This window comes from Anomaloglossus baeobatrachus, chromosome 11, assembly GCF_048569485.1.
Source record: "Anomaloglossus baeobatrachus isolate aAnoBae1 chromosome 11, aAnoBae1.hap1, whole genome shotgun sequence".
Classification (NCBI taxonomy): domain Eukaryota; kingdom Metazoa; phylum Chordata; class Amphibia; order Anura; family Aromobatidae; genus Anomaloglossus; species Anomaloglossus baeobatrachus.
In genome coordinates, this window is record NC_134363.1 from 10,793,168 (window position 1) to 10,937,346 (window position 144,179).

Below are 144,179 nucleotides of genomic sequence, written 5' to 3' on the forward strand. Positions count from 1 at the left end.
CAATATAGAGATAATAACATTGCAGTACTGAGCAGTGTAGCTGTGATTACTTCACTGAAGCAACATAAAACCCTTATTTGTAAACCGCAATATAGAGGGCACTATAGAGCGGTGCTGCTGTGAATCCAGCTCTAGGGTGAGCTAATACCATGGAGTGCTTTATATAGCTGCAGCACAATTTGCCTGTATCTCCGGCTGCCTGCCCTTTTACTGGGCATCCCCTTTCCGTACCATTCCATATGGGGGTGAGGTGGCTCTTTGCACTCTAAGGGTATGTGCGCACGTTGCGTTCTGTGCAGTGCGAAAAAGAACGCACCCTCTGGCAGACTGGACAAATGTAAACACTGTGCTTGTAAAAAAAAAAAAAAATGCATCCACAACGCATGCATTTTGGATGCGTTTTGGATGCATTTTTGACAGTGCGTTCCCCTGGCAATTGAGCTGAAAGCAGACAGTCGAGCGATGAGAATGAACTTGGATGAACTTGGATGAACGTGGATGAACTTCACCCGACTTCATTGTCATCCCGCGGCTCTGTCTGGGTGTCGCGTCCTGATTAGCGGTCACCCGTGAAGGACTCACCGGTGACCGCAAATCCCCTGAGTGACTGAAGTGAGCCGCGCGATCAGCTGTGCATTCACTCAGGTAACCCACGGCCACAACTGCAGTCCTCCACCTGAGACCGCAACTCATCTGTGATGTCATCGCTGATCGCGCAGCTCACTTCAGTCACTTGGGCGACTTGCTGTCACAGTTGGAGGATCCAGCGGTGGCCACGGGTAACCTGACTGACCTCATCGCTGATCGTGCGGCTCACTTCAGTTGCTGCGTGGAGCTGACAGCGGTCTGGTCTGTGACTGCTCGTGTCAGCTTCATGTAGCAGAGCTGGATGCGTCGCGGGACCTCATGTTGATTACGTCGGACCTGGAGGGGTATTTGGGGATTAATAAAGTGGTGAATGAGGGTTGGGGTTTTTTTTTGCCATTTATTCCAAATAAAGGATTTTTTGGATGTGTGTGTTTATTTTCTTTACCTTCCATGATTAACCTGTAAGTTATCTTGGGGAAACGCCTGCTATGATTAACCTAGGATTTAGTGGCAGCTATGGGCTGCTGCCATTAACTCCTTATTACCCCGTTTGCCACCGCACAAGGGCAATTCAGGATGAGCCGGGTAGAGTCCAGGGACTGTCGCATCTAATGGATGCAGCAATTCCAGGCGGCTGCTGGCTGATATTGTTAGGGTGGTGGGCTCCCCGTAACGTGGAGCTCCCCATCCTGAGAATACCAGCCCCCAGCTGTGTGGCTTTGCCCTGGCTGGTATCAAATTGGGGGGACTGCACGTCGTTTTTTTTTTTATTAATAATTTATTTTACTGCACGATATAGACCCGCCCACCTGCGGCTGTGATTGGTTGCAGTGAGACAGCTGTCACTCAGCGTGGGGGCGTGTCTGACTGCAACCAATCATAGGTGCCGGTGGGCGGGGAAAGCAGTGAATACAAGATGGAATAATGAGCGGACGGCATTTTCAAAAGAGGAAAAGCCGCCGGAGCTTTGTGACAGCCGTGCACCGCCACGCCGGAGATCGGTGAGTATCAGAGAGGGGGGAGACCGACCAACAGACAGAACGACCAACTGACAGAGAAAGAAACTGACCGACCGACAGAGGGAGACTGAAAAGACCTGCGTTTTGATTGTCAAAAAAGCATGCGGAACGCAACAAAAATGCAGTCCAAGTGCATTTTGGTTGCGTTTTGACCCATATCACTGATTTCAATGGGTGGAGAACGCAGCTACAATGCACAAAAGAAGGGACATGCTGCTTTTTTTTCCGTATCGATTTTTGGCATCTGTCACAAACCACCGGGGGGGTCACTCAGAAATCCCCCGCGCTGGCTACCAGTACGTCACAATCGGGGGGTAACAAGTGGGGGTCACCCCTCCTTTATACCTCCCGACCGACAGACAGAGCACGTGACGCGCTCTCTAGCGCCCCTCTTATAGTCAGGCCAATTATGGAATTGCCCGACAATAAGCAAGGAGGCCGCTATACTACTTATGCCGATTATTGAAGGGTCCCCGGTGAGAGTAAGGTATATATTCCCCCGACCTCCGCGGGCGGAATATATAAAATCTCCCCGAATCTCACTGGCCTCCCCACAATAATCCTTGGCACAATTCGCTGCCACCAACCGATTTACGGTAACTATTAGCCGAACACACAGACGTGGGATTCAAGATCGAGATAACAGAACAGCCCAAGATTAATTATATAATTTAATCAGCCTAAAGCACACTAGAAACTACAATATATACAATAGGGAATCTACAGAATATACAGTTATGTCAGAGTACAGTTACAATCAAAGCATGGTTTACAAACAGGCATACACAGTTCCAGCAGTTACCTTGTTGCGTCTGGCCACAGGGGGGCGCTGTACCCAGGTTTCTAGGATCCTTCCCACAGATGTTTCCTACACGTGCCCCCAGCGAGAAGAACGCTGGAAAATGGCCGAAGTAGGGTTATCAACCTGGGCAAGTCCAGGTCCCCTCCTACCTTCGTGACCTCAGAGGGAGCACTGCTCCACCCCTGGCTTGAGTTATGGACAAAATCCACAACATGGAATATGGCCATAACTTTGCCTGGGAGCGTCGTAGGCGGACGCCAATGCTCTCATTGTGACAGTTATGAATTTAGCTACAGAACGAGGGGACTCATGACCTGTCTGCCAGTTCCCCATTGGCTGATATCACGCCTGGGGCATTTCCCAATGTCCTGCTCCCATAAAAAGGGGGTGCCGGCATCGTCCACATGCGGAGACACCATTTTTATGGTTGCCATATTTATCGGAAATATGGCTTGCGAGATATGAACCATTTTTTACTGGAGTCGTTCTGTCTGGCTATTTCCATAGCCTTGCTAATGAGATACAGCTCTTGTTACAGGGTGACGGCAGGGAGTCATCCTGTGTCCATTGTTCCCACACCACCTCATTTCCATATCACAGGACATGGCCATGGAGGTGTAAGTGGAACACTGAGAAAAGAAGGGAGGGGGCACTGCCAGGGAGTTATGAGGGACTATGACTGGAGTCATAATTCATCTTCATATCCCGGGATTTGCCTCACACCTCCCCCCTTTTGAGGGCGCTAGGGGGCAGCACACTCCGGTGTTCCCCCGTGCGCCCGTCCGCGACCTCTCCTTGTCAGGACAGCCCGTCTGCGTTACCGTGGTCACGGCCCCTTTTGTGGCGAATGGTGAAGTTGTATTGCTGGAGCGCAAGGCTCCATCGCAACAATCGCCCATTCGTCCCAGAGACGGTGTGTAACCAGCTGAGGGGATTGTGGTCCGTCTCCACGATGAAGTGGCGCCCGTATAGATAGGGTTGCAGACGCTGCAGGGCCCACACTATGGCCAGGCACTCCTTCTCCATCGTGGAATAGGCAACTTCCCTTGGTAACAGCTTCCTGCTCAGGTACAAGACTGGGTGCTCTTGGCTCGCAGAGTCCACCTGGCTGAGCACCGCACCGAGGCCGAAGTCACTGGCGTCGGTCTGTACTACAAACGGCCGCGTGAAGTCGGCTGCCTGTAGCACGGGCGGGCTGGACAGGGCGTCCTTTAGGGCCCGGAAGGCTGTCTCGCAGTCCATTGTCCAATCGACTGCAGAGGGCAGCTTCTTCTTGGTGAGGTCCGTCAAGGGCTTTGCCAGGCTACTATAGCATGGAACAAACCTCCTATAGTACCCAGCGGTCCCCAAGAAGGACATCACCTGCTTCTTGGTCCTGGGGGTGGGCCAGGATGCGATGGCCTCCACTTTCTCAGGCTCGGGCTTCAGTGTTCCCCCGCCTACCCGGTGACCGAGGTACTGGACCTCGCTCATGGCCAGCTGACACTTGCCCGGCTTGATGGTCAAACCTGCCCGGTGGACCCGCCTGAGCACCTGTGCTAGATGCTCTAGGTGATCTTCCCAGGTGGGACTGAAGACGGCAATGTCATCCAGGTACGCGGCCGCGTACCCTTCAAGTCCCTTGAGCAGGGTGTTGACCATCCGCTGGAAAGTGGCAGGGGCATTCCTCATCCCGAATGGCATCACCGTGGACTCGTACAGTCCAAATGGGGTAATAAAGGCAGAGCGTTCCCTGGCCTTGCGAGTCAGGGGGATCTGCCAATATCCCCGGCTCAGATCCATGATGGTCAGGTACTGAGCCCCGGCCAACTGATCGAGCAGGTCATCGATGCGTGGCATTGGGTACGCATCGGCGACCGTGACAGCATTGAGCCCCCTGTAGTCCACGCAGAACCGAGTGGTTCGGTCCTTCTTAGGGACGAGGACTACAGGCGAGGCCCAAGCGCTGTTGGATGCCTGGATCACCCCCAGCTTCAGCATCTCGTCAATCTCCTGGCGCATGTGTTGCTGCACCTCCAGGGAGACCCGATATGCTGAACGCCGGATCGGGGGATGATCCCCAGTGTCCACGTGATGGACAGCCAAGTCAGTCCTTCCGGGCTGGTTGGTAAACAACCCCCGGAAGGGGTGTAGGGTGGCCCACAGCTGGGACCGTTGGTCCTCCAAGAGCTGGTGGCCAACCTCCACATCCTCAATGGATCCGCCTGCCCTAACCTGGGCTAGCATATCCAAGAGGGTTTCCGCTTCTCCCTCCTCGGGCAGGTTGCACACGGGGAGCGCACATGCCTCCCGCTCATGATGTGCCTTCATCATGTTCACATGGAAGGGCTTCCGCCTTCCACGGGCAGGGTCCAGGGTGACCAGGTACGTCACAGGGTTGAGCTGCTGGTACACGAGGTATGGGCCTTCCCAGGCTGCCTGAAGCTTGTCCTGTGGTACGGGGACCAGTACCCACACCTTTTGACCCACTTGGTAGGTCCTCTCACAAGCGTTCTGGTCGTACCAACGCTTCTGATCGGCCTGGGCTTGAGCCATATTGTCGTGTACCAGTTGCGTCAAGGCCTGCATTTTGTCCCGGAAGCGCATGACATACTCGATAACCGACACTCCAGGGGTGGCCAAATCCCCTTCCCAAGCCTCTTTCACCAGAGCCAGGGGGCCCCGCACACGTCGCCCGTACAGGAGCTCAAACGGTGAGAATCCTGTTGAGGCCTGTGGAACCTCCCGGTAAGCAAATAACAGGTGTGGGAGATACCGCTCCCAGTCACGCCCATGGGAGTCGACCAACATCTTAAGCATCTGCTTTAAGGTGCCATTAAACCGCTCGCACAGGCCATTAGTCTGTGGATGGTACGGGCTGGCCACCAGATGTCGCACCTGGACCTGCTTACAGAGGGCCTCCATCAGCTGGGACATGAATTGGGTCCCCCGGTCAGTGAGCATTTCCTGGGGAAAACCCACTCGGGAGAAAATCTCCAGCAATGCGGTGGCCACCTTGTCAGCCCGAATGGACGACAAGGCCACTGCTTCTGGGTACCGGGTGGCATAGTCCACTACCGTCAGTATGAAGCGTTTCCCGGAGCTGCTGGGGATGGCCAGCGGGCCGACCAGATCCACAGCCACCCTCCTGAAAGGCTCATCGATGATGGGCAGAGATACCAGTGGGGCTTTGGGGCGTGGCCCCGCCTTCCCCACTCTCTGACAGGTTTCACACGAACGGCAGTAGGCAGCCACATCGGCCCCCATTTTTGGCCAGTAGAAATGCTGGTTTAACCTGGCCTTGGTCTTAGCGATCCCTAGGTGTCCGGCCATCGGAATCTCATGTGCGATCCGCAACAACTCCGTCCGGAACGGATAGGGTACCACCAACTGTCGGTCCCTGGGCCACGCCTCCGGTGAACCCTGCTGGACCGTGGCCCGGTACAGCCGTCCTTGGTCCCAGACCACTCGCTCCGGGTCCGAGTCCGAGGGAGGCTGTGCCGCCTGCTCCTTAAGAGCTTTCAGGCTGTCGTCAGCTTCTAACGCTGCCTGAAACCCCTGACTAGATGTGGCCAGAATCGACGAGACTGTCACATCTTCAGTCAGTACCCCGGGACCTGTGTCCTGGCCTCCACCTGACTCGGCTGCCACTTGGTCAGAAGGGGAAGAGCTATCGGACCTCCGGGAGGCCCCTTGGCTTCCAGCACTCCCACTGCGGGTGACAGCGGCCACAGCCGCTGCGACCGTGGGTCGTGCCTGCTCCTCCTCCGTTCCTGACCAAGTCGCCGGTTCAGGCAGACCTACCTGGCTTCCTGACACCCCGGTTGTGGGGGAACCATGCACCGAGATCTTACCTGGGAGCACTTCCGCTCCTGGACCGGCCCCAATCTCACCTGCCTGTTCCCCTCCTGCAGCAACAGAACCCCGCTGTGAAATCTCTGGGGACCCCACATTTGCTGTGGTAGCCCCCACCCCACACACTGGTCCTCCCCCTGCAGCACCCTGCTCTCTGCTTATCCCTGCAGAGGGCAACAGATCCCAGCTCACAGGCTGGTTACTTGTAGAGGCATTGTCACACCTCTCTCTGACCCCCTCCCCTGTCACAGCTGCAGCTGTGTGTGTGTCTATGGTGTCTGTGCAAGCAGAAATATCAGAGTTCACTCCCTCCTCCCTTACATCATTCATAGATAACACATTAACATTGTTAGGAGTCATGTCAGTACGGGCTGAAGGTTCAGCCCTTGGGGGGGGCCCAAACTGGGAGGTTATCTGCCCCAAATCTGTCCCAAGTAGCACGTTTGCAGGGATCCGATCAGTTACCCCCACCTCCCTCACCCCTCGCCCTGCGCCCCAGTCCACATAAATGTCAGCAACAGGCAGCGCCGGGTCAGTGCCTCCAATCCCGGAGACAGCGAGGGTTTTTCCAGGGATCAAGTCTTGGGGGGACACCATCTCAGGCCGCACCAGAGTCACCTCCGAGGCGCTGTCTCGCAGTCCTATGGTCACAGACCGGCCGACGGTGACAGGTTGGAAGCTGTCCAGGGACCTACCACCACCCCCACCCACACAATACACCTTGGGCGGCCCTTGGGACGGGGACGGAGCCGGGGCCTTGGGACGCTGAGGGCACATGGCCTTGAAGTGTCCAGGTAGGTTGCACTGGTGGCACCGTCTTGGTTCTGCCACGGGCCTGGAGAGGGGAGTTGAGGGGGACACCCCCTGCAGTCTAGGGGCAGGTGGGGCAGTCGCAGAATTCATCTTACCCCCTCTCCAGGTGCTGCTGGTGGCCGCTCTCCTGGCCTCAGGGGCCCGGTTGTTGGTGTAGTCATCGGCAAGGGCAGCTGTAGCCGTGGACCCCTTTGGCTTCTGGTCTCGGATGAACTGGCGGAGATCCTCAGGGCAGTTCCACAAGAGTTGCTCCGTGATGAACAAGTCCAGGATCTCCGGTCCGGTGGAAAGCTGCAGGCCTTGGGTCCAGTGGTCGGCAGCTCGGGCAAGTGCCCGCCGGTGGTCAGCCCAGGAGTCCTTTGGTCCCTTCTGTAGGCTCCGGAACTTCTTGCGGTAGGACTCTGGAGTGAGGTTGTACTGTTGGATCAGGGCCCGCTTGATGGTGTCGTAGCCCTGATCTGCCTCAGCAGGCAAGTCCCCAAGGACATCCAGGGCCTTACCCCTTAAACGGGGGGTCAGGTATTTGGCCCACTGGTCCTTGTTCAGATGGTGCTGCAAGCAAGTCCGTTCAAAAGCAGTCAGGAAAGAGTCCAAGTCTCCATCCTTCTCCAGCACTGGGAAGTCCTCAACACGGACCTTTGGAAGTTTGGTGTTTTGAAGGTCACATGTGGCTGATGAGGGCCGGAGCTGAGCTAGCTGCAGCTGGTAGTCACGGTCTGCCTGTCGCTCTCGCTCTCGCTCTTCACGCGCTGCCTGCCGCTCTCGCTCCGCAGCCTCACGCTCTGCGTGCCGCTCTGCCCTGCGCTCTGCCAGGAGTTCCTTGTAGCCCTTCTGGTCTCCAGCCTGGAGAAGGGCCATAGCCATTTGAAGAAGGCTATCCGAGCCTCCCAGGCTCGGTGGAATGGCACGTGGTGATCTGCGGCACGCTGCGGAGCCTGGTGATTCACTGTCCCTTTCAGAGCGGAGGGCTGGCATCTGGCTCGTTGAGGAACCTTGGGTGAGCTCCTCCTCATCTTGTCCAGCAGTGCCAGGTTGCGCAATGTCCTCGGCAGAACGGTTTTCTGGCGTCGAGCTCCTGGAGGACTCGTGGGCAACCTCCTCATTGCTGTCCACAGCACCGTCCTCCAGTCTCTTCGGGGGCGTGGGTTCGAATCCCACCGCTGCCACCAATATGTCACAAACCACCGGGGGGGTCACTCAGAAATCCCCCGCGCTGGCTACCAGTACGTCACAATCGGGGGGTAACAAGTGGGGGTCACCCCTCCTTTATACCTCCCGACCGACAGACAGAGCACGTGACGCGCTCTCTAGCGCCCCTCTTATAGTCAGGCCAATTATGGAATTGCCCGACAATAAGCAAGGAGGCCGCTATACTACTTATGCCGATTATTGAAGGGTCCCCGGTGAGAGTAAGGTATATATTCCCCCGACCTCCGCGGGCGGAATATATAAAATCTCCCCGAATCTCACTGGCCTCCCCACAATAATCCTTGGCACAATTCGCTGCCACCAACCGATTTACGGTAACTATTAGCCGAACACACAGACGTGGGATTCAAGATCGAGATAACAGAACAGCCCAAGATTAATTATATAATTTAATCAGCCTAAAGCACACTAGAACTACAATATATACAATAGGGAATCTACAGAATATACATATGTCAGAGTACAGTTACAATCAAAGCATGGGTTACAAACAGGCATACACAGTTCCAGCAGTTACCTTGTTGCGTCTGGCCACAGGGGGGCGCTGTACCCAGGTTTCTAGGATCCTTCCCACAGATGTTTCCTACACGTGCCCCCAGCGAGAAGAACGCTGGAAAATGGCCGAAGTAGGGTTATCAACCTGGGCAAGTCCAGGTCCCCTCCAACCTTCGTGACCTCAGAGGGAGCACTGCTCCACCCCTGGCTGGAGTTATGGACAAAATCCACAACATGGAATATGGCCATAACTTTGCCTGGGAGCGTCGTAGGCGGACGCCAATGCTCTCATTGTGACAGTTATGAATTTAGCCACAGAACGAGGGGACTCATGACCTGTCTGCCAGTTCCCCATTGGCTGATATCACGCCTGGGGCATTTCCCAATGTCCTGCTCCCATAAAAAGGGGGTGCCGGCATCGTCCACATGCGGAGACACCATTTTTATGGTTGCCATATTTATCGGAAATATGGCTTGCGAGATATGAACCATTTTTTACTGGAGTCGTTCTGTCTGGCTATTTCCATAGCCTTGCTAATGAGATACAGCTCTTGTTACAGGGTGACGGCAGGGAGTCATCCTGTGTCCATTGTTCCCACACCACCTCATTTCCATATCACAGGACATGGCCATGGAGGTGTAAGTGGAACACTGAGAAAAGAAGGGAGGGGGCACTGCCAGGGAGTGATGAGGGACTATGACTGGAGTCATAATTCATCTTCATATCCCGGGATTTGCCTCACAGCATCCAAAACGCTGCGTTTAAAAATGCAGCGTGCGCATTGAATTTTCGGACTTCTCATAGACTTTGCTGGGGAAGCAGAACGCATGCAATTTGGCACTGAAACGCTGCAGTTGTAAACGCGGGAAAAAACGCAACGTGCGCACATAGCCTAAATGTCTTGCTCACCCCCATAGACTCTGGATTAGATATCCGTTTTTTCCAGGGTGGGGCATGGTGCACCCAATACAATACTCCTTAGTAAATATCCTGGTCTGGGCTCTACTTACCACACTGTAAATTACAATCTCCTGCTGGATAAACCTAAAGGAAAAATGTACAATAAATAATTAAAAAATGGAGTATAATCAAATCTGTCACAAAATAGAACCCCTTGAAGAATGTCACAATTACTAAACTCTGGCACATAAATCGCAGGGTAAATTCTAGGAATTTAATGAATATTTTATTAATATGAATGGTAATAAAAAGATAAATATATAAGTAATTAATATATAAATAATATAATAAGTAAATAAAAATTGATAACTTGTAACTTTCATTCTACCACTGAGTTAGTCGTCCACATAAAATCCCATATTGAATGATATATATGAATGATACGGGGGCGAAACGTACGTCGGATGGAGGCCCGGAGAGATCCTTCCTCTTCTATTGGTTCTCCAGTTCTGTGTATAGAAAATGTTACATTTTACATTCTTTATTTATAGGAGTGATTAGATACATTAAGTTGTGCAAAAATAACCGGGGATTTAACATGTAAAGGGACAAAGTAGCAAATAGCAATCTACTTTTATACAACCCCAATTCCCCAAAAAAGTCGAGACGTTGTGGAAAACCTTATAGAGTTTTCCTAATCTTTTCATTCTTGTTTTCTTTACATTTTACACAGTGGCCCGTCCTCTTTGGAATTGATGGTGGAGAATATTAAAGGGGAACTCCAGGCAAAACATTAAAAAATCACTTTTTTCACAAAAAGTTTTAGCTCCTTAATTGCAGAGAGAAATCATCCATCGTCCTCCACTAGGGTGCAAAATTTGGAGAGGTGTCCATCTGCATAGGGTCGTCCAAAATCTGAATTTTGGACGTAGGGTTTATTGTATGTTTCCAAGTACATGACGACCTTGGGGAGACATTGGACGATCCACTGCTCGTCTGCAGGATACATTTTATATCAGTCTTTTCTGTATCATGTGACAGTTTGTTATTTACCTTTGGTGCTGATTGAATTTACAACGACATTTTCTGCCTGCGGAAAAATATTTAAAAACAAACATAAATTTTGAGATGACTCTTCTACCTCCATTCTCTAATCAGATGACTCTGCTGACCCTGCCCTCTAATGAAAATGAGATGCCTCTGCTGACTCTGCCCTCTAATGATAATGAGATGACTCTGCTGACCCCTCCCTCTAATGATAATGAGATGACTCTGCTGACCCTGCCCTCTAATGATAATGAGATGACTCTGCTGACCCTCCCTCTAATGATAATGAGATGACTCTGCTGACCATGCCCTCTAATGATAAGGAGATGACTCTGCTGACCCTGCCCTCTAATGGTAATGAGATGACTCTGCTGACCCCTCCCTCTAATGATAATGAGATGACTCTGCTGACCCTGCCCTCTAATGATAAGGAGATGACTCTGCTGACCCTGCCCTCTAATGGTAATGAGATGACTCTGCTGACCCCTCCCTCTAATGATAATGAGATGACTCTGCTGACCCTGCCCTCTAATGATAAGGAGATGACTCTGCTGACCCTGCCCTCTAATGATAATGAGATGACTCTGCTGACCCTGCCTCTAATAATAATGAGATGACTCTGCTGACCCTGCCCTCTAATGGTAATGAGATGACTCTGCTGACCCTGCCCTCTAATGGTAATGAGATGACTCTGCTGACCCTGCCCTCTAATGGTAATGAGATGACTCTGCTGACCCTGCCTCTAATAATAATAATGAGATGACTCTGCTAACCCTGCCCTCTAATGGTAATGAGATGACTCTGCTGACCCTGCACTCTAATGGTAATGAGAGGACTCTGCTGACCCTGCTCTCTAATGATAATGAGATGCCTCTGCTGACACTGCCCTCTAATAATAATAAGATGACTCTGCTGACCATGCCCTCTAATGATAAGGAGATGACTCTGCTGACCCTGCCCTCTAATGGTAATGAGATGACTCTGCTGACCCCTCCCTCTAATGATAATGAGATGACTCTGCTGACCCTGCCCTCTAATGATAAGGAGATGACTCTGCTGACCCTGCCCTCTAATGGTAATGAGATGACTCTGCTGACCCCTCCCTCTAATGATAATGAGATGACTCTGCTGACCCTGCCCTCTAATGATAAGGAGATGACTCTGCTGACCCTGCCCTCTAATGATAATGAGATGATTCTGCCCTCTAATGATAATGAGATGACTCTGCTGACCCTGCCCTCTAATGATAATGAGATGACTCTGCTGACCCTGCCTCTAATGATAATGAAATGACTCTGCTGACCCTGCCTCTAATGATAATGAGATGACTCTGCTGACCCTGCCCTCTAATAATAATAAGATGATTCTGCTGACCCTGCCTCTAATGATAATGAGATGACTCTGCTGACCCTGCTCTCTAATGATGAGATGACTCTGCTGACCCTGCCTCTAATGAGAATGAGAGGACTCTGCTGACCCTGCTCTCTAATGATAATGAGATGCCTCTGCTGACACTGCCCTCTAATAATAATATGACTCTGCTGACCCTGCCCTCTAATGATAATGAGATGACTCTGCTGACCCTGCCCTCTAATGATAATGAGATGACTCTGCTGACCCTGCCTCTAATGATAATGAAATGACTCTGCTAACCCTGCCTCTAATGATAATGAGATGACTCTGCTGACCCTACCCTCTAATAATAATAAGATGATTCTGCTGACCCTGCCTCTAATGATAATGAGATGACTCTGCTGACCCTGCTCTCTAATGATGAGATGACTCTGCTGACCCTGCCTCTAATGAGAATGAGAGGACTCTGCTGACCCTGCTCTCTAATGATAATGAGATGCCTCTGCTGACACTGCCCTCTAATAATAATATGACTCTGCTGACCCTGCCCTCTAATGATAATGAGATGACTCTGCTGACCCTGCCCTCTAATGATAATGAGATGACTCTGCTGACCCTGCCTCTAATGATAATGAAATGACTCTGCTAACCCTGCCTCTAATGATAATGAGATGACTCTGCTGACCCTACCCTCTAATAATAATAAGATGATTCTGCTGACCCTGCCTCTAATGATAATGAGATGACTCTGCTGACCCTGCTCTCTAATGATGAGATGACTCTGCTGACCCTGCCTCTAATGAGAATGAGATGACTCTGCTGACCCTGCCCTCTAATGATAAGGAGATGACTCTGCTGACCCTGCCCTCTAATGGTAATGAGATGACTCTGCTGACCCCTCCCTCTAATGATAATGAGATGACTCTGCTGACCCTGCCCTCTAATGATAAGGAGATGACTCTGCTGACCCTGCCCTCTAATGGTAATGAGATGACTCTGCTGACCCCTCCCTCTAATGATAATGAGATGACTCTGCTGACCCTGCCCTCTAATGATAAGGAGATGACTCTGCTGACCCTGCCCTCTAATGATAATGAGATGATTCTGCCCTCTAATGATAATGAGATGACTCTGCTGACCCTGCCCTCTAATGATAATGAGATGACTCTGCTGACCCTGCCTCTAATGATAATGAAATGACTCTGCTGACCCTGCCTCTAATGATAATGAGATGACTCTGCTGACCCTGCCCTCTAATAATAATAAGATGATTCTGCTGACCCTGCCTCTAATGATAATGAGATGACTCTGCTGACCCTGCTCTCTAATGATGAGATGACTCTGCTGACCCTGCCTCTAATGAGAATGAGAGGACTCTGCTGACCCTGCTCTCTAATGATAATGAGATGCCTCTGCTGACACTGCCCTCTAATAATAATATGACTCTGCTGACCCTGCCCTCTAATGATAATGAGATGACTCTGCTGACCCTGCCCTCTAATGATAATGAGATGACTCTGCTGACCCTGCCTCTAATGATAATGAAATGACTCTGCTAACCCTGCCTCTAATGATAATGAGATGACTCTGCTGACCCTACCCTCTAATAATAATAAGATGATTCTGCTGACCCTGCCTCTAATGATAATGAGATGACTCTGCTGACCCTGCTCTCTAATGATGAGATGACTCTGCTGACCCTGCCTCTAATGAGAATGAGATGACTCTGCTGACCCTGCCCTCTAATGATAATGAGATGCCTCTGCTGACCCTGCCCTCTAATGAGAATGAGATGACTCTGCTGACCCTGCCCTCTTATGATAATGAGATGACTCTGCTGACCCTGCCTCTAATGATAATGAGATGACTCTGCTGACCCTGCCCTCTAATGATAATGAGATGACTCTGCTGACCCTGCCCTCTAATGATAATGAGATGACTCTGCTGACCCTGCCCTTTAAAGATGTCCAATGAATATTACAATTTAGGCAACTTACAGCCATTGTCATGTTTGCCTGCTGTGAGTGTACCCCTGTATAGGGCTATATATGTGAGTATATAAGTTATGTAAGTATATATCCATACACTATTGAACAGGATGTGATCGGGGGGCGTATACCAGTGTATAAGGCCCGTTTGGTGGTGTATGGATATAATGGTATAATATATAAGGGGCTTCATTTCTAGACCTGATTCTCTTTGATCCTGATCGGGGCATATTTTGTCCATTTTCGCATCTATACTTGATATACTTTATGACAGGAATATGTCACTGCTTATCCGCAGCGGACAGACATTGAGCGGTTTACACGTCCTCTGTCCCCGGGGATCAGTCACACCATCACTCACTCAAAATGATGAGTATTCCCAGGATGAAGAGGACGCCGGCAAAGACGAGACCACCGATCCGCAGGGAGTGATAGTCTGCGGAGAGAGGAATGTGTGATACAGGACCGAAATACCAGCAGATTAGATACAGTATCAGCAGCAGCAGCTCCGAGGATGAGGACAATGTGCAGAATGTAAAGTGCGTCCGCACAATGCTAAGGTCACACACCAAGTGCAGTGTGTACTCACTGAGAATAGTAATGCCCATAGTGAACGTGCCCATAGGGGAGCGCAAATAGGAGACACTGTATGAGGGGTTTACATCAAAACATGGAGCAGTATTACAGTAGCTGTATTCCTGTACATAGGGGCAATATTATAGTAGTTATATTCTTGTACATAGGGGGCAGTATTATAGTAGTTATATTCTTGTACATAGGGGCAGTATTATAGTAGTTATATTCTTGTACATAGGGGCAGTATTATAGCAGTTATATTCTTGTACATAGGGGCAGTATTATAGTAGTTATATTCCTGTACATAGGGGCAGTATTATAGTAGTTATATTCCTGTACATAGGGGCAATATTATAGTAGTTATATTCTTGTACATAGGGGGCAGTATTATAGTAGTTATATTCTTGTACATAGGGGCAGTATTATAGTAGTTATATTCTTGTACATAGGGGCAGTATTATAGCAGTTATATTCTTGTACATAGGGGCAGTATTATAGTAGTTATATTCCTGTACATAGGGGCAGTATTATAGTAGTTATATTCCTGTACATAGGAGGCAGTATTATAGTAGTTATATTCTTGTACATAGGGGCAGTATTATAGTAATTATATTCTTGTACATAGGAGGCAGTATTATAGTAGTTATATTCTTGTTCATAGGGGCAGTATTATAGTAGATATATTCTTGTACATAGGGGCAGTATTATAGCAGTTATATTCTTGTACATAGGGGCAGTATTATAGCAGTTATATTCTTGTACATAGGGGCAGTATTATAGTAGTTATATTCTTGTACATAGGGAGCAGTATTATAGTAGATATATTCTTGTACATAGGGGCAGTATTATAGTAGTTATATTCTTGTACATAGGGGCAGCATTATAGTAGTTATATTCTTGTACATAGGAGCAGTAATATAGTAATTATATTCTTGTACATAGGGGGCAGTATTATAGTAGTTATATTCTTGTACATAGGAGGCAGTATTATAGTAGTTATATTCCTGTACATAGGAGGCAGTATTATAGTAGTTATATTCCTGTACATAGGGGCAGTATTCTAGTAGTTATATTCTTGCACATAGGAGCAGTATTATAGTAGTTATATTCCTGTACATAGGGGCAGTATTATAGTAGTTATGTTCCTGTACATAGGGAGCAGTATTATAGTAGTTATATTCCTGTACATAGGAGGCAGTATTATAGTAGTTATATTCTTGTACACAGGGGCAGTATTATAGTAGTCATATTCTTGTACATAGGGGGCAGTATTATAGTAGTTATATTCTTGTATATAGGGGCAGTATTATAGTAGTTATATTCCTGTACATAGGAGGCAGTATTATAGTAGTTATATTCTTGTATATAGGGGCAGTATTATAGTAGTTATATTCCTGTACATAGGAGGCAGTATTATAGTAGTTATATTCTTGTACATAGGAGGAGTATTATAGTAATTATATTCTTGTACATAGGGGGCAGTATTATAGTAGTTATATTCTTGTACATAGGGGCAGTATTATAGTAGTTATATTTTTGTACATAGGGGGCAGTATTATAGTAGTTATATTCTTGTATATAGGGGCAGTATTATAGTAGTTATATTCTTGTATAAAGGGGCAGTATTATAGTAGTTATATTCTTATACATAGGGGCAGTATTATAGTAGTTATATTCTTGTACATAGGGGCAGTATTATAGTAGTTATATTCTTGTACATAGGGGAAGTATTATAGTAGTTATATTCTTGTACATAGGGGCAGTATTATAGTAGCTATATTCTTGTATATAGGGGCAATATTATGGTAGTTATATTCTTATATATAGGAGCAGTATTATAGTAGTTATATTCTTGTACATAGGGAGCAGTATTATAGTAGTTATATTCTTGTACATAGGGGCAGTATTATAGTAGTTATATTCTTGTACATAGGAGCAGTATTATAGTAGTTATATTCTTGTACACAAGGCCAGTATTATAGTAGGTATATTTTTGTACATAGGGGGCAGTATTATAGCAATTATATTCTTGTACATAGGGGCAGTATTATAGTAGTTATATTCTTGTACATAGGGGGCAGGATTATAGTAGTTATATTCTTGTATATAGGGAGCAGTATTATAGTAGTTATAATGTTGTACATAGGGGCAGTATTATAGTAGTTATATTCTTGTACATAGGGGGCAGTATTATAGTAGTTATATTCTTGTACATAGGGGGCAGTATTATAGTAGTTATATTCTTGTATATAGGGGCAGTATTATAGTAGTTATATTCTTATATATAGGGAGCAGTATTATAGTAGTTATATTCTTTTACATAGGGGCAGTATTATAGTAGTTATATTCTTGTACATAGGGAGCAGTATTATAGTAGTTATATTCTTTTACATAGGGGCAGTATTATAGTAGTTATATTCTTGTACATAGGGGGCAGGATTATAGTAGTTATATTCTTGTACATAGGGTGCAGTATTATAGTAGTTATATTCTTGTATATAGGGGCAGTATTATAGTAGTTATATTCTTATATATAGGGGCAGTATTATAGTAGTTATATTCTTTTACATAGGGGGCAGTATTATAGTAGTTATATTCTTGTATATAGGGGCAGTATTATAGTAGTTATATTCTTTTACATAGGGGGCAGTATTATAGTAGTTATATTCTTGTATATAGGGGCAGTATTATAGTAGTTATATTCTTATATATAGGGAGCAGTATTATAGTAGTTATATTCTTGTACATAGGGGCAGTATTATAGTAGTTATATTCTTGTACATAGGGAGCAGTATTATAGTAGTTATATTCTTGTATATAGGGGGCAGTATTATAGTAGTTATATTCTTGTACATAGGGGCAGTATTATAGTAGTTATAGTCTTGTACATAGGGGCAGTATTATAGTAGTTATAGTCTTGTACATAGGAGGCAGTATTATAGTAGTTATATTCTTGTATATAGGGGGCAGTATTATAGTAGTTATATTCTTGTACATAGGGGCAGTATTATAGTAGTTATATTCTTGTATATAGGGGGCAGTATTATAGTAGTTATATTCTTGTACATAGGGGCAGTATTATAGCAGATATATTCTTGTACACAGGGGCAGTATTATAGTAGTTATATTCTTATACATAGGGGCAGTATTATAGCAGATATATTCTTGTACACAGGGGCAGTATTATAGCAGATATATTCTTGTACACAGGGGCAGTATTGTAGTTTGTGACTATCACCAGTCATGTAATTAGTGAGTTTCCTGATTACTGGGTGAAGCTTTGCTGCCGGGGGTTGAAGCTGCTGTTCTGGTATTTTCTCCGCTCTTCATACGTTCTATATATATAGTATATTTTTATATTTCTGGCAGTTTCGCCTCGGGCGGATCTTTCCATGCACTGAATGTTACAGATGTGGATTAAACTCTCGGGCTCTCGGGTCTCATGAGATGGAGATTGATTTATAAGACGAGTGATGTGATTTTCACTGAACGGTGTCTGACCCCGGCTTCACCGGCCGAGAAAAGAATATAAAGAAAAATAATTCAAAGTATCATTCTATATAAAAAAAGAGAATTAAACTTTACAGGAGATCACATTCCATGAGTTTTCCAGACTTATATGCAAAAAAAGCCAAATCTTCTTACACCCGAGTCCAGTTATTGTGTAAGACGTAAGCCATTAAGAAATATATAACTAAGCAGATCCATAATGGGGGGTCTTACCATAATAGAAGGGGTCACGCTCCGGACTCGCGTCTTCAGATTCTGAGCAAAAAGAAAGGAAAATAGAAAAGGAAATTTTCTCCTTGAAGCGACAGAATGGAGCGGTAATCCGATCCGAATGATGATGTCTGTGTTTATGTTCCTGTATTGAGCCCTGATTAATATTTATCTGTCACAACCAATGGCGTAACTAGAGTCCGATGGGCCCCGGTGCAAAATTCAAATCTGGGCTCCCCCGCCCCCGGCCCCTCGGGGTACAGGATAATTACGCTGACACTTGGCTCCTTCCCTCAGCACCCAGCTTTCCCATACTCTGATAATATAATGCATCTCATAGTCCTCCCTATAGCTTAATACACTCCCCATAGTCCTCCATATAGTAATGCACCCCCATAGTCCTCCATATATTATAATGCACCCCCATAATCCTCCATATATTATAATGCACCCCCATAGTCCTCCATATATTATAATACACTCCCCATAGTCCTCCATATAGTAATGCACCCCCATAGTCCTCCATATATTATAATGCACCCCCATAGTCCTCCATATATTATAATACACTCCCCATAGTCCTCCATATAGTAATGCACCCCCATAGTCCTCCATATATTATAATGCACCCCCATAGTCCTCCATATATTATAATACACTCCCCATAGTCCTCCATATATTATACTGCACCCCCATAGTCCTCCATATATTATAATGCACCCCCATAGTCCTCCATATATTATAATACACTCCCCATAGTCCTCCATATATTATACTGCACCCCATAGTCTACCATATATTATACTGCACCCCATAGTCTACCATATATTATAATACACTCCCCATAGTCCTCCATATATTATAATACACTCCCCATAGTCCTCCATATATTATAATACACTCCCCATAGTCCTCCATATATTATACTGCACCCCATAGTCCCCCATATATTATACTGCACCCCATAGTCTACCATATATTATAATACACTCCCCATAGTCCTCCATATATTATAATACACTCCCCATAGTCCTCCATATATTATAATACACTCCCCATAGTCCTCCATATATTATACTGCATCACATAGTCCTCCATATATTATAATACACTCCCCATAGTCCTCCATATATTATAATACACTCCCCATAGTCCTCCATATATTATAATGCACCCTCCATAGCCCTCCATATATTATAATACACTCCCCATAGTCCTCCATATATTATAATACACTCCACATAGCCCTCCATATATTATAATACACTCCCCATAGTCCTCCATATATTATAATACACTCCACATAGTCCTCCATATATCATAATACACTCCCCATAGTTCTCCATATATTATAATACATTCCCCATAGTCCTCCATATATTATAATACACTCTCCATAGTCCTCCATATATTATAATGCACCCCCATAGTCCTCCCATATATTATAATACACTCCCCATAGTCCTCCATATATTATAATGCACCCTCCATAGTCCTCCATATATTATACTGCACCCCATAGTCCTCCATATATTATAATACACTCCCCATAGTCCTCCATATATTATACTGCACCCCATAGTCCTCCATATATTATAATACACTCCCCATAGTCCTCCATATAGTAATGCACCCCCATAGTCCTCCATATATTATAATACACTCCCCATAGTCCTCCATATATTATACTGCACCCCATAGTCTTCCATATATTATAATACACTCCCCATAGTCCTGCATATTATAATGCACTCCCCATAGTCCTCCATATATTATAATACACTCCCCATAGTCCTCCATAGATTATAATACACTCCCCATAGTCCTCCATATATTATACTGCACCCCATAGTCTTCCATATATTATAATACACTCCCCATAGTCCTGCATATTATAATGCACTCCCCATAGTCCTCCATATATTATAATACACTCCCCATAGTCCTCCATATATTATAATGCACTCCCCATAGTCCTCCATATATTATAATGCACTCTCCATAGTCCTCCATATATTATAATGCACTCTCCATAGTCCTCCATATATTATAATGCACTCCCCATAGTCCTCCATATATTATAATACACTCCCCATAGTCCTCCATATATTATAATGCACTCCCCATAGTCCTCCATATATTATAATACATTCCCCATAGTCCTCCATATATTATAATACACTCTCCATAGTCCTCCATATATTATAATACACTCTCCATAGTCCTCCATATATTATAATACACTCCCCATAGTCCTCCATATAGTATAATACACTCCCCATAGTCCTCCATATATTATAATACACTCCCCATAGTCCTCCATATATTATAATACACTCCCCATAGTCCTCCATATATTATAATACACTCCCCATAGTCCTCCATAGATTATAATACACTCCCATAGTCCTTCATATATTATATTACACTCCCCATAGTCCTCTATATATTATAATGCACTCCCCTTAGTCCTTCATATAGTATAATGCACTCCATAGTCCTCCATAGATTATAATACACTCCCCATAGTCCTCCATATATTATAATACACTCCCCATAGTCCTCCATATATTATAATACACTCCCCATAGTCCTCCATATATTATATTACACTCCCCATAGTCCTCCATATATTATAATACACTCCCCATAGTCCTCCATGTAGTATAATACACTCCCCATAGTCCTTCATATATTATAATACACCTCATAGTCCTCCATATATTATAATAGACTCCCCATAGTCCTCCATATATTATAATGCACCTCATAGTCCTCCATATATTATAATACACTCCCCATAGTCCTCCATGTAGTATAATACACTCCCCATAGTCCTCCATATATTATAATACACTCCTCATAGTCCTCCATATATTATAATACACTCCCCATAGTCCTCCATATATTATAATGCACCCCCATAGTCCTCCCATATATTATAATACACTCCCCATAGTCCTCCATATATTATAATGCACCCTCCATAGTCCTCCATATATTATACTGCACCCCATAGTCCTCCATATATTATAATACACTCCCCATAGTCCTCCATATATTATACTGCACCCCATAGTCCTCCATATATTATAATACACTCCCCATAGTCCTCCATATAGTAATGCACCCCCATAGTCCTCCATATATTATAATACACTCCCCATAGTCCTCCATATATTATACTGCACCCCATAGTCTTCCATATATTATAATACACTCCCCATAGTCCTGCATATTATAATGCACTCCCCATAGTCCTCCATATATTATAATACACTCCCCATAGTCCTCCATAGATTATAATACACTCCCCATAGTCCTCCATATATTATACTGCACCCCATAGTCTTCCATATATTATAATACACTCCCCATAGTCCTGCATATTATAATGCACTCCCCATAGTCCTCCATATATTATAATACACTCCCCATAGTCCTCCATATATTATAATACACTCCCCATAGTCCTCCATATATTATACTGCACCCCATAGTCTTCCATATATTATAATACACTCCCCATAGTCCTGCATATTATAATGCACTCCCCATAGTCCTCCATATATTATAATGCACTCCCCATAGTCCTCCATATATTATAATACACTCCGCATAGTCCTCCATATATTATAATGCACTCCCCATAGTCCTCCATATATTATAATACACTCCCCATAGTCCTCCATATATTATAATGCACTCCCCATAGTCCTCCATAGATTATACTGCACCCCATAGTCCTCCATATATTATACTGCACCCCATAGTCTACCATATATTATAATGCACTCCCCATAGTCCTCCATATATTATAATGCACTCCCCGTAGTCCTCCATATATTATAATACACTCCCCATAGTCCTCCATATATTATAATGCACTCCCCGTAGTCCTCCATATATTATAATACACTCCCCATAGTCCTCCATATATTATAATACACTCTCCATAGTCCTCCATATATTATAATGCACTCTCCATAGTCCTCCATATATTATAATGCACTCCCCATAGTCCTCCATATATTATAATACACTCCCCATAGTCCTCCATATAGTATAATGCACTCCCCATAGTCCTCCATATATTATAATGCACTCCCCATAGTCCTCCATATATTATAATACACTCCCCATAGTCCTCCATATATTATAATACATTCCCCATAGTCCTCCATATATTATAATACACTCTCCATAGTCCTCCATATATTATAATACACTCTCCATAGTCCTCCATATATTATAATACACTCCCCATAGTCCTCCATATAGTATAATACACTCCCCATAGTCCTCCATATATTATAATACACTCCCCATAGTCCTCCATATATTATAATACACTCCCCATAGTCCTCCATATATTATAATACACTCCCCATAGTCCTCCATAGATTATAATACACTCCCATAGTCCTTCATATATTATATTACACTCCCCATAGTCCTCCATATAGTATAATACACTCCCCATAGTCCTCCATATATTATAATACACTCCCCATAGTCCTCCATATATTATAATACACTCCCCATAGTCCTCCATATATTATAATACACTCCCCATAGTCCTCCATAGATTATAATACACTCCCATAGTCCTTCATATATTATATTACACTCCCCATAGTCCTCTATATATTATAATGCACTCCCCTTAGTCCTTCATATAGTATAATGCACTCCATAGTCCTCCATAGATTATAATACACTCCCCATAGTCCTCCATATATTATAATACACTCCCCATAGTCCTCCATATAGTATAATACACTCCCCATAGTCCTCCATATATTATAATACACTCCCCATAGTCCTCCATATAGTATAATACACTCCCCATAGTCCTCCATATATTATAATAGACTCCCCATAGTCCTCCATATAGTATAATACACTCCCCATAGTCCTCCATATATTATAATACACTCCTCATAGTCCTCCATATATTATAATACACTCCCCATAGTCCTCCATATATTATAATGCATCCCCATAGTCCTCCATTTATTATAATGCACCCCCATAGTCCTCCATATATAATATACTCCCCATAGTCCTCAATATATTATATTACACTCCCCATAGTTCTCCATATAGTATAATGCACCCCCATAGCCCTTCATATATTATAATGCACTCCCCATAGTCCTCCATATAGTATAATGCACTCCCATAGTCCTCCATATATTATATACACTCCCCATAGTCCTTCATATAGTATAATGCACCCCCATAGTCCTCCATATAGTATAATACACTCCCCATAGTCCTCTTTATTATAATGCACTCCCCATAGTCCTCCATATATTATAATACACTCCCCATAGTCCTCTTTATTATAATGCACTCCCCATAGTCCTCCATATATTATAATACACTCCCCATAGTCCTCCATATATTATAATACACTCCCCATAGTCCTCCATATAATATAATACACTCCCCTTAGTCCTCCATATAGTATAATACACTCCCCATAGTCCTCCATATAGTATAATACACTCCCCATAGTCCTCCATATATTATAATACACTCCCCATAGTCCTCCATATATTATAATACACTCCCCATAGTCCTCTTTATTATAATGCACTCCCCATAGTCCTCCATATATTATAATACACTCCCCATAGTCCTCCATATATTATAATACACTCCCCATAGTCCTCCATATATTATAATACACTCCCCATAGTCCTCCATATATTATAATACACTCCCATAGTCCTTCATATATTATAATACACTCCCCATAGCCCTCTATATAGTATAATGCACTCCCCATAGTCCTCCATATATTATAATACACTCCCCATAGTCCTCCATATATTATAATACACTCCCCATAGTCCTCCATATATTATAATACACCCCCATAGTCCTCCATATATTATACTGCACCCCATAGTCCTTCATATATTATAATGCACCCCATATTCCTCCATATATTATAATACACTCCCCATAGTCCTCCATATATTATAATACACTCCCCATAGTCCTCCATATATTATAATACACTCTCCATAGTCCTCCATATATTATAATACACCCCCATAGTCCTCCATATATTATAATACACTCTCCATAGTCCTCCATATATTATAATACACTCTCCATAGTCCTCCATATATTATAATACACTCTCCATAGTCCTCCATATATTATAATACACTCCCCATAGTCCTCCATATATTATAATACACTCCCATAGTCCTTCATATATTATAATGCACTCCCCATAGTCCTCCATATAGTATAATACACTCCCCATAGTCCTCCATATATTATAATACACTCCCCATAGTCCTCCATATATTATAATACACTCTCCATAGTCCTCCATATATTATAATACACTCTCCATAGTCCTCCATATATTATAATACACTCTCCATAGTCCTCCATATATTATAATACACTCTCCATAGTCCTCCATATATTATAATACACTCCCCATAGTCTTCCATATATTATAATACACTCCCCATAGCCCTCTATATAGTATAATGCACTCCCCATAGTCCTCCATATATTATAATACACTCCTCATAGTCCTCCATACTATAATACACTCCCATAGTCCTTCATATATTATAATGCACCCCATATTCCTCCATATAGTATAATGTAGCCCCCATATAGTTTTATGCAGCACCCATATACATCCTCATGTAGCAGCATATAACCCCCATATCCTTTTAATGAACCCCATAGTCCTCCAGCCGCCATGATTCAATACATATTCTCTACTCCTCATTCCCCCGCTGCTCCAGTCTCTTCAGCGTGTCCACTGTTCTGCCTCTCTGCATGTCGCGGCACAGCATGCACACAGTAGTGACGTCATTGCGCTTAGCTTTGAGCTGTTGGAGCGCCACAGACACAGCGGGAGATTGATGACAGAGGGAGCGCGCCGCTCAATCTCCCATCATTCCTCTCAATTGTATCGCCATCTGTGATACTGATACAATTGAGAGTACCATCCTCGGCGCTGGCACCCGACCTCATAGCAGTCCCATGGCTTGCCGCCATTACTGGTGTGCCACTGGCTGAGGTCCTCAGGGACCCCCTGAACCCCGAGTCCCAGTCGCGATGACGACCCTTGTGACCGCGATTGTTCCGCCCCTAGTCACGGCCCACTGACTTCGAATTTAAACACATTTTTCGAAACTATTGTCTGTTTTTGTGCAGATCTGAAATCTTGAGGATAACCGTCCTCCTCCCTCCCTCACACCCAACTCTCCCTCGATCTCCGCCGATCCCCTGCAACGTCTCTGAAAAAGTCATTTTTAGTAAAGTTTCCAAAAATGTCAAGAATTATTCTTATAAACCCAGATATCTGCACTGTACAATATCCTCATCACAAAGGGAGGATACAATGTAACAAGGGATTAGTTTTCTTCCAGATTCCTCCCCCACTCCAAAGACAAACTGATAGGGAATTTATATTGCGAGTCCCAATGGGGACAGTGATGTCTGGAAACAGCTGGACAATTAATAGCGCTATAATGCGTAAAAAAAGTAAGACTCACCAAGTGCTGCTGTCACCGCAACTGAGCAGCAAAAGACAAAAAGGAAAACCTCCATTATCACCTGTAGGAAGACAAGAAAAGTGCAGTCAACGGCTAATATACTGCATCAGTGATGGGATCCTTAATGGCAGTATTATAGTAGTTATATTCTTGTATATAGGGGCAGTATTATAGTAGTTATATTCTTGTATATAGGGGCAGTATTATAGTAGTTATATTCTTGTACATAGGGGCAGTATTATAGTAGTTATATTCTTGTACATAGGTGCAGTATTATAGTAGTTATAATCTTGTACATAGAGGCAGTATTATAGTAGTTATATTCTTGTACATAGGGGCAGTATTATAGTAGTTATATTCTTGTACATAGGGGCAGTATTATAGTAGTTATATTCTTGTACATAGGAGCAGTATTATAGTAGTTATAATCTTGTACATAGAGGCAGTATTATAGTAGTTATATTCTTGTACATAGGGGGGCAGTATTATAGTAGTTATATTCTTGTACCTTTGGGCAGTATTATAGTAGTTATGTTCTTGTACATAGGAGCAGTATTATAGTAGATATATTCTTGTACATAGGGGCAGTATTATAGTAGTTATAATCTTGTACATAGAGGCAGTATTATAGTAGTTATATTCTTGTGTATATAGGGGCAGTATTATAGTAGTTACAGTATATTCTTGTACCTTTGGGCAGTATTATAGTAGTTATATTCTTGTACATAGGGGCAGTATTATAGTAGTTATATTCTTGTACATAGGAGCAGTATTATAGTAGTTATAATCTTGTACATAGGGGCAGTATTATAGTAGTTATATTCTTGTACATGGGGGGCAGTACTATAGTAGTTATATTCTTGTACATAGGGGCAGTATTATAGTAGTTATATTCTTGTATATAGGGACAGTATTATAGTAGTTATATTCTTGTACATAGGAGGCAGTATTATAGTAGTTATATTCTTGTACATAGGAGGCAGTATTATAGTAGTTATATTCTTGTATATAGGGGCAGTATTATAGTAGTTATATTCTTGTACATAGGGGCAGTATTATAGTAGTTATATTCTTGTATATAGGGGCAGTATTATAGTAGTTATATTCTTGTACATAGGAGGCAGTATTATAGTAGTTATATTCTTGTATATAGGGGCAGTATTATAGTAGTTATATTCTTGTACATAGGGGCAGTATTATAGTAGTTATATTCTTGTACATAGGGGGCAGTATTATAGTAGTTATATTCTTGTACCTTTGGGCAGTATTATAGTAGTTATATTCTTGTACATAGGGGCAGTATTATAGTAGTTATATTCTTGTACACAGGGGCAGTATTATAGTAGTTATATTCTTGTATATAGGGGCAGTATTATAGTAGTTATATTCTTGTACATAGGGGCAGTATTATAGTAATTATATTCTTGTACATAGGAGCAGTATTATAGTAGTTATATTCTTGTACATAGGGGGCAGAATTATAGTAGTTATATTCTTGTACATAGGGGCAGTATTATAGTAGTTATATTCTTGTACATAGGGGGCAGTATTATATTAGTTATATTCTTGTACATAGGGGGGCAGTATTATAGTAGCTATATTCTTGTACATAGGGGGCAGTATTATAGTAGTTATATTCTTGTACATAGGGGGCAGTATTATAGCAGTTATATTCTTGTATATAGGGGGCAGTATTATAGTAGTTATATTCTTGTACATGGGGGCAGTATTATAGTAGTTATATTCTTGTACATAGGGGGCAGTATTATAGTAGTTATATTCTTGCACATAGGAGCAGTATTATAGTAGTTATAGTCTTGTACATAGGGGGCAGTATTATAGTAGTTATATTCTTGCACATAGGAGCAGTATTATAGTAGTTATATTCTTGTACATAGGGGGCAGTATTATAGTTGTCATATTCTTGCACATAGGAGCAGTATTACATTATTTGTTCAGTTATACTGTGGTGTTACATTTTTGTGCCTTGTTCAGTTTGTTTGTTTTTTTCCTACTTTGTGTTTGTTCCTTTTTTCTGCAGGTTCTGACTTTGTTATTAATATATAATTATATAAGGCATAGTTGTTTGCGGTCTGCCTTATATTATAGGACTGACCACTGCGGTATTTGTTGTTCTCTAATAATTCGGCATCTTATAGTAGGGCAGTGTGATATTTGTGGTGCTCGAGGTCGCCTCCTGTAGTTTTTCTCTAGTCTTCCCTGGTGATAGTCTGTGATCTTTGTGTTGTAGAAATGTTTTCTGTAATTTGCCAGAAATCTCCTGTTGAGCTTTTATTTGTCTCAGACTCGTCCTCAGATCCCTCCATCTCTTCTGTCAGGAAAGTGGAGTCCTTGTACAATCTGTAATTGACTTTGTGCTGAAATCTTCATCATTTTAATAACATAATGAATAAGAGGTTAATTATCACCTCCTGATTGTTACAATTGTGTCTCTGTTTTTTTGTTTTCTGCACTGATACATTGTAACTGACAATCAGGAGAATGCTGTAGAATGTAGGGAATATAGATATAGACAGTATCACACAGGAGAGGATTAGATACACAGCTCAGCAGACAGTATCACACAGGAGAGGATTAGGTACACGGCTCAGCAGACAGGAGAGGATTAGGTACACAGCTCAGCAGACAGTATCACACAGGAGAGGATTAGATACACGGCTCAGCAGACAGTATCACACAGGAGAGGATTAGATACACAGCTCAGCAGACAGTATCACACAGGAGAGGATTACATACACGGCTCAGCAGACAGTATCACACAGGAGAGGATTAGATACACAGCTCAGCAGACAGTAACACACAGGAGAGGATTAGATACACAGCTCAGCAGACAGTATCACAGGAGAGGATTAGATACACGGCTCAGCAGACAGTATCACACAGGAGAGGATTACATACACGGCTCAGCAGACAGTAACACACAGGAGAGGATTAGATACACAGCTCAGCAGACAGTATCACAGGAGAGGATTAGATACACAGCTCAGCAGACAGTATCACACAGGAGAGGATTACATACACGGCTCAGAAGACAGTATCACACAGGAGAGGATTAGATACACGGCTCAGCAGACAGTATCACACAGGAGAGGATTACATACTAGGCTCAGAAGACAGTATCACACAGGAGAGGATTAGATACACGGCTCAGCAGACAGTATCACACAGGAGAGGATTAGATACACAGCTCAGCAGACAGTATCACACAGGAGAGGATTAGATACACAGCTCAGCAGACAGTATTACACAGGATAGGATTAGATACACAGCTCAGCAGACAGTATCACACAGGAGAGGATTAGATACACAGCTCAGCAGACAGTATCACACAGGAGAGGATTAGATACACAGCTCAGGAGAGAGTCACACAGGAGAGGATTAGATACATGGCTCAGCAGACAGTATCACACAGGAGAGGATTAGATACACAGCTCAGCAGACAGTATCACACAGGAGAGGATTAGATACACAGCTCAGCAGACAGTATTACACAGGATAGGATTAGATACACAGCTCAGCAGACAGTATCACACAGGAGAGGATTAGATACACAGCTCAGCAGACAGTATCACACAGGATAGGATTAGATACACAGCTCAGCAGACAGTATCACACAGGAGAGGATTAGATACACAGCTCAGCAGACAGTATCACACAGGAGAGGATTAGATACACAGCTCAGGAGAGAGTCACACAGGAGAGGATTAGATACATGGCTCAGCAGACAGTATCACACAGGAGAGGATTAGATACAGCTCAGCAGACAGTATCACACAGGATAGGATTAGATTCACAGCTCAGCAGACAGTATCACACAGGAGAGGATTAGATACACGGCTCAGCAGACCGTATCACACAGGAGAGGATTAGATACACAGCTCAGCAGACAGTATCACACAGGATAGGATTAGATACATGGCTCAGCAGACAGTATCACACAGGAGAGGATTAGATACACGGCTCAGCAGACAGTATCACACAGGAGGGGATTAGATACACGGCTCAGCAGACAGTATCACACAGGATAAGATTAGATACACAGCTCAGCAGACAGTATCACACAGGATAGGATTAGATACACAGCTCAGCAGACAGTATCACACAGGAGAGGATTAGATACACAGCTCAGCAGACAGTATCACGCAGGATAGTGTTAGATACACAGCTCAGCAGACAGTATCACAAAGAATAGCATTAAATACACAGCTCTGCAGACAGTATCACACAGGAGAGGATTAGATACATCTCTTCCTGAACAGTATCACACATGATACATATGTTCAATATTCAGTATCACTACTAATGGCCTTTGGTAATGTAGCTGATTTAAGTGTATCTCACATCATAAACTTAGATACACCAACTCAACAAATCGTTTTACATTTGAAGTATATAAATACATCAGTGAAACCCTCGGTATCCTGTTAGGCTTAGATACAGCAGTACAGGCTGTTCTGAGTAGCGCAGCCCTAGCCGTCCCCTGCAGCTTCTCCCATCATCTCTCTTCTGTATATATATAGAATTTGGCAGCGGCTGCGGTTTTTATATTTATCTGCTCTTATCCCCTGTACAGAATGTCTGCGCCCCAGCTTCCTCCAGGGAAGGATCTCTCCACTCTATAGGAGAAAGCCTAAGAAAACCCAACCGTATATTCCCTGGAAATCAGGCAGGATCCTGGGGGGAGGGCCCAATTTTGAGACACCCCATAAAATCACTGGAGGGGAAGACACTCCATATCCAAAAAGGGCCAATTACACAAATCAGCACAAGAAGTAGTACCAGTATTAGAAGTACCAGTAGTATTTGTAGTAGTAGTAGCACCTGTACCAGTAGTAGTAGTAGTAGTAGTAGTAGCAGCAGCAGCAGCAGCAGCAGCAGCAGCAGCAGCAGCAGCAGCAGCAGTGGCACCTGTAGTAGTAGTAGTAGTAGTAGTAGTAGTAGCAGCAGCAGCAGCAGCAGCAGCAGCAGCAGCAGCAGCAGCAGCAGCAGCAGTGGCACCTGTAGTAGTAGTATTACCAGTAGTAGTAGTAGCACATGTACCAGTAGTAGCAATAGTACTAGTGGCACCTGTACCAGTAGTAGTAGTACCAGTAGTGGCACCTGTAGTAGTAGTAGTAGTACCTGTAGTGGCACCTGTAGTAGTAGTACCAGTAGTGGCATTTGTAGTAGTAGTAGTAGTACCAGTAGTGCCAGTATTAGTAGTACCACAGTAGAGGGGTAAACTCTCTCCCTCCCAAAATTCATCACTATACTGTATGCACTGAAAGGGAACAGAAAAACAGCAGAATTATGAATGCAGCTCTTGGTGTAATTGAGTGAAGGTGGCACCTCTGCTGGTATTTCCTGCCTTGGCACAATGCCAGGGCCTCCCAGCTCACTGCTGCCCCCTGTAGGATCAGTAATAGCACAGCTCTGCTGTGCTGCAGTGAGAGATGTAGTGTTGTTCACAGCAAATCCACTAGTGTCGGAATATTAATGTCGTCTTAAAAATCTCCAACCAAGAAAAGAACCGTCTAGATGTAGCAGAGCTGAATGTGATATTTAGTACAGTGTTACATAGGACTGCAGAATGGTTAGCAGACAAACTCTGCTCTGCTACATCTTCTAAACATTGGTCTTTAGCAAATAGATGTAGCATACCTCCCAACCGTCCCGGATACAGCGGGACAGTCCCTCTTCTGAGCCTTTGATCCCGGTCCCGCCCGTGAGGCTGTTTGTCCCGGGCTCCACCCACCCACTGTAGCCCCGCCTCGCTGTTTCTCTTCATTACAGAGCCAAGCGCGCACCTACTCCTGTGACTGCTGCTGAGGTATGAATCACCCCCTGCAGCAGAGCGACCCCCCTGCAGCAGAGCCGCCCCCCCTGCACCAGAGACGACCCCCCCCCCCCCCTCCCCCAGAGCGGACATCCCCAGCCCGGATCTTCCCTGCAGCTGTTCTCTGACTCCCCGTGTGCGGCTTCTCACTGCTGCAGACGCACGGGGAGTCAGGACGCTGAGGAGACCGTGCAATCAGCACTTCTCTCCTGCAGATAGCACTGGCCAGTAATAACCTATGCAGAGTGACATCTGCAGGCTTCTATTACCGATCAGTGGTCTCCTGCCTGTGGAGCTGCTGGGTCCTAGCTTCCCAACAGCTTCAGCTCTGCTTTATCCTGGCTCCTCTACCAGTTAAAGGGAACCTGTCAGCAGAAATTTCACAATGAAAGTAATAGATTCCCCTCTGCAGCTCCTGGGCTGCTTCTAGAAAGGTTCCTGTTGTTATTGTGCCCCCTTTGAGACCTACAAAAATACTTTATGAAGTCTTACCTTTTTGTATGCAAATGTGTTTTTATGGTCACGGGGGCGGGCTGTCTGGCGTCCGTTATTCCCCCTCCTGCCGCTTTACGCAGTCCCCCATTGCTCATTTACATACACAAGGACGCCTTCCTCATGTAACTGTCCTCCCGAAGTTTTGCGCATGTGAACGCTTTTTCAGGTGATTGCGCAGGCGCGAGATTATGGGCGGCGCTGTGATTGTCATCAGCAGCGTTAACCAAGTACCCGCCCATAATCTCGTGCCCGCACTTTTCCCTCTGACTCCACCGTTATGCGCAAGTGCTGGCCATATGAACCATGTTACCTATTACTGCTTGCACGAGATTATGGGCGGGTACTTGGATGACTTTGCTGATGACAATCACAGCGCCGCCCATAATCTCGCGCCCATGGTAATAGGTAACGTGGTTCATATGGCCAGTGCTTGCGCATAACGGTGGAGGCAGAGTGAGAAGCGCTGGCACGAGATTATGGGCGGGTACTTGGATGACGCTGCTGATGACAATCACAGCGCCGCCCATAATCTCGCGCCCATGGTAATAGGTAACGTGGTTCATATGGCCAGTGCTTGCGCATAACGGTGGAGGCAGAGTGAGAAGCGCGGGCACGAGATTATGGGCGGGTACTTGGATGACGCTGCTGATGACAATCACAGCGCCGCCCATAATCTCGCGCCCATGGTAATAGGTAACGTGGTTCATATGGCCAGTGCTTGCGCATAACGGTGGAGGCAGAGTGAGAAGCGCGGGCACGAGATTATGGGCGGGTACTTGGATGACGCTGCTGATGACAATCACAGCGCCGCCCATAATCTCGCGCCCATGGTAATAGGTAACGTGGTTCATATGGCCAGTGCTTGCGCATAACGGTGGAGGCAGAGTGAGAAGCGTGGGCACGAGATTATGGGTGGGTACTTGGATGACGCTGCTGATGACAATCACAGCGCCGCCCATAATCTCGCGCCCATGGTAATAGGTAACATGGTTCATATGGACAGTGCTTGCGCATAACAGTGGAGGCAGAGTGAGAAGCGCGGGCACGAGATTATGGGCAGGTACTTGGATGACGCTGCTGATGACAATCACAGCGCCGCCCATAATCTCGCGCCTGCGCAATCACCTCAAAAGCGTTCACACTTTGCACAGTGCTCAGTCCCGCGAGAGTGGCACTGGGCATGCACAAAACTTCGGGAGGACAGTTACATGAGGAAGGCGTCCTCATGTATGGAAATGAGCAATGGGGGACGGCGTACAACGGCAGGAGGGGGAATAACGGACGCCAGGCAGCCCGCCCCCGTGACCATAAAAACAGATTTGCATACAAAAAGGTAAGACTTCATAAAGTATTATTTTAGGTCTCAAAGGGGGCACAATAGCAACAGGAACCTTTCCAGAATGCAGCCCAGGAGCTGCAGAGGGGAATCTTTTATTTTTTTTGCTAAATTTCTGGTGACAGGTTCCCTTTAAAGGGAACCTATCAGGTGCAATCTGCACTCAGAGCCAGGAGCAGTTCTGGGTGTATATTGCTAATCCCTCCCTAACTGTCCCTGTATACACTAGCATAGATAAAGGCATCTATAGAAAAAGTATTTTTAAAGAGCTTATATCTTATGCTAATTAGCGCGGGGACTAGTCCCAAGGGCGTTACTTCACTTGGCTAGTCGGCTCACATAGCGTGTTAGTACTCACACAGGGGCGTAATAACATGCTAACATGCTATGCGAGCCGACTAGCCAAGTGAAGTAACGCCCTTGTGACTAGTCCCCGCGCTCATTAGCATAAGATATAAGATCTTTAAAAATATTTGTTCTTGATCTCTTTATCTATGCTAGTGTATACAGGGACGGTTAGGCAGGGATTAGCAATATGCGCCCAGAACTGCTCCTGGCTCTGAGTGCAGATTGCACCTGACAGGTTCACTTTAAAGGGAACCTGTCACCAGATTTGGGGCCTATAAGCTGCGGCCACCACCAGCGGGATCTTATGTACACATTCTAACATGCTGCATACCTCCCAACCGTCCCGGATACAGCGGGACTTTCACGCTTTACGTTGTTTGTCCCGTTGCCACGGGCGGGACGGCCGGCTCCCGGGCTCCGCCCACCCACTCTCTCTCCGCCTCCCTGCTTTTCCCTCCTACCATCCTAGTAGACGTGGCATAGAGAGGAGCGCTGCCTGTGCTGCTGCTGGTACAGTAAACTAATCTCCCCAGCGCTGATTTCCCTCCCTCCCCCCTCACCCCCTGCCGCCTGTCTGTGCGGTCGGCCGGCCGCCTGTCTGTGCGGGCGCCCCCCGCCGCCTGTCTGTGCGGGCGCCCCCCTGCCGCCTGTCTGTGCGGGCGCCCCCCTGCCGCCTGTCTGTGCGGGCGCCCCCCTGCCGCCTGTCTGTGCGGGCGCCCCCCCGCCGCCTGTCTGTGCGGGCGCCCCCCTGCCGCCTGTCTGTGCGGGCGCCCCCCTGCCGCCTGTCTGTGCGGGAGCCCCCCTGCCGCCTGTCTGTGCGGGCGCCCCCCTGCCGCCTGTCTGTGCGGGCGCCCCCCTGCCGCCTGTCTGTGCGGGCGGCCCGCCGCCTCATTGTGCGGGCGGCCGGCCGCCTCTCTCTGCGGGCGGCTGGCCGCCTCTCTGTGCGGGCGGCCCGCCGCCTGTCTGTGAAGGCGGCCGGCCGCCTGTCTGTGAAGGCGACCGGCCGCCTCACTGTGGCTGCCTGCGTGTCCGTGCTGGAGGCTCGCCGGCTGCCTGCGTGTCCGTGCTGGAGGCCCGCCGGCTGCCTGCGTGTCCGTGCTGGAGGCCCGCCGGCTGCCTGCGTGTCCGTGCTGGAGGCCCGCCGGCTGCCTGCGTGTTTGTGCTGAATGGGTGTGGATGGGGAGTGGATATGGGCGTGACTGTGAAATGGGTGTGGTTAGGGGGCGTGGCCTAAAAATTTGCGCCGCAAACTTTGTCCCTCTTTTCCTTCTTTAAAAGTTGGGAGGTATGGATGTAGCAGAGCTGAATGTGATATTTAGTACAGTGTTACATAGGACTGCAGAATGGTTAGCAGACAAACTCGGCTCTGCTACATCTTCAAAACATTAGACTTTAGCTTTGCAGTGGTAAAACCTCCTTACTAGCTCCCTGAAATTTCTTGCACCCCTTCCCCCTCCTGCTGTGCACATATGGAAAAAATGAGCAGGAAAGGTTGAGTGTTATGTGCCAGGCACTGGAAACATTCCTGCAGAGCGGCCTCAATCCACCGCCTGACCCCCTGATATAGCCGGGATATAGGGCGACCCAGCTGGGCCCATAGAGGCTCCAGGGCCCGGGAGGCATTAGCATTGTGGCATTACCCCTGAGTATATAGGGCGATTTAGCTGGGCCCCTCTAGGCTGCAGGGCCTGAAGGTCATTAGCATTGTAGCATTACCCCTGAGTATATAGGGCGATTTAGCTGGGCCCCTCTAGGCTCCAGGGCTCGGGAGGCATTAGCATTGTGGCATTACCCCTGAGTATATAGGGCGATTTAGCTGGGCCCCTCTAGGCTCCAGGGCCCGGGGGTCATTAGCATTACCCCCTGAGTATATAGGGCGATTTAGCTGGGCCCCTCTAAACTCCAGGGCCCGGGGGGCATTAGCATTGTGGCATTACCCCTGAGTATATAGGGCAATTTAGCTGGGCCCCTCTAAACTCTATGGCCCGGGGGTCATTAGCATTGTGGCTAAACCCCCGGAGTATATAAGGCGATTTAGCTGGGCCCCACTAGGCTCCAGGGCCCGGGGGTCATTAGCATTACCCCCTGAGTATATAGGGCGATTTAGCTGGGCCCCTCTAAACTCCAGGGCCCGGGGGGCATTAGCATTGTGGCATTACCCCTGAGTATATAGGGCAATTTAGCTGGGCCCCTCTAAACTCTATGGCCCGGGGGTCATTAGCATTGTGGCTAAACCCCCGGAGTATATAAGGCGATTTAGCTGGGCCCCACTAAGCTCCAGGGCCCGGGGGTCATTAGCATTGTGGCAATACCCCTGAATATATAGGGCGATTTAGCTGTGTCCCTCTAGGCTCAAGGGCCCGGGGGTTATTAGCATTGTGGCTATACCCCCTGAGTATATAAGGCGATTTAGCTGGGCCCCTCTAAACTCCAGGGCCTGGGGGTCATTAGCATTACCTCTGAGTATATACGGCAATTTAGCTGGGCCCCTCTAAACTCCAGGGCCTGGGGGTCATTAGCATTACCCCTGAGTACATACGGCAATTTAGCTGGGCCCCTCTAAACTCCAGGGCCTGGGGGTCATTAGCATTGTAGCTATACCCCCTGAGTATATATGGCAATTTAGGTGGGCCCCTCTAGGCTCCGGGGCCCGGGGATCATTAGCATTGTAGCATTACCCCTTGAGTATATAGGGCAATTTAGCTGGTCCCCTCTAGGCTCCAGGGCCTGAGGGTCATTAGCATTGTGGCAATACCCCTGAGTATATAAGGATATTTAGCTGGGCCCCTCTAGGCTCTAGGGCTTGGGGGTCATTAGCATTGTGGCATTACCCCTCAGTATATAGGGCGATTTAGCTGGGCCCCTCTAGGCTGCAGGACCCGAGGGTCATTAGCATTGTGGCATTACCCCTGAGTATCCGATTCCTAAAATAAAAGCTTATTTGGGAATTGCCTTGTGTGCAGTTTTCTATTTTTACCCCACAAACGCTTCCTGGCTATGTAGTATACACAACATTACAGATGTAGCAGAGCTGAGTTTGTCATTACGGTATACTATATACTATATAATAACATATTTGCAGCATAATTTTGGGATTTAGGCTAAAACTGAATTCTAGAACTGAAGACACCAATAAAAAAAACCAATTCTGCTACATCCGCACATGATCCAATCCTCCAGTCTATCATAACGGAACGAGATCTGACATTTCCATAGTGACAGCGCACTGCCCCCTCACACCTCCCCCAGACTCATCTTACACCCTTCACAAATCTGAGGCTTTCCAGGAGCTGCAGAACTACAACCCCCAGCAAGTCCCCACAAGCTGCAGACTTTGTATTTATCTCCTTGCTACATTGTTGCAATTTCAAAACAAACAAATAAACAAAGAAGTTAAACAAAGTTTCCCTCCCTCCGAATGGAAAGATTTCTGCATAATAAGTTTCTCACCGAGGTGGGCTGACACCAGGGGTCTCCTGCCAGTGGCCTCCGGGCTTGTGGTGGGCGTCAGGGGGTGACTGTCAGCTCCTCTGCCCTAAGTCACACAAGTGATTCTGTTTACACTTTCCTCACTTTCCCCCTCCTCTCTCCTAATCCTGCCCCCTCCATCCCCTCCCTGCCCCTCTCTCCTATGTGTGGATCAGCCCCCCCCCCCCCCCCGTCTGTCCCTTTTTGTCCGTCTGTCCCGGTTTCGCCCTATTTGGCGTTATCTGCGGCGCGCAGCCCGTGTCGCCTTCTGTTTATCTCTTCTTTTTTACTATCTTCTTTTTTTTTTATTCTTTTCTCTCCAGTTCCTGGATCTGTTTTTCCACTTACACGAAGCGAAGGAATCACATGATACAGCTCCGAACAAAGAAAGATTACGCACCCAAACGAAAAAATAACGTCCCAGTAAATGGAAGCCCTCCAGCTCTTTAACCTTTCCTGTTTCTGGGAAAGTTGGGTGAAAAAGAGTAAACTGCTGCCAGATAAACTTTTACTGTTCCAACTTTCCATTCTATTCAGTGTCTGCTAAACTTTTTGTTTCCTGGCTAAAAAATAATAATTTCTGCTGGATCCAGGTGATTGAAGTCAATGGGAACAGATCAAAATCATTGAAGTCAATTAACAGATAAGTTACAAATGTATCACTTTTTCATCACAACCAGATCCGTGACCTCAGGAAGAAAGTCATCAGACACAAGACAGCAGGTAAAGAGAGCGAAATGCTGCAGGGATCAGAAGGATCACATCAGGCGATGGCAAGAAGGCACCAAGAAGGAGAAGACACTGAACAAGAAGGGAGGGAGGGCCCAGAAAGTGCTGGAGGGATCACATCGGGTGACTGCAGGGTGTACAAGGAGGAGAAGACCCTGAACAAGCAGGGACAGCCTAGAAAATGCTGGAGGGATGACAGCAGGTAACTACAGGGTCTACAGCAAGAAGATACAAAGGAGGAGAAGACACTGAACAAGCAGGGACAGCCTAGAAAATGCTGGAGGGATGACAGCAGGTAACTACAGGGTCTACAGCAAGAAGGTACCAAGGAGGAGAAGACACTGAACAAGCAGTGAGAGAGGGCCCAGAAAGTGCTGGAGGGATCACATCGGGTGACTGCAGGGTGTACAAGGAGGAGAAGACACTGAACAAGCAGGGACAGCCTAGAAAATGCTGGAGGGATGACAGCAGGTAACTACAGGGTCTACAGAAAGAAGGTACCAAGGAGGAGAAGACACTGAACAAGCAGAGAGGGAGGGCCCAGAAAGTGCTGGAGGGATCACATCAGGTGACTGCAGGGTGTACAGCAAGAAGGTACCAAGGAGGAGAAGACACTGAACAAGCAGGGACAACCTAGAAAATACTGGAGGGTTCACAGCAGGTAACTACAGGGTCTACAGCAAGAAGGTACCAAGGAGGAGAAGACACTGAACAAGAAGGGACAACTTAGAAAATGCTGAAGGGATCACAGCAGGTAACTACAGGGTCTACAGCAAGAAGATACCAAGAAGGAGAAGACACTGAAAAAGCAGGGACAACCTAGAAAATGCTGGAGGGATCGCAGCAGGTAACTACAGGGTCTACAGCAAGAAGGTACCAAGGAGGAGAAGACCCTGAACAAGAAGGGACAACCTAGAAAATGCTGGAGGGATCACAGCGGGTAACTACAGGATCTACAGCAAGAAGGCAACAAGGAGGAGAAGACACTGAACAAGCAGGGACAACCTAGAAAATGCTGGAGGGATCACAACAAGTAAATGCAGGGTCTACAGCAAGAAGGTACCAAGGAGGAGAAGACACTGAACAAGCAGGGAGGGCCCAGAAAGTGCTGGAGGGATCACATCAGGTGACTGCAGGGTGTACAGCAAGAAGGTACCAAGGAGGAGAAGACACTGAACAAGCAGGGACAACCTAGAAAATGCTGGAGGGATCACAACAAGTAAATGCAGGGTCTACAGCAAGAAGGTACCAAGGAGGAGAAGACACTGAACAAGCAGGGAGGGCCCAGAAAGTGCTGTAGGGATCACATCAGGTGACTGCAGGGTGTACAGCAAGAAGGTACCAAGGAGGAGAAGACACTGAACAAGCAGGGACAACCTAGAAAATGCTGGAGGGATCACAGCAGATAACTACAGGGTCTACAGCAAGAAGGTACCAAGGAGGAAAAGACACTGAACAAGCAGGGACAACCTAGAAAATACTGGAGGGTTCACAGCAGGTAACTACAGGGTCTACAGCAAGAAGGTACAAAGGAGGAGAAGACACTGAACAAGCAGGGAGGGAGGGCCCAGAAAGTGCTGGAGGGATCACATCAGGTGACTGCAGGGTGTACAGCAAGAAGGTACCAAGGAGGAGAAGACACTGAACAAGCAGAGAAGGAGGGCCCAGAAAGTGCTGGAGGGATCACATCAGGTGACTGCAGGGTGTACAGCAAGAAGGTACCAAGGAGGAGAAGACACTGAACAAGAAGGGACAACCTAGAAAATGCTGGAGGGATCACAGCAGGAAACTACAGGGTCTACAGCAAGAGGGTACCAAGGAGGAGAAGACCCTGAACAAGAAGGGACAACCTAGAAAATGCTGGAGGGATCACAGCAGGTAACTACAGGGTCTACAGCAAGAAGTTACCAAGGAGGAGAAGACACTGAACAAGCAGGGAGGGAGGGCCCAGAAAGTGCTGGAGGGATCACATCAGGTGACTGCAGGGTGTACAGCAAGAAGGTACCAAGGAGGAGAAGACACTGAACAAGCAGGGACAACCTAGAAAATGCTGGAGGGATCACAGCAGGTAACCACAGGGTATACAGCAAGAAGGTACCAAGGAGGAGAAGACACTGAACAAGAAGGGACAGCCTAGAAAATGCTGGAGGGATCAGAGTTATAACATCAGGGCCTACAGCAAAGAAGGCAACAAGGAGGAGAAGACACTGAACAAGCAGGGAGGGCCCAGAAAGTGCATGTGACTGCAGGGTCTACACCAAGAAGGCACGAAGGAGAAGAAGACACTGATCAAGCAAGGATGGCCCAGAAAATGCTGGAGGGGTCATAGGGATCACATCAGTTGACTGCAAGGTCAACAGCAAGAAGGCACCAAGGAGGAGAAGACACTGAACAAGCAGGAAGGGCCCAGAAAATGCTGGAGGGATCAGTGGTATCACATCAGGTGATTGCAGGATCTACAGCAAAGAAAGCACTAAGGAGGAGAAGACACTGAACAAGCAAGGAGGGCCTAAACAATGCTGCAGGGATCAGAGGTATCACATCATGTGACTGCAAGGTCTACAGCAAGAAGGCCCCAAGGAGGAGAAGGCACTGAACAAGTAGGGACAACCTAGAAAATGCTGGAGGGATCAGACATCAGGGCCTACAGCAAAGAAAGCAACAAGGAGGAGAAGACACTGAACAAGCAGGGAGGGCCCAGAAAGTGCAAGTGACTGCAGGGTCTACAGCAAGAAGGCACCAAGGAGAAGACGACACTGTACAAGCAGGAAGGGCCCAGAAAATGCTGAAGGGATCAAAGGTATCACATCAGGAGACTACAGGGTCAACAGCAAGAAGGTACCAAGGAAAAGAAGACACTGATCAAGCAGAGAGAGCCTAGAAAATGCTGGAGGGATCAGAGGGATCACATCAGGTGGTTGCAGGGTCTACAGCAAGAAGGCCCCAAGGAGGAGAAGACACTGAACAAGCAGGGACAACATAGAATATGCTGGAGGGATCACAGCAGGTAACTACAGGGTCTACAGCAAGAAGATACCAAGGAGGAGAAGACACTGAACAAGCAGAGAGGGCCCAGAAAGTGCAGGTGACTGCAGGGCCTACAGCAAAGAAGGCAACAAGGAGAAGACACTGAACAAGAAGGAAGGGCCCAGAAAATGCTTGAGGGATCAAAGGTATCACATCAGGAGACTACAGGGTCTACAGCAAGAAGGTACCAAGGAGAAGACACTGATCAAGCAGGGATGGCCAAGAAAATGCTGTAGGGATCAGAGGTATCACATCAGGTTACTGTAAGGTCTACAGCAAGAAGGTACAAAGGAAAAGAAGACACTGAACAAGCAGAGAAGGCCTAGAAAATGCTGTAGGGATCAAAGGTATCAATTACTTACAGCAAAGACGGGCAGCAGTTGAAAAATTGCCCAGGCCAAAAACTAGTACTCTAGCAGGATGCAGCTAAACTAGGTGGAGGCATCTCAGGTGCAGGAGGAGCAAATCACACACACACCTCCATGGAATGGAGGGGGGATTTCTGGATGATAAAACTGCACACTAGTGGCTTGCATAGAGCGCTGTTCACATATGCAGATAACACAGTCACAAACCCGCAGCCTATTAGGTGACGCCCATACTATTAGATCAGACGGCTGCCAAGCCGTACCCCACCTGTGTATCATACACGGACAGACACTCTACAATGCAAGGCCCAACATAAAGGGGCCTGGCTGTATCCTGTCCAAACAATGATTCCTCTTTTTGTTGCTATTTTTATATTTAGTGCACGAGGGTTGTAGGCTTCCGTTTTATGGCCATAATACCAACTAAATCCTCATATTTTTTTGTACAAGGTGCAGCCAGGCCCCTTTCTGTTAGGCCTTGCATATTCGAGTTCCTGTCCCTGTATGGTGCACAGATGGAGATATGATCTAATAGGCTGGGCGTCACCTAATTGGCTGCGGGCATGTGTCTGTGTATCTGCATGTGTGAACAGCGCTCTATGCAAGCTCTAGCGTGCAGTTTTATCATCCAACAATCGTCCCCTCCATGTTTTGGAGGTGTGTGTGTGATTTGCTCCTCCTGCACCTGAGATGCCTCCACCTAGTGGGTCTTAGCTGCATCCTGCTGGAGTACTAGTTTTTGGCCTGGGCGATTTTTCAACTGCTGCCCTTCTTTGCTGTAAGTAATTCATTTTTAGAGGATATTTATTCCTAGTTATGTTGCTTTTTTGATCAAAGGTATCACATCAGGTGGCTGCAGGGTCTACAGCAAGAAGACACCAAGAGGAGAAGACACTGAACAAGCAGGGAGAGCCCAGAAAATACTGCACAGACAGAGCTCAATTCTAAAAGAAAGAATAGTGAGTGCAGCTCTGAAATATAATAGATGTAAATCAAGATCAGTAATGTAGTGTACGTAAACAGTGACTGCACCAGCAGAATAGTGAGTGCAGCTCTGGAGTATAATACAGGATGTAACTCAGGATCAGTAATGTAATGTATGTACACAGTGACTGCACCAGCAGAATAGTGAGTGCAGCTCTGGAGTATAATACAGGAAGTAACTCAGGATCAGTAATGTATGTACACAGTGACTGCACCAACAGAATAGTGAGTGCAGCTCTGGAGTATAATACAGGAGGTAACTCAGGATCAGTAATGTAATGTATGTACACAGTGACTGCACCAGCAGAATAGTGAGTGCAGCTCTGGAGTATAATACAGGGGGTAACTCAGGATCAGTAATGTAATGTATGTACACAGTGACTGCACTAGCAGAATAGTGAGTGCAGCTCTGGAGTATAATACAGGGGGTAACTCAGGATCAGTAATGTAATGTATGTACACAGTGACTGCACTAGCAGAATAGTGAGTGCAGCTCTGGAGTATAATACAGGAGGTAACTCAGGATCACTAATGTAATGTATGTACACAGTGACTGCACCAGTAGAATAGTGAGTGCAGCTCTGAAGTATAATATAGGAGGTAACTCAGGATCACTAATGTAATGTATGTACACAGTGACTGCACCAGTAGAATAGTGAGTGCAGCTCTGGAGTATAATACAGGAGGTAACTCAGGATTAGTAATGTAATGTATGTACACAGTGACTGCACCAGCAGAATAGTGAGTGCAGCTCTGGAGTATAATACAGGATGTGATTCAGTATCCAGATATGGATCTAGATTATTCTGCTCTGGCCATTGCTTGTGTCTTTAATTCTCTTACTCTGAGGCCAAGTCCCAACACCAAATGATCTTCAGCTGCAAAACATGGAATAAAAAAATCAGAAAGAAAAACAATGGCTTCCTGGCTCATGTTCTCCATCAGTAAAGTGTTGTGCAGCGGCTTCCAAGCGATTCTTAAATGACCCATTTGTTCTCTGAGAATTCCAGCACTCCCTCGCTTTAATTACCCCTGAAATTCCTGCTGCCCGGACCCCTGACGTGGGATGAGCTGGAAGCTTTTCTGTTGGTTTGTTACCAAATTTAATTTCAAGCTGAGAAGACAGAAAAGAAAAAATGAGACTCGTACAAATCTCAGTGATGAAAGAGTGATCACTTCTATAGGTTACATACAAGTATCACTGTGTTTAATAAATACTCCAAAGTGTGATACATCTGTATCTGAACCTAGTGTGATACTCTTACTCCTGCAGATCCAAACCCACCATAAGTAAGAAAGCTTGTTACATGCAAGTATCTGACTATCCTGAGGATGTATCTAAGCCTGTTGTGTGTGTGATACCATCCATAGGGATGTATCCATATCTTTCTTTAAAGATACTGTAATATAAATGTTAAAACTCCCGGTTCTGAAGACGTCCACTAGATGGAGCTGTGACAAGACAGATTCCAGGGTCCAAACTGGTAACATTCAATGGGAACTTATGTTGCTAACAATTGGATACAATGTACAATATAACAATTGGATACAATGTATAATATAACAATTGGAGACAATGTATAATATAACAATTGGATACTATGTATAATATAACAATTGGATATAATGTAGAATATAACAATTGGAGAAAATGTAGAATATAACAATTGGAGACAATGTATAATATAACAATTGGATACAATGTATAATATGACAATTGGATACAATGTACAATATAACAATTGGATACAATGTACAATATAACAATTGGATACTATGTATAATATAACAATTGGAGACAATGTATAATATAACAATTGGATACTATGTATAATATAACAATTGGATATAATGTAGAATATAACAATTGGAGACAATGTAGAATATAACAATTGGAGACAATGTATAATATAACAATTGGATACAATGTATAATATGACAATTGGATACAATGTACAATATAACAATTGGATACAATGTACAATATGACAATTGGATACAATGTACAATATGACAATTGGATACAATGTATAATATAACAATTGGATATATAACAATTGGATACAATGTACAATATAACAATTGGAGACAATGTAGAATATAACAATTGGAGACAATGTATAATATAACAATTGGAGACAATGTATAATATGACAATTGGATACAATGTACAATATAACAATTGGATACAATGTACAATATAACAATTGGATACAATGTACAATATGACAATTGGATACAATGTACAATATAACAATTGGAGACAATGTACAATATAACAATTGGATACAATGTACAATATAACAATTGGATACAATGTACAATATGACAATTGGATACAATGTACAATATAACAATTGGATACAATGTATAATATAACAATTGGATACAATGTATAATATAACAATTGGAGACAATGTACAATATGACAATTGGATACAATGTACAATATAACAATTGGAGACAATGTACAATATAACAATTGGATACAATGTACAATATGACAATTGGATACAATGTACAATATGACAATTGGATACAATGTACAATATAACAATTGGATACAATGTATAATATAACAATTGGATACAATGTATAATATGACAATTGGATACAATGTACAATATAACAATTGGATACAATGTACAATATAACAATTGGATACAATGTACAATATAACAATTGAATACAATGTATAAGATGCCGCTTTTGCGCATTAAACCTTTCACTTTGTATTTTTGGCCCTAGCTCTGTTATGAAGGCAGAATAAAGACTCCAGCGCTGCACAGATCACTGCTAAAGCCCACCAAGATGAGAGGAGGCTAATGATTCTCCACATGGGACCCTCCGCAGGACCAGGGCTGTGTGACACCTCCAAGTTCTATCAACTGCAGCCAATATTTGTACTGAGCGACCTTGGACTCTCCGCCTGACCGATAGGTTCAACTCAGCTGCTGAATGCAGGCATGGAGCCATCTACACTTGTTCTAAAGCTACCAGAGGATGGTGGGGACCGACATTAACTATTTCTGTGCATCTATGTACAAGAATATAACTGCTATAATACTGCCCCTATGTACAAGAATATAACTACTATAATACTGCCCCCTATGTACAGGAATATAACCACTATAATACTGCCCCCTATGTACAAGAATATAACTACTATAATGCTGCCCCCTATGTACAGGAATATAACCACTATAATACTGCCCCCTATGTACAAGAATATAACTACTATAATACTGCCCCCTATGTACAGGAATATAACCACTATAATACTGCCCCCTATGTACAAGAATATAACTACTATAATGCTGCTCCTATATACAAGAATATAACTACTATAATACTGCCCCTATATACAAGAATATAGCTACTATAATACTGCCCCTATATACAAGAATATAACTGCTATATTACTGCCCCCTATGTACAAGAATATAACTACTATAATACTGCCCCCTATGTACAAGAATATAACTGCTATAATACTGCCCCCTATGTACAAGAATATAACTACTATAATACTGCCCCCTATGTACAAGAATATAACTACTATAATACTGCCCCCTATGTACAAGAATATAACTACTATAATACTGCCCCCTATGTACAAGAATATAACTACTATAATACTGCCCCCTATGTACAAGAATATAACTACTATAATACTGCCCCCTATATACAAGAATATAACTACTATAATACTGCCCCCTATATACAAGAATATAACTACTATAATACTGCCCCCTATGTACAAGAATATAACTACTATAATACTGCCCCCTATGTACAAGAATATAACTACTATAATACTGCCCCTATATACAAGAATATAACTACTATAATACTGCCCCCTATGTACAAGGATATAACTACTATAATACTGCCCCCTATGTACAAGAATATAACTACTATAATACTGCCCCCTATGTACAAGGATATAACTACTATAATACTGCCTCTAGGTACACGAATATAACTACTATAATACTGCTCTCTATGTACAAGAATATAACTGCTATAATACTTCCCCTATGTACAAGAATATATCTACTATAATACTGCTCCTATGTACAAGAATATAACTGCTATAATACTGCCCCCTATGTACAAGAATATAACTACTATAATATTGCCCCCTATGTACAAGAATATAATTACTATAATACTGCCCCTATGTACAAGAATATAACTACTATAATACTGCCCCCTATGTACAAGAATATAGCTACTATAATACTGCCCCTATGTACAAGAATATAACTACTATAATACTGCCCCTTATGTACAAGAATATAACTACAGTTCACTTCCTGTGAACAATATGATGCTAGATTTGCTTTTGTGTTTTGGACAGTACATGTAAGTTTGTCGCCATTTTGGGGTGTAGGCGACTTTGGCATCTTCCTGACATATTATGTCGGTTGTATATAATATATATGAAGCATTGATTGTCGGTTTTCTTCACTCCCTGGGGACAATGCTTTTGACTCTAACCTGCTGTGATTCAGCTTCTTCATTAGTGGCGGTGGGTGATGTTTGGCGGTAATATGTAATAATGGAGGACGGATCGCATAAAAAGGTTTATTGCCCATGGAAGACAATTTATTCATTAATAGTTTGACAATGGAGGCAGCTTTATTCCTAGATGAGACATCCTTAGGACATTGATATATAAAACACCAAAGAATACATACTGTACCTGTCCAGTGACCCCATCCCCCCTCGCCTCCCCTTCCTCTATAGCAGTGATTTCGGGCTCCTGTGCCTTTAATGTGTCTGGGCGCAGCTGATATTTCCCTCCTGGATATCTGGTAAAGATCCAGAAATGTGGCCGAACTCTATATATAGATGATGTGATTGTGTCAGGTGCTGCGCTCCCCCCGACTCACAAAGACTTCACCCGCCACACCGGCTGCAGAGACATAATACCGTCATATAGAGACCTGTATGGTATATACCGAGCGCCAAAACCTAATGTAATGGAACAGTATCATATGTACAAAAAAAACACTCTAATAATTATATTCTTATACATAGGAGCAGTATTATAGTAGTTATATTCTTGTATATAGGAGGTAGTATTATAGTAGTTATATTCTTGTACATAGGGGCAGTATTATAGTAGTTATATTCTTGTACATAGGAGCAGTATTATAGTAGTTATATTCTTGTACATAGGGGCAGTATTATAGTAGTTATATTCTTGTACATAGGAGCAGTATTATAGTAGTTATATTCTTGTACATAGGGGGCAGTATTATAGTAGTTATATTCTTGTACAGAGGGGCAGTATTATAGTAGTTATATTCTTGTACATAGGAGCAGTATTATAGTAGTTATATTCTTGTACATAGGGGCAGTATTATAGTAGTTATATTCTTGTGCAGAGGGGCAGTATTATAGTAGTTATATTCTTGTACATAGGAGCAGTATTATAGTAGTTATATTCTTGTACATAGGGGCAGTATTATAGTAGTTATATTCTTGTACATAGGAGCAGTATTATAGTAGTTATATTCTTGTATATAGGACCAGTATTATAGTAGTTATATTCTTGTATATAGGGGCAGTATTATAGTAGTTATATTCTTGTACATAGGGGCAGTATTATAGTAGTTATATTCTTGTACATAGGGGCAGTATTATAGTAGTTATATTCTTGTACAGAGGAGCAGTATTATAGTAGTTATATTCTTGTACATAGGAGGTAGTATTATAGTAGTTATATTCTTGTACATAGGAGCAGTATTATAGTAGTTATATTCTTGTACATAGGGTCAGTATTATAGTAGTTATATTCTTGTATATAGGGGCAGTATTATAGTAGTTATATTCTTGTACATAGGGGCAGTATTATAGTAGTTATATTCTTGTACATAGGGGCAGTATTATAGTAGTTATATTCTTGTACATAGGAGCAGTATTATAGTAGTTATATTCTTGTACATAGGGGCAGTATTATAGTAGCTATATTCTTGTACATAGGAGCAGTATTATAGTAGTTATATTCTTGTACATAGGGGCAGTATTATAGTAGCTATATTCTTGTATATAGGGGCAGTATTATAGTAGTGATATTCCTGTACATAGGGGGCAGTATTATAGTAGTGATATTCCTGTACATAGGAGGTAGTATTATAGTAGTGATATTCCTGTACATAGGAGGTAGTATTATAGTAGTTATATTCTTGTACATAGGAGCAGTATTATAGTAGTTATATTCTTGTACATAGGGTCAGTATTATAGTAGTTATATTCTTGTACATAGGAGCAGTATTATAGTAGTTATATTCTTGTACATAGGGGCAGTATTTTAGTAGTTATATTCTTGTACATAGAGGGCAGTATTATAGCAGTTATATTCTTGTACATAGGGGGCAGTATTATAGTAGTTATATTCTTGTACATAGGGGCAGTATTATAGTAGCTATATTCTTGTACATAGGAGCAGTATTATAGTAGTTATATTCTTGTACATAGGGGCAGTATTATAGTAGTTATATTCTTGTACATAGGGGGCAGTATTATAGTAGTTATATTCTTGTACATAGGGGCAGTATTATAGTAGCTATATTCTTGTACATAGGAGCAGTATTATAGTAGTTATATTCTTGTACATAGGGGCAGTATTATAGTAGCTATATTCTTGTATATAGGGGCAGTATTATAGTAGTGATATTCCTGTACATAGGGGGCAGTATTATAGTAGTGATATTCCTGTACATAGGAGGTAGTATTATAGTAGTGATATTCCTGTACATAGGAGGTAGTATTATAGTAGTTATATTCTTGTACATAGGAGCAGTATTATAGTAGTTATATTCTTGTACATAGGGTCAGTATTATAGTAGTTATATTCTTGTACATAGGAGCAGTATTATAGTAGTTATATTCTTGTACATAGGGGCAGTATTATAGTAGTTATATTCTTGTACATAGAGGGCAGTATTATAGCAGTTATATTCTTGTACATAGGGGGCAGTATTATAGTAGTTATATTCTTGTATATAGGGGCAGTATTATAGTAGTGATATTCTTGTATATAGGGGGCAGTATTATAGTAGTTATATTCTTGTATATAGGGGCAGTATTATAGTAGTTATATTCTTGTACATAGGAGCAGTATTATAGTAGTTATATTCTTGTACATAGGGGCAGTATTATAGTAGTTATATTCTTGTATATAGGGGCAGTATTATAGTAGTTATATTCTTCTACATAGGGGCAGTATTATAGTAGTGATATTCCTGTACATAGGGGGCAATATTATAGTAGTGATATTCCTGTGCATACAGTAGGGGGCAGTATTACGGTATTAGTTATTGACCATCTGTATAGTTATACTGTGGTGTTACATTTTTGTGCCTTGCTCAGGTTGATTGTTCCCTTCTTTGTGTTTGTTTCTATGTTGCTGCAGGTTCCGTCTTTGTGTTATTCGTATACTGACATCTTTGATGTATATATACCATATGAGCTGTGTGATGTGATTCGGCCCATATTTCGGGTTTCCTCGGTTTTCTCCTTTCCGGCGGTGGTACAGTTTCGGGTCATGTGATGTTTTATAGAACATTCTTTTTTTTCTCCTTTCGAACTTTAGCTGAGGAAATATAGAATGAGGCTTGATGTGTAGCGCAGCCTTCACTGCAAATATCCCGCATCACCATGGCAACCTGACAATACTTGGATTGTTCTTCATTCCTTTCATTACTGTGGAAGGTTACTAGAAAATACATTGTATCATTTTATTCTGAGCGCACAATGTATCTATGTGCAGAACACAGCAGAACATGGACTCCGGTTCAAGGACGATGTGTTGTACAATGTAGTTGTTCCCTTTTCCTATAAGCTCTGGAGTCCTCCTGCCCTTTCTTCTGACCTCCGGTGATGTCCGCACACACTTTCTCATGTCTATAGAAGACTGGATCCTCTAGTAAATGATCACCCGGTGTCCATTAATTTACTTACTCTCCCTCAGACCACCAGGGAAATAATCCACCTTAGATCAGTAGAGGGAAAAAAACCCCAAAATATTAACTAATAAAGATATAAGCTACCCTAGTCCACCAGGGAAAATACGTGAACTACATCTTCAAAGAAATGTTCTGTTCTAGACCTCTAGAGAAATAACCTACTATCAATCACTGGGAAATAACCAAGCCCACCAGGGAGGTAACCTAGGGTAGCAGTAAAATAATCGAGCCTTGTACATCAAGTAAATAACCTAGCTTAGTCCACCAGGGACAATATGTGGCCTGGTCCACCAGGGACGAGTTCTGGCCTGGTCCACCAGGGACGAGATGTGGCCTGGTCCGCCAGGGACGAGATCTGGCCTGGTCCGCCAGGGACGAATTCTGGCCTTGTCCGCCAGGGACGAGTTCTGGCCTTGTCCGCCAGGGACGAGTTCTGGCCTTGTCCGCCAGGGACGAGTTCTGGCCTTGTCCGCCAGGGACGAGTTCTGGCCTTGTCCGCCAGGGACGAGTTCTGGCCTTGTCCGCCAGGGACGAGTTCTGGCCTTGTCCGCCAGGGACGAGTTCTGGCCTTGTCCGCCAGGGACGAGTTCTGGCCTTGTCCGCCAGGGACGAGTTCTGGCCTTGTCCGCCAGGGACGAGTTCTGGCCTTGTCCGCCAGGGACGAGGTCTGGCCTTGTCCGCCAGGGACGAGGTCTGGCCTGGTCCGCCAGGGACGAGGTCTGGCCTGGTCCACCAGGGACGAGGTCTGGCCTGGTCCACCAGGGACGAGATCTGGCCTGATCCACCAGGGACGAGATCTGGCCTCGTCCACTAGGGACGAGATCTGGCCTGATCCACCAGGGATGATTTCTCGGCTGGTCCACTAGGGATGAGTTCTGGGCTGGTCCACCGGGGACAAGATATGGCCTAGTCTACTAGGGACATGTTCTAGCCAGCTCCACCAGGAAAATAACCTAGTATATTCCAGCATGGAAATAACCTTGCCTAGTCCACCAGGAACAAAATCTAGACTAGTCCACTGGCATACAAACCAAGCAGGGAATTAACCTACTCTAGTCCACCAGGGAACTTTACAAGCCTAAAACGTCCAGAATAGTTACCAAGCCTAGACCACAAAGGAAATAATCCACTCTTGTCATAAAGGTATCTATTCAGCAGTATCACCAGTGTAGACATACAGAGATGACGAGGTCTGGCCTGGTCCACCAGGGACGAGGTCTGGCCTGGTCCACCAGGGACGAGGTCCGGCCTGGTCCACCAGGGACGAGATCTGGCTTGATCCACCAGGGACGAGATCTGGCCTCGTCCACCAGGGACGAGGTCTGGCCTGGTCCACCAGGGACGAGGTCTAGCCTGGTCCACCAGTGACGAGGTCTGGCCTGGTCCACCAGTGACTAGGTCTGGCCTGGTCCACCAGGGACGAGGTCTGGCCTGGTCCACCAGGGACGAAGTCTGGCCTGGTCCACCAGGGACGAGGTCTGGCCTGGTCCACCAGGGACGAGGTCTGGCCTGGTCCACCAGGGACGAGGTCTGGCCTGGTCCACCAGGGACGAGGTCTGGCCTGGTCCACCAGGGACGAGGTCTGGCCTGGTCCACCAGGGACGAGGTCTGGCCTGATCCACCAGGGATGATTTCTCGGCTGGTCCACTAGGGATGAGTTCTGGGCTGGTCCACCGGGGACGAGGTCTGGCCTGGTCCACCAGGGACGAGATCTGGCCTGGTCCACCAGGGACGAGATATGGCTTGATCCACCAGGGATGAGATCTGGCCTGGTCCACCAGGGACGAGGTCTGGCCTGGTCCACCAGGGACGAGGTCTGGCCTGGTCCACCAGGGACGAGGTCTGGCCTGGTCCACCAGGGACGAGATCTGGCCTCGTCCACCAGGGACGAGATCTGGCCTGATCCACCAGAGATGAGTCCTGGGCTGGTCCACCGGGGACAAGATATGGCCTAGTCTACTAGGGACATGTTCTAGCCAGCTCCACCAGGAATATAACCTAGTATATTCCAGCATGGAAATAACCTTGCCTAGTCCTCCAGGGAAAATTTGTGAACTACATCTACAAAGAAATGTTCTGTTCTAGACCTCTAGAGAAATAACCTACTATCAATCACTGGGAAATAACCAAGCCCACCAGGGAGGTAACCTAGGGTAGCAGTAAAATAATCGAGCCTTGTACATCAAGTAAATAACCTAGCTTAGTCCACCAGGGACGATATGTGGCCTGGTCCACCAGGGACGAGTTCTGGCCTGGTCCACCAGGGACGAGTTCTGGCCTGGTCCGCCAGGGACGAGATCTGGCCTGGTCCGCCAGGGACGAGTTCTGGCCTTGTCCGCCAGGGACGAGTTCTGGCCTTGTCCGCCAGGGACGAGTTCTGGCCTTGTCCGCCAGGGACGAGTTCTGGCCTTGTCCGCCAGGGACGAGTTCTGGCCTTGTCCGCCAGGGACGAGTTCTGGCCTTGTCCGCCAGGGACGAGTTCTGGCCTTGTCCGCCAGGGACGAGTTCTGGCCTTGTCCGCCAGGGACGAGTTCTGGCCTGGTCCGCCAGGGACGAGTTCTGGCCTGGTCCGCCAGGGACGAGTTCTGGCCTGGTCCGCCAGGGACGAGTTCTGGCCTGGTCCGCCAGGGACGAGTTCTGGCCTGGTCCGCCAGGGACGAGTTCTGGCCTGATCCGCCTGGGACGAGGTCTGGCCTCGTCCGCCTGGGACGAGGTCTGGCCTCGTCCGCCTGGGACGAGGTCTGGCCTCGTCCGCCTGGGACGAGGTCTGGCCTCGTCCGCCTGGGACGAGGTCTGGCCTCGTCCGCCTGGGACGAGGTCTGGCCTCGTCCGCCTGGGACGAGGTCTGGCCTGGTCCGCCTGGGACGAGGTCTGGCCTGGTCCGCCTGGGACGAGGTCTGGCCTGGTCCACCAGGGACGAGGTCTGGCGTGGTCCACCAGGGACGAGGTCTGGCCTGGTCCACCAGGGACGAGGTCTGGCCTGGTCCACCAGGGACGAGATCTGGCCTGGTCCACCAGGGACGAGATCTGGCCTGGTCCACCAGGGACGAGGTCTGGCTTGGTCCACCAGGGACGAGGTCTGGCCTGGTCCACCAGGGACGAGATCTGGCCTGATCCACCAGGGATGATTTCTCGGCTGGTCCACTAGGGATGAGTTCTGGGCTGGTCCACCGGGGACAAGATATGGCCTAGTCTACTAGGGACATGTTCTAGCCAGCTCCACCAGGAAAATAACCTAGTATATTCCAGCATGGAAATAACCTTGCCTAGTCCACCAGGAACAAAATCTAGACTAGTCCACTGGCATACAAACCAAGCAGGGAATTAACCTACTCTAGTCCACCAGGGAACTTTACAAGCCTAAAAAGTCCAGGGTAGTTACCAAGCCTAGACCACAAAGGAAATAATCCACTCTTGTCATAAAGGTATCTATTCAGCAGTATCGCCAGTGTAGACATACAGAGAGGATTCCAGGCCTTCCCTTGACTACCAGCACTGAGCCCAGTTATCCCTTCTCTAGGACACCAGGGACCATGAAGCAGCCAATGAGCAGGTGGAGCTGAAATCTCTACTGGGGGTGTGCAGACTTTTGCAGTGGGATACAATTATAAGCATTTCCCCAAATTTGCCCAAAGTCAATATTTGACTTAAAGGGACAGCGCTACCCTTTCTAAAATCCTATTAAAACCCGGCATTCGGACTTCTTTGCTAAAGTCTTTGGCCGGAGTCTATTTATCCGATTCCTAGAAACGCGTTGTATCCACATTTTTCTACGGATTAAGTTCTAATCCATTTATCATAATCGGATGAGGGGTAAAAAGTGCTGAATTCCATGTAAATTGTGTTTTGAACAGGGACCTCCTGGTACCGAGATTATATGCACTGAAGATCATAAAGGACATAAATGAAAGAAATCCACCCAGCTTTTCTGAGTTTCTGAATGGCTGATATATAAGTGGAGGGGGTTGAATGGCAAAACTATGGGAAAGTTGTGTGATGAGACTGATGTGTGCTCAGTGCGGATCCACACGTGACTGCGAGCGCTGCTGCGGCGTGGAGTGCGGATCTGAGGGATTGTGCGCCCTCTGGTGGCTCGACGCCATTATTACCATGCGTAGCCGCAGGCGTCTGTCAGTAATCACTGTTTATAGGGGATACAGCCCATAGAAACATCTCACCTTCAGGCCCAGGCTCATTAAGCATTATATAGTCCCATTGTTGGAACTGCTTAAAATGTTCCAAAAGAAATATTTGTAGTTGTGCAAAATTTTGCAACTTTTTTTTTAACTTTTTTCTTAGTTTTTTTTTTTTTTGTTGCTTTTATTGTTCACATTGGGCTAAAATAAACCAACCCCAAGTGTTACGTCGAGCTCTGCAGACAGTCCAATGACCATGGACAGGGGTCTCCTGACCTGGTGGAGGAGGACAGAGCAGGAGGAGGACAAAGGACTCTGGGGAAGGAAGAGGACAGAGGAGTCTGATGGAGGAGGAGGAGGGCAGAGGAGTCTGATGGAGGAGGGCAGAGGAGTCTGATGGAGGAGGAGGGGGACAGAGGAGTCTGATGGAGGAGGAGAAGGAAGGCAGAGGAGTTTGATGGAGGAGAAGGAGGGCAGAGGAGTCTGATGGAGGAGGAGAAGGAGGGCAGAGGAGTCTGATGGAGGAGGAGAAGGAGGGCAGAGGAGTCTGATGGAGGAGAAGGAGGGCAGAGGAGTCTGATGGAGGAGGAGAAGGAGGGCAGAGGAGTCTGATGGAGGAGGAGAAGGAGGGCAGAGGAGTCTGATGGAGGAGGAGGAGGGCAGAGGAGTCTGATGGAGGAGGAGAAGGAGGGCAGAGGAGTCTGATGGAGGAGGAGAAGGAGGGCAGAGGAGTCTGATGGAGGAGAAGGAGGGCAGAGGAGTCTGATGGAGGAGGAGAAGGAGGGCAGAGGAGTCTGATGGAGGAGAAGGAGGGCAGAGGAGTCTGATAGAGGAGGAGAAGGAGGGCAGAGGAGTCTGATGGAGGAGAAGGAGGGCAGAGGAGTCTAATGGAGGAGAAGGAGGGCAGAGGAGTCTGATGGAGGAGGAGAAGGAGGGCAGAGGAGTCTGATGGAGGAGGAGAAGGAGGGCAGAGGAGTCTGATGGAGGAGGAGGAGGAGGGCAGAGGAGTCTGATGGAGGAGGAGGAGGGCAGAGGAGTCTGATGGAGGAGGAGGAGGGCAGAGGAGTCTGATGGAGGAGGAGGGGGACAGAGGAGTCTGATGGAGGAGGAGGGGGGAGAGGATTCTGTTGGTGGAAGAGGACAGACGAGCCTGGTGGAGGAGGAGGACAGAAGAGAGGGCAGAGGAGTCTAATGGAGGAGGAGGAGGGCAGAGAAGTCTGATGGAGGAGGAGGAGGGCAGAGGAGTCTAATGGAGGAGGAGGTGGGCAGAGGAGTCTGATGGAGGAGGAGGAGGGCAGAGGAGTCTGATGGAGGAGAAGAAGGAGGGCAGAGGAGTCTGATGGAGGAGAAGGAGGGCAGAGGAGTCTGATGGAGGAGGAGGGCAGAGGAGTCTGATGGAGGAGAAGAAGGAGGGCAGAGGAGTCTGATGGAGGAGGAGAAGGAGGGCAGACGAGTCTGATGGAGGAGAAGGAGGGCAGAGGAGTCTGATGGAGGAGAAGGAGGGCAGAGGAGTCTGATGGAGGAGAAGAAGGAGGGCAGAGGAGTCTGATGGAGGAGGAGAAGGAGGGCAGACGAGTCTGATGGAGGAGAAGGAGGGCAGAGGAGTCTGATGGAGGAGAAGGAGGGCAGAGGAGTCTGATGGAGGAGGAGGGCAGAGGAGTCTGATGGAGGAGAAGCAGGAGGGCAGAGGAGTCTGATGGAGGAGGAGAAGGAGGGCAGACGAGTCTGATGGAGGAGGAGAAGGAGGGCAGAGGAGTCTGATGGAGGAGGGAAGAGGATTCTGGTGGTGGTGGAGCAAGACAGAGGAGCCTGGAAGATGAGGAGGACCGAGGAGAGGAAAGAGGAGTCTGATGGAGGAGAAGTAAGAGGTCAGGGGAGCCTGGTGAAGTAAAAGGAGGACAATGGAGCCTGGTGGAGGAGGAGGAGGACGACTGAGGAGCGTGGAGGAGGAAGAGAACTGAGGAGCCTGGTGGAGGAGGAGGGCAGAGGAGGAGGACGACAGAGGAGTATGGTGGAGGAGGAGGAGGAGAGAAGAGAATGGTGGAGGAGGAGGAGGACAGAGGAATCTGGTGGAAGAGGGGGGAGGAAGAGTCTGATGGAGAAGTAAGAGGTCAGAGGAGCCCAGTGGAGGAGGACAGATGTGTCTGGTGAAGGAGAAGGCGGTTTGGTGGATGAGTTCAGAGTGAAACAGATGAGTCTGGTGGAGTAGAAAGAAGAGGAAAACCAAGAAGTCTGTTGGAGGAAGGAGGACTAAGGAGTCTGATGGAGAAAGAGGACATAGGAATCTGGTGAAGGAGGAGCAGAAGAATGCGGTGTAGAAGGATAGAGGAGTGTGGTGCAAGAGGGAGGACAGAGGAAACTGGTGGAGGAGGACAGAGGAGTGTAAAGAAGGAAGACAAAAGAGCCTGGAGGAGGACAGAGGAGCCATGGGAGAGGAGGAGGACAGGAGAGTCTGGTGGTTTAAGAAGAGGCCAGAGGAGTCTGGTGGAGGATGAGGGCAGGAGAGCCTGGTGGAGGAGGAAAAGGAGGCCAGAGGAGCCTAGTGGAGAAGGAGGAAAGAGGAGCCTGGTGCAAAAGGAGGACATAGGAGCCCTTTTGGAGGAGGAGAAGGACAGGGGAGAGGGAAGAGGAGCCTGGTGGAGGACAGAGGAGCCTATTGGAGGAGGTGGAGGACAAAGGAGTCTGGTATAGGAGGAAGAGGAGAGGGAAGAGGAGTCTGATGGAGGAAGAGAAGAGGTTAGAGTAGTCTGTTGGAGAAGTACAGAGGAGCCCGGTGGAGGAAGACAGAGGAGCCTGGAGGAGGAGGACAGTGAAGTGTGTTGGAAGAGGAGAAGGAAGAGTCTGATGGAGGAGAATTAAGAGGTCAGAAGGGCCTGGTGAAGATAGAAGGACAGAGGTGTCTGGTGGAGAAGGAGGAGGACAGAGCAGTATGGTGGATAAGAGCTGAAGGCAGAGTGAAACAGATGAGTCTGGTGGAGGAGGAGGAAGAGGAGAACAGAGGAGTCTGGTGAAAGAGGAAGGACTGAGGAATCTGATGGAGAAAGAGGACAGGAATCAGATAAAGGAGGATCAGAAGGACAGAGGAGTGTGGTGCTGCAGGGAGGACATAGGAGTATGATGGAGGAGGAGGAAAACAGAGGAGACTCATGGTGGAGGAGGACAGAAATCTGGTGGAGGAGGACAGAGGAATCTGGTGGAGGAGGAGCAACCCAGAGGAGTGTGGAGGAGGATGAGGGAAACAGAGGTGACTGGTGGAGGATGAGGAGGACAGAGGAATTTGGAAGAGGAAGAGAATAAAGGAATCAGGTGGAGGAGGAGGACCGAGGTGTCTGGCGGTGGAGGACCGAGGTGTCTGGTGGAGGAGGACAGAGGTGTCTGGCGGTGGAGGAGGACAGAGGTGTCTGGCGGTGGAGGAGGACAGAGGTGTCTGGCGGTGGAGGAGGACAGAGGTGCCTGGCGGTGGAGGAGGACAGAGGTGCCTGGCGGTGGAGGAGGACAGAGGTGCCTGGCGGTGGAGGAGGACAGAGGTGCCTGGCGGTGGAGGAGGACCGAGGTGCCTGGCGGTGGATGAGGACCGAGGTGCCTGGCGGTGGAGGAGGACCGAGGTGCCTGGCGGTGGAGGAGGACCGAGGTGCCTGGCGGTGGAGGAGGACCGAGGTGTCTGGCGGTGGAGGAGGACCGAGGTGTCTGGCGGTGGAGGAGGACCGAGGTGTCTGGCGGTGGAGGAGGACAGAGCTGCCTGGCGGTGGAGGAGGACAGAGCTGCCTGGCGGTGGAGGAGGACAGAGCTGCCTGGCGGTGGAGGAGGACAGAGCTGCCTGGCGGTGGAGGAGGACAGAGCTGCCTGGCGGTGGAGGAGGACAGAGCTGCCTGGCGGTGGAGGAGGACAGAGGTGTCTGGCGGTGGAGGAGGACAGAGGTGCCTGGCGGTGGAGGAGGACAGAGGTGCCTGGCGGTGGAGGAGGACAGAGGTGCCTGGCGGTGGAGGAGGACAGAGCTGCCTGGCGGTGGAGGAGGACAGAGCTGCCTGGCGGTGGAGGAGGACAGAGCTGTCTGGCGGTGGAGGAGGACAGAGCTGCCTGGCGGTGGAGGAGGACAGAGGTGTCTGAGAATTTGACAGAGCTGAGCCTTGTGCATATGAGGAGTGGTGGTTGATGGCTGAACCCTCTTCTTTACCATCATCATGACTAGTTGAGAGGTCACTTTCCTCCTAAAATCCTGCTTCTGACGACTCTACTGAAATACTCTGGGGACCCTGTGCCCATTATCTGAGGAATAAACAGCTCCTTAGCCCCTTAAATACTTTGTGCTGCTGGGGTTCTCTCTGCATCCCCCTCCTCCTCCCATGTCACCCTCTTGGCTCCATTAACCCCTTCGCTGTACGCGCCCATCGCACACAAAGCCCAGTGTATGTTTTCCCTCCTCTGACGACTTGTTTTGGGCACAAGAAAAGGCCGTTAGATTGAGCGTAGCTTGGCTCGGGGCCACGGTTGACCCGATCGGAGCAGAGATGGGTCAGGAACAAAGAGACACTTTATGTGATTAAAGAATGGAGCGAAATGGATGGGGCGGACCCTCGGAAAGTTCTGTTAACCCTATCACAACTCTTACAGTTTTTAGGGCCCCCGATAGACTGGTGTATTATGAATGTATCAAAAGTTTTTGAAACTTTTTAGACTTTTTCCAACTTTATTCAATTAGTTTGTGAGGTCAACGTTCAAAAAATGTTTCCAAAATAATGACTTTATTCCCCACGGTCCGTGAAGTATTTCCTTTCCAAGTGACCTCCTTGTGTCTCCTCGTTGTCTTCACAGGTCGCCTTCCACTGTGGTCTCCTCTTATGAAGAAACCTGGAACGCCGATCCCTCCAGAGAGCAAAGACGGAAAACATCTGGAGGCTTGGAAGCTTCTTGTTTGTCGGAAATTGACTCCCCGACCAAGTCCCTTCCTCTGATCTGAAGGACCTAACCACAAATAATTAATAACGTTATTAATATAGCACCAACATATTCCACGGCACTTTCCAATTCACACCACGTGGTATCGGAGAGACGCTCCTTCCAGCCCTTCCAAGCACCCAGGACTGGATGTGGCGGAGGTCCAAAGAGCCATAAGCAACATCTGTAAAAAGTCCCCTATTCTACCATGTAGCATTCATATTCGGGGGTCTTTATATGTAGGACCAGGGACTTTGGCCCCCTTTGGCACTGGGGTCCAGGTACTACAGGTACCATTTCCCCATGCCTATGTGTCACACTAGGTACAGGGAAGTACCAAACAAATGGCCAAAGGGAAGGGAAAACCTGTGTCTAGGTATGGAGGAGATGGTGACCCTTAACCAAATCTATGGCTGGTCCCTGGGGTCCCTGACCACCCTAGATAGGTTATGCACCAAGATACCTGACCCTAGGTACAAGGAAGTACCAAGCAAATGCCATAAGTGAAACCCTGTGTCTAGGGAAGGGTGAGATGGTGACCCCTGACGAAACCTAGGGCGGGTTCCTCACCACCCTAGATAGGTTCTGCACCTATGTGCCAAGCAGGATACCTGACCCTAGGTATCCCGAGTGCTGGGCTCTGGATAGGGAATGGATGGGATGAGCTCTTCATCAACACCACTAAAGAGAAAACACAAAGAGAACACACATGGGGAAAAGCATGAATTACGTATCCACAGATGACACAGGTAGACATTCAGCAAAGTTTTCAGCAATGGCACCACAGAGGAGTACAAGCCATCTGCTTGCAACTGAAGGAACTGAAAATATCACCAGCACCAGACCAAGGAAGGAAGGGGTATATAAGCACCAAGATAATGCTGATCATCAGCAGCTGGGTGGAAGGTGAGCTTCTGCTGGGTCCAAAAGGAGAAGGGATGAAGGACCTGAAAATATCACCAGCACTAGTCCAAGAAAGGAAGGGGTATTTAACCACCAAGATAATGCTGATGATCAGCAACTGGGTGGAAGGTGAGCTCCTGCTGGGTCCAAAAGGGGAGGGGATGAAGGAACTGAAAATATCACGAGCACCAGTTCAAAGGAAGAGAAGGAAAATGGTATTTAAGCTCCAAGAGAATAGTGATGATCAGCAGCTTGGGTGGAAGGTGAGCTCCTGCTGGGTCCAAAAGGGGAAGGGATTGAAGGAACTAAAAATATCACCAGCAGCAGTCCAAGGAAGGAAGGGACATTTAAGTACCAAGAGGATGCTGATGATCAGCAACTGGGTGGAAGGTGAGCTCTTGCTGGGTCCAAAAGGAGAAGGGATGAAGGAGGTGAAAATATCACCAGCACCAGTCCAGGGAAGAAAGGGAGTATTTAAGCTTCAAGAAATCAGCAGCTGGAGGGAAGGTGAGTTCCTGCTGGGTCCAAAAGGGGAGAGGATGACGGAACTGTAAATATCACCAGCACCAGTTCAAAGGAAAATGAAGAAAATGGTATTTAAGCTCCAACAAAATAGTGATGATCAGCAGCTTGGGTGGGAGGTGAGCTCCTACTGGGTCCAAAAGGAGAAGGGATGAAGGAGCTGAAAATATCATCAGCACCAGTCCAAAAGAAGGAAAGGGTATTTAAGCTCCAAGGGAATACGGATGATCAGCAGCTGGTGGAAGATGAGCTCCTGCTGGGTCCAAAAGGGGAAGAGATGAAGGAACTGAAAATATCACCAGCACCAGTCCAAAGGAAGGAAGGGGTATTTAAACACTAAGAGAATGCTGATGATCAGCAGCTGGGTGGAAGGTGAGCTCTGCTGGGTCCAAAAGGGGAAGAGATGAATCCAGCAGGAAAGCTACCCATACTAATGTATACTGACATGAGGAACAATAGAAATTCAGGGAGCATTCTGTGCAGCCACACACTGTGACCTTCTATGGCCAGAAACCATATGACTGTCTATCACACGTGACACTATGGCTACACGCCTAAATACCATTCAAGAGGAACGAAGCATAACTTACACAAGATTGTGCATTTTTGGTCATTTTTAGGTTGTCATTAATTTTTCCATCGGTGGCAATTTAATCAAAGCAATGCCAAAGTAAAGGGGGGGGCCCAAATAAAAAAAAATAAAATGGGCTAAATGTTCAAAGTTGCATAACATAACTTTGACTTACCGCGACGATGTCCCAGATCACCCATATAACCACTGCAATCAATCACTTTACCCAGCAGTACACCACCAGTGATTGGCTGCAGCGGTCACATTGGGTAGCCAAAGACATCACCTTAAGGATTAAGTGGTGGTGCTGAGCCACAATCCTTTAGACGTTTGTCCTGCCGTTTTGGGAAGAAAGCAGCCATGTTTTTCTAATCCTGGAAACCCAAGAACATTGTAACTATAAATTTACATTTCACTTTGTTCTTTTTTTTTGCAGTAATTCCAGAACTATGACAAATCCTCATACTCGACAGTTATTAACAACAACAATATAACCACAAGAAGAGCGATTTGGCACGAGCATGTTCCAAACGCTCATCATCCGGTCCGTCCCTCCGAGCCGTCCCAAGAAATCTGTCAAACAACACATTGTGTCAGAGGCTGCAAGACACCAACACTCTATAGACAAGGGGGGAAAAGTGCGAAAATAGTGCAGAAATACAGAGGGAAGGGCACGGCCAGAAAGAGGGAGGGCAGCGGACATATGGGGGAAGGAGGCGAGAAGAACCAAGGAACATAAGCCACCATGGAGATGCCGAGAAAGATGGAGAAAGCTTAAGACGAGACCAGACCCGGAGCGCGTCTTGGGGTGAGATTCTGAGCCATTTTTGTATCTTTTTCCCATTGTTCTGATGGTTAGAAACTTGTCGGGGAAGTAATGGACATATTGGAAAACTTCCATCCATCCGTAGTTGACCAAGAGTTTTGCAAGATTTTATTTAACTTTTTCCTGTTTTTTATTATTGTTTTTTATTATTGTTACTATTTATTGATGTTTATGATGTTACTTGACTTTAGCTTAATTTTTGTTCTTTACTGGAATTGGCCACTTTGTTTTCTAAATGTTTTGGTAGCTCCCTCTCTTTATGTATCCCATGTATTATGTAACCAATCTCTAACCCTATAAACTTACAATCTATAGGTGGAAAAAACACAGTTTCCTCTCGTCTCTCCCCAATATTCATAGATTTAAGATATGAACAGTCCAGAAATCTATAAATAATAATAATAATAATAATGGCCTCCAGGGGGCGCTCTTCTGATCTTTTGCCTTTTACGTTGACCCACTGATGGATACAAAGTTACAAAAGTTTATTTATTTATTTTTTTAAACTTGTTTGAAAACTATTCCTTGATACTTTACTCCACCATTTTCATTAACCCCTGCCGTACACCTGCACTTCTATCACTTTCTGCCTGAGGCCAGACATACCAGGTGTACAAAGTGTGACTCACTTCATTCTTCTGGAGCCGTCTGATCCATCAGTGTTGTTTTGGTCTGATTTGATCATTTCGACGATTCCGTTGTAAAAGAGGTTTTTCATGATTAAGACTATGTGATTTGCTTTCTTCCAATAAAACAGCGCCACACTTGTCCATAGGTTGCTTGTGGTATTGCAACTCGGTTCGACTTAAGGGAGTTGCAATACCATACACATCCTGCAGGCAGGGGTGGCGCTGTTTTTGGAAAAAGCAGCCATCTTTTTCTAACCTTGATTGACATCAGTCAGCCATCTTTACATCCACATCCTTTCTCTCTCTCTCTATCTCATACAATTCAATACCAGCTGGTCCTCTGATGATAACTATATCTCAGGTTCTGCTTTTGCTGAACATGCAGAGGTGCACAACACTTTTTAGGCCACATTGTCATACTGAAACAATCCGAAGAGCTGTAAATTTTTTTACAGGGGTACTTATACGGTTACATCACCAGAACCACCGTCAGGACATTAATACATCACCAGAACCAAGTGTTCAGTATTTGAGAAGTATTTAAAGAGTTTGTTTAGTTTCTGCTTAAAAAACAAAAATCAGTGTGAACACACCCAAACTTCCACTGAGTGTTTAAAGCAGGAATCAGCAAAATACTTTTCATAATCTCAAAACTAAGTTTTGAGGAATTTTCAGTTTTAACATGAACATTATAGATTGCAACATTCAAACCCATGACTACATGGATGCAGCACAAGAACCACCCTTAGCACATGACTTCAGAACTTGAACCATCGACAGTACATGAATACAGCGCCAGAACCACAGTCAGTACATGAATGCAGCGCTGTTACCACCCTCAGTATATGAGCGCAATGCCATAACTACCTTCAGTACATGAAAACTGTACCGGAACAACTGTTGGTACAAGAATGCAGCACTGAAACCACCGTCCGTACATGAATTCAGCACGGTAACTATGATCAGTTCATAAATGCAGCACCAGAACCACTGTCCGTGCATGAACACAGCACCACTAACACCTCAGTACATGAATGCAGCACCAGAACCACCCTTAGTACATGTACTTAGCGCCAGAACCACTGTTAGTACATGAATGTAGCGCCAGAACTACTGTCTGTGCATGACCACAGAATCATTAACACCTCAGTACATGAATGCAGCGCCAGAAGCAACCTCAGTACATGAATGCAGCGCCAGAATCACAGTGAGTGCATGAACACAGTGCCACCAGTACAGTCAGTACATGAATGCACGCCAGAACCACCCTTAGCACATATACGCAGCGCCAGAACCACTGTTAGTACATGAATGTAGCACCAGAACTATGGTCAGTACATGAATTCAGAATGGGAATCACCATTAATACAACAATACCGATACAGCACCATAACCACCCTGAGTACATGAACGCAACACCAGAACCACTGTCAGTACAGAAATGCACTGCACTTTAACACTCACATATTACTAATCGCCATATTCTTATTTTACATCTTCCTAACTAAATCTTCAGTACTTTGTGACCTCAGATAAGATTGGAGCATTGATGTTACTTAAGAAGACAGAATATTGTTTGGTTTGTCTTCCCCGTATTCGCCATCCTTAGTGATAACGTCCCTCATTTTCCCCCATCACACCCTTTGGTTAAATTTAGCAGCGTAATTGACTCTTCTCCATGCTCAATTACAGAGTGGCTCTTTGCCCAGGGTGGGTGATTTGTGATGGCACCGCCCTGGATGTGCATTGCTGGACGGCGCGGTGCCTTCAGGGCACAGAGTTATAAGACGATTGTGAAACAGAGTCAATAAAGAATTCCATTTTTCCTTTTTGCCCTGAAGGAATCGGGACATTGGAATTTTGGGGTGAGGGGTGATTTCTAATTGTAGGGCCGGATGAAAGGACACATTGAGGGACATGGGACTGTTTTGCACTCTGAGAGAAATTCACATCAGGCGACGCGTTTCGCTCTCCGTACACGGATGGCCTCCACCATCCATCCCTCCTAGTGATGATGACACCTTTTCACTGATGCTGCATGATTTTTTGCATATAATGCAGAATATATTGCAACCATCAACGGCCACCGATGCCGAGCAGTGATTAGTGCGTTTAGAAAAGACAAATGCACTTCTGATGCACACAGAGCAATCCTTAAGGCGCCCTTCACGTGTCCACGTTTCCAGTACAGGTGATGTCCATTTTTAGCATAATCCTTAAAGTGTTGGTTCCCACAAGGACCGACCACTCATGTATGATCCATCAGCAGGATGAAAAGGCCCAAACGAAGTCTGAGTCTGTTCAAAACGCGTACAGCACACGGATGACATCAATGTGCCGCCCGTGTGACACAGACCAGAATTAATTGTGTTCAAAGAATTACTGACTGCTAAGTGTTAAAAATGTGCAAAGGAGATAATTTTTTTTCTCTTCTTAAATAGATTTTACAACTAAGTGAGCTCCCCCCATGAACCCAGCCAAGGTAAAGCAGACAGCTGGGTGCTGGCATTATTATCAGGCTAGGAAGGTCAATTGTTATTTGGCCCTTCCCAGCCTAAAATAGTAGCCCACAGCCACCCCAGAAATATAGTGTGCAGAAGTAACCTGTGTATAAGAAGGAGAGGTAGTCTACTGTATAGCATTGAGGAGTCTATTGTGCAGGAAGTCAGTATACTTTAGAGAGGCAGCCTACTAAATTACTTACATGGCAAGGCAGTCTACTATATAGCATAAAGAGGCAGTCTATTATATAGCCTAGAGAGGCAGTCTACTGTATACAATGAAGATACAGTCTACTATATAGACTAGAGAGGCATTCTACTATATAGCATAGAGCATCAGTTTACTGTATACTATGGAGAGGCAGTCTACTATATAGCATAGACAGACAGTCTACTACATACTATGGAGACAGTCTACTATATAGCAGAGAAGCAGTTTGTTGTATACCATGGAGAGGCAGTCTAGTAGACTGCCTCTCCATGGTATACAACAAACTGCTTCTCTGCTATATAGTAGACTGCCTCTCCATAGTATACAGTAATATGCCGCACTATGCTATATAGTAGATTGCCTCTCCATAGTATACAGTAATCTGCCTCTCCATAGTATACAGTAATCTGATGCTCTATGTTATATTGTTGACTGCCTCTCCATAGTGTACAGTAATCTGCTGCTGTATGCTATATAGTAGACTGCCTCTCCATAGTGTTCAGGAAAGTGCCACTCTGCTATAGTATACAGTAAACTGCCTCTCTGCTATATAGTAGACTGCCTCTCCATAGTATACAGTAATATGCCGCACTATGCTATATAGTAGATTGCCTCTCCATAGTATACAGTAATCTGCCGCTCTGCTATATAGTTGGCTGCCTCTCCATAGTATACAGTAATCTGCCGCGCTATGCTATATAGTAGACTGCCTCCCCATACTATACAGTAAACTGCAACTCCATAGTATACAGTAAACTGCTGCTCTATGTTATATTGTTGACTGCCTCTCCATAGTGTACAGTAATCTGCTGCTGTATGCTATATAGTAGACTGCCTCTCCATAGTGTTCAGGAAAGTGCCGCTCTGCTATAGTATACAGTAAACTGCCTCTCTACTATATAGCATAGAGCAGCAGATTACTGGATACTATGGAGAGGCAGTCTACTATATAGTAGAGCGGCAGTTTACTGTATACTATGGAGAGGTAGTCTACTATATAGCAGAGCGGCAAATTACTATATACTATGGAGAGGCAGTCTACTATATAGTAGAGCGGCAGTTACTGTATACTATGGAGAGGTAGTCTACTATATAGCATAGACTGGCAGTTTACTGTATACCATAGCAGAGCGGCACTTTCCTGTACACTATGGAGAGGCAGTCTACTATATAGCATAGAGCGGTAGATTACTGTATACTATGGAGAGGCAGTCAACAATATAGCATAGAGCAGCAGTTTACTGTATACTATGGAGTGGCAGTTTACTGTATACTATGGAGAGGCAGTCAACAATATAGCATAGAGCAGCAGTTTACTGTATACTATGGAGAGGCAGTCTACTATATAGCATAGAGCAGCAAATTACTGTATACTATGGAGAGGCAGTCTACTATATAGCATAGACTGGCAGTTTACTGTATACTATGGAGATGTAGTCTACTATATAGCAGAGTGGCTCTTTCCTGTATACTATGGAAAGGCAGTCTACTATATAGCATACAGCGGTAGATTACTGGATACTATGGAGAGGCAGTCTACTATATAGCAGAGTGGCAGTTTACTGTATACCATGGAGAGGCAGTCTACTATATAGCAGAGTGGTAGATTACTGTATACTACGGAAAGGCAGTCTAGTATATAGCATAGAGCGGCAGATTACTGTATACTATGGAGATGTAGTCTACTACATAGTAGAGCGGCGGTTTACTGTATAGTATGGAGAGGCAGTCTACTATATAGCAGAGAAGCAGTTTATTGTATACTACAGAGAGGCAGTCTGCTATATAGCAGAGCGGCAGTTTACTGTAAACTATGGAGTGTCAGTCTACTATATAGCATAGAGCCGCAGATTACTGGATACTATGGAGAGACAGCGTTGATTACTGTATACTATGGAGAGGCAATCTACTATATAGCATAGAGAGGCAGTCTCCGATATAGCAGAGCGGCAGTTTACTGGCTACAATGCAGGATACAATATTGAAGCTTTTCCTCTGATTGTTTCCTTTTCAAAGCTTTGCTCTCAGACATGTGAATCTTCTTCTCTCGATGTATCAATCTGTAGCTGAGATTCTAAGCCCCACTGAGCCACCTCCTCTCCAGGGTCTCGTCACCGCCATCTCGTTGGAATCCTGATTAATGCAACAATTATTTCTGGATAAAGTATTTTGGAATCTTAAAAATTAATAAAAAGAAACATTCCAAACCATAAACAAACTACAATTATAAAATGCTCCAGGTAACCGTTCTATGTATCATTTGGTGTTCTGGAGGTCTCGGGCGTCTCCTGGAGGTCTCGTTACCATCAGATGACCTCTAGAACTTTTAAAATGTTATTTGGAAATACAGAAGCGAGGGATTAATAAGGGTCTCGGGAAGAGAATTAACACATAGTGGACAAAGATCTATAGCGCCCCTAAAGGGCAAGTAGGGTATTGCAGGTGGAGGACAGTGGGTCAAAGCTTGCCTATTGTTTTCAGTGTCATGTGACCCTAAATTTACCATAATTTGACAAATAATGATGGTTGTTTTATTATTGTTACATTTCCTCGCTCCTTATTTATTGGTCCGTTGAAGGGACACCTTATAACCGTCTCACCTGGACGACCATTACATCTATACATTATGTATAACCATCTATATTATCTTGATTCTTATTAATATTTTTGTTTTTTAAAAATACAGAATCGACCACGAAAGAGGCTGCAACTATGGACCGAGAGTGTAAATAGGAGCGGCCGACGGAACCTTACGAAATAGAAGATACAATGTGATCCTGACCAAGACGCCCTGAGGACACAACAAACAATGAGACTATCGATCTGCCTGTCGGTCGGCCTCATATTCTTCTTGGGAATCGTTCCCTCGTGTTTAATGAGAGCAAAGAGACCCCCGAGATGGAAGTGTCCAGCGTCTTGTAACTGCACCATCGACAACGTCCTTTGTGATGGGTCCAGCCACATTCCCAACACTTATTCCTTGGATATCATTTCCGTGTAAGTCATCACCCTCAACTGTAGGGTTTGTAGAAGTCAATGTTAGATCTCCAAGAGGAACTAGGTCAAAATATCTCAAAAACGCCACTGGTCATTTTAGCTTTATCTGTCAACCGATGAGGATCATAATGTTGAGGTTGCCCCAAGATCTTTATCACACTATTTATCTTGTAATAGGTTCACCAAATCCCAACCTACGCACCTACATCTGGAAGGTGTTTCAAGCTTTAAATATCATTGTTCTTCTGCTAATTGTTGATTAAATTCCTGTATTTCTGAATATAATTATCCCGGCGGAGTCCTCTGAGACATACGATAGCGCAGCTATTATGCAGAGAGATTAGCTCATTTATTAAACATGTTCTCCACTCGTCGGAAGTGGAGATTTTCGTAGACTGGGAAAGTCGGAAGATTGACGCTTCTTCGATTAGGGGGCTTTTCACCATGGACATAATCCAGGTCCAGTTACTCCTGGGAACCATCTTTCTCAACTAAGAGCTAGTCTAGACTATGACACTTGAGACCACCCTGCTATAACTCTAAGCCAAATTATCTATTGACTGCAGATCCCCCAAGAGGAGTCCTCTCCAAAATGGAAGTCATGCCAGGGTTTGAGTTGGGGCACAAGGTAACTCACCCAGAGCATACGTATTATGATGGATGACCATTTAAGATCTTTCTTAAGAAGGGTCCGGTTCAGGTCTTCTCCATTCCATTTTCCAACAACTCTTGGGTCTCTGCCAGTGCATACGTATTATGATGGATGACCATTCAAGATCTTTCTCAAGAAGGGTCCGGTTCAGGTCTTCTCCATTCCATTTTCCAAGAACTCTTGGGTCTCTGCAGGAGCATACGTATTATGATGGATGACCATTCAAGATCTTTCTCAAGAAGGGTCCGGTTCAGGTCTTCTCCATTCCATTTTCCAAGAACTCTTGGGTCTCTGCCAGAGCATACGTATTATGATGGATGACCATTCAAGATCTTTCTCAAGAAGGGTCCGGTTCCGGTCTTCTCCATTCCATTTTCCAAGAACTCTTGGGTCTCTGCCAGAGCATACGTATTATGATGGATGACCATTCAAGATCTTTCTCAAGAAGGGTCCGGTTCAGGTCTTCTCCATTCCATTTTCTAAGAACTCTTGGGTCTCTGCCAGAGCATACGTATTATGATGGATGACCATTCAAGATCTTTCTCAAGAAGGGTCCGGTTCAGGTCTTCTCCATTCCATTTTCCAAGAACTCTTGGGTTTCACCAAGAGCATACGTATTTTGATGGATGACCATTCAAGATCTTTCTCAAGAAGGGTCCAGTTCAGGTCTTCTCCATTCCATTTACAAGAATTCTTAGGTTTCACCCAGAGCATACATAATAAGATGGATGACCATTCAGGATCTTTCACAAAAAGGGTCCAGTTCAGGTTTTCTCCATTCCATTTTCTAAGAACTCTTGGGTTTCACCCAGAGCATACATATTATGATGAATGAGAAGGGTCTGGTTCAGGTCGTCTCCATTCCATTTTCCAAGAACTCTTGGGTTTCACCCAGTACATACATATTATGATGGATGACCATTTTGCATCTTTCTCAAGAAGGATCCAGTTCAGGTCTTCTCCATTCCATTTTCCAAGAATTTTTTTTTTTTTTCCAAGGCTTCAAAAAGGGGTTAAAATGATCAGAGGATCACAACACCCTACTATCTTCCAAAAGTTTTGAAAACAAGATGTGTCAAGTGTATTCCTACGTTTTCGAGAGGTAAAGCCAAGTGTCCGGACTCTTGTAGGACATTCTGGTTGGAGTGGTTACTGGGGACAAATCGAGAACCTACATTGGACAATGAGAAGTTTTTTGGGGCTTTCAAAACTCAAAAAGAGCCACAGATTTAAGGGTTATGGTGACATCTATCTGCCCCCAAAAAATATTCCTTGAAATATATTTGGATCTTGTTGCCTCTTGGTCTTTTCCTCACCTGACCTTTCTTCTTATTCCAGCTCGTTCCTCAGATGCGGCTTCCAGAGCATCCCCTCCGACAGCTTCGCCCAGTCGCAGACGATGCAGATCTTGTAAGTTTTCTCATTAGTTTCTAATTGCTTGTGACAAAACCCAACTGTTTGTTGGAGTCTTATTGCCTTCATTCTGCTTTATTACCACCACTGTAGACACCGAGACGATCGTTCTTCTAATGAGCTGCTATAATATTTAATTTCATTGTTTTTTTCAATAAATTTCGTTTCTATTTTGGGAAAAAAAGAAATTAGAATGAAATAATTAGAGGCAAAAAAGTGACAAACTGCAGCCAACGGAGTGCAGCTGAAAACTCCCGAGGATAAACAGTCTTCAAACAGACCTCCAAGGTCACAACCTGGACCACTAGAGAAGGTCTAATCCTACAATGCTGTTTGTCCATCCATATAGACATAGGGGACATAATGGTGCAGGAAGAATGAACCTACACATGATGGTGGTTATTGAGTACAACCATCAGAAATGGTGATAGTAGGTTTATACGGGAGGTCTTCACTTCCACAGTTGCTTACTTGGGTGGAGGAACGTCTATCTATATCCCTATGGAACAGCCTAATAGTCAACATTTGGAGAGGTTTGGTCTCCACCTTCATCTTCACATGGATTAATTTAACTCAATTTGATCTTTTTTAGACTCTTCACGTCTTGTTCCTTCGAGGAGATTTCGGATGACGCCTTTCTCAAGTTGAAACACTTGGAGTACTTGTAAGTTCTGTAGTGGAGAAGCAATCGATACAATTTCTGTATGAAGGTCCAACCAAGGAACCTATTGTCCTCCTGACCTGATCGAACCTTTGAATGTTTTGTGTGAGGATCATAGAATTCTTTCCGAAGTAGACATGACAATTGGCCCAAGAAAAAGGTCCACGTGCCATATCCATAACTCAACCTGTTGCCTGTATTTAGGTCAATGGGAATATACCCAACTCATACAGTAATAATATACATTTTAGTAGGATATGTGGGAATGTTATGATCAGTGGGTGGTTTTACCTCCGGTGTGGAAGATCATGACGGTCCACTAAGAGCCCAGACAGCAACCTTTGGGATGAAGTAGCTTTCTCCATATTAATGTCCATGGATGTAGATGAGGACAGAGAAGCTCTAGGAGATGGATGGGGGGTGCACATACTTTTTTCGATATCAATGTCAATGGAGAACAGAGAAGCCCCTGGAGGTGGGTGGGGCACATACTTTTCTCTATATTAATGTCTATGGATGTAGGTGGATGGGGGAGCACATACTTTTCTCTATGTCAAGTTGTATAGATGTAGATGGAGGACAGAGAAGCCCCCAGAGGTAAATGTAAGGGGGGCACATACTTTTTTCAAAATTAATGTCTATGGATGTAGATGGGGAACAGAGAAGCCCCTGAAGGTGGATGTAAGGGGGGGGGGGCGAATATACTTTTCTCTATATTAATGTCTATGGATGTAGATGAGGGGGGCACATACGTTTTTCAATATTAATGTCTAGATGGAGAACAGAGAAGCACCTGGAGGTGGATGGTGGGGGGGGGCACATACTTTTTTCAAAATTAATGTCTATGGATGTAGATGGAGAACAGAGAAGCCCCTGAAGGTGGATGTAAGGGGGGGGGGGGGCGCACATACTTTTCTCTATATTAATGTCTATGGATGTAGATGAGGGGGCACATACTTTTTTCAATATTAATGTCTAGATGGAGAACAGAGAAGCCCCTGGAGGTGGATGGTGGGGGGGGGGCACATATTTTTTCAATATTAAGGTCTATGGATGTAGATGGGGAACAGAGAAGCTCCTGAAGGTGGATGTAATGGGGGGGGGGGCGCACATACTTTTCTCTATATTATTAATGTCTATGGATGTAGATGAGGACCGAGAAGCCCCTGGAGGTGGATGAGGGGGGCACATACTTTTTTCAATATTAATGTCTAGATGGAGAACAGTGAAGTCCTAGGAAGTGGATGTGCGGGGGGGGGGCACATTTTTTTCACAAGCCTATATAAATAGACATTAATACAATCTGTTGGCCACTAAGCTCTCATTTGGAACATACATAACAAATTGGAGGTTCTTGGCCAACGGATGGGTCCAAATATGACCTTAAATGTTGCTCGAAATTGTTAATTTGGAAAGCAACAGGTCCTATTAGAGTAAACGTTTTCAGCATGGACAATCCATTACACGATGCAGATCCATCAGGAGAAGCTCATTAGAGATGGTCTTATTGCTGGAAGCCATCTTCATCCTCCTCCTCATCATCATAGGGTCAGTCTAGACCATGATTGTGGAGACCATTTGGACACCACACCAAATCTATAATCAGCGGATCCCCGGTCTCATGGTTTCACTTCCATATAGAACCGTGGTAGGTCTGGGATTGGAACCAATGTCCAGCCTTGGCCATCACTTGTAGATGTGTAATAACGAATATTGTTATATATTCATTAGGTTTATTGAAAACAACAATATAAAGAAGATTTCTGGAAACGCGTTGCGAGGTCTGAGGTCACTGATCCACCTGTGAGTATAAGGAGAGGAGGGATCTGATGAGGACGAGTGGGGTCTTCAGAGAACATGAAGACCCTGATGGGATGAATAGACTAGTTGGTCTGGATACTTGTAATGGATCATTTCATCTTTTCCTTCCCCGTTCAGGAGTCTGGCCAATAATCACTTGGAATCTCTTCCCAGCGGATTATTTCGGACCCTCACGGCCATCAAACACATGTAAGTGATTAACTCCCTATCCAGCCTCGGAAACCCACCATCTTTAGCATTGGCGTAACTAGAGTCTGATGGGCCCTGATGTGAAGTTTCAGCCTGGGCCCCCCATATGTTCGTCAAATGTATGGGCCATTGTAGGATTCTAAATCCTATGAAGACATAATAGTTGCCCCTTCATTGTGTAGAAATTGTGCCCATCCTGTACTAATGTCCCCCATCATGGGCCACTTCCTGGTAAATATGTGGGGACATATTGTGGTGGTATATCCTGGTATATAGCTCCCTCGTTATGCTATATAGCCCCCCTCATCATGCTATACAGCCCTCTCATCCTGGTATATAGCCCCTTCATGCTATATAGCCCTCTTATCCTGGTATATAGCCCCCATAATGCTATATAGTCCACCATCCTGGTATAGAGCTCTCCTTTTTGGTATATAGCCCCATCATGCTATATAGCCCCCTCATGCTATATAGCCCTCTAATCCTGGTATATAGCCCTATCATGCTATATAGCCCCCTTATCCTGGTATATAGCCCCATCATGCTATAAAGCCCTCTTATCCTGGTATATATCCTCCATCATGCTATATAGCCACCTCATCCTGACATATAGCCCCATCATACTGTATAGCCCTCTTATCCTGGTATATAGCCCCATCATGCTATATAGCCCCCTCATCCTGGTATATAGCCCCATCATGCTATATAGCCCCCTTATACTGGTATATAACCCCATCATGCTATATTTCATCCTGACATCATGCTATATATCATCCTGTACATCCTGACATATAGCCCCATAATGCTATATAGCCCACAAATCCTGGTATATAGCCCCGATCATGCTATATAGCCCCCTCATCCTGGTATATAGCCCCATCATGCTGTATAGCCCCCTTATACTGGTATATAGCCCCATCATGCTATATAGCCCTCTTATCCTGGTATATCGCCCCCATCATGCTATATAGCCCCCTCATCCTGGTATATAGCCCCATCATGCTATATAGCCCTCTTATCCTGGTATATCGCCCCCATCATGCTATATAGCCCCCTCATCCTGGTATATAGCCCCATCATGCTGTATAGCTCTCTTATCCTGGTATATCGCCTCGATCATGCTATATAGCCCCATCATGCTATATAGCCCTCTTATCCTGGTATATCGCCCCCATCATGCTATATAGCCCCCTCATCCTGGTATATAGCCCCATCATGCTATATAGCCCCGATCATGCTATATAGCCCCCTCATCCTGGTATATAGCCCCATCATGCTGTATAGCCACGATCATGCTATATAGCCCTCTAATCCTGGTATATAGCCCCGATCATGCTATATAGCCCCCTCATCCTGGTATATAGCCCCATCATGCTATATAGCCACGATCATGCTATATAGCCCTCTAATCCTGGTATATAGCCCCGATCATGCTATATGGCCCCCTCATCCTGGTATATAGCCCAATCATGCTATATAGCCCCGATCATGCTATATAGCCCCCTCATCCTGGTATATAGCCCCATCATGCTGTATAGCCCCCTTATCCTGGTATATAGCCCCATCATGCTGTATAGCTCTCTTATCCTGGTATATCGCCTCGATCATGCTATATAGCCCCATCATGCTATATAGCCCTCTTATCCTGGTATATCGCCCCCATCATGCTATATAGCCCCCTCATCCTGGTATATAGCCCCATCATGCTATATAGCCCCGATCATGCTATATAGCCCCCTCATCCTGGTATATAGCCCCATCATGCTGTATAGCCACGATCATGCTATATAGCCCTCTAATCCTGGTATATAGCCCCGATCATGCTATATAGCCCCCTCATCCTGGTATATAGCCCCATCATGCTATATAGCCACGATCATGCTATATAGCCCTCTAATCCTGGTATATAGCCCCGATCATGCTATATGGCCCCCTCATCCTGGTATATAGCCCAATCATGCTATATAGCCCCGATCATGCTATATAGCCCCCTCATCCTGGTATATAGCCCCATCATGCTGTATAGCCCCCTTATCCTGGTATATAGCCCCATCATGCTGTATAGCTCTCTTATCCTGGTATATCGCCTCGATCATGCTATATAGGCCCATCATGCTATATAGCCCTCTTATCCTGGTATATCGCCCCCATCATGCTATATAGCCCCCTCATCCTGGTATATAGCCCCATCATGCTATATAGCCCCGATCATGCTATATAGCCCCCTCATCCTGGTATATAGCCCCATCATGCTGTATAGCCACGATCATGCTATATAGCCCTCTAATCCTGGTATATAGCCCCAATCATGCTATATAGCCCCCTCATCCTGGTATATAGCCCCATCATGCTATATAGCCACAATCATGCTATATAGCCTTCTAATCCTGGTATATAGCCCCGATCATGCTATATGGCCCCCTCATCCTGGTATATAGCCCAATCATGCTATATAGCCCCGATCATGCTATATAGCCCCCTCATCCTGGTATATAGCCCCATCATGCTGTATAGCCCCCTTATCCTGGTATATAGTCCCATCATGCTATATAGCCCTCTTATCCTGGTATATCCCCCCATCATGCTATATAGCCCCCTAATCCTGACATATAGCCCTCTAATCCTGGTATATAGCCCCGATCATGCTATATAGCCCCCTCATCCTGGTATATAGCCCCATCATGCTATATAGCCCTCTAATCCTGGTATATAGCTCCGATCATGCTATATAGCCCCCCTCATCCTGGTATATAGCCTCATCATGCTATATAGCCCTCTCATCCTGGTATATAGCCCCATCATGCTATATAGCCCTCTTATCCTGGTATATAGCCCCCTCATCCTGACATAGAGCCCCATCATGCTATTAAGCCCTTTCATCCTGGTATATAGCCCCATCTTGCTATATAGCCCTCTTATCCTGGTATATAGCCCCATCATGCTATAAAGACCCCTCATCCTGACATGTAGCCCCATCATGCTACACATACATAGACATTGTGTTCCAGGTTTGTAATGTTCTCGCTTTGTTTTCGGCAGAGATCTACGTGGGAATCCTCTACACTGCGACTGTCAGATTAAGTGGCTGGTGCAGTGGGCACATGGACCGGGGAAGAATGTGGCCATGTGGCCGCCATTACCGTGTGAGGAACCAGCGAAGTTCAAGGGGAAAGGCTTACACGAGCTCGACGACTCCGACTTCTATTGCGTGAGCACCAGTGAGTGACACTTAATATGGGGGGGGACTGTTATAATCACTGTGGACACCAGTAAGGGGCATCCCCTCGATAATCGATATTGCAGCTTGTATATGCTCATCCAGCTTTCCCTGACCCTGGAATGGCAAGTTGTCCTAATTAGGGTCATTTACATTAATGCATTTCTTTTCGCAGTAAGGAGCAGACGGGAAACTTTGAGCCGGGTTTTCCTACTACAAAGCTTTATAACACATTAATGGTTATCTGCAGGCATACACTATTACTCAGCTTTTCCAATTACAGCTAATGGGTACAGCTTATTCGCAACTGGGAAAGCTTGTATCGTCAGCTGCAACTGGGAAAGCTTGTATCGTCAGCTGCAACTGGGAAAGCTTGTACCGTCAGCTGCAACTGGGAAAGCTTGTACCGTCAGCTGCAACTGGGAAAGCTTGTACGGTCGGCTGCAACTGGGAAAGCTTGTACGGTCGGCTGCAACTGGGAAAGCTTGTACGGTCGGCTGCAACTGGGAAAGCTTGTACGGTCGGCTGCAACTGGGAAAGCTTGTACGGTCGGCTGCAACTGGGAAAGCTGTACGGCTGGCTGCAACTGGGAAAGCTTGTGCCATCGGCTGAAACTGGGAAAGCTTGTGCCATCGGCTGCAACTGGGAAAGCTTGTGCCGTCGGCTGCAACTGGGAAAGCTTGTACCGTCGGCTGCAACTGAGAAAGCTTGTATTGTTGGCTGCAACTGGGAAAGCTGTACGGCTGGCTGCAACTGGGAAAGCTGTACGGCTGGCTGCAACTGGGAAACCTGTATTGGCAAGCTGCAACTGGGAAAGCTTGTGCCGTCAGCTGCAACTGGGAAAGCTGTACGGCTGGCTGCAACTGGGAAACCTGTATTGGCAGGCTGCAACTGGGAAAGCTTGTGCCGTCGGCTGCAACTGGGAAAGCTTGTACTGTCGGCTGCAACTGGGAAAGCTTGTACTGTCGGCTGCAACTGGGAAAGCTGTACGGTCAGCTGCAACTGGGAAAGCTGTACGGTCAGCTGCAACTGGGAAAGCTTGTACCGTCGGCTGCAACTGGGAAAGCTGTACCGTCGGCTGCAACTGGGAAAGCTGTATGGTCAGCTGCAACTGGGAAAGCTTGTACCGTCGGCCGCAACTGGGAAGGCTGTCCCGTTGGCTACAACTGGGAAAGCTGTACGGTCGGCTGCAACTGGGAAAGCTGTACAGTCGGCTGCAACTGGGAAAGCTGTACAGTCGGCTGCAACTGGGAAAGCTGTACAGTCGGCTGCAACTGGGAAAGCTGTATGGCCGGCTGCAACTGGGAAAGCTGTATTGGCAGGCTGCAACTGGGAAAGCTGAACCATCTGCTGTAACTGGGAAAGCTTTATGGTCGGCCGCAACTGGGAAAGCTTGTACCATCGGTAGCAACTGGGAAAGCTGTAAAGTTGGCTGCAACTGGGAAAGCTTGTACCGTCGGCCGCAACTGGGAAGGTTAATGAGCTAATGTCCTATATTTTTTTTGCCATTATTATTTTGCAGTGACATATCCCAGGACAGACTGCATAATGTTGTTAGTTGGGTACTTGGTATGTAACCAGCATCTTTTCTTCCCCAGATATCATCCAGCGGTGGACATTTAAGCTTCCCTCCTTGTCAGTCAAAGCCTTTGAATATAACTCGGAGCATTACGTGGTGATCACGCACCCGTTCGAGGGCAGATGCACCTTCCTGGAGTGGGATCATGTGGCTTATCAATTCAGATACTACGATAGTATCAAAGGTGAGCGCTCCGGCCCAGGGAGGAGTCGGGTGATCATTGCTCTTATCAAGGGGATCATTTGGGGAAAATAATCATTTTTGTGAGGATTTGTTACATTTGTATCCGGTGTGGACAATCTTCTTACAAAATTCCAGAATGATGCCTGATACTACTAGGACTGGAGTTGATGAATTTAGCTCACAGGGGATTGTCTAGACTGGATACATTGTAACAAATCCTCAGCTGTTGGAATTATTAGGCTTAGTCCAGACATGACAGGATTAACATTTTACTAGTTTCCATGATCCTTTGGGGTTTTTTTTTTTTTTTTTTTTTAGCCAATACCAGCCTCTTATAACTTTTACATTTCCAGGCTCCACCCCTGAGTAGCTTGGTTTCATTTGCATATTAGGCACCACCTTCCAGGAGCTTCATTCCACTAGAATTCCTCCCTCTCTCGCCCCCTATTGTGAAATGTCTCTATTTTTTAGAGGTTTGTGAGGGATGACTTGTAGACCACACTATATGGTTATGGTCCTTACTTGTCTTCTTGCTTTGACCCCTCAGGTATCTCCGTGGTCTCCTGCTTGCCGCTAGTTATTGGTAAGCAGCTCTTCGTTGTGGTGGGCCAGCTTTATGGTGGCACCTCAGTTTACCGTCGGGACCCCTCACCTGGGAGCCCATCTGCCTTCCATCGTTTCCAACACTTCCCCGATATCCGAAAACCCAACGACATTGAAAGCTTCACCTCTGCAGAAGGTGAGCACTACTTCATCATAGCGGACAGCGCCAAATCTGGAGCCAGCACATTGTATCGATGGGATGGTCGTGGTTTCTACCCTCAACAGCAGCTCCCACGATGGTACCGGGACACCGATGCTGAACCCCTTATGCTCTCTGGTTCTCCACACCTCATCATGAGCAGCGGTTCCCAGAGGCCCCTTGTGTATCGGTTCGAGAACAAGCAGCTGGAACGTCTTACGGATATTCCAGAAGCATGGGACGTCTATGCTGTCAAGCACTTCACGGATGCAGAAGATGGCATCTTTGCCTGTTTGGTTCGCTATATGGGTGACTCATCCCTCGTCCGGTGGGATGGCTCTATGTTTCGGCAGCTCCAGCAGTTACCATCCAGAGGGTCCCATGTCTTTCAGCCGCTGTTGCTTGGCCAACGATGGCATGCTCTTCTTGGGAATGACTTTGGCTATACTTGGGTCTACCAGCTGGAGAAATGGAAACACTGGGAGATCGAGGAGACAAACGATAAGGAGGGGCCGATCGGACCTCTGGTGCCAACGCAAGAACTCAAAGTCCTAGAGGCTCGAGCGTTCACTTCTGTCAAGGTCCGGGGACGGCAGTTCATTTTTGTAGCCAGTTTTGGAGGGGACTCTGTGGTGTTTGAGTATGTGGAGAAGGAGTGAAAAGGACACTAGAGAAGCTGAGCTGCTCCTCAAGGGCAGAACCAAAGACTGTGATTGGTGGGACAACTATTTTTAGTATTACCCAAAGTCCCCAAGTTAAGAGGTCACAATAGAGACCAGCGATGATGTGGATTATGGTTTGGTTCATGTGTAACAGGTCAGAAGAGTCTATAATTTTTTATTTTTACTAATGGTTTGAACTCCAGTGTCCAATCCCACCCCATCTGTGAGCCTCTGTCCTCTATATTACATACTTGTGGTGCCACCGTGCGGCTCTACCTCTGAGACACGAGCATCTCGTGGCTCATTGTCCTAAAACACAGAAGATGTGATACTTCCCCCATTAATTTTTTTTTCTACAGTTGGCAGGTGTATAAAGTCATGTGACCACTAACTCCGCCCCTGAGGAACATCATCAGTATAAAATGATGGGATGATCATAGCAGCATAAGTGAAATCTCATCATCCCGCCTGCAAGTTTAACCTTTTATTACAACGGAATTGTAACCAATGACAGATGTGAATGTAACATGTAAATGATAATTATCTCATAATCATACAATAAACCAAAAGTGTAAATCCAGCTTAACACGGGCCCCACTTCAATATTGCTTGGACCATGTGATATTGTATTGGTATCATATTTATGAACTATTACGATTTAATCTCCGCCATTTTTTTAAAAAAAGTTTTTATCCAGATCACTATTATACAATCGTGGCCAAAAGTTTTGAGAATGCCTGAAATTTTGGATTTCACAGTTTGCTTCTTCAGTGGTTTTCGATCTTTTAGTCGGATGCTCCTGTGGATAATGAACAAATATCAGCAATTCGTAAGCTTTTAAGCTATTGAACAAATGTATCAAGTTTATGTTACATAGTTACATAGTTACTTAGGTTGAAAAAAGACCTAGGTCCATCTAGTTCAACCTTCATCCACCAGTAAAGAGTTAATAAAAAATAAGGGTGAAGACTGCAAATATTAAAGGGGTTGTCCACTGTAATATTGATTGCCTATCCTTAGGATAGATCATCAATGTCAGATTGGCTGCAGTGCGACAGTAAGAACCCCCACCAATCAACTGTACACGGTCCCAGCGGCGGCAGCAGGCAGCCAGAAATGCTCAGTTTTGGATCTTCCCTATCTTGTGATAGCGGCCGGTTACTGCACATCCGCATCCTATTGATTTGAGTGGGAGACGGATGTGCAGTACCCATCCGCAGCCACTATCAGAAGCTCCGGAACTGAGGATTTCTGGCTGCCTGTTGCCGCTTCCGGGACCGACTACAGCTGCTCGGTGGGGGTTCAGGGTGTTGCACCCCAGCCGATCCAACATTGATGACTTCTCCTAAGTATAGGCAATGTCAGATCAGCTGGGGTGCAACACCCTGAACCCCCACCGATCAGCTGTAGTCAGTCCCAGAAGCGGCAGCAGGCAGCTGGAAATGCGGAGCTGCCCTGTCTTCTGATAGCGGCTGTGACCAGCTACTGCCCATCCACCTCCCACTCAAATCAATAGGACACCGATCGCAGACAGGGCAGCTCCGAAACTGAGAATTTCTGGCCACCGGGAAAAGCTGATTAGTGTCGGATGCCAGCCAATCAGACATTGATGACTCCTCCTAAGGATAGGCAATCAATATTAAAGTAGTGGACAACCCCTTTAAGACTTCTGCCCTTCACTCCGGCAGCTGGATATCGGCTTCTGGGCAGATCCTGTCTCATCAGTGCTGGGACATTATCACAATTTCGAGGTTTTTATTTGTCCACTAACGTGGACAATGTGGAGACGATGCTTTCCCTGACATGATGGAAACCAGGTTACAAAACAATAGTGTCTTGGGGAGAACAATATTGAAATTTTGGGTTCACGACCAGGAAAGTCCCCAGATCTCAGTCCCAGTGAGAACCTCTTAATCTTCAAAAAGAGATAAAACCCAGAAATCGTGATAAACTCCGAGCGCTGATGAGACCAGAACGGGTCATCAGTCAGGATGTGCCCAGAAGCCGATATCCGACCGCCGGGGTGAAGGGCAGAAGCCTGGAGATGTCAGGGGCAGGGCTGGGAATATTCAGACTCTACAGAACCTTCATGTATTTGTCAATAAAATGTAACAACTTATGGAATGTTTACAATTGTTCTTCAGTAACCATAACAACAAATAGTTGCCAACTCAAGGGAACTTTTAATATAAATCTCTCAAGAACGTCAAAACCTTTGAAGAGATAGACAATGCGGGAATCCTGATCTGCAAGAAAAGTATCACACAAGACTAGGAACTGTGCGGATTAAGTTCTGTGCATTTCAAGGTTCTTCTGGAAACCTGTATTCACAAAATGATCAACTCGTACAAACTTTGCAAATCCATGTATTTACACCAAAACTAAAGTGTAAGGCCAATCAGGAAAACAACAAAAACAGCATGGCCAACAGGTGGCAGTAGAGGTTTTATTATCCTTCATTTTGCAGCAGGACCACTAGGTGGCAGTAGAGGTTTTATTATACATCATTTTTCAACAGGACTACTAGGTGGCAGTAGAGGTTTTATTATCCATCATTTTGCAGCAAAACCACTAGGTGGCAGTAGAGGTTTTATTATCCTTCATTTTGCAGCAGGACCACTAGGTGGCAGTAGAGGTTTTATTATCCTTCATTTTGCAACAGGACCACTAGGTGGCAGTAGAGGTTTTATTATCCTTCATTTTTCAAGAGGACCACTAGGTGGCAGTAGAGATTTTATTGGCCTTCATTTTGCAGCAGGACCACTAGGTGGCAGTAGAGGTTTTATTATCCATCATTTTTCAACAGGACCACTAGGTGGCAGTAGAGGTTTTATTATCCTTCATTTTGCAGCAGGACTACTAGGTGGCAGTAGAGGTTTTATTGGCCTTCATTTTGCAGCAGGACCACTAGGTGGCAGTAGAGGTTTTATTATCCTTCATTTTACATCAGGACCACTAGGTGGCAGTAGAGGTTTTATTATCCTTCATTTTTCAACAGGACCACTAGGTGGCAGTAGAGGTTTTATTATCCTTCATTTTACATCAGGACCACTAGGTGGCAGTAGAGGTTTTATTATCCATCATTTTGCAGCAGGACCACTAGGTGGCAGTAGAGGTTTTATTATCCTTCATTTTTCAACAGGACTACTAGGTGGCAGTAGAGGTTTTATTATCCTTCATTTTGCAGCAGGACTACTAGGTGGCAGTAGAGGTTTATTATCCATCATTTTACAGCAGGACCACTAGGTGGCAGTAGAGGTTTTATTATCCATCATTTTACAGCAGGACCACTAGGTGGCAGTAGGGGTTTTATTGGCCTGCATTTTGCAGCAAGACCACTAGGTGGCAGTAGGGGTTTTATTGGCCTGCATTTTGCAGCAGCACCACTAGGTGGCAGTAGAGGTTTTATTATCCATCATTTTACAGCAGGACCACTAGGTGGCAGTAGAGGTTTTATTATCCATCATTTTACAGCAGGACCACTAGGTGGCAGTAGGGGTTTTATTGGCCTGCATTTTGCAGCAAGACCACTAGGTGGCAGTAGAGGTTTTATTGTCCTTCATTTTACATCAGGACCACTAGGTGGCAGTGGAGGTTTTATTATCCATCATTTTGCAGCAAAACCACTAGGTGGCAGTAGAGGTTTTATTATCCTTCATTTTACATCAGGACCACTAGGTGGCAGTGGAGGTTTTATTATCCATCATTTTGCAGCAAAACCACTAGGTGGCAGTAGAGGTTTTATTATCCTTCATTTTTCAACAGGACCACTAGGTGGCAGTAGAGATTTTATTGGCCTTCATTTTGCAGCAGGACCACTAGGTGGCAGTAGGGGTTTTATTTTCCTTCATTTTACATCAGGACCACTAGGTGGCAGTAGAGGTTTTATTATACATCATTTTTCAACAGGACTACTAGGTGGCAGTAGAGGTTTTATTATCCTTCATTTTGCAGCAGGACTACTAGGTGGCAGTAGAGGTTTTATTATCCATCATTTTGCAACAGAACCACTAGGTGGCAGTAGAGGTTTTATTATCCATCATTTTGCAACAGAACCACTAGGTGGCAGTAGAGGTTTTATTATTCATCATTTTGCAGCAGGACCACTAGGTGGCAGTAGGGGTTTTATTGGCCTGCATTTTGCAGCAGGACCACTAGGTGGCAGTAGGGGTTTTATTGGCCTGCATTATGCAGCAGGACCACTAGGTGGCAGTAGAGGTTTTATTATCCATCATTTTGCAACAGGACCACTAGGTGGCAGTGGAGGTTTTATTATCCATCATTTTGCAACAGGACCACTAGGTGGCAGTAGAGGTTTTATTATACATCATTTTTCAACAGGACTACTAGGTGGCAGTAGAGGTTTTATTATCCTTCATTTTGCAGCAGGACCACTAGGTGGCAGTAGAGGTTTTATTATCCTTCATTTTGCAGCAGGACCACTAGGTGGCAGTAGAGGTTTTATTATCCATCATTTTGCAGCAGGACCACTAGGTGGCAGTAGAGGTTTTATTATCCTTCATTTTGCAGCAGGACCACTAGGTGGCAGTAGAGGTTTTATTATCCTTCATTTTGCAGCAGGACCACTAGGTGGCAGTAGAGGTTTTATTATCCATCATTTTGCAGCAGGACCACTAGGTGGCAGTAGAGGTTTTATTATCCTTCATTTTGCAGCAGGACTACTAGGTGGCAGTAGAGGTTTTATTATCCTTCATTTTGCAGCAGGACTACTAGGTGGCAGTAGAGGTTTTATTATCGATCATTTTGCAACAGAACCACTAGGTGGCAGTAGAGGTTTTATTATTCATCATTTTGCAGCAGGACCACTAGGTGGCAGTAGGGGTTTTATTGGCCTGTATTTTGCAGCAGGACCACTAGGTGGCAGTAGAGGTTTTATTATCCATCATTTTGCAGAAGGACCACTAGGTGGCAGTAGAGGTTTAATTATCCTTCATTTTGCAACAGGTCCACTAGGTGGCAGTAGAGGTTTATTATCCTTCATTTTTCAACAGGACCACTAGGTGGCAGTGGAGGTTTTATTATCCTTCATTTTTCAACAGGACCACTCGATGGCAGTGGAGGTTTTATTATCCATCATTTTGCAGCGGGACCACTAGGTGGCAGTAGGGGTTTTATTGGCCTGTATTTTGCAGCAGGACCACTAGGTGGCAGTAGAGGTTTTATTATCCTTCATTTTTCAACAGGACCACTCGGTGGCAGTGGAGGTTTTATTATCCTTCATTTTTCAACAGGACCACTAGGTGGCAGTAGAGGTTGTATTATCCTGCATTTTGCAGCAGGACCACTAGGTGGCAGTAGGGGTTTTATTGGCCTGCATTTTACAGCAGGACCACTAGGTGGCAGTAGGGGTTTTATTGGCCTGCATTTTGCAGCAGGACCACTAGGTGGCAGTAGGGGTTTTATTGGCCTGCATTTTACAGCAGGACCACTAGGTGGTGCTGCAGCATCAGTGACGACCACCCTGTAGCACAAAAGCAGAGCGCTAATGTCCAGCAGGTGGCACCACAATTCCTGTTCCTCAGGTTGACCACTAGGTGGCACTGCACAACCTACATTTTTCTCCTTTCTGCTGCACTTTCACTTTACTCATCTCTCCCATATCTGTGAATGGCACAGGTGTCTAGTTATTCAGTAAGAACACCAAAAGTCCAAATTCATGGGCATATATGACATTCACCGCTGGAATAGGAAGGTGCCAATTTTTAAAGGCAACCAGTCTGACAGATGAATTCCACATCGTATAGTCGGTGTTCGCCTCCAGCAAAGTGAACGTTTATACAAGTATTTCAATAGTGAACAATAACAAGCGTATAAGATCCATGCCAGCAATCAACATAGATACCCAAAGCCGACGGCAGATCTAAGGCATGGGCATCGCAATCCCTCCAAGAAACCCAAAAAATGGTGGAATCCAAAAAGCTGAAGATCCAACGTCAAATCTGTCTTCAGGCGTCACTCTGTGAATAAGGATGAGATTAGTGTATGGGAATGCTGAGAAAACCTATAAGAAGCCCCTTACTATAAGGGGTCACTTATATATCACGTCTTCTACTCCAGCCACATCTAAAGCTGCATTATCAGTTCCACTGGAGAATATGAGAATATGTTCGCTGTGGCTTTAAGACCTGGGGGGTTCACTTACTTTGCATTTCTTTTTTCTTCCTATTGAACAAGTTAAAATCAGCTGAAAAATGATAAGAAATGACATGAATATATAATGTACACGTGTATGATGTCATCGTTTCTTATCTGATGATGTCACTCACATAGAAGGACAATACTTCCGACGGTCAACATGACCCCAGCAAAGACCAAGCCGCCCATCCGGAGACTCCAATCATCTGAGGAGAGACCGAGGGGGGGTCGTTAATAATCATATTGCTGCAGATTATACCCCAATATACATATAGGAATGTCTAACTTAATCCCCCCAATATTTTCCAGCCCTGCCCTCTATATACAGTGGGGGCAGAAACCATTCAGTGACAAGGAGCTGGTATAAACACATGTAAAGCGCTATAATAATAAACTATATAATTACTCACCATAGTGGAAACGATCATGTTCTGCTTCACAACCTGCAGGGGGAGACAGCGAGTCAGAGGTTTACCCCACAGAAAGGCTCAGCCATCCATTACCCTGCACCCTGGGGTCTATCACTATTCACGTGTCTGCTATCTGTTAGAACGGATCCGTTGACCAAAAAAAAAAAAAAAAAAGTCCTGCAAATACTTGTCCATTTTGAAAAAATTGAGTTTTGCCGATTTATATATATATAATTTTATTTTTTTTATTTTTATTTTTTTTTAACATTGGAGTTTATGGAAAGCAGATCCATTACCTGATTACTATTTAGCCATGTTTTTTTATATATATACAACCCCTGGCTCTGAGAATGCTCATTCAGTTGTTTACTTTTGTATAATAAAAGCCGATCACACAAATGGCGACTTTCTGGCTTTAAGAAACACTGAAAAAAAATCATGAAAACATAATGTGCAGCCAGTAACTGTTACTTTTCAAGACCAAACGGGGGAAAATTATGGAATCACCCTGTAAATTTTCATTCCCAAAACTAATACCTGCATCAATTAAGATCTGCTCATTAGTCTGCATCTAAAAAGGAGCGATCACACCTTGCAGAGCTGTTGCACCAATTGGACTAACATGAATCATGTCTCCAACACGAGAGATGTCAAATGAAACAAAGGAGAGAATTATCAAACTCTTAAAAGAGGGTAAATCATCACACAATGTTGCAAAAGATGTTGGTTGTTCACAGTCAGCTGTGTCTAAAATCTGGACCAAATACAAACAACATGGGAAGGTTGTTAAAGGCAAACATACTGGTAGACCAAGGAAGATATCAAAGCGTCAAGACAATTGCAACTGTGACAGGAACACCAGCTTCCCAGGAGACCATACGTGAAAGTCCTGTGCCAATGTTAATCAACTAATCATTGAAAAATGGGAGCCTGGGCAGCCCAATAGTCCTATATGTGTTATTAACCATGCGCTTAAATGAAAGCAGTTGATCTATTTTCACTTGTGGGCATCACATCAATAGTAAATTCCCATATAATAAATATAAATAAATACATATATACCCTTTTATGTGAGATGCTCCAAAAAGGTGCAGAAGTACATAAGTGCACATATACACTGCACCATGCATGAAGAGCATGGAAAACACATTCAGGGCACACAACTGCACATCCCATTTAAGTCAAAGTAAGGCATACAGGGAATTAAAGCATAACATCCAGAGTGGATTACATCAACCTGAGAAGCGGTGTCCGATGCAGTGACCCACACACTCCGACACGTGTTTCGCTGTCACTTTTTCGAGGAGCATCTCACATATATACCCTTTTATGTATTTATTTATTATATGGGAATTTACTATTGATGTGATGCCCACAAGTGAAAATAAATCAACTGCTTTCATTTAAGCGCATGGTTAATAACACATATAGGACTATTGGGCTGCACAGGCTCCCATTTTTCAATGATTAGTTGATTAACATTGGCACAGGACTTTCACGTTTGGTCTCCTGGGAAGCTGGTGTTCCTGTCCCAGTTGCAATTTTGGCATGTATTGGGATTTAGTGAAATTTTCTGTCCGTGTCCCTCTGTTTAATCGGTGCCTTTATGCTGATTTTAATTATTTTAATGAATATCAATAAAGATTAAAAGAATAAAGATTGTTTTTTTAATATTAATTTTTTGTCACTCCCTTTGATTTGGTCATCCATTGATGTCCAAAAGTTAAGTTTGAGATATCTATCTATCTATATCTATATCTATATATTATATATATATATATCTCAAGCACAACTTTTGGACATCAATGGATGACCAAATCAAAGGGAGTGACAAAAAATTAATATTAAACTATTTATTGATATTCATTACAATACTTTAAAATATAAAATGTATATATTATATATTATAATATAATATAATAAAATATATATAAAATTATATTATATATAATATATAAGTATAATTTTATATATATTTTATATATAATATATAAAATTATATCTATATCTATACCTATATATCTATATATATATATCTCTAGACCTCGCTATACATAACACCCCTCAAAAAAAAAAAAAAAAAAGTGTCAAAAAACAATCTGTGGCCACAAAATAGTAGCAATAAAATGACATTTCAACACAAAAAACCCATGTATACAGGTTCATCAATGGAAAAATAGTTACCAGTTTTGGTAAATGGTGACATCTATATCATATATTGAATATTATATGACTCAATATAATAATGAAAAAAAAAAACCACTAAGATCTGCATTTCCACCGATCACCACTAGATGGCAGACATGCAATTGTAATCTATACAATGTATCACTTACCTGTAAATTGAATTGCACTGAGGATCAGCAAACAGCGCTGGAGACCCTGAAATATCGAGGAGAGGTTATACAGGGGTGTAATATATTCCTATTAATAATGTACATTACACGGCTCTGGTCTCCATGATATACAATCTGATTGGCAGATGGTGGGATCATGAGTTGTCAGAACAGATAATGGCGTATCAGGACATGGTGGTAGCAGAGGAGCGGTGGCACGAGGGGGCTAGGACCTCGTGTCATACCATCTCTGTATCTGAAACTTGTCCTTTTTTGTCAGATGTGACGCTGCTCTATACAGTGAATGTCACAGAGCTGAAATACCACAACCAACCTGTGCATGGGGGGGGCGCTGTTTTACTGCCTTGTGTTAATATACTCCAATTTTTTAACAAGCTGTGTGTTACTAACCTTCTGCCAGTAGGGGGCGCTCTGTACAGCTTCAGGAGTCCGATACAGCTGCATTTCCTTATCCATATATCATCTATATACCGTAGAAAGTCCTGCACATATCGCCCCCTAGTGGTACCAACCACAATAGTTTTGGTTGTATACGCCATTCAGAGGGGGCAGCGGGACGTAGTCGATAGACGCAGACGTCAGAAACAATCGCAGTTCTCAGATTCATTCAGGGCAAAAAAGCCGAATATCTGATCAAATTTACTGAAAGTGAAAAATCAGATTATTTTCTCCAGACAAATATGCAGCAGAACCCCCCCCCCCCCCCCCCCACTGCAAAAACACCAGGTGTGAACAAAGCCTTAAAGGGGTTCTCTACCTAATTATCAGCGGTATGGCAGGTGGCAGAACTGGTGAGACAAGTCTATAGGAGCGAAGTTTGACGTCACCGAGGGCGAAGAGAACGCGAGGAGCCGGCGGTGATTAAGAGACGGAGCCCAGACTGGGCAAGTAAAGGTCATTAATGGGACACATTACCAAACGCAGAGCAATCGTTGTCGCAGGGGAGGTGATCGGGTACGGGGGGGGGGGGTTCAGGGATCCGAGGACCTCAGCCAGTGGCATATCGCTAATGGAAGCAGGGGACGCAACCATTATGGGGCCCATGAGTCAGGGAGGCTCGGTCCTAGCGCTATATGAGGATAGCCAAGATGGGGGACAAAAATACAAGCTTGGGATGGGAAAGTTGGGTGCTGAGGGAATGAGGCTGTTTCCCTCAGCACCCAGCTTTCCCATTCTTTCCTACACATCTTTAACTCTGCGTGCAGCTTTCCCATGCTCTGAAATCCCTGAGCACCCAGCTTTCCTATATTCTGATATCTATCTTTCTATCAGCACTCAATGTCCCCATGTTTTGCTATACATCTTTCCCTCAGCACCCAGCTTTCCCATGCTCTGGAGGAGGAGGGGGGGGCCCCAGGTTCAAATGTTGCACCAGGGCCCATTGAACTCTAGTTATGCCACTTCACATTACCTCGAGTGTCAATGAAATTATCCTGCCCCCCGAGTGTCACTATCCCGTACCCCCAGTGCAGCATCATTATCCTGTACCCCAAGTGTCATTATCCTGTACCCCCAGTGTCAGCGTCATTATCCCGTACCCCCAGTGTCAGCGTCAGTATCCCGTACTCCCAGTGTCAGCGTCATTTTCCCATACTCCCAGTGTCAGCGTCATTATCCTGTATCCCCAGTGTCATTTTCCTGTACCCCCAGTGTCATTATCCTGTACCCCAGTGTCAGCGTCATTATCCTGTACCCAAAGTGTCAGCGTCATTATCCTGTACCCCCAGTGTCAGTGTCATTATCCTGTACCCCCAACGTCATTATCCTGTACCCCCAGCGTCAGTGTCATTATCCTGTACCTCCAGCGTCATTATCCTGTACCCCCAGTGTCAGCGTCATTATCCTGCACCCCCAGTGTCATTATCCTGTACCTCCAGCGTCAGTATCCTGTACCTCAGTGTCAGCGTCATTATCCTGCACCCCCAGTGTCATTATCCTGTACCTCCAGCGTAATTATCCTGTACCCCCAGTGTCAGTGTCATTATCCTGTACCCCCAGTGTCAGTGTCATTATCCTGTACCCCCAGTGTCAGTGTCATTATCCTGTACCCCCAGTGTCAGTGTCATTATCCTGTACCCCCAGTGTCAGTGTCATTATCCTGTACCCCCAGTGTCAGCGTCATTATCCTGTACCCCCAGTGTCAGCGTCATTATCCTGTACCCCCAGTGTCAGTGTCATTATCCTGTACCCCCAGTGTCAGTGTCATTATCCTGTACCCCCAGTGTCAGCGTGTCCTTGACTCGTCCTTCCCTTACCTTGCAGGACATGGCGGAGGCTTCTGCCGGTGGCCGCTCTGGAGGAGGATCTGATCTCCGTTGGTCTTTGGATCCTTTATAGGTTTTCACTGTTTTGACTCCAAACAGAACACAAGATGGAACCAGAAAGAGCAGAAAACGGAGGAGCAAATCAAGTCCCCGAGATGCAGGAAGAGCGGATATAACAATCCCCGGCGCAGACTAGTACGGGGTGGATATTAAGGATATCACTACAGTGCGGCACCGGCACCCATCATGGCCAAGACGTGACATAACCCCAATATTGATGGAGTGTAAAGGCAATAATTAAAAGTGCAGATTGAAAGTTCCCAAAATATTGCTCAAATTAGTATTTACCTAATATAAAGTCTACACTTTCTCCTGTACCTGGGGGGTGGATCCAGAGGACCCTCATTAGCCGAGCCTACACCTCACCCCCTGACCTGTCTGCGCTGGCGCCGGATTCCAGAACCCATAGACGAGAGACCCTAACATATATTATCACATTTCAACCACAGGATTGCAGAGAAGATAATCCCTCCGCACCTTAGGACGTGTCCATGGACGACCCCCGTGGGCCGAGCAGCCAGGATGGTCCGGAATGATACAAAGTATCAAGGACAATGAGGACATTGTGCGGCCGGGAACGATACAATAATATGCGGATCGTAACCGGTTCAGCCACTTTTCATCCATCGCTGAAAATTCTGAGCAGAGTTACAATTTTGTTTTTCTTTTTACATGAAGTTTGTAAATTTCTCGTTGCAGAATATTTATCAATAAAATGATACATTTTATACACAGATGGATAGTTCTTAAAAGGGACAGTAAAGCTCAAACTTCCTTATTTCATATATTTCTGGGCCAAATTCTTTGGTTCTTGTTACAGAAACCGTACACCACTTGGCAATGCAACACCCGCCCCGAAAAAAAACTGGCCTGTCAAAGTCCATCACTCATCTATGCACTGCTAAGGGTATTTCTGACTTACACTAAACAACTCAGAAATGCCACATAAAATCCCCGTACTAGCAAAACCATACATCAATTCAAATATAGGGTCACTTGTGGGGGAGCTTCTACTATTTTGGCACCTCAGGGGCTCTGCAAATGTTATATGACATCCACAAACTATCCCATCCAAATCTGTGCTCCAAAAGGTCACACCTTCCATTTGAAGCTTGACAGTGCGCCCAAACAGTAGATTTCCACCACATATGGGGTATCGGACTCCAAAGAAATTGTATAACAGATTTTGGGGTCCCATTTTCTCTACCCTTGTGAAAAAAGTGGGGCTAAAGCAATGTTATTGTGGAATTTTTAAAATGTCACGGCTCAACGTTATACAATTCTGTGAAGCACCTGGGGATTCACCAAACATCTATATAAATTCCTTGAGGGGTGCAGATTCCAAAATGGTCACTTGTTGGGGGAATTCCACTGTTTACGCACCTCAGAGGCTCTTCAAAGAAGACACTGTGTCCGCTAACTATTGCAAACGATTGTGCATTCCAAAAGTCAAATGGTGCTCCTTCCCTTCCGAGCTCTGCCGTGCCCCCAAACAGTAGATTTCCACCACATATGGGGTATCCCTGTACTCAGGAGAAATTTTATGGTATATTTTCTCCCATTACACTTGTGAAAATGCAAAATTTTGGGCTAAAGCAACATTTGTGATGGGAAAAAGTACAATTTTTCATTTTTTTTCTTCCATATTGCTTAAAATCCCGTGAACCATCTAAAGGGTTAAAAACTTCCGGGATGTGGTGTTGAGCACTTTGAGGGGTGCAGTTTTTAGAATGATGTCATTTTGGGGTATTTTCTGTTAGATAGACCTTTCAAAGTCACTTCAAGCGTGATGTGCTCCCCAGAGGCGGAACAATCGCAGTCACAGGGGGTCACAATCGTGACTGGGCTCGGGGTTCAGGGGGGATCAAAGTACCTCAGCCACTAGGACCCCCCCCCCCCCGCTGAGGAACGCACTTTCAATTGAATCGGTATCGCAGATGCAGATACAATAGAAAGCATAGATGAAAGGGAGGGCGGAGCAGTCCCTGTCATCATTCTCCTGCTGTGTCTGCGGCGCTTTGACGTGTCAGCACACCGAAGCATGATGACATCAATACTGCGCGCCACTGTGCTGAGATGTGCAGAGCTGCAGAACAGTGGACCCGCTGAGAAGACTGGAGCAGTGGGGAACAAGGAGAAGTGAGTATGTACTTAATTACGGTGGCCAGATGACTATGGGGATGCATTAAACAATATGGGGGCTGCATACTACTATATGGAGGAATATGCGACCTGCATATTACTATACAGAGGAATATAAAGGCTGCATGTCGCTATATGGTGTAATATAGGGGTTTCATATTACGTTGTGGTGGAATATAAGGCCTGCATACTATTATATGGGAGCTGTATAATACTATATGGTGGAATATGGGACCTGCATATTACTATACAGAGGAATATAAAGGCTGCATGCTACTATATGATAGTACTAGATAGCCCTTATAGTCCACCATAATGTATTACGAAGCCCCCATATTATATGTGGGGGTTGCATAATACTATATGATGGAATATAATGCTTGTATACTACTATACAGGGGCTGTATAATACTATATGGTGGGATATGGGACCTGCATATTACTATACAGAGGAATATAAAGGCTGCATGCTACTATATGGTGTAATATGGGTGTTACATAATACGTTATGGTGGAATATAAGGGCTATATACTACTATATGGGGTTGCATAATATATGGTGGAATATAAGGCCTGCATACTATTATATGGGGGCTGTATAATACTATATGGTGGAATATGGGACCTGAATATTACTATACAGAGGAATATAAGGCTGCATGCTACTATATGATGTAATATGGGGGTTACATAATACTTTATGGTGGAATATAAGGCCTGCATACTACTATATGGGGGCTGTATAATAGTATATGGTGGAATATTTGAATTAATATATTCATGCCCAAGCTTGCCCAGCTTTCCTGTATTCTGATATCCATCTTGTCCTCAGCACCCAGCTTTCCCATGCTCTGATAGCAAGGGAAAGCTGGGTGCTGAGGGAAAGTGGGATATCAGGGTATGGGAAAGCTGGGTGCTGAGGGAAGTTTCATAAATCGTGCTGATGTAAAGCAGACGTGGGAAATGTTATTAATTGTGTAACAATTGGTTTAAGGGCATAAAAATTAAAAATAATTCAAAAGTTTTCAGCAAACTTCCAATATTTTCCCAAATACACAAAATATCGTTCTAAATTCTTAAAGAATAAACAAATCCAAATAAAAGTTTTAAATTTTAATGAATTTTTCTATTTAAAATACAAATTTTCTAAATATAAAATTTTCAGGAAATATTTTATTACTTATTTTGTTTCAGCCTTTTCTCGTTATTTTCTCAGATTTTGAAGCGTTCCGTCTTTCCCCGAATATTAATAACAGCCCCCACCTCGCTGACAACGTGAACAGAAAGCCTCAAACTGTGAGAAAACAAAACCTTTTATTGGATTAGCAGCCAAACATATTAAACTGTTTATATAACAAAAAAACAAAAACTAAAAAGGTGAAAGGCGACGGGCGAGATGCAGTCAAGATGTTACGGCTTGGAAGAAGATTAGAAAAAAAATAAAAATCCTCCTCGGTTTGGTGGACGGAGGTTCAGCAGCGACTGGCGCTCCCTGAAACACAGACGTGACAACGGTCAGATATCAAGAGGGATACAAAATATAATGAATGGGGAGGGGTCGTCATATAGCGCAAATAGCGGCATTTTGGTTCCACATTTTGATACATTTGCATGCTGATATTGTGTCTGATCTACAAGTACAGCCAGATCCTTCTCTACCAGTGACTCTCCTCTCCTAGCTGGCTTTCCTCCTCTACCAGTGACTCTCCTAGCTTGATTTCCTCCTCTACCAGTGACTCTCCTAGCTTGCTTTCCTCCTCTACCATGGACTCTCCTAGCTTGCTTTAATCCACTACCAGTGACTCTCCTAGCTTGCTTTCCTCCTCTACCAGTGACTCTCCTAGCTTGCTTTAATCCTCTACCAGTGACTCTCCTAGCTTGCTTTCCTCCTCTACCATGGACTCTCCTAGCTTGCTTTAATCCACTACCAGTGACTCTCCTAGCTTGCTTTAATCCTCTACCAGTGACTCTCCTAGCTTGCTTTCCTTCTCTACCAGTGACTCTCCTAGCTTGCTTTCCTCCTCTACCAGTGACTCTCCTAGCTTGCTTTCCTCCTCTACCAGTGACTCTCCTAGCTTGCTTTCCTCCTCTACCAGTGACTCTCCTAGCTTGCTTTCCTCCTCTACCAGTGACTCTCCTAGCTTGCTTTCCTCCTCTACCAGTGACTCTCCTAGCTTGCTTTCCTCCTCTACCAGTGACTCTCCTAGCTTGCTTTCCTCCTCTACCAGTGACTCTCCTAGCTTGCTTTCCTCCTCTACCAGTGACTCTCCTAGCTTGCTTTCCTCCTCTACCAGTGACTCTCCTAGCTTTCTTTCCTCCTCTACCAGTGACTCTCTAGCTTGCTTTCCTCCTCTACCAGTGACTCTCCTAGCTTGCTTTCCTCCTCTACCAGTGACTCTCCTAGCTTGCTTTAATCCACTACCAGTGACTCTCCTAGCTTGCTTTAATCCACTACCAGTGACTCTCCTAGCTTGCTTTAATCCACTACCAGTGACTCTCCTAGCTTGCTTTAATCCACTACCAGTGACTCTCCTAGCTTGCTTTCCTTCTCTACCAGTGACTCTCCTAGCTTGCTTTAATCCTCTACCAGTGACTCTCCTAGCTTGCTTTCCTCCTCTACCAGTGACTCTCCTAGCTTGCTTTCCTCCTCTACCAGTGACTCTCCTAGCTTGCTTTCCTCCTCTACCAGTGACTCTCCTAGCTTGCTTTCCTCCTCTACCAGTGACTCTCCTAGCTTGCTTTCCTCCTCTACCAGTGACTCTCCTAGCTTGCTTTCCTCCTCTACCAGTGACTCTCCTAGCTTGCTTTCCTCCTCTACCAGTGACTCTCCTAGCTTGCTTTCCTCCTCTACCAGTGACTCTCCTAGCTTGCTTTCCTCCTCTACCAGTGACTCTCCTAGCTTGCTTTCCTCCTCTACCAGTGACTCTCCTAGCTTGCTTTAATCCTCTACCAGTGACTCTCCTAGCTTGCTTTAATCCTCTACCAGTGACTCTCCTAGCTTGCTTTAATCCTCTACCAGTGACTCACCTAGCTTGCTTTAATCCTCTACCAGTGACTCACCTAGTTTTTTCCTCCAGATTATATGATGAATGCAAACTATTAATGCCGAGATGCATTACTTTACATTGATTCACAATGAACCGCATCTGATTTAATGACCTAATCTGGCAGCTACAGCCAAAAGCATTTTGCAGAGACCCCTCCTGTTCACTCCAATGAAGAGATCAGCAGAGTTTTGATCGATTAGCCTCTCTCTCTGTTCTTTCATGCACTGAGATTTGGAGCTACATTTTCCCTGGTGCAGAGGTCCTAAAAATCCCACCTATAGACATACAATATCCAGCTGTCTGCAGTCACCACAAGGTGGAGCTTTCTATATACGGTTTATACATTTAATCCATTAAAACTGTCTGCAGTCAGCTCCCTCTAGTGGTTATTGCAACGGCTGCAATAAAATGCCACAGCAGGGAATTTGGGTCTCCTATACCCACTCCTATAAAGATTTATAATAAAATCCATCTACAAAGAATATTGGACCTTTGAACGGCTCAGTAGATACTTGTGGCTTATGGGTCCTTGATTTATGGCTCACTGCTCGGAAAAGTGACATTTTTCCATTTTTATCATGGTCATAATCATGTCTAAAATGTTTCTAACGCTAACGAACATTAGACCTAATGAGGCTGATGTATTTACTTTGAAAATCCAAATCAGAATAGTTACTAACTCAGATATGGAGATGAACATTTAATATTTGTAAACACAAAATGCTCTTTTTCAATAGCAGAAAAATAAGAACTTGGGATCTCGCATCTATGGAGTTAGTAAGTACACCAGCCTCATCAGGTCCAGAAATCAATATAATAGTCAGATCCTTTTTTTTTTCTATCCCATAAATGTTCATCACCTGGTGTAATAAGCTGAGGGTCTTGGGATCTTCTCATTTGTCTGCAAAAAGAAAACAGATGTCCAATTAATGAATGAAGAACGACCAACCATAAGACAAAGGGTGTAATTGAAGCTTCTGTTTTGGGAGGTCTGACAATTTTTTGGGTCCAAAAATCAAGAACCTCTTGTATGTGGGACTCGGGGGCAGACGTATGAACACCTTGTATGATAGGTTAGGTTTGTTGAAGGCCATGTCTATGTGACATCAGTTGGCGGCACACCATATTTTTAGGCTGGGGAGGGACCAATAACCTTGGGTCTCCCCAGCCTGAGAATACCAGCCTCCAGCTGCCTGCTTTATCTGTGCTGGGTATTAACATTGGGGGGACTGCACCCCTTTTTCAAATTATTTAAATCAGCATTCAGAACTGAAACTTACTCCTTCTGGTTGAATTTACATCTGCATTTTCCACCTAAAGAAGAAAAGAATCAAAACGACAACTTGTAAGAATCGGTACTGGAAATGTAAGACTTAAGAAAAGAACAACTGAAGGATTAAGAACATGTGAAGAGGCCGCTGAGAAACAGGTGCAGAGGGAATGTTTACAGTCATAACAGGCCCCCAATGGTGATCGGTGGCCTCAGAGTTTACATTGTAGCAGTCAGAGAGCAACCGGACGACCCCCCACCGAACAAAACACAGCAATGAGCTTAGTCATCAGGGAAAGAAATGTCAGATGCTCAGCTACATCCTGTATATAAATCCTAAAGCAGAACAATAGAAAAGTAAATATCCACTGGTACGAGTAAATTAAACTTTTATAATGTTCAAATATGTATTGTTCTGCCGCAGAACTCAGTCTACTGTATAAGAATCTGTGTGTGGCCACTAGGGGAGCTCACTGCACACATTGAAATAAATATAGCTCTGTATACAGGAAGCTCCCCCTAGTGGTGGCTGCAGACAGTATCTTATAATGTATCTCTGTATACAGGGAGCTCCCCCTAGTGGTGGCTGCAGACAGGATCTTATCATGTATCTCTGTATACAGGAAGCTCCCCCTAGTGGTGGCTGCAGACAGTATCTTATCATGTATCTCTGTATACAGGGAGCTCCCCCTAGTGGTGGCTGCAGACAGGATCTTATCATGTATCTCTGTATACAGGGGGCTCCCCCTAGTGGTGGCTGCAGACAGTATCTTATCATGTATCTCTGTATACAGGGAGCTCCTCCTAGTGGTGGCTGCAGACAGTATCTTATGTATCTCTGTATACAGGGAGCTCCCCCTAGTGGTGGCTGCAGACAGTATCTTATGTATCTCTGTATACAGGGAGCTCCTCCTAGTGGTGGCTGCAGACAGGATCTTATCATGTATCTCTGTATACAGGGAGCTCCTCCTAGTGGTGGCTGCAGACAGTATCTTATGTATCTCTGTATACAGGGAGCTCCCCCTAGTGGTGGCTGCAGACAGGATCTTATCATGTATCTCTGTATACAGGGAGCTCCCCCTAGTGGTGGCTGCAGACAGTATCTTATGTATCTCTGTATACAGGGAGCTCCTCCTAGTGGTGGCTGCAGACAGGATCTTATCATGTATCTCTGTATACAGGGAGATCCCCCTAGTGGTGGCTGCAGACAGAATATTATCATGTATCTCTGTATACAGGGAGTTCCCCCTAGTGGTGGCTGCAGACAATACTACTACGATTATGCAGGGAATTCAGTGCACTGAGCCCTATAAAAGATGAATCAGCACAAAAGACTAGATATATTTTTTAAGGATATGAAAGTTAAAAAATCCTGGATACTACAGTTTTCGATTTATGTATTGAAATTATTTTTTGTCAGAATTAAATAGAGGGGTTTTTTTTGCAGAAAGGAGCCATATTGTCTTTAGATTTGACACATTCTTTCATAGGGACAGCGTCAGCACAGATTGACTGTTCAAACCAAGCACAGGCACTCTGTGCACCAAACAGTCAGTGCAGCTTCCCACCTGCTTGTTTTCCTTCCATCTCTACCCCCTATTTTTTGATTGACAGCTCTGGCTTCATAGAGCCTGAGGATGGAGATTGATGGGAAAACAAGCAAGTGGGAAGCCGTACTATAAGTGTTTCTCTGCGCCATGGTGCACAAAGTGCGGCTTCCCACCTGCTTGTTTTCCGATCAATCTCCATCCTCTGGCTCTATGATGCCAGAGCTGTCAATCAAAGAATAGGGGATAGAAATTGAGGGAAATCAAGCAGATGGGAAGATGCACTGACTGTTTGGAGGTGTCATGGTGCACAGAGCACCTGTGCTTGGTTTGAACAGTCATTCTGTGCCGACAGTGTCTGTATCAAGATAATGAGGATATAAACACCATTATTACACCTAATGTTGCACAACTCACTTATTAAAATGATGATTCCCATAGCGCACAGCACTCCGGCCATAATGAGTCCAGCGATCTGCAGAGACTTGTAATCTAAAATGGAAAAACACAAGGTTTAATTGACAACCGATTAACCAGCAATTAGCAGCTCTGGATTCCCATAAAGGGGGGAGGGGAGGAGGGCGTGCGAATTAAAGCTTACCATATTCAAATGGATCTCGCTCTAAAAACAGAAGAAAAACAATAAATTATAAAACAAAGTTCCATGAGAAACACTAAACTGTTCATTAGAATATCATCTGATGAAACAACCCATTAATGTAGCTTTTTTTTCCCAATAGAGCTTGTAAGCGCTGCTCAGTGCCAGGACCACCAGACGCGGGCAGCTTTACTCCGCAGATATTGGATGTGCCGGAATCTGCAGATTCTCACTGGAACTAAACTCCCAGAAGCTCCATGGAATGTATCATTAATGTATCAATTTCTATTGTTACAATCCACTCTTCTTCACAGGATGTTTAATAAACAAAAAAGTGCAAATGTTTTGCAGTTGACCCAATTGATATTGGAATCTTAAGGCTATGTGTCCACAGTAAAAGGTCCCTGCGGATTTTTTTGCCTGAAAATCCGCAACTTTCGCGGCAAATCCGCACCCGCGGATTTGCCGCGGATTTACCGCGGATTTACCGCGGATTTGCTGCGGATTTTATTTTTTTTTTTTTCCCCATTCAAAACAGAAAATCCGCACCAAATCCGCACCAAACAATTGACATGCTGCAGTTTGTTCCGCATCAAAATCCGCGGCAAAATCCGCAGCGGAAAAATCCGCAGCATGGGCACAGCATTTCCAAAATGCCATTGAAATGGCTGGGGAGTAGCTGTGCTGCAGATTTTCGGCAAATCCGCGCTAAATCCGCGTCAAAATCCGCGTCAAATCCGCGATAAATCCTGTAGCGTGGGCACATAGCCTTAGAATGTGGCCTGTTTTTGGGGACCCGATGTTCTGGCATTTTGGAGGCACTGACCTGGGGTTTCTGCTCCTGACGTAGCGTGGTAAAGAGGCGCAGCTGAAACAGAAGATCAGATAAACAATGCATCAGATCACTCGGAATCTGGTTGAACAGGATGGGACGACCTGTGGCTGCGCCGGGAGCTAAAGAGCAATTGCGTTTTTTGGAGCAAATGTCACAAAAAGTTTTGTATTTTTGTCTTGATGATGGCAATGATGGTCGGGGGCTGGGCCGGATTCGAGGATCGGCACATCAGATTATGAGGGTGACTACATTACACCTGAGACTGCAGCGCCCGGAGGGCATGTGTATGGGTGGTGTAATACAATCGTGTCTACATTGTATACGTTCCTCCATGACACACATCCCCCCCCCAGTAAATCGGAGTCAAGATTCCACCACATTCATTTCTACATAAACAATCCGTGTCACGAGGCTTCATCCGGCTCCAAACTCCTATTTATAGGTTTTTTGTTCTATCCTAAATTAAATTATGAGACATTTGTTGTCCTCGGATTGTGCGCGGTGTGATCAGAGATCGGCCATCGCTCCTCACCAGGGTCGTACTTACATGCCAGCATCAGGAACAAGGTGACACAGACGTCCGGCATCTTCAGGTGGAGATTCAGCCTGCGGGAGAAAGACGAGAGTGAACTCCCAATGACATCTATGGGGCAGATCCAAAGTCTCAACTAATTCCATAGTGTGTGGAGCAATGTATCTAATCCTCTCCTGTGTGATACTGTCTGCTGAGCTGTGTATCTAATCCTATCCTCTGTGTATCTAATCCTCTCCTGTGTGATACTGTCTGCTGAGCCGTGTATCTAATCCTATCCTCTGTGTGATACTGTCTGCTGAGCTGTGTATCTAATCCTCTGTGTGATACCATCTGCTGAGCCATGTATCTAATCCTCTGCTGTGTGATACTGTCTGCTGAACCATGTATCTAATCCTCTCCTGTGTGATACTGGCTGCTGAACCATGTATCTAATCCTCTCCTGTGTGATACTGTCTGCTGAGCTGTGTATCTAATCCCATCATGTGTAATACTGTCTGCTGAGCTGTGTATCTAATCCTCTCCTCTGTGATACTGACTGCTGAGCCATGTATCTAATCCTCTCCTGTGTGATACTGTCTGCTGAGCTGTGTATCTAATCCTCTCCTGTGTGATACTGTCTGCTGAGCTGCTGCATCTAATCCCATCATATGTGATACTGCCTGAGCCGTGTGTGATACCACCTGTTGAGCTGTATATCTAATCCCATCATGTGTGATACAGTCTGCTGAGCGGCTGCATCTAATCACATCATACATTAATACGGTCTACTAAGCTGTGTATCTAATCCTGCGTGATACTGCTTTATCACTTGAGCATTAAAATTAGAATCTTTTCACCACCGGAATATGAATGGTTAAACAATGTTACATTGTTATCCAGTTCACCTTCATTTTCTGCGGTAATTTCCAGTCAGATTCCTCCGTACGGAAAGAGCAGGGTCGCAAGCACGGCGGAGAGAGCAGGGTCGCAAGCACGGCGGAGAGAGCAGGGTCGCAAGCACGGCGGAGAGAGCAGGGTCGCAAGCACGGCGGAGAGAGCAGGGTCGCAAGCACGCCGGAGAGAGCAGGGTCGCAAGCACGCCGGAGAGAGCAGGGTCGCAAGCACGCCGGAGAGAGCAGGGTCGCAAGCACGCCGGAGAGAGCAGGGTCGCAAGCACGCCGGAGAGAGCAGGGTCGCAAGCACGCCGGAGAGAGCAGGGTCGCAAGCACGCCGGAGAGAGCAGGGTCGCAAGCACGCCGGAGAGAGCAGGGTCGCAAGCACGCCGGAGAGAGCAGGGTGGCAGCACGCCGGAGAGAGCAGGGTGGCAGCACGCCACACTTTAGATAATGTCTAACAATGAGGTTTTTCCAGCGGAAACATCAGATACTCCAGATATTAAAAATTAATTTATTCCTTCTTTATAAAATCCAGTTCCCGCCTATGTATGGACCATAGTGGTATTAGCGATATGACCAGACTCCGCGTTTCCGCTCTCACGCCGCATTCATCAGATAATTGGATTTTATGAAGATGGAAGAAATTAAATTTTAATACACCTGGGGTATCTGACATTTCAGCTGGAAAAAATAACAACTTGTTGTTTGAAATTAAAAAATGTTGTACTCCAACACCCATCATACGCCACCCAAGTGATTGACAGGTTGAGAACCCTTTAAAGTTATATATATGACAGGTGGTCACATGTGTGGGGAGATCTTTCCCTCTCTGGTCGTTATAACGCACCTACGATAAATCGCCCATTTTGAGTTTAGTTGAGACCTTTTCAATGTGGATAGAACTCAACAGAAATTACGATACAAATTGTTTCCCTCCTTGTAGAATAGTGTAAAAATCGGGGTGTTCCACGATGACCAGGCTCAGGATCGGGATCGGGGCATTTCCACAAGGCCGATGACCAGGCTCAGGATCGGGATTGGGGCATTTCCACAAGGCCGATGACCAGGCTCGGGATTGGGGCATTTCCACAAGGCCGATGACCAGGCTCAGGATCGGGATTGGGGCATTTCCACAAGGCCGATGACCAGGCTCAGGATCGGGATTGGGGCATTTCCACAAGGCCGATGACCAGGCTCAGGATCAGAGCATTCTAGATCTCTGACTAACAAACATGTCATTAGTGAGAAGCTGAGTGATGGAGGACAGGTAGTGCTATATGGTAAGGTTGTTGTGTGACTGACGCAGTACCAGACACAACCTGTGCACAAGGGGGGGCGCGTTTTTTTTTAATTCAGTAATTTTTCTTACTCCTGGACAATCCTTTTAGCCTCCAAACAGGTCAGCTCCTTTCCAGGCACAGATTAATCTTAGATATTAGAGGATCTTCCGGCCAGGGGGCAATCTTCAGGATTCCCCCTAGTAACGGACGCGGACAGACGTGGGGTTGCTGGAGTAACCCTGGAAATAAATAAAAAATGCACAGAAGAAGACGACTAAGAAAGGAAACCGGCAACTTCTGGACAAAGAGGGGAACGAAAGAGAAGAAGGTCTGTATAGAAGGATGAGATTAGTATACATGGCGGAGAGCGGAAGGGACATCGGGGGAGGGGAAACATGGCCGCCGTCCAACTGGAAGAATGAGACCTCAACTTCCAAGAACAGGACTAATTGCCCCGATAGGATTTCCGGAGACCCCAAAAGAAAGCACAAATTCCTAAACCTGGATACACAGATACGTGACCCCTTTAATAACTCGGTAACTACAACTCCCAGCAAGTATTGCCCCATAGCGAGTCCTAATCTTCTGGACTTGTGACATCTCCAGTAATCCTGGGTAATCCCGATATCACAAACCAGGGATTACTGGAGATGTAACGAGTCCAGCGTCTCGCCTTGTGCAAACTAGTCTATTGCCACATTGTTACCATTTATCAGGGCCAGTGCTGACTGGTTGGGGCAGGTGCAGCGGCCATAGTGTGAGATAAAAGGGGTTAATAAAGTATCACAGCAAAGACAGCGGCAGCGAGCATCAGAGAACCTGTAAGAACGGCGCCGGCACTTTAAGATAGTCCCATATCAAGCGCCCATTAAAGGGGACATCACCATCAGAAAATGAGGGCTAAGAAAATCTTCATATGCTAAAAAAACAAAAAAAAAAACAAAACCTAAAATGTTGCAATTTGCACATTGGGGCATTATTCTTTAGAGGCAAATGTCCTATTTTTTTGGGAAGAGTTTATAGCAAGGTTCCAAACTCTCAGAGGCAAGATACAATAACTGATAACATAGGATTCACCATTCACAATATGTGATATCACAGCTCACCTCCACCTCCTCCTGTATAATGATAACACCTCTATATAGTAGATAACAGGATTCACAATAGGTGATATTACAGCTCACCTCCTCCTGTATAATGATTGATAACACCTCTACATAAAGCAGATAATACGTGATTCTTCATTCACAATAGGGTGTCACAGCTCACCTCCTCTTCTACAATGACTGATAACACAAACCAAACAATAATGATGTCACAGCTCACCTCTTCCTTCTGTGCAATGACCAACATCTCTATATACAGTAGGTAACATAGGATCCACCATTCACTATAGGTGATGTCACAGCTCACCTCTTCCTCCTATTCAATGACTGATATCACACCAATATACAGTGGATAGCACCAGATCGACCATACATGTCACAGCTCACCTCTTCCTTCTGTACAATGACTAACATCTCTATATACAGTAGGTAACATAGGATCCACCATTCACTATAGGTGATGTCACAGCTCACCTCTTCCTCCTATTCAATGACTGATATCACACCAATATACAGTGGATAGCACCAGATCGACCATACATGTCACAGCTCACCTCTTCCTTCTGTGCAATTACCAACATCTCTATATACAGTAGGTAACATAGGATCCACCATTCACTATAGGTGATGTCACAGCTCACCTCTTCCTCCTATTCAATGACTGATATCACACCAATATACAGTGGATAGCACCAGATCGACCATACATGTCACAGCTCACCTCTTCCTTCTGTACAATGACTAACATCTCTATATACAGTAGGTAAAATAAGATCCACCATTCACAATAGATGTCACAGCTCACCTCTTCCTTCTGTATAATGACTAACATCTCTATACAGTAGGTAACATAGGATCCACCATTCACTTTAGGTGCTGTTACAGCTCACCTCCTCCTCCTCCTATACAATGACTGATCTCACGCCTATATACAGTGGATAGCACCGGATCAACCATACGTTATGTCACAGCTCACCTCCTCCTGTACAAATGCCCTTTGCACACGCTCATTAGACGCTACAGTACTAGATATAGGGCCTGTGTCCGCTTGTTGCTAATATACATGTGGCTTCACAGCTTTGGATAATGAGGCCATCCAGTGAGTGAGCATAGGCAATATGCTGGGCGAGGCCCCTGACCTCCGGATACCCCGGGCCACATCCCCCCCCCCTCCAGCCCTCATCCCTTTATTCCCAGCATTGGACACACAATATCCCCTGCAGTAACCGAACACCGGCGCGTTCCGTGTGGCTGCTCCATAGACACGAAACGCAGCAGGTACCGGAGCCGCACACCTGGCGCTGGAAAATAAAAGCTGACACATTGAAACGGAATTCACTTCACTGCGGAAACCTATGAGCAAGCAACAAAGAAGCAGAACAAAACATGGAGCCTCCAGAGCTGCGCTCCAAAGGAAGCAAAGCATAGGCCCATCTAATGCAGTAGTGGGGCTAGAACCCCTCTGTGCTACAGGTGTTTATTTCTACCCAAAAAAAGCACCAGGAGGTTCTGTCCGAAGACTCCCACATCTTCAATAGTGCGGAGATAAGGAGCAGCTACAGCTAATCTGCAGAGAAAAACTGTCTCAGGGGTTGTATCATCCACAGCACAGAATATTTACATGGAGAGGGGGTATATACACCGCTGCTCCCCATTATTGACACCCCCTTCATTTTTTCCATGCACTGTACAAGATCTGCTGAAATAAATGGAATTATACCAAAGTTCAATAGTCAGGATTCTGTAGTGTCAAGTAACGCAACAAAGAAGCATTAACTTACATGGGGCAATTTCAAAGAAACAGAATAAACTGCCCCCCCCCCAATACATACTTGATTGCCCCCTCAATACTTAGTTACCCCCCCACCCTAATTAACACTTGGTTGCCCCCACCCTAATTAAGACTTGGTTGCCCCCACCCTAATTAAGACTTGGTTGCCCCCCTAATTAATACTTGGTTGCCCCCCTAATACTTGGTTGCCCCCTAATACATGGTTGCCCCCCTAATACATGGTTGCCCCCCTAATACATGGTTGCCCCCCTAATTAATACATGGTTGCCCCCCTAATTAATACTTGGTTGCCCCCCTAATACTTGGTTGCCCCCCTAATACTTGGTTGCCCCCCTAATACTTGGTTGCCCCCCTAATACTTGGTTGCCCCCCTAATACTTGGTTGCCCCCCTAATACATGGTTGCCCCCCTAATACATGGTTGCCCCCCTAATACATGGTTGCCCCCCTAATTAATACATGGTTGCCCCCCTAATACATGGTTGCCCCCCTAATACATGGTTGCCCCCCTAATACATGGTTGCCCCCCTAATACTTGGTTGCCCCCCTAATACTTGGTTGCCCCCCTAATACTTGGTTGCCCCCCTAATACTTGGTTACCCCCCTAATACTTGGTTGCCCCCCTAATACTTGGTTGCCCCCCTAATTAATACTTGGTTGCCCCCCTAATACTTGGTTGCCCCCCTAATTAATACTTGGTTGCCCCCCTAATTAATACTTGGTTGCCCCCCTTGTAGCTATCTATAAGCTTCTTGCTCTTCTCCGCTGGTATTTTCTCTTCCTTTGCGGTTTCTTCACGCTCTTGAATGTTGGGTTCTTTTTCCTAATGGCAGATTTCAGCTCACCCCAAAGAGATACAATGTGATTGAGGACAGGACTCCTTGCCGGCCATTGTTTCTTTTTCCACCCTTCCTGGGTACTTTTGGATGTGTGCATTGGGTCATTGTCTTGCTGAAAGATCCATGATCTTCGACTCACACCAAGTTTTCTTACACTGGACAGGACATTTTCCTCTAAAATCTATTAATAATTCTCTGATTTCATGATTCTTGTCAAGGCCTTCAGTAGCAGATGGAGAAAAGCAACCCCACATCACTATAGATCCTCCACCATGCTTAACTGTGGGTAGGGTGTTCTTTTCCTTATAAGCTTCATTGCATAGTCTGAAAACTGTTGCTTTGCATTGCCATAAAGGTTTATTTTTGTTTCATCCAGAAGGATTGTGGTTGGTCTTTGGCCAAGATCAGTTGTTCCTTTTTACGTCTTTTCTTCAGAAATGGTTTCTTCCTTGGCCTTCTCCCACAAAACTCTGCTTGGTTTAGTGTGCAGGGTATGGTACTTGTTGAAACCATAACCCCAGGCTGCGTCAGCTTGCCCCCCCCCCCCCCATGTCCAGAGAGATTCTTGACGGTTTCATGCTTGGCAAACTTCTTAATAATATTGTGCACTGTTGAAACTGAGACACCAAGGTCTTTGGAGATGGCCGTATATTCACCATTGTGATAAAGGACCAGGACCGACTATGTGGCTTTATAAGCACTGAATCATCATCCATTGGCCAATTCATGTCACACTGGTACCAACAATGTAGGATCAATAATGTACACAGTGATTGCACCAGCAGAATAGCGAGTGCAGCTCTGGAGTATAATACAGGAGGTAACTCCGGATCAGTAATGTATGTACCCAGTGACTGCACCAGCAGAATAGTGAGTGCAGCTCTGGAGTATAATACAGGAGGTAACTCAGGATCAGTAATGTAATGTATGTACACAGTGACTGCACCAGCAGAATAGTGAGTGCAGCTCTGGAGTATAATACAGGAAGTAACTCAGGATCAGTAATGTAATGTATGTACACAGTGACTGCACTAGCAGAATAGTGAGTGCAGCTCTGGAGTATAATACAGGAGGTAACTCAGGATCAGTAATGTATGTACACAGTGACTGCACCAGCAGAATAGTCAGTGCAGCTCTGGAGTATAATACAGGAGGTAACTCAGGATCAGTAATGTAATGTATGTACACAGTGACTGCACCAGCAGAATAGTGAGTGCTGCTCTGGAGAATAATACAGGAGGTAACTCAGGATCAGTAATGTAATGTATGTACACAGTGACTGCACCAGCAGAATAGTGAGTGCTGCTCTGGAGTATAATACAGGAGGTAACTCAGGATCAGTAATGTAATGTATGTACACAGTGACTGCACCAGCAGAATAGTGAGTGCAGCTCTGGAGTATAATACAGGATGTACTCTATTCTCTTTGTCTGATCTGTGATGTGGAGACGTCTCTTGAATTTTTGGAAGGATGGAATATAAGGACACCTCTGGGGGAAGGCGTGGAAGTGGGGGGGAGGTGGGGTGCACACAGGATGTTCCAATCACCAGAACACAGAACGTTCCCCAGATAAGTGATTTGGAGACGTTGCGTTCTGCCGCCCATTACCCGGCAGCGCTTTCATGAAGAGAGTCAGGGCAGGATTTTGGCACAGGTCTTGGAGTCTTCAGATTTACAATAGGGACATTTACATTCCTGTCTGAGATGGTGAAGAAAGACGGCGGCTCCGGTAGTGCGGAGCACGGGGCGCCATTATGCTGCGCGCAGGACGGGGCACAGAAGATTTTTGGGAAGTAATAACTTTCCCTGGAGGTTTGGCAGTAATGGGGGAGACACTGCTGTTAACCCTAGAACGCCCAACCATAGAAATCTACCATAGAAAACAAGTGACCTAGCAGTCCGCGAGGCGTCATAGGGTTAATGAGCAGAACACGACAACTACTCCCATCAGATCTGGCCTAATTGTATAGGCGGCGGTCAATAAGGGGAATTATCCCTGGACCTGGAGCCTCAGGGGCCCCAAAAGTGCCTATGTGAGAAGAGCAAAGCTATTCAAGCCCTGCAATAATAGGAGGCCGCGCCGGAGCCGTACATTGGGGCCCGGGAGCTTCAAGTTACATCATTGCTGCCTATGCGCATCAGGGGTCCTGAAAGGGTTAAGTAATAAAGAATAGAGAACAATGTGCGGACACGTCTACAGCAGAGGGGACGAGCGCGACACACCCAGCGCCAAATCCAGCAGGTGACACCGAGAGGGAGCAGAGTCTACAGGGGGGCACCTGGAGAAAATGGGGGGCAGCACGGGTCTATGGGAACCCTGCAAAGGAGCCAACTGAGGCTGCAGAGGGGCACCTGGAGAAAGTGGGGGGCAGCACAGGTCTATGGGAACCCTGCAAAGGGGCCAACTGAGGCTGCAGAGGGGGCACCTGGAGAAAACGGGGGCAGCACAGGTCTATGGGAACCCTGCAAAAGGGCCAACTGAGTCTGCAGAGGGGCACCTGGAGAAAACGGGGGCAACAAGGGTCTATGGGAACCCTGCAAAGGAGCCAACTGAGGCTGCAGAGGGGGCACCTGGAGAAAACGGGGGCAGCACAGGTCTATGGGAACCCTGCAAAGGGGCCAACTGAGGCTGCAGAGGGGGCACCTGGAGAAAATGGGGGGCAGCACGGGTCTATGGGAACCATGCAAAGGGGCCAACTGAGGCTGCAGAGGGGGCACCTGGAGAAAACGGGGGCAGCACAGGTCTATGGGAACCCTGCAAAGGAGCCAACTGAGGCTGCAGAGGGGGCACCTGGAGAAAACGGGGGCAGCACAGGTCTATGGGAACCATGCAACGGGGCCAACTGAGGCTGCAGAGGGGGCACCTGGAGAAAAACGGGGGCAGCACAGGTCTATGGGAACCCTGCAAAAGGGCCAACTGAGTCTGCAGAGGGGCACCTGGAGAAAGTGGGGGGCAACAAGGGTCTATGGGAACCCTACCTAAAGGCCAACTGTAACTACAGAGGGGGGCACCTGGAGAAAATGGGGGCGGCACGGGTCTATGGGAACCCTGCAAAGGGGACAACTGAGGCTGCAGAGGGGGCACCTGGAGAAAACGGGGGCAGCACAGGTCTATGGGAACCCTGCAAAAGGGCCAACTGAGTCTGTAGAGGGGGCACCTGGAGAAAATGGGGGCAGCACAGGTCTATGGGAACCCTGCAAAGGGGACAACTGAGGCTGCAGAGGGGGCACCTGGAGAAAATGGGGGGCAGCACAGGTCTATGGGAGGCATGCAAAGGAGCCAACTGAGTCTACAAATGGGGCACCTGAAGATTACTGGGGACACCACCGGGCGAGGACTGGTCTATAGGTACCCTGCCAAGTGGCCACCTGAGGGTACAGAGGGGGCACTTGAACAAAATGGAGGGGGGGGGGGCGCAGCACAGGTCTATGGGTACCCTGCAAAGTAGCCAACCGAGTCTACTTTGCAGAGGGGGCACCTGGAGAAAACCGGAGGGGAAGGGGGGGGGGGGTTGCACAGCACTATGGGTACCCTGCAAAGTGGCCAACGGAGTCTGCAGAGGTGGGCACCTGGAGAATACTGGGGACAGCACAGGCACCGGGTGAGGACAGGTCTATAGGTGCACAAAGGGGCCAGCTGAGTCTGCAGCGGGGGCACATGGCGAAAACAGGGGTAGCATGGGTTACAGGAGCCCTGCAGATGGGCCAACCGAGTCTGCAGAGGGGTCACCCAGAGAAAACAGGGGGCAGCTTGGGCACAGGTCTATAGGAGCCATGCAGAGAGGCCAACAGAGTCCACTGTGTATCTAATCCCATCCCTCGGTGCCAGTGGGACACGGCCCCTCTCCACAGAGCGCAGTGATACCGGATACCCCCCCCACATCAGGGCTGCAGTCAGATGAGCGGCTCCTGGTCAGCAGGTTCTTATCTATGGTCCAGAGTAACCTCAGCCCCCCCAGAGGGGCACAGGATGCGACCCCCAATGCAGCTCACAAGGGGTTACATGACCCCGCCTCCTACACATGAGCCAGGTCCAAACCGCACAAGAGGCGAAACATCAAACACTTATAACTGGACCGAGCCGGAAAACAACCCCAGAGGCCGCCAGATGTTCTCACCGGGGAGACGCAGCAGCGGTACAGGATGGGGTACACTGCGGAGCTCAGATACAGTATCACATCAGGAACCATACACCAGAGCAGCAGACGGTATCACACAGGAGAGGATTAGATACACAGCTCAGCAGACAGTATCACACAGGAGAGGATTAGATACACAGCTCAGCAGACAGTATCACACAGGAGAGGATTAGATACACGGCTCAGCAGACAGTATCACACAGGAGAGGATTAGCTACACGGCTCAGCAGACAGTATCACACAGGAGAGGATTAGATACACAGCTCAGCAGACAGTATCACACAGGAGAGGATTAGCTACACGGCTCAGCAGACAGTATCACACAGGAGAGGATTAGATACACAGCTCAGCAGACAGTATCACACAGGAGAGGATTAGATACACAGCTCAGCAGACAGTATCACACAGGAGAGGATTAGATACACAGCTCAGCAGACAGTATCACACAGGAGAGGATTAGATACACAGCTCAGCAGACAGTATCACACAGGAGAGGATTAGATACACAGCTCAGCAGACAGTATCACACAGGAGAGGATTAGATACACAGCTCAGCAGACAGTATCACACAGGAGAGGATTAGCTACACGGCTCAGCAGACAGTATCACACAGGAGAGGATTAGATACACAGCTCAGCAGACAGTATCACACAGGAGAGGATTAGATACACAGCTCAGTAGACAGTATCACACAGGAGAGGATTAGATACACAGCTCAGTAGACAGTATCACACAGGAGAGGATTAGATACACAGCTCAGCAGATAGTATCACACAGGAGAGGATTAGATACACAGCTCAGCAGACAGTATCACACAGGAGAGGATTAGATACACAGCTCAGCAGACAGTATCACACAGGAGAGGATTAGCTACACGGCTCAGCAGACAGTATCACACAGGAGAGGATTAGATACACAGCTCAGCAGACAGTATCACACAGGAGAGGATTAGATACACAGCTCAGCAGACAGTATCACACAGGAGAGGATTAGATACACAGCTCAGCAGACAGTATCACACAGGAGAGGATTAGATACACAGCTCAGCAGACAGTATCACACAGGAGAGGATTAGATACACAGCTCAGCAGACAGTATCACACAGGAGAGGATTAGATACACAGCTCAGCAAACAGTATCACACAGGAGAGGATTAGCTACACGGCTCAGCAGACAGTATCACACAGGAGAGGATTAGATACACAGCTCAGCAGACAGTATCACACAGGAGAGGATTAGATACACAGCTCAGCAGACAGTATCACACAGGAGAGGATTAGATACACAGCTCAGCAGACAGTATCACACAGGAGAGGATTAGATACACAGCTCAGCAGACAGTATCACACAGGAGAGGATTAGATACACAGCTCAGCAGACAGTATCACACAGGAGAGGATTAGATACACAGCTCAGCAAACAGTATCACACAGGAGAGGATTAGATACACAGCTCAGCAGACAGTATCACACAGGAGAGGATTAGATACACAGCTCAGCAGACAGTATCACACAGGAGAGGATTAGATACACAGCTCAGCAAACAGTATCACACAGGAGAGGATTAGATACACAGCTCAGCAGACAGTATCCCACAGGAGAGGATTAGATACACAGCTCAGGAGACAGTATCACACAGGAGAGGATTAGATACACAGCTCAGCAGACAGTATCCCACAGGAGAGGATTAGATACAGCTCAGCAGACAGTATCACACAGGAAAGGATTAGATACACAGCTCAGCAAACAGTATCACACAGAATAGGATTAGATACACAGCTCAGCATACAGTATCACACAGGAGAGGATTAGATACACAGCTCAGCATACAGTATCACACAGGAGAGGATTAGATACACAGCTCAGCATACAGTATCACACAGGAGAGGATTAGATACACAGCTCAGCATACAGTATCACACAGGAGAGGATTAGATACACAGCTCAGCAAACAGTATCACACAGGAGAGGATTAGATACACAGCTCAGCAGACAGTATCACACAGGAGAGGATTAGATACACAGCTCAGGAGACAGTATCACACAGGAGAGGATTAGATACACAGCTCAGCAGACAGTATCCCACAGGAGAGGATTAGATACAGCTCAGCAGACAGTATCACACAGGAAAGGATTAGATACACAGCTCAGCAAACAGTATCACACAGAATAGGATTAGATACACAGCTCAGCATACAGTATCACACAGGAGAGGATTAGATACACAGCTCAGCAGACAGTATCACACAGGAGAGGATTAGATACACAGCTCAGCATACAGTATCACACAGGAAACGATTAGATACACAGCTCAGCAAACAGTATCACACAGAATAGGATTAGATACACAGCTCAGCAAACAGTATCACACAGAATAGGATTAGATACACAGCTCAGCAGTCAGTATCACACAGGAGAGGATTAGATACACAGCTCAGCATACAGTATCACACAGGAGAGGATTAGATACACAGCTCAGCAGACAGTATCACACAGGATGGGATTAGATATATAGCTCAGCAGACAGTATCACACAGGAGAGGATTATATACACGGCTCAGCAGACAGTATCACACAGGAGAGGATTATATACACGGCTCAGCAGACGGTATCACACAGGAGAGGATTAGATACACAGCTCAGCAGACAGTATCACACAGGAGAGGATTAGATACACAGCTCAGCAAACAGTATCACACAGAATAGGATTAGATACACAGCTCAGCAAACAGTATCACACAGAATAGGATTAGATACACAGCTCAGCAGTCAGTATCACACAGGAGAGGATTAGATACACAGCTCAGCATACAGTATCACACAGGAGAGGATTAGATACACAGCTCAGCAAACAGTATCACACAGGAGAGGATTAGATACACAGCTCAGCAGACAGTATCACACAGGAGAGGATTAGATACACAGCTCAGGAGACAGTATCACACAGGAGAGGATTAGATACACAGCTCAGCAGACAGTATCCCACAGGAGAGGATTAGATACAGCTCAGCAGACAGTATCACACAGGAAAGGATTAGATACACAGCTCAGCAAACAGTATCACACAGAATAGGATTAGATACACAGCTCAGCATACAGTATCACACAGGAGAGGATTAGATACACAGCTCAGCATACAGTATCACACAGGAGAGGATTAGATACACAGCTCAGCATACAGTATCACACAGGAAACGATTAGATACACAGCTCAGCAAACAGTATCACACAGAATAGGATTAGATACACAGCTCAGCAAACAGTATCACACAGAATAGGATTAGATACACAGCTCAGCAGTCAGTATCACACAGGAGAGGATTAGATACACAGCTCAGCATACAGTATCACACAGGAGAGGATTAGATACACAGCTCAGCAGACAGTATCACACAGGAGAGGATTATATACACAGCTCAGCAGACAGTATCACACAGGAGAGGATTAGATACACAGCTCAGCAGACAGTATCACACAGGAGAGGATTAGATACACAGCTCAGCAGACAGTATCACACAGGAGAGGATTAGATACACAGCTCAGCAGACAGTATCACACAGGAGAGGATTAGATACACAGCTCAGCAGACAGTATCACACAGGAGAGGATTAGATACACAGCTCAGCAGACAGTATCACACAGGAGAGGATTAGATACACAGCTCAGCAGACAGTATCACACAGGAGAGGATTATATACACAGCTCAGCAGACAGTATCACACAGGAGAGGATTAGATACACAGCTCAGCAGACAGTATCACACAGGAGAGGATTAGATACACAGCTCAGCAGACAGTATCACACAGGAGAGGATTAGATACACAGCTCAGCAGACAGTATCACACAGGAGAGGATTAGATACACAGCTCAGCAGACAGTATCACACAGGAGAGGATTATATACACAGCTCAGCAGACAGTATCACACAGGAGAGGATTAGATACACAGCTCAGCAGACAGTATCACACAGGAGAGGATTAGATACACAGCTCAGCAGACAGTATCACACAGGAGATGATTAGATACACAGCTCAGCAGACAGTATCACAGGAGAGGATTAGATACACAGCTCAGCAGACAGTATCACACAGGAGAAAATTAGATACACAGCTCAGCAGACAGTATCACACAGGAGAGGATTAGATACACAGCTCAGCAGACAGTATCACACAGGAGAGGATTAGATACACAGCTCAGCAGACAGTATCACACAGGAGAGGATTAGATACACAGCTCAGCAGACAGTATCACACAGGAGAGGATTAGATACACAGCTCAGCAGACAGTATCACACAGGAGAGGATTAGATACACAGCTCAGCAGACAGTATCACACAGGATAGGATTAGATACACAGCTCAGCAGACAGTATCACACAGGAGAGGATTATATACACAGCTCAGCAGACAGTATCACACAGGAGAGGATTATATACACAGCTCAGCAGACAGTATCACACAGGAGAGGATTAGATACACAGCTCAGCAGACAGTATCACACAGGAGAGGATTAGATACACGGCTCAGCAGACAGTATCACACAGGAGAGGATTATATACACGGCTCAGCAGACAGTATCACACAGGAGAGGATTAGATACACAGCTCAGCAGACAGTATCACACAGGAGAGGATTAGATACACAGCTCAGCAGACAGTATCACACAGGAGAGGATTAGATACACAGCTCAGCAGACAGTATCACACAGGAGAGGATTAGATACACAGCTCAGCAGACAGTATCACACAGGAGAGGATTAGATACACAGCTCAGCAGACAGTATCACACAGGAGAGGATTATATACACAGCTCAGCAGACAGTATCACACAGGAGAGGATTAGATACACAGCTCAGCAGACAGTATCACACAGGAGAGGATTAGATACACAGCTCAGCAGACAGTATCACACAGGAGAGGATTAGATACACAGCTCAGCAGACAGTATCACACAGGAGATGATTAGATACACAGCTCAGCAGACAGTATCACACAGGAGAGGATTAGATACACAGCTCAGCAGACAGTATCACACAGGAGAGGATTAGATACACAGCTCAGCAGACAGTATCACACAGGAGAGGATTAGATACACAGCTCAGCAGACAGTATCACACAGGAGAGGATTAGATACACAGCTCAGCAGACAGTATCACACAGGAGAGGATTAGATACACAGCTCAGCAGACAGTATCACACAGGAGAGGATTAGATACACAGCTCAGCAGACAGTATCACACAGGAGAGGATTAGATACACAGCTCAGCAGACAGTATCACACAGGAGAGGATTAGATACACAGCTCAGCAGACAGTATCACACAGGAGAGGATTAGATACACAGCTCAGCAGACAGTATCACACAGGAGATGATTAGATACACAGCTCAGCAGACAGTATGACACAGGAGAGGATTAGATACACAGCTCAGCAGACAGTATCACACAGGAGAGGATTAGATACACGGCTCAGCAGACAGTATCACACAGGAGAGGATTAGATACACAGCTGAGCAGACAGTATCACACAGGAGAGGATTAGATACACAGCACAGCAGACAGTATCACACAGGAGAGGATTAGATACACGGCTCAGCAGACAGTATCACACAGGATAGGATTAGATACACAGCTCAGCAGACAGTATCACACAGGAGAGGATTAGATACACATCTCAGCAGACAGTATCACACTGGAGATGATTAGATACACATCTCAGCAGACAGTATCACACAGGAGAGGATTAGATACACAGCTCAGCAGACAGTATCACACAGGATAGGATTAGATACACGGCTCAGCAGACAGTATCACACAGGAAAGGATTAGATACACAGCTCAGCAGACAGTATCACACAGGAGAGGATTAGATACATGGCTCAGTAGACAGTATCACACAGGAGAGGATTAGATACACAGCTCAGCAGACAGTATCACACAGGAGAGGATTAGATACACAGCTCAGCAGACAGTATCACACAGGAGAGGATTAGATACACAGCTCAGCAGACAGTATCACACAGGAGAGGATTATATACACAGCTCAGCAGACAGTATCACACAGGAGAGGATTAGATACACAGCTCAGCAGACAGTATCACACAGGAGAGGATTAGATACACAGCTCAGCAGACAGTATCACACAGGAGATGATTAGATACACAGCTCAGCAGACAGTATCACAGGAGAGGATTAGATACACAGCTCAGCAGACAGTATCACACAGGAGAAAATTAGATACACAGCTCAGCAGACAGTATCACACAGGAGAGGATTAGATACACAGCTCAGCAGACAGTATCACACAGGAGAGGATTAGATACACAGCTCAGCAGACAGTATCACACAGGAGAGGATTAGATACACAGCTCAGCAGACAGTATCACACAGGAGAGGATTAGATACACAGCTCAGCAGACAGTATCACACAGGAGAGGATTAGATACACAGCTCAGCAGACAGTATCACACAGGATAGGATTAGATACACAGCTCAGCAGACAGTATCACACAGGAGAGGATTATATACACAGCTCAGCAGACAGTATCACACAGGAGAGGATTATATACACAGCTCAGCAGACAGTATCACACAGGAGAGGATTAGATACACAGCTCAGCAGACAGTATCACACAGGAGAGGATTAGATACACGGCTCAGCAGACAGTATCACACAGGAGAGGATTATATACACGGCTCAGCAGACAGTATCACACAGGAGAGGATTAGATACACAGCTCAGCAGACAGTATCACACAGGAGAGGATTAGATACACAGCTCAGCAGACAGTATCACACAGGAGAGGATTAGATACACAGCTCAGCAGACAGTATCACACAGGAGAGGATTAGATACACAGCTCAGCAGACAGTATCACACAGGAGAGGATTAGATACACAGCTCAGCAGACAGTATCACACAGGAGAGGATTATATACACAGCTCAGCAGACAGTATCACACAGGAGAGGATTAGATACACAGCTCAGCAGACAGTATCACACAGGAGAGGATTAGATACACAGCTCAGCAGACAGTATCACACAGGAGAGGATTAGATACACAGCTCAGCAGACAGTATCACACAGGAGATGATTAGATACACAGCTCAGCAGACAGTATCACACAGGAGAGGATTAGATACACAGCTCAGCAGACAGTATCACACAGGAGAGGATTAGATACACAGCTCAGCAGACAGTATCACACAGGAGAGGATTAGATACACAGCTCAGCAGACAGTATCACACAGGAGAGGATTAGATACACAGCTCAGCAGACAGTATCACACAGGAGAGGATTAGATACACAGCTCAGCAGACAGTATCACACAGGAGAGGATTAGATACACAGCTCAGCAGACAGTATCACACAGGAGAGGATTAGATACACAGCTCAGCAGACAGTATCACACAGGAGAGGATTAGATACACAGCTCAGCAGACAGTATCACACAGGAGAGGATTAGATACACAGCTCAGCAGACAGTATCACACAGGAGAGGATTAGATACACAGCTCAGCAGACAGTATCACACAGGAGATGATTAGATACACAGCTCAGCAGACAGTATGACACAGGAGAGGATTAGATACACAGCTCAGCAGACAGTATCACACAGGAGAGGATTAGATACACGGCTCAGCAGACAGTATCACACAGGAGAGGATTAGATACACAGCTGAGCAGACAGTATCACACAGGAGAGGATTAGATACACAGCACAGCAGACAGTATCACACAGGAGAGGATTAGATACACGGCTCAGCAGACAGTATCACACAGGATAGGATTAGATACACAGCTCAGCAGACAGTATCACACAGGAGAGGATTAGATACACATCTCAGCAGACAGTATCACACTGGAGATGATTAGATACACATCTCAGCAGACAGTATCACACAGGAGAGGATTAGATACACAGCTCAGCAGACAGTATCACACAGGATAGGATTAGATACACGGCTCAGCAGACAGTATCACACAGGAAAGGATTAGATACACAGCTCAGCAGACAGTATCACACAGGAGAGGATTAGATACATGGCTCAGTAGACAGTATCACACAGGAGAGGATTAGATACACAGCTCAGCAGACAGTATCACACAGGAGAGGATTAGATACACAGCTCAGCAGACAGTATCACACAGGACACTGATTGCAGCCTATTACGGTATCCCCGACATGCCGGACTCTCAGCTCCTCACTTTCCACCTCTGACATCCCAGGAAATTACATAAACACCTGATAGTAAGAAACAACTCAGATCCAAAGCTCATAATAAAAGTATCGCCCTTGGCACAAGAGCGGACACTCTACCAGCAAATCAGCGCAAGGAACAGAAATCAGAGAAAACGTACAGTGTGCACAGCTCCGGTGCGGCCAGAGCCGGACTCACCTGGAGGAGATGAGAAGAGGAGGCTGCAGAGGAGATCGAGAGCTCCAGACTGAGGCAGCGCCGCCCGTGCAGGTGAGAACAAGCAGCCGCCCCTCCCAGCCGACACCCCCCTCCAACAGCCGACACCCCCCCTCCAACAGCCGACACCCCCCTCCAACAGCCGACACCCCCCCCTCCAACAGCCGACACCCCCCCCTCCAACAGCCGACACCCCCCCCTCCAACAGCCGACACCCCCCCCTCCAACAGCCGACACCCTCCCCTCCAACAGCCGACACCCCCTCCCTGCAGACACCCCCCCTTGAAGGCACCCCCCCCTTGAAGGCACCCCCCCTTGAAGGCACCCCCACCTCCCCTGCAGACACCCCACCCACCTCTTGGATGCTGCATTAACCCTCTCACCCCCGGGCGCATCTGCACATAAAACTCCTACAAGTCAGTGCAAGGCATTAGTTACTTTTTGTTTTTATTTGCTATATTTTTATTTTCATTCCGAAAATTCCAAATCTGTTAGAAAATGTCAATAATTCTATTTCTATTGTTACTGTTGTATCCGGTGTAAGGAGCCCTCAGAGCCTGCACTGATACACTGTAACAAGCTGCACAGGGGGGAGCTTTGTGCTGCTGATTTGTTGAGTACACAGACTGGATACAATAGTAACAGACCCTCAGCTGTGAAGTGTAAAGATTTGATCACATGGAGCTTTTTTTTGCTGATTTTCTATGCACTTTTGAGCCATTTTCATCCACACGGTAAAAACGCAGAAGCGATTGACATGTTTTGATAAAAAAAATAAACGCATAAAACCCAGATGGATAATGTTCACAGCATTTTCTGGCCATAACCTACATCTTTAAAACTCCCACTCCCCCCAAAAAACGCATTACTGCGGCATGTGAACATGCACCAAGGCTTGTAGGGTTTTGGCTGCGTTCAGACTTGAGTCAGTGATGAGTAGATTTGTGGGACCTCAAGGTTTTGGCAAATTTACGGCATAAAAATGTGGGTTTTTTTTCAATATTGGAGTAAAAAACACAAAGTGGCCTCTGTGAGCGCAGCTGTCGCCTCTGACAATCATTAATGGGGCAGGGATTGCTATCAGGTGGATCACATATTCTGCTTTGCACTAATGAGAGGCAAATACCCCCAAACACTGTCTGGTTTGGCTTCTTATCGCAATCTTGTGGTCCCTAAAGGGCCCTTATGGACTTAGGATATTTGCTTACTGGAGAGGTGGGCATAAATAAGCACTGGCACTGCAAAAAATACTTATCAGCCGGTGCACGGAGCAGAGTCCAGCTGGTCACCAGCAATCCAAAAAAATCCAAGAAAAATCCAGCAATCCCAAACGATAAAAAATTCCAAAACTTTATTTCACATTTTAAAATTCCACGGTTAGGAGGACTCCATTAAAATGGAAACAGATGACGCGTTTCAGAAAAAACAGATCCTTATATATGAGTAGGGATCTGTTGTATCTGAAACGCGTCATCTGTTTCCCTTTTAATGGAGTCCTAACCGTGGAATTTTAAAATGTGAAATAAAGTTTTGGAATTTGTTCTCGTTTGGGATTGCTGGAGTTTTTTTGGATTTTTTGGATTGCTTCTACTGGCACTGCAGATGGCACTATGGTTTGCAGTGGCCAATTTGGCTATGGCTCCATGGTTGGCAGTGGCCATTATGGTAGTGGTTGGCAGTTGTCATTATGACTATGGCTCTATGGTTGGCAGTGGTCATTATGGCTATGGCTCCATGGTTTGCGGAGGTCATTATGGCTATGACTCTATGGTTGGCAGTGCCTATTTGGGCTATGACTCCATAATTGGCAGTGGTCATTATGGCTAGGGCTCCATGGTTGGCAGTGCTCATTATGGATATGGCTCTATGGTTGGCACTGGTCATTATAACTATGGCTCTATGGTTGGCAGTGGCCATTATGGCTCTATGGTTTGCAGTAGTCATTATGGCTATGGCTCTATGGTTGGCAGTGGTCATTATGGCTATGGCTCTATGGTTGGCAGTGGTCATTATGGCTAGGGCTCCATGGTTGGCAGTGCTTATTATGGTTATGCTTCTATGGTTGGCACTGGTCATTATGGCTATGGCTCTATGGTTGGCAGTGCCCATTATGGCTATGGTTCTATGGTTGGCAGTGGTCAATATGACAATGGTTGGCAGTGGTCATTATGGCTGTGTCTCTATGGTTGGCAGTGGTCATTATGGCTATGGCTCTATGGTTGGCAGTGGTCATTATGGCTATGGCTCTATGGTTGGCACTGGTCATTATGGCTATGGCTCTATGGTTGGCAGTGCCATTATGGCTATGGTTCTATGGTTGGCAGTGGTCAATATGACAATGGTTGGCAGTGGTCATTATGGCTGTGTTTCTATGGGTTGCAGTGGTAATTATGGCTATGGCTCTATGGTTGGCAGTGGTCATTATGGCTAGGGCTCCATGGTTGGCAGTGGTCAATAGGGCTCCATGGTTGGCAGTAATAATTATGGATATGGTTCTATGGTTCACACTGGTCATTATAGCTATGGCGCCATGGTTGGCAGCGGCCATTATGGCTACGGTTCTATGGTTGACAGTTATTATGGCGATGGTTGGCAGTGATCGCTATGGCTTTATAGTTGGCAGTGGTCGCTATAGCTGTGGGTCTATGGTTGGCAGTGGTCATTATGACTGTGGCTCTATGGTAGGCAGTGGTCATTAGGGCTCCATGGTTGGTAGTGGTCATTATGGCTGTGGCTCCATGGTTGGTAGTGGTCATTATGGCTGTGGCTCCATGGTTGGTAGTGGTCATTAGGGCTATGGCTCCATGGTTGGCAGTGGTCATTAGGCTATGGCTCCATGGTTGGCAGTGGTCATTGTGCTACATGGATGGCTGTGGCACAGTTTGGGGGCACTATCAGGAGGGCACCCTTGTCTCCTCCACATCTGGCACTGCTGTATGGTGGCACACCCTCTCCGCACGGTCTGGGCATGTCCATGATAATGAGCGGCAGGAATTCTTCACATTTTATTTCCAGGAGGTAATTTCATGGAAAACCCAGCAGCCGAGAGGAGGGGGGAAATGGGGAGTTTCTGGATTTATGACCCATTCTATAGCTGTATACCAGGTCAGTAGCACAAGCTGTGGGCACATTCAGCAGACAGTGAAGGGGGGAGCGGACCCCAGTATCAGTGCGTACAGTGCCCAGTATCAGTGTGTACAATGCCCGAACAATAGGAACCTAGGTAAATCCAGGAGTTCATTAGTGACTTTTCCATTCAGGGACTTATCTTCTGTCCTCTCTGGTTGTTGATTCTCCTCCCCAGTTGGGATCCTTGATTGTTTCCCCCTTTGATTGTCTGAGAAGTGATTGTCTGCAGCCCCCAGACACAATGTGGCCGCCTCTGGTATTGTGTAAGGTATCCTTACATTATATGGTAGGAAGGAAAACCCCAAACAAAAAATCCCAATGTGACCCCCTGATGGAGCGGCCGATATCATCTAATGGGAAAATAACCGCTGGCCACAAACTGCCTTCCAGTAGCCCTGACTATGGTGTATCCAGACTGTGCATCCAAATCACCATCCACATCAATGTCCACATCAGCACAGACAGGTGAAATACTGATGTGAAGGGAGTCCGTGTGTGTTACCAAGAGGGCACCCATGGATAGTGCTGTTATGGGGATCGGCAGAGGACACTGACAAGGGTGATCTGGGGGTGACGCTCTGAGGCGAGAGATCCGCGGAGGACGCTCTGTTGTGGGGGGATCTGCGGGTGACGCTCTGTTGTGGGGGGATCTGCGAGTGACGCTCTGTTGTGGGGGGATCTGCGGAGGACGCTCTGTTGTGGGGGGATCTGCGGAGCATGCTCTGTTGTGGGGGGATCTGCAGAGGATGCTCTGTTGTGGGGGGATCTGCAGAGGATGCTCTGTTGTGGGGGGATCTGCAGAGGATGCTCTGTTGTGGGGGGATCTGCGGAGGACGCTCTGTTGTGGGGGGATCTGTGGAGGACGCTCTGTTGTAGGGGGATCTGCGGAGCATGCTCTGTTGTGGGGGAATCTGCGGAGGACGCTCTGTTGTAGGGGGATCTGCGGAGGACGCTCTGTTGTAGGGGGATCTGCGGAGGACGCTCTGTTGTGGGGGGATCTGCGGAGGATGCTCTGTTGTGGGGGGATCTGCGGAGGACGCTCTGTTGTGGGGGGATCTGCAAAAGATGCTCTGTTGTGGGGGGATCTGCGGAGAACGCTCTGTTGTGGGGGGATCTGCGGAGAATGCTCTGTTGTGGGGGGATCTGCAGAGAACGCTCTGTTGTGGGGGGATCTGCAGAGGACGCTCTGTTGTGGGGGGATCTGCAGAGGACGCTCTGTTGTGGGGGGATCTGCAGAGGACGCTCTGTTGTGGGGGGAGCTGCAGAGGACGCTCTGTTGTGGGGGGATCTGCAGAGGACGCTCTGTTGTGGGGGATCTGTGGGTGACACTGTTGTGGTGGGATCTGCGGAGGATGCTCTGTTGTGGGGGGGGATCTGCGGAGGATGCTCTGTTGTAGGAGAATCTGCGGTGGACGCTCTGTTGTAGAGGGATCTGTGGAGGACGCTGTGTTGTGGGGGGATCTGCCGGTGACACTCTGGTGGGGGGGATCTGCGGAGGACGCTCTGTTGTGGGGGGATCTGCGGAGGACGCTCTGTTGTGGGGGGGATCTGCGGAGGATGCTCTGTTATGGGGGGGATCTGCGGAGGATGCTCTGTTATGGGGGGATCTGCAGAGGACGCTCTGTTGTGGGGGGATCTGCGGAGGATGCTCTGTTGTGGGGGATCTGTGGAGGACGCTGTGTTGTGGGGGGATCTGCGGAGGACGCTCTGTTGTGGGGGGATCTGCGGAGGACGCTCTTGTGGGGGATCTATGGAGGACGCTGTGTTGTGGGGGTATCTACGGAGGACGGTCTGTTGTGGGGGGATCTGCGGAGGACGCTCTGTTGTGGGGGGATCTGCAGAGGACACTCTGTTGTGGGGGGATCTGCCGAGGACGCTCTGTTGTGGGGGATCTGTGGAGGATGCTCTGTTGTGGGGGGGGATCTGCGGAGGACGCTCTGTTGTAGGGGGATCTGTGGAGGACGCTGTGTTGCGGGGGGGATCTGCGGAGGACGCTCTGTTGTGGGGGGATCTGTGGAGGACGCTCTGTAGTGGGGGGATCTGCGGAGGATGCTCTGTTGTGGGGGATCTGTGGAGGACGCTGTGTTGTGGGGGGATCTGCGGAGGACGCTCTGTTGTGGGGGGATCTGCGGATGACGCTCTTGTGGGGGATCTGTGGAGGACGCTGTGTTGTGGAGGTATCTGCGGAGGACGGTTTGTTGTGGGGGGATCTGCGGAGGACGCTCTGTTGTGGGGGGGATCTGTGGAGGATGCTCTGTTGTGGGGGGGATCTGTGGAGGATGCTCTGTTGTGGGGGGATCTGCGGAGGACGCTCTGTTGTGGGGGATCTGTGGAGGACGCTCTGTTGCGGGGGGATCTGCGGAGGATGCTCTGTTGCGGGGGGATCTGCGGAGGACGCTCTGTTGCGGGGGGATCTGCGGAGGACGCTCTGTTGTGGGGGGATCTGCGGAGGACGCTCTGTTGTGGGGGGATCTGCGGAGGACGCTCTGTTGTGGGGGGATCTGTGGAGGACGCTCTGTTGTAGGGGGATCTGCGGAGCATGCTCTGTTGTGGGGGAATCTGCGGAGGACGCTCTGTTGTAGGGGGATCTGCGGAGGACGCTCTGTTGTGGGGGGATCTGCGGAGGACGCTCTGTTGCGGGGGGATCTGCGGAGAATGCTCTGTTGTGGGGGGGATCTGCGGAGGATGCTCTGTTGTGGGGGGGATCTGCGGAGGATGCTCTGTTGTGGGGGGGATCTGCGGCGGATGCTCTGTTGTGGGGGTATCTGCAGAGGATGCTCTGTTGTGGGGGACCTGCGGGGTGTATATTTTGCTCCCTCCCTGGTATCTTTGGGTGGGTATATGGTGATGTTGGCGCTCCGCTGCCGGTCCCCTCTCTGTGGATGGTGCACAGTGTCAGTCTGCAGCCAGTAAGCCGGCATCCTGCTGTCTCTGCGGATGGTGCACAGTGTCAGTCTGCAGCCGGTAAGTCGGCATCCTGCTGTCTCTTCGGATGGTGCACAGTGTCAGTCTGCAGCCAGTAAGCCGGCATCCTGCTGTCTCTTCGGATGGTGCACAGTGTCAGTCTGCAGCCAGTAAGCCGGCATCCTGCTGTCTCTTCGGATGGTGCACAGTGTCAGTCTGCAGCCGGTAAGCCGGCATCCTGCTGTCTCTTCGGATGGTGCACAGTGTCAGTCTGCAGCCAGTAAGCCGGCATCCTGCTGTCTCTTCGGATGGTGCACAGTGTCAGTCTGCAGCCAGTAAGCCGGCATCCTGCTGTCTCTTCGGATGGTGCACAGTGTCAGTCTGCAGCCAGTAAGCCGGCATCCTGCTGTCTCTTCGGATGGTGCACAGTGTCAGTCTGCAGCCAGTAAGCCGGCATCCTGCTGTCTCTTCGGATGGTGCACAGTGTCAGTCTGCAGCCGGTAAGCCGGCATCCTGCTGTCTCTGCGGATGGTGCACAGTGTCAGTCTGCAGCCAGTAAGCCGGCATCCTGCTGTCTCTGCGGATGGTGCACAGTGTCAGTCTGCAGCCAGTAAGCCGGCATCCTGCTGTCTCTGCGGATGGTGCACAGTGTCAGTCTGCAGCCAGTAAGCTGGCATCCTGCTGGGTCTGATCTCTTCTGGATTGCTCAGGTTTATGGCCTATTTGATTTACTTTTTATTTTGCAATCTGTTCCCATTGATCGCTGCATCCGCCCAGATCTGGTCCTCGCCTGTTCCCGGAGCCCCGGGCTACAAGAGCCATAACTGGAAGATCCACTTGTGTCCTGAGTGCGGATGGAGCCGCTGTCATCTCAGGAGCAATCCGCTCCGGGTACATGGTATATAGAATTTAAAGTAACGTTGTATGGCGCCATTTTCAACCCATCAAAGAAAAAGGCGCAATTAGCAGAACATTAACCCATTATTAGGACTCGGGGGGTGTAAAGACCTTTTGGGGACGCACTTTTTAGTTTTTTGTTGTTTGGTTACATTGTGGTAGATAGAGTATTCCTTCCTTGCATCTTCAGGAGCGTACCTCTCCTGTGCCTCACGGTCAGTGTGGGGGCGGCGCGCTCCTGATGATTGACACTTCAGACCAGTATGGTTACACCACTGGTAAAAAAAAGCTTATAACTTCTACTCTCATGGTCTAGAAAAGTGCACAAGTCTCATAGATTGCAGAGATCCTTAGTCTCCCTGCTCTTACAGTAAAGAATACATAGTCTCCCTGCTCTTACAGTAAAGAATCCATAGTCTCACTGCTCTTACAGTAAAGAATCCATAGTCTCACTGCTCATACAGTAAAGAATCCATAGTGATACTGCTTGTACAGTAAAGAATCCATAGCCTCACTGCTCGTACAGTAAAGAATCCATACTCTCACTGCTCGTACAGTAAAGAATCCATACTCTCACTGCTCGTACAGTAAAGAATCCATAGTCTCACTGCTCGTACTGTAAAGAATCCATAGTCTCACTGCTCGTATAGTAAAGAATCCATAGTGATACTGCTCGTACAGTAAAGAATCCATAGTCTCACTGCTCGTACAGTAAATAATCCATAATGTCCCTGCTCATAAAAATAAAGAACCCATAGTCTCACTGCTCATACAGTAAAGAATCCATAATGTCCCTGCTCATAAAAATAAAGAATCCATAATCTCACTGCTTGTACAGAAAGAGAATCCGTAGTCTCACTGCTTGAAGAGTAAAAAATGTATAGTCTTACTGCTCGTACAGTAAAGAATCCATAGTCTCACTGCTCGTACAGTAAATAATCCATAATGTCCCTGCTCATAAAAATAAAGAACCCATAGTCTCACTGCTCATACAGTAAAGAATCCATAATGTCCCTGCTCATAAAAATAAAGAATCCATAATCTCACTGCTTGTACAGAAAGAGAATCCGTAGTCTCACTGCTTGAACAGTAAAAAATGTATAGTCTTACTGCTCGTACAGTAAATAATCCATAATGTCCCTGCTCATAAAAGCATAAACTTAAAGAATTCACAATTTCACTGCTCGTAGAGTAAAGAATCCATAATGTCCCTGCTCATAAAAGTAAATAATCCATAGTCTCACTGCTCGTACAGTAAAGAATCCATAGTCTCACTGCTCGTACAGTAAAGAATCCATAATATCCCTTGTCATAAAAGTAAATAATCCATAGTCTCACTGCTTACACAGTAAACAATCCATAATGTCACTGTTCATACAAAGAATCCAGTCTGTTAGAATAGTAAAGAATTTATAGTTTACTGTTCTTACAGTACAGAATCCATAGTCTTGCTGCTTGCACAGTAAAGAATACATACTCACTGCTTTTACAGTAAAGAATCCATAGTCTTACTGCTCTCACACAGTAATTGTCTTTTGTAACATGATATCTAACTTCCGTCTTATTAGAGGCTCTTTGCCTCCTCCATGCTTTACACTGCAACTATGCTTCTTCAAATTGACTATTTTGTTCCAGCCCAAGCTAATATGGAAGCCATAACTGAAGGATGATGAACGGTCAGCGGCAGAAAGGTTTTATTCCCAGCAGCCGCTGCCATCGTCCAAAACGAGGGAATCCCTAATCTTCTATTTTAAAGGTACAATTTTGAGCATAAAAACACAAAGTTTTATCACCCAGCGCCGGGTTATTTTGTGCTTTTTAACTGCAAGGTCATGTGAACTGCAATTCTGCAATGTGAGGTCGGGTGAGATCGCTGCCGGCTCCTCTCACACCCGGGAAGATGGGGGGAGGCGTTCACAGACAAGATGTGGCAGGAAAGCAAAGCCTTAAAAAAAATCAACTCCCTAATGCAACCGAAGACAGATCCGACCAATCATAGACTAGATTTATCTGATTCTTATAATCTAGTGACTTTATTAATGAACCTCATAAAATATTGGATTTTAATTAGCAAATCAGCAGAATACGTTCTGTGCAGACACTGAACCAGCAGGTAACAGCAGGGAGCCGAGAAGATTGACAGAAAAAGAAAAAAAAAAAGAGGCTGTTTTGGAGCGCTGCTCTGGATGTGACTAGAACTTAAAAATGATTTAGTATAGGGCAAGCTTCTGGAGTAGGGATAGTGTATTAGAGGCATGTAGGCAGGGTTTATTGCCTTACAGTTCTTGCTGCTGCAACATAAACCCAAAAGTCCTCTTTAGGCCTATATCTATTCTATTCCCTATTATCACCGCTATTAGCTGCATGCAGTGTGGGGATAGCTGCTGGAGGAGTGATATTTTAGAGCCCTATAGGCAGGATTTATTGCCTTAGAGACCTTATGCTGCAATATAAAACCAGAAGTCCTCTTCAGGGCTACACCTTTTCTATTCCCTATTATCACTACTATTACCTGCATTCAGTGTAGGGATAGCTGCAGGAGCAGGGATAGCGTATTAGAGGCATGAAAGCAGGGTTTATTGCTGCTGCAACATAAACCCAAAAGTCCTTTTCAGGCCTATATCTATTATTTTCCTTATTATCACAGCTATTAGCTGCATGCAGTGTGGGGATAGCTGCTGGAGGAGTGATAGTGTTATAGAGCCCTATAGGCAGGATTTATTGCCTTACAGTCCTTATGCTGCAACATAAACCCAAAAGTCCTTTTCAGGCCTATATCTATTCTATTCCCTATTATCACCACTATTAGCTGCATGCAGTGTGGGGATAGCTGCTGGAGGAGTGATAGTGTTTTAGAGCCCTATAGGCAGGATTTATTGCCTTACAGTCCTTGCTGCTGCAACATAAACCCAAAAGTCCTCTTCAGGGCTACACCTTTTCTATTCCCGATTATCACTACTATTACCTGTATTCAGTGTTGGGATAGCTACAGGAGTAGGGATAGCGTATTAGAGGCATGTAGGTATGGTTTATTGCCTTACAGTTCTTGCTGCTGCAATATAAACCCAAAAGTCCTTTTCAGGCCTATATCTATTCTAGTCCCTATTATCACTGCTGTTAGCTGCATGCAGTGTGGGGATAGCTGCTGGAGCAGGGATAGTGTTTTAGAGCCCTATAGGCAGGATTTATTGCCTTACAGTCCTTGCTGCTGCAACATAAAGCCAAAAGTCCTTTTCAGGTCTACACCTATTCTATCCCCTATTGATACCACTACTACATGCATTCAGTGTAGGGATAGCTGCTGGAGGAAGTACAGTGTATTAAAGGCATGCAAGCAGGGTTTATTGCCTTACAGTTCTTGCTGCTGTAGCATAAAACCAAAAGTCCTTTTCAAGCCCTACATTTATTCTATTCCCTAGTAACACCACTAGTATTTGTATTCAATGTAGGGATAGCTGCTGGAGTAGGGACAGTGTTTTAGAGCCATGTAGGTAGGGTTTATTACCTTACAGTCCTTGCTGCTGCAACAAAAAAACAAAAGTACTTTTCAGGCTTATATCTATCCTATTCCCTATTAACACAGCCATTCATTGCCTGCAGTGTGAGGATAGCTGCTGGAGGAGGGATAGTGTATTAGAGGCATGTAGGCAGGGTTTATTACCTTACAGTGCTTGCTGCTGCAACATAAAACCAAAAGTCCTTTTCAGGCCTTCATCTATTCTGTTCCCTATTAACACCGCTATTACCTGCATACAGTTTGGAGATAGCTGCTGGAGGAGGGATAGTTTTGATTAGAGGCATATAGGCAGGGTATATTGCTTTACAGTCCTTCCAGAGGCATACTGCTGCAGCAACCTAACTGCGTTGGTCAGGGTACGGGTCTTGTTATGGGACACGTGCTTGTGTAAGGCAAGGTCTGCACAGCAGGAAATTATAGTGGCGGCTGAGGATAGTGTACCGTAGGACGGCCGCTGACATAAAGTTGCAGAAAGCCCTAGAATCTACAACCCCAAGTGGCAACATTTCCAGAGCAAGCAGTCAGGATATGCAACATCGTAGCCCCCTGTATACCTTCTTCCTCCATCTCCACCTGGTCCACACGCAAGGCCTCCTCTTTCATTGTGAGCATTGCAATGAGCTTTTCTGTAGACTCAGAAGTGGGATGGTTACACGGATTATGGAGCCATCGCCGCTCGCCCTCTTTGTTGCTTCCTCGCAGATGTCACACATCCATGGCCACTCGTTGGTTGTTATGTGCGGAGGCTGACTGGAATACCGACAGGCATGTTGTAGCTGGTATTCATCTACTGCCCTCTGCTGCTCAATAAGCCTTGCCCTCATTTGCAATGGGGAGGTCCAGCTCGTGGTCATGTCAAACACCTGTCAAGGAGGTGGCACTTGCAAGTAGTGCCAGAACGATGTAGAAATGGGTGCACACGTGGTGCATCTTCACAAGTAGGTCAGGCAGATCAGGGTTAGTTTCCAGAAATGTGCTGAATTGCTAAGTTAAGCACGTGGGTGAGGCACGATACGTGTACGAGCTTGCCAAGCCTCAGAGGTGCCACCAGGTTACATTATCACACATGCCTGGTTATAGGTTCAGCAGAGAGAGCCACAGATCTGTATGGTCTGTTAGAGCGTTCCACAACTCTGCGGCGGTGGGCTGCGGGGCTTCCAGGTTAGGACTGATCTGGAGGACGTGCTCCAAATTGTCATCTCAAAGATGGAGGAAACCCTGATGGAACTTGGGCCCACAATCCTCTGCATAGGTAGCACTTGTGCCATTCCAGGGTCCAACTCTGTCTTGACCCCTGCAAGGTTCACCCAGTGTGTCATCAGGGAATTGTAGCGTCCTTGGCCGCAAGTGCAGTGCCCCACGGGGCAGGCGGTTAACCTACTCATTGTGGTGAATGTCATGACGCCACCTGTGGTATGTGGCCAGGGAATGAGCCACCGCTGCTGTCGCTGTCCTCCGTGGCGGATGGTGGTAGCAGCTATGGATGGTATCGCTCTACAAAGGTGGAGCGGGCCCCAGGGAGGATGATGGGGGAAGTAGTAATGGCGGGCGCCGAGACGCAGGGTGGCGGTAGCGCCGGGAATCGAGAGATAGAGTCTATATCTTCGGTTCCAGGTTGTTTACTCACTCTTTGTGCTGTGCCGCTCACCCGAGTAATGCCAGTAACTTGCTGTGATGGTCTCCGTCTAACCCAGAATCCTTTAGAGATCAGCCCGGTGTGGTGTTTGGTGGGTTCCCTCCTTTTAGCACCTGTGCTGTGGATCCCCTGGCTTGAAGTTACGAGGGGACCCTGGGTTTCACAAGTAGTACGCTTGTCCCTATATGCTGCAGTTCCACTGTGGGGTCTGATGTTATCTAAGGCGCTGGATCCGATATGGCACATTGCTCTAGGGCACTGTGTGGACAGGGAAGCTTGAAACCATCCCCTTCCAGGAAGATTCTGGAAAACCAATGTGAAGTATGATCTTCCGTAGGGTCCTGCCACCCTGTGTGGCGCCGGTTCCGAGAGGAGCAGACTCCCTCTCCCCATGGCAATTGTGTGAACTTCTCCTCCTTCCCACCGGAGCATCTGTAAGATGCGACTGCTCCATTCCTCTCCTGCTGGAGAACTCTCTAACTGTTGTGTGGGTCCTGACTCCCCCCTCCCAGGTCCTAAGCTAGTGTGACTGGGGTCCCTGTGTAAATGCCACTCTGTAGGCAACCCCTTTATTACCCGACCCTAGCCCAGTCCCAGTGGGAACAGGGCAACCTGGTGTGTATTTGAGTGTGTAATGTGGTGAAATCGGGACTGACCTCTTCAGGATCCGGGTTTAGCATTACACCTATAATTGGGTGCAATACTCTGTGGCGACTGAAGCATCAGGGGTGCCACACAAGCACTTGTCCATGTGTCGGTGGTTAAGTGACCTTCCCAGCAGCTTTGTTGGTCAGGGCCCAGGTGATGCTATGGGACACGTGTTGGTGTGAGGCAGGGACAGCACACTGAAAGATACAGTATAGTGGTGGCTAGGGACCAAGTCTTAAACGATGGCAGCCGTCACGAGGTTGAGTCTTTCCGCAATGTCCACAAGCCTAAATGGCAACATTCCAGGTCAAGCAGTCTGTAAATTTGGCCATTTTAGTGTTTGGGCCTGTAGGAGGCTGAGTATTTCCGCTTGCGCTGCAAGGCCTGGGGTAGAGACAACTGGACGCTGCACTGGGACAAGGAATTGGACGTGGTTGCTGATGGTGTTTGCAAATGTACAATGACAGGTAAAAATAAATAAAGGGGGTGCTGGGTACTGTAGTCCCCCATCCCCGGAGACGTCAACCATCACTACAAAACAATGATGTAAATAATGTTGATGTGAATAATGTGTTACTGCTTATTATGTGTATGTGGCCATCAAGTGGCCGGTTTTAGGTATTGCTACTTAGCAAGGTATCGGAGGTTGTCTGCCGACAGAGACAATGAGATAGTAGATAGTTAAGAATAATGGAAGGAGTTAGATATAAAATAGTCATGCAGAGGCAAAATACATGGCGGAGTTGAGTTAGAGTTAAGTTGGGACAAGCCGTGTGCAAGCCGGCTGAACACCGGAGGCCCAGAGACGGGGGAGGCTGTGGAAAGGCCCAAAACCAGTATTAGAGACTCAAGCTCAGGACGAGACCGCAGAGTACCCCTATCCCACTGTAGTGAGTACCAAACCTCAAATGGGCAACCCAGGACGTGACTATGTCCAACAGTATTAGTCCTATAGTGGTGGAATGGCATGGACTAGGGAGAACAGGTTGGCATGGAGAAACCCAGAAGACGAGTTTTGTCCAAAGAAAGTCAGAAACTGCTGGCAGAAAAGGGACCCCAAGGGTTGAAGATGACCATGGTGATGCGGGACTCCATGACTTTACTGAGTGGAACTGTGGAGTCAGATAGTGAGGGAGAGGACAGGGAAAGAGCAGCCCCAGGGACCATGGAGCAGTCCATAGTAGAATTGTGCACACACACAGTCCACACACCCCACCACCGAACATCCCTTCCCCCATGCTCTGAGGAGAGGATTGGGGTGCGGGCCCATGAGAAAGAAGGGACCAAGCTGAAGCAGAGGGATTTCCTCACCTGTGACTATATCAGGGTCCAGCCTCCCCTCTTCACATACTATGGTAAAAAGACCTAAATGCACCTCTTGTGCGTATAAATGGATAAAGGACTTGTGGGGTTAGATGGGTTGGAGAAGTTTCCCCCACATGGTTCATGAATTTTCATTGGCAAAGGTCTCCAAGGAGATAAAAAAAAGGTGTCGAAACTCCTTCTTTAATAGGTTGAAGCCTTGGGGCTGCCTGCTGCCCTGAGCCGGCGCAGAAGGAACGGCAGCCCACCTTACCTGGAGGAAAATCGGAGCTGGATATCTGAAGGTCCTTCTTGTGTCACTTGTGTTCTGAGTTGTGGCCTCCAGGACTTCTTGTTGTAGACACAGAAGTTTCACTCCTAAATGTAAATATTTTTGGCGGACCTCCTCTGTCTTCCAGGGTGTATAGCAATCCCTCCTTACCATTTTTGGCAGCCCTTGCACTTTGTGCATAGGCTTCTCTAGTCTAGGAGTCCCACTCCTTCCAAATGGGGATAAAATGTGAGAAATCTCATGCACAAGATTCCTTTTATTTCCTGACGTAAATGGAAAACTGCTACATTATTTAAAGAAGGCGCATGTCAATGCTTTTAGCGTTTCTGCAGCTTTTTTTACACCATTGAAAGCACTGGTGAACATAGCCAAAGGGGAGGTCTGTTTTTCTTTCCAGTTGAATTTGCCTTATGCACAAGTCATTATACAGTAAAGAATGTTTCTTAACTTGTCAATCCGTAAAAGTGGCGCAATACTCTGACAACATTATTCCCAGCAGCGACCTGGGAATCAGAGATGCGTCCAGTCATCTTCCACATGCTGTTCCCATTTTATTTACGCAATTTTTCCATCCCTGTAAGTGATTTTACTGCCCCCAGACTTCCTTGGAGGGTCTTCTGTAAAAATGCTCAAGCTTACTTTTGACTTTTTTTTTATACTTGTTACTTAAGACGAGCACCCGAGCGTCCGATTTGCTCATTTCGAACACCAAGCATTTTAATACTCACTCTCCATTAAATGTTACATATCAGTGGATACATAGTTTCAGAGGATTCTTTGTTTATAAACACAATGTATCAGTTTATGAAATGCTCTCTGTAATGCTGCCCTCTTGTGGCTATGAGCTGTAAGTTCAAGCATCAATCTTACAAATTGCTGTTAAATAGACTCAGCCTAGAAAGACCGTTCAAACCAAGCATAGCTGCTCCATGCACCAAACATTTAAATGCACCTTCCCACCTAAGTGCTTCCGTCTACCGTCTCCGGCTCCATGAATCCAGAGCGGTCAATCAACAAAGAGGCGATGATGGGAAGGTGCACTTAAAAATTTGGCCATGTCATGATGCACAAATGTCTGTACTTGCTTTGAACAGTCATTCTGTGTTGACCCTTTAAATATCATGCAGCTGATGGCATATTGTAGCCATATTGAATCATCTGGAATCTGGAACCTCCGTGCCCATATGTGTTCTGGAACCTCCGTACCCATGTGTGTTCTGGAACCTCCGCACCCATGTGTGTTCTGGAACCTCCGTGCCCATGTGTGTTCTGGAACCTCCGTGCCCAAGTGTGTTCTGGAACCTCCGTGCCCATGTGTGTTCTGGAACCTCCGTGCCCATGTGTGTTCTGGAACCTCCGTGCCCATGTGTGTTCTGGAACCTCCGTGCCCATGTGTGTTCTGGAACCTCCGTGCCCATGTGTGTTCTGGAACCTCCGTGCCCATGTGTGTTCTGGAACCTCCGTGCCCATGTGTGTTCTGGAACCTCCGTGCCCATATGTGTATGTATTAAAGTTCCTTGGTCCTAATGCACCATCAGTGCCCCTCTATATCCATGCACCACTTATATTAGGGTCTTTGGGACATTTGAAGCATGAGGTCCTGGGTGTGAATGCTACATACTGGTCCACATGGTTCTGCTTTGGTGAATTACAACACTTTAGATCCATATGGGTCCATTCTGTAGGATCACAAAGGTCAAAGGAATGATCTGGCCTTATCTAAAATGCAGCAGAAATGTAATAAGTTGTGGCAGATTCTTCATTGTATAAGAGGCTAGGCTGCATTTACAAGTCATTAAAAGGAATCTGTCAGTAGGATCGATCCTATTAGCCATCTATAGGGCATAGGGAGATGAATAAAATGACACCTTGATATCTGCAATCCGAGGTCTTATTCCAGAGAAATCCATATGAGCTGTTACAGGCTATGGGCGGGGCATAGATCTCTGTGAAACTCCGCCTCCAAAGCATATTTTAAATAGAAGGGGACATTACCAGTGTGAGACAAGTAACTAGCACAGAACAGAAGAACTTTGTCTTCTTACAAACATGTGAGCAGCTGCAGCTGTCACAGCTCTGCTGTATGGCAACAATACTGCAACACTGTCTGCCTGTGAGACGGAGGATGAAGCAGAGAGGAGCCTGCAAATGTGTCAGTTATAATCACACACAGCTCTGAAGAGAGATCAGGAGAGCGGAGAGGGGCTGTCACATATCAGACTGGTAATGACCCATTTTATGTAATATAAGCCCTGGAGGTGGAGTCTTGGGGAGATCTATGCCCCGCCCATAGCCTGGAACAGCTCATATGGATTTCTCATAAGACATTATATCCCAGATATCAGAGTATCATTCTATTCAGCTTGCTATGACCTATGTGCTCATATATCGTAGTAGGGATTATCCTACTGACAGATTTGCTTTCCTTAGCTGGATGTATCTCAGCTCTGCAGCTCAGCTCTGCAGCTCAGCTCTCCAGCTCAGCTCTCCAGCTCAGCTCTCCAGCTCAGCTCTCCAGCTCAGCTCTGCTCTGCATCTCCGCTCTTCTCTGTATCTCAGCTGGGACTACAATCTCCTATGTAAGGACGCAAAACTGTATCAGGGAACGAATAGAATTCAAGGGAATAGAACAGACAAATGTGAAGAAGGTTTATTTTTAAACTGTACATTTATTAGAAGTTCGGGACATACATTGCTCCTAAGTATTGACATATTTGATTTTTTACCTTGAAAAAGGTGCAAATTCGACTCTGTGACAGGGGGGCTGTAGTAAAACCCTTCATTATTTACCACTCAGCATTCTTCATTTCCATCAACAGAGGCCAGGTACTATGATCTGTCCACTAAAGTGAACAAGCACCCCGGGGAGCGTCAGCATCACTCCCACCCTCAGCACCCCGGGGAGCGTCAGCATCACTCCCACCCTCAGCACCCCGGGGAGCGTCAGCATCACTCCCACCCTCAGCACCCCGGGGAGCAGCAGCATCACTCTCACCCTCAGCACCCCGGGGTGCAGCAGCGTCATTCCCACCCTCAGCACCCCGGGGAGCGGCAGCATCACTCTCAGCTTAACCACCCCAGGGAGCAGCAGCATCACTCCCACCCTTAGCACCCCGGCGAACACCAGCAGCACTCCAACCCTGGGCACCTCTGGAAGCACCAGCATCGCTCCCACCCTCGGCACCTCGGGAAGTGGCAGCATCACTCTCACCCTCAGCACCCCGGGGTGCGGCAGCATCACTCCCACCCTCAGCACCCCAGGGAGCAACAGCATCACTCTCACCCTCACCACCCCGGGGATCAGCAGCATCACTCCTACCTTCACCACACTGGGGAGCAGCAGCTTCACTCCCACCCTCAGCACCTCGAAAAGCAGCAGCATCATTCCCACCCTCACTACCCCGGGGAGCAGCACCACCACTCCCACCCTCACCACCCTGGGGAGCAACAGCATCACTCACACCCTCAGCACCCCGGGGAGCGGCAGCATCACGCTCACCCTCACCACTCCGGGGATCAGCACCATCGCTCCCACCCTCACCACCCTAGGGATCAGAATCATCGCTCCCACCCTCACCATCCGAGGGATCAGCACCATCACTCCCACCCTCACCACTCCGGGGATCAGCACCATCGCTCCCACCCTCACCAACCTAGGTATCAGCATCATCGCTCCCACCCTTACCATCCGAGGGATCAGCAGCAATGCTCCCACCCTCACCATCTCAGGGATCAGCAGCAATGCTCCCACCCTCACCATCTCAGGGATCAGCAGCAATGCTCCCACTCTCACCATCTCAGGGATCAGCAGCATCGCTCCCACCCTCACCACCTCGGGGATCAGCAGCATTGCCCCCACCCCGGGGATCAGCAGCATCACTCCCACCTTCACTATCCCGGGGATCAGCAGCATCATCCTCACCCTCCCCACCCAGGGGATCAGCAGCATCGCTCCCACCCTCACTACCTTGGGGATCAGCAGCATTGCCCCCACCCCGGGGATTAGCAGCATCACTCCCACCCTCACTATCCCGGGGATCAGCAGCATCATCCTCACCCTCACCACCCAGGGGATCAGCAGCATCGCTCCAACCCTCACCACCCCGGGGATCAGCAGCACCATCCTCATCCTCACCACCTTGGGGAGCAGCACCATCATTCCCAGCCTCTCTCATCTTTCTTATATGTTCACATCTGTCCCAACCAGACCTCAGTAAGTGTCTGCACATGTCACAGTCTGAATTACATACTGGATGTGACTGGAGTAGGACAAGTTTCATAGGTAGATTGTAAATTGCAACATAGATGAACATACAATATAAGAAGAGCAGTATACAAAGTATCAATACTATATCGTACAAGATTATCGAAGGTCTGACTCTGCACCCCTCTGATCAAATGTGGCTTATTTCTGTAAGAAAAGGCTAAGATGCTAACAAAGTACAGACCAGGGTCTGTATAAAAAAAATTATTGGGATGCTGCCCCTTTAATTGGGTGATTACAGCCATCTAATCTGACATCCTATCATTAATTAGTAATTCTGGAGAAACCCTTCAACTTCTTCTCACAATTGGTATGATAATGAGGCACCATAATCTCCATGCCTATTTTACCCCCTTTCAGCTATACAAAGGAATATTTCTGTATTTTTGCGTGCTACTTCTGTTCCAGGATGGCTTGACGTGAAGAAGACTTTTATCTTTCCAAAGCGTACAGTGCTTGAAGTCAGTTGCTGAAATGCTCATCCCATAGTTTTTAACTCAGAATGTACTATTGCACTGCATATCCCAATATTAGTCCAAGAATGCGGCGAGATCCTAGAGGTGATGGAGCAGGAGACATCGACAGGTCAGAAGGCACCATGTCCACCTGCAAAATATCATCATTGCCTACTAGACCTCAGCAAGAGATAGATCCAAGTCCAAAACCCCCATATTTGGCCAAGTTCAAGTCTACCCATAGGTGACCCAGCTCAAGGTCACACTTGTCCGCCCAAGTTCAAGATTACCTATATCTGGCCTAGTCCAAGATCATCCTGTGTGACCACGTTCAAGGTCACCCATTTCTGGCATGATTAGGCAAGACTGGTCTTTGCGATATCAGGAATGGTGTGACCTTGAACTTGGACACACATGGGGTCTTGGACTACGTCAGACTTGGGTGGTTTACAACTTGGTCATACATGAGTGGCCCTGAACTAGGTCAGACATTAGTGGTCTTAATAAATCATGGATATTCCTCCACTTGGTTAGACACGTGTGGCCTTGGGCTAGGTAATCCATGGGTAGACTTCAACTTGGTCAGGCAAGAGTAATCTTGGACAAAGATCAAGTTTACCCATGGATGACCTAGCCCAAGACTACACTTGTCTAACCTAGTGGAGGATCACCCATGATTAACCATGCCCAAGACCCCTAATGTCTGACCTAGTTGAGGACCACCCATGTCTGACCATATTCAAGATGACCCATATCTGACCAAGTTCAAGATGACCCATGTCTGACCACGTTCAAGACGACATATGTCTGACCAAGTTCAAGATCACCCATGTCTGACCACATTCAGGATCACCCAAGTGTGACCACGTTCAAGATCACCCATGCCTGATCAAGTCCAAGACCACCCATGTCTGACCTAGTTCATCGCCACTTATGCTTGACCTAGTTCAGGGCCACCCATATCTGGCCAAGTTCAAGATTGCCCATGTCTGACCTAGTCCAAAACCACCCATATGTAACTAAGTCCAAGACAACCCATGTCTGACCAAGTCCAAGACTATCTTTCAAGCAACAGCCATTCTTATTCTATATTTCCTTGTTTCAAGAATAGACAGCTGATACAATAATGGTCAAATATGATTCATTCTTAAAAAGTAAAAAATAAGTTTTCCCAGAATTTCCAAATGTCTACAATACTTTTTTCAACTCTAAATCATCAATTTTCACCCATGTCTGACTTAGTCCTGGGCCACCCATCAGACAACTGCCATTCTGTATCTATGTCCCACTGTTTCAGGCTTCTTATAATGAACCAAATACTATATAGTGACTAAGGCAGGAGGCATTGGATCTGAGATCAGGGCCACTAGGAAAATAGTTCTCTAGAGGGTGGTCCTGTCAAGGAAGAATGTCATGGGTTGTCTTCACAAAGAGGTTTCATTGAACATACCCATGAACTCAACTGAAGGCATCTAAATTGACTTCAAGAAGCCCCAGGTAGACCAAACTTAGCCGCTGTCAATAGTGACCCAACTGAGTAGACCACAATCCATCACAACTAATTTGATCAATCGTATCATTCAACCACTAACCAGTAGATAAGTCAAAGCCAATTATGACCCAACTTATGTGGAAGACCATCCATCAGACCTTAACATTCATTTCTTGAGGTTTTTTTGAGATCCACGCAGCCAGTTCATTCAACCATCTCAAGTTGAGGCAGTGCTAAGCTGAAGCTAAGGCAGAAGAAGCCACCGAGAAACAATAACATTAGTTTTTGTAGTCCTCTCATCTACATCGAGGTAAAGTTCTTATATAAACTTAAAGTTCTTGAAGAAGGTCAACTACAAATAACTAATATTGTAAAAAGTAATGAACCTTACTGAAAGTAACCATATAAAAGTACTATAGTATCCTCAGCTCCATAGGTAAAGTGTACATGTGCTTTACGATACACTGTACAATGATGGCATCGGCTCAACGGGTAATCAAACTCCTGAGTTCTGCAATTCTAATTTAGCAACTTTGTAGCAGCTTATGAAGTAAAAACTCAATTTCATCGTGGTATAACAGGGGTAATTGATGTGGTGGATTGGTGGTTAATTGCTCATCGCCCCCACTAAAAGTTCTTCAGGTGATACAAAAAATTAAATTGGTCTTCTCTCGCCAATCTGTAGATCTTCATGTGTCTTCACTGCATCTCAAGGATTCCAATGTCTCCTGATTTGGTCTAAAATTTGGGGAAGAAAGTCAAAATATGTTTTCACAAAAAATGTTTTAAAGGCAACAGATAACAATCAAAATTTCGATAATCTGGTCTATAAGGGATTACTAATTCACTAGTTTTGATTTTCACATGTGTTGGAGTTGAAGTATCTCTCATTTCAATTTAAAGTTTCTGAAATTCATTGTATAATGAATCCCAGAAACTCTTATTTGAAGTGAGAGCTACTTCAACAGTTTGGAGGCCCCCCCGAGATACCCAGAAAACCTAAAAATAAACTGAAAAAAGGGAAAAAGGGGCATTTCCCCCAACATTTATAAAACGAAGAAAATCAAAATATGTTTTCACAAAAAATGTTGTAAAGGCAACAGATGACAATCAAAATTTCGATAATCTGGTCTATAAGGGATTTCTAATTCACTAGTTTTGATTTTCACACGTGTTGGAGTTGAAGTAGCTCTCATTTCAGTGTTATTTATTTATTGTATAATGAATTCCAGAAACTCTTATTTGAAGTGAGAGCTAACAGGTTGGAGGCCCACCCGAGATACCCATAAAACCTAAAAATGAACTGAAAAAAAGGGAAAAAGGGGCATCACCCCCAACATTTATAAAACAAAATACCCCCACCAGATTATGGACCTCTTGGTGTTTTTTGCCACCATGTTTCCAAAACTATTCAAAATCTACCAATAACTTAGACTTTACACAATTATATACTAAACCGCCGCTGAGTTTCTGACCTTCATGGCTCTGTAAATCCAGCTTTGGTACTGATCCACTTTGGCATATACTCCAGGCTTATTTGGCAAAGCGCAGCCTATTCCCCAACTGACAATTCCACAGAGACGCCATCGTGAAGTGCGGGAGATAGTGTCCTCACAAACAAAAGGACCTCCGCTGTCTCCCTGTATAAAATATGTACATGATGGAAGAAAAATGGGAACAAATATATGTTGTCATGGAGAAATTGTACACATTTATATTGTAGATCTGTCTCTCTAAAGGAGACAAATCCCCATCCCTCCTACACTGAACATATTGTATAAGTATAGCTAGAGAGATAAGGGCATGTCCATTGCAGCTAGGACCTCCTGGTGTGGACAGGTAATCAAAATTGGTAAATCTGTTGGGAATAGACATAAAGCATGGATTATGTATAGTTAAGGGTGGAAACATGTGATTAAGTGTAGCTAGAGAGCTAGGGCGTGTCCCTTGAAGCCAGGACCTCCTGGTGTGGACAGGTAATTAAAACTGGTACATCTATTGGGAATAGACATGAAGCCTGGATTTTGTATAGTTAAGGCCAGAATCACACTTGCTAGTGCCTCGCGTGTTAAGCTGGGTTTACACACTGCAACATCTCAAACGACATCGCTGTAACGTCACCGGTTTTGTGACGCAATAGCGATGTTGTTTGCGATGTTGCAGTGTGTGAAACCTATCAGCGACCCGGCCCCTGCTGTGAAGTTGTAATCGTTACAAATCGTTCAGGACCATTCCTAGGTCCTTCTTTGTTTCCCGCTGTGTAGCATGAAGTTTCAGTGTGTGAAGACTTTGCAGCGACTTTGTTAGCAACTTCCCTTTCAAAAGGCTGCTTATCAACGTCCCCAAACAACCAGCTAGGTCGCTCTGCAGGTCCGGATCGCTGTTGAGTTGTTGGCCAGGTTTGCCTGTTTGAACGCTCACCAGAGACTTAGCAGAGACTTAGGGAGGTCGCTATTGCGTCACCAAACCGGTGACGTTACAGCGATGTCCTTTGCGATGTTGCAGTGTGTAAACCCAGCTTAACTCGCGCGAGTCTTTCATGGTAGAACCCGGCCTGGCCGCACACTCCCCTGACAGGAGCGGGTCAGTTGCATGTATCTCTATGCAGCTCAGATGCTCCTGTATGCATAGTGTGTGGCCATGCCAGCTTCTACCATGAGAGACTCGCGCGAGTTACACGCGAGGCACTAGCAAGTGTGATTCTGGCCTAAGGGTGACAAAATAGCCATGCACAGGAACTAACATTTAAAGTTCAAAAAAAAATTTCAGATACTTGCATACTGGTGAAAAGTTATGAATATTGGGGATTGATGGGAAATAAATTTTTAGCTTTGGGATTCCCAGAGGAAGTACATACATATATTTTCATAACTGTAAGACATGCTTATGAACTCCAAATTAATGTCAGGCAACTGGATGATGCTAGCCATGCCATATTTCATATCAATAGAAAGATAAAATCATGATAAGAAACATGACCATGATATCTTTCGACTGAGACCTACAGGGGCAAAGATATACTTGAAGTCGAGGTTTCATAATTTTCTGGAAACTAAAGCCACATCCTATGACCCACACTGTTATGAGTAACCGTGGCTGGGGAGAACGTCCATTCAAAAACATCTATTGTAACATCTCTTGTATATTTTTATAAACATTTCCTACTTATGCTTACTGACGCAGCATCCCTGCTTGTCTACTTGTAATATATACACTGTTGTATCCAATGACTAGAAATAGAAAGCAGAACTCACAATAATGGGGTCACTTACCTGACAGGCGTCAATCCCCCCTTCAGAGTGTCCAGCGCAGAACATCTTCCCTGTGATCTGATTGTTATAATACTCCGGTTGATTACAGACGGCGTTGCTTATTATCGGCACCGATGCTTCCTGCAGAATGTTCGACTGCTGACCTGAATATGAAGATATATGAATTATAAGCCTATAGATGACTTCAGTATATGTAGTATAACAACAGACCTATACAGGCATCACTCACCATAATACTGGGTGTTACCCCATCCAGTAACTGTGCAGACCTTACCATCCACAATCTGCTGCCCCAAAGCAGGAAGGCAAGCGGGCTGAATGTATTCTAGAAAAGCACAGAATGTTATATTGTTATACGTAGTGGACTGCGATTTTTGGTGAAGATGATCCAAGAGCTGCGCTAACTATTCTGCTCACTGTGCACATACATTACATCACTGATCCTGAGTTACCTCCTGTATTATACTCCAGAGCTGCACTCACTATTCTGCTGGTGCAGTCATTGTGTACATACATTACATTACTGATCCTGAGTTACCTCCTGTATTATACTCCAGAGCTGCACTCTCTATTCTGCTGGTGCAGTCACTGTGTACATACATTACATTACTGATCCTGAGGTACCTCCTGTATTATACTCCAGAGCTGCACTCACTATTCTGCTGGAGCAGTCACTGTGTACATACATTACTGATCCTGAGTTACCTCCTGTATTATACTCCAGAGCTGCACTCACTATTCTGCTGGTGCAGTCACTGTGTACATACATTACATTACTGATCCTGAGTTATCTCCTGCATTATACTCCAGAGCTGCACTCACTATTCTGCTGGTGCAGTCACTGTGTACATACATTACATTACTGATCCTGAGTTACCTCCTGTATTATACTCCAGA

General features: G+C 46.0%; 4 protein-coding genes and 1 long non-coding RNA gene across 7 annotated transcripts in view; 1 reads left to right on the forward strand and 4 right to left on the reverse strand.

Annotated features, from left to right (window-relative positions):
* LOC142256230 (phospholemman-like) overlaps positions 1–37,482 on the reverse strand; it is a 39,479-nt gene extending 1,997 nt beyond the window's left edge. The window contains exons 1-7 of the mRNA XM_075327809.1: positions 37,355–37,482; positions 25,890–25,950; positions 18,349–18,390; positions 14,411–14,485; positions 10,715–10,751; positions 10,121–10,170; positions 9,772–9,805 (exon numbers count right to left, since the gene is read on the reverse strand). Of these exons, the coding sequence (XP_075183924.1) occupies positions 9,783–9,805; positions 10,121–10,170; positions 10,715–10,751; positions 14,411–14,485; positions 18,349–18,390; positions 25,890–25,944 (282 nt within the window). The 5' untranslated portion in view covers positions 25,945–25,950; positions 37,355–37,482 and the 3' untranslated portion in view covers positions 9,772–9,782. The remainder of the gene's footprint in view (positions 1–9,771; positions 9,806–10,120; positions 10,171–10,714; positions 10,752–14,410; positions 14,486–18,348; positions 18,391–25,889; positions 25,951–37,354) is intronic.
* A 24,487-nt stretch (positions 37,483–61,969) lies between these two features.
* On the forward strand, positions 61,970–80,395 carry LOC142256698 (leucine-rich glioma-inactivated protein 1-like). Its single transcript, XM_075328548.1, has 9 exons — positions 61,970–62,334; positions 68,380–68,690; positions 70,681–70,752; positions 71,348–71,419; positions 73,148–73,219; positions 73,355–73,426; positions 76,466–76,644; positions 78,242–78,406; positions 78,953–80,395. The coding sequence occupies exons 2-9, from the start codon at positions 68,503–68,505 to the stop codon at positions 79,804–79,806; spliced, it is 1,674 nt and encodes a 557-aa protein (XP_075184663.1). The 5' UTR covers positions 61,970–62,334; positions 68,380–68,502; the 3' UTR covers positions 79,807–80,395.
* LOC142256700 (uncharacterized) lies at positions 80,281–92,631 on the reverse strand. Its single transcript, XR_012727560.1, has 6 exons — positions 90,988–92,631; positions 88,712–88,757; positions 86,376–86,408; positions 86,097–86,171; positions 85,973–86,014; positions 80,281–80,608 (listed from the first exon to the last, which is right to left on the reverse strand). It is a non-coding gene; the product is annotated as an uncharacterized LOC142256700 (long non-coding RNA).
* A 1,862-nt stretch (positions 92,632–94,493) lies between these two features.
* On the reverse strand, positions 94,494–119,561 carry LOC142257006 (FXYD domain-containing ion transport regulator 3-like). Its single transcript, XM_075329053.1, has 8 exons — positions 119,457–119,561; positions 101,043–101,101; positions 100,487–100,528; positions 99,664–99,684; positions 99,480–99,554; positions 97,526–97,559; positions 97,106–97,146; positions 94,494–94,690 (listed from the first exon to the last, which is right to left on the reverse strand). The coding sequence occupies exons 2-8, from the start codon at positions 101,080–101,082 to the stop codon at positions 94,671–94,673; spliced, it is 273 nt and encodes a 90-aa protein (XP_075185168.1). The 5' UTR covers positions 101,083–101,101; positions 119,457–119,561; the 3' UTR covers positions 94,494–94,670.
* Positions 119,562–136,471: 16,910 nt separating this feature from the next.
* HPN (hepsin) overlaps positions 136,472–144,179 on the reverse strand; it is a 40,707-nt gene continuing 32,999 nt past the window's right edge. For all 3 annotated transcript variants that reach the window (XM_075327493.1, XM_075327491.1, XM_075327492.1), the window contains 4 exons: positions 143,512–143,607; positions 143,283–143,425; positions 141,486–141,650; positions 136,472–140,748 (listed from right to left, as the gene is read on the reverse strand). In XM_075327493.1, coding sequence (XP_075183608.1) covers positions 140,710–140,748; positions 141,486–141,650; positions 143,283–143,425; positions 143,512–143,607 — 443 coding nt within the window. In that variant the 3' untranslated portion in view covers positions 136,472–140,709. The remainder of the gene's footprint in view (positions 140,749–141,485; positions 141,651–143,282; positions 143,426–143,511; positions 143,608–144,179) is intronic.

Coding starts and splice junctions, on each gene's coding strand:
- LOC142256698 (XM_075328548.1), top strand. CDS start 68,503: ATGAGACTATCGATCTGCCTGTCGGTCGGCCTCATATTCTTCTTGGGA. Junction 68,691..70,680: donor TCCTTGGATATCATTTCCGT/GTAAGTCATCAC, acceptor TTCTTATTCCAG/CTCGTTCCTCAGATGCGGCT. Junction 76,645..78,241: donor CTTCTATTGCGTGAGCACCA/GTGAGTGACACT, acceptor TTTCTTCCCCAG/ATATCATCCAGCGGTGGACA.
- LOC142257006 (XM_075329053.1), bottom strand. CDS start 101,082: ATGCCGGACGTCTGTGTCACCTTGTTCCTGATGCTGGCAT. Junction 99,555..99,663: donor GCGAGATCCATTTGAATATG/GTAAGCTTTAAT, acceptor TTTCCATTTTAG/ATTACAAGTCTCTGCAGATC. Junction 94,691..97,105: donor CCCTCAGCTTATTACACCAG/GTGATGAACATT, acceptor TCTGTGTTTCAG/GGAGCGCCAGTCGCTGCTGA.